A 110647-nucleotide genomic window follows, 5' to 3' on the forward strand; every position below is an offset into this window, starting at 1 on the left:
GTAAAGTTTTTAGAGGTTGGGGGAGTCGAAACAGTTAAAAAGTTTTCATCGAGAGTTTAAGACCAAAATGTTCAAGATGTGTGTTGATTGTAGATAAAAACAAGTCAAGTTTATTTGTGGGACCTGTAATCACTCTTCATACGTGCAGTCTCAGTGGGCTTGTCAACACCCGCATTATGAAAACGCACCATGAAAGATCACTCCTCTAAACTAAGAGCCTCACAGAGAACAAGAAAAACTCCCACATGGAGCTCAGAGGGGAAAAATACACAAAACCCCTGGGAGGAGCTGCTGCTGGGTGTCTCAGGGGTGAGTGAGGGAGCGAAGAATGTAGAGCTGACTGGTGGTGTCCAACACGGAGACATCCTCTCACACTCAAAGTTGGCACAGGTGCAGACAAACAGGTACAGGCAAACACCTAGCGAGGACAAGATGGATGACTGTATTACATTAGCGACGTGCTAAAGCTCAGTGGATGAGTCCTTGTCTGCTGAGTCTGGTCACTGTAGATGGGTGTTTTCACTTAAACCGACCTCATGACTCATGTACTCAAGTGTGAGCTCTCCCCCATGGGACACACACTCCACTTTTCCCTGCTTGATGTAGTGGTGCAACCAACCAACTTTTTCAGTTTAGATGTAATTACTGTGGTGAGTCAGACATGTAATGACAATTTCTTTTCATGAGAGGTAAAGACCCAGATTAAGGTACTTTTTATCCAGCTTAGCAGGATGAAGAACAAAGTCTGTGAATATTTATTCAGAACAAACCAGGGATTCATCACTTCCAGCAAAACCAAGCCTTCAAATAAACACTTTACTGTAATAGATACCGCTATATTATGTACCTCCACATCATCATTATCAGCCACATCATTAAAACCTCCTTCCTAATATTGTGTAGGCCTCCCTTGTGCTTTCTGGGGGTGTCCTGTAGTGTCTGGCAACAGAATGTTGTTAGTGGGGGGCCTTTGGGTCCTATGGGTTGAGGGGAGGGACCCCAGATACTTGATCAGTTTGGGATCCAGTGAATTTGGAGGCCAGGTCAACACCTTGTTCTGTTTTTCATGTTTTTTTAGTTGTTCCTAAACTGTTTTTGTGTGTATGTCTGTGTCAGACTGCATCCTGCTGGGGATGGCTGCTGCCATCAAGGAGTGTCATTGCGGTGAGATAGGTGCTACATGTCTAATTAACACCCACATGAATGCCAGGTGCAAAAGTTTCCCAGCAGAACATTGTATTGTCACAAGATGGTCAATGTTACTCACTTCTGCTGTCAGTGGTTTTAATGTTGTGGCTGATCAGTGTATATAATCTTTAAAATAATTTTTTTGTACTTCATAAGAGGAAACTATGACTCATCACAAATACTACTCCAGCCGCTCCCCATTTTTAAATTCTTTAATGAAGATAAGAGTTTCTGATAAACAACCTTTAGTAAAGGAATGCTTCAGGTAGAGAGACACAGCAACCTGACAATGTCGCAGGAAGTGCTTCACATGTTTTGCTCAGTTTTCTTTCTTTCACAGGTCAGCTTTTGTTATGCGTTACATTTCATTTATTATCTTAAGTACAACGCGCTATACTGTAATTAAACTGGTGTGCAGCAAGTATCAAATGGAACTTTGGAAAGCAATAATTGGATCTTTAGATCAAAGTCATAGAGCCGCTCCAAATAATGTGTGATTAAAGATTTATTGTCAAAGAAGACTCACAATTAACAGCTAGATTACTTTTGACAATAACACTCAAGTGCTCCATTCATTTTGTTCAGTTCACTCCTAAGGATGGTTCCTATTCAGTTTAGAAACAAAGAGAGTCAAGACCTAAGGAATAGAAGGCATTAAGTATGAAAGGAAGTCTGGTATTCTGTTTCTTCACTTAAGCAAGTTGCTATAACATCAAAATAAGCCACTATTTGTTTGACACATAGCAACTGGAGGATGACAGAGTGTGTGTCACCACTCATGCTTGAATCTCGTCTATTGTCTTCAGTTCTGGATGGTCCGGATTTTTGCACCTGAGTGCATCAGGCAAGTGCGGTATCTTCGCCACCCGTTTCATGGTGCAGTGGGAATGGGTGTCAACTGGCCTTCCCATGTGTTTCAAAACATGATCACGTCCTGTTTTAAAAGTTGGCACACAGTGTCATGTCATATCAAGGTGGCACATCAATGCTCCGTTGTTCTGTGTTTGAGCTCAAAGTGTGTCACTGCTGCTGGCAGCCGAAACTACCAACAACATGCAGCTGTCAGTTTCCTTGATAAAGGTTACATTTTAACTTTTTTCATTGTTTTATCTGCTATGCCCTAGATGGAACAGTAACTTTCAGAAATGGAAACAGGTCCACATCTTCTGCTTTGACCTTGAGTTTGGTGTTGTATTTGTGTACCTCGAAACTGTCTGTCCACACATGTTTCACTATGAAGCCTTAAAGTCGTCTAAATTTTAGAATTCAGAAGTAAAACTAATAATCTAATAAAATAACATTCCCATCAGCCTCAGCTGTACCATGTGATTTGTGCTAATTAGCAAGTAGTAGCAAGCTAACAGGCTAAACTAAACTGCCTTCAATAGAACCAGCTGAGCTTGTAATTAGGACTGCCTTCAAACGAGATCACGTTTATCGTATTGATGATAAATGCCCACACGACTGAACGACTTCAGATTTTTTAAAGTTGGCTAACATGTGGTGAAAGCTAGTACATAGCATAGACATAGACGCCTCATTGAGCGGGTTGGCCCGTTGTTGCGATACATCAACGTCGCCGCCATATTGGAGGAGGTAGCTCTGTCCCGCGAACTAATACGAGTCAATGGAGTGAACTTTATCAAGCGTCTTCTACAAAGTACTGTAAAAAGGCTTTTCTGCAAGATAATGGAATCTTGAACACGGGCTACTGTCAGCTGTAGCACACGTCAACAACCTAAACACCGTCAGCCTCACACTTCTAAAAAAACACGCTCTGGACCGATTTGGACCTTCCCTCCGCTAGCGTTAGCGGATGCCTTTTCAGATGAGTGTGTAATACAGTAGTACAATTGTTGTATTTCAGGACTGACTTACATATTCTGCATGTCACGGTAGTATTATGGGCTGCATCTTTAGTGAAGTATTTCCACACACTAGATGAACTGCTGCTAGTTTGCTGCAATGACTGACTGGACTCTTCAACTGTCTTCCAGGAGGCGTCCATGTTGTTGTTTCCACATGACTGGCGACTTGTCGACTTCCTGCTTAAAGCATCATGGCACAGCAGTAAAGTCGACTAGTCAGTACAGCCCCCTAATATGTATATCCCCCTCTTGTAGTATTCACAACTTCGAAGTTGGGAATTTTCTGTAAGCTGTGATATGTTTGCTAACTTTTTCAGAAATGGCGGAGTTGGACGTCAAGTTAACAAATCGTAATTTAGATGTGCAGAGCTCTCTTCATCACTTTATATAATAAATGTTGATATTCCCAGCAGCGTCATCATGATATTATCTTGTATTATGCCTTTGCAACTGTTAGCCTTGGTGGGTTCTAGACAATGATCACCAGTGACCACCAAACTTTAGGCTGTGTGTGCATGACTTTCCATGTCGTAACCACAAGCTTACGAGTTCGATTTGAAGGAAGCATATGAACCTGGGAAGTCATGTGCACAAGATTCTCAACCTTCTAGTTGTAGCATCAGCCTAAAATGGTGTCATGTTTAGTAGTAAACGTTCCCCGACGTGAATGGCGCCCTCTTGTAGTATACACAAGGTCAGCCATTTTCAGAAATGGCAGGAGTGGTAATTTAGTCATATAGAATTCCTTTATTATTTTATAAAATGCTTAAAGAAAGTGGTGATATGCCAAACAGCTTTATCGTTTCATCAGGCCTTTTTAATTTCGCTAGCCTTGTTAGCTTTACCAATAGTTGCTTGGTACCGGTGTTCTACTGACTTATGGCTGATGTTACCACTTGTGTGCCAAGTGTTTTGTGTACGCGACTTCCCATGTCTTAATCACAAACTCTTGAGTCCCGTCAATTCGTGAACTCAGATCTTACAGAATACTCACGTTTAGTGTAGATGTTATGACTACCACAAGAGGGCGCCGTTAATGTGGAGCCTTTTCATGCTAACATGTTGATGTTTGTATTTAGCTCATCGAAATACAGGACGCAAAACACAAAGACACCTCATAAAAAGCAATGTAATGTATTTGCTTTCCTGATTTTTTTTTTGATCTGGACTAATCTTTTTTTGCAGACTCTGTTTCTGGTGTTACAAACAGCAAACAACACTGTATCTGTGCAGTAAAAGCACAGGCAGCCCTATTGCACCACACTTTGAAAAAATTGGCACCGCCGCTAACCAGGACTGACCTCTGTAACCTCGTATATTCTTCTGCGGTTGTAATGAAGGGTTTGTCACTCTGATTGTTCTGTCAATAAGTTCCAAAGTTCTGTCTGTGACTTTTAGAGGTAACCCATATCCACCTTGGATGAGTAGTTAATAAGTTTTTACTCAGTCACTGCCCGACCAATGAACACAGTCTATTCAATCTATGGATTCTATTGCACAAGCAGCAGGGAGTGCAGAGTAACTGTGAATCACAGACAGTCCTTAGAGTCTCCTTTAAATGTGCCACACCTCTGCGCAGACATTATCACATCCTGCTCAACTATTCTGCCTACACTGTGCAATCATGTCCCAGTGAGCAACAGCTCTGACAAAGGTCCTGGACTGAATTTCCACTTTAAAATGTGCTGAGAGGTGGGATTATGGATTACGCCCATGTGTAATACCACGAGCTTTGTGTACACGTAACATGGTTTGACATGTCGGTGTGTCTGTTCCATAGGGGACCAGTGTTAAACAAAAGTTAAACATTCACCCTCACGTTGTACAATGAATTATGGGCTGTGCATTTAGACTCTCTCGTATCCCTTCATCCATGTAGCGCTATACACAAATTTATTGTTGACCTTGGCTTAATAGAATAATTAATAAAGATATATTCGAAGAGAGTTTGCTTTCCCATAGCCACACCCTTCTAGTAAAATACATTTCTAAGCTGCGCAGGTGAGAGTCACAGCTGAAGTGCACCATCTAGCGATATGCCAAAGTATCACTATAGAGACTGCTCCGCGTGTATCAAGCAAGCGTGTATCAACTCACAAGTGACTCATTAAGCCACACCCAAGGGAAAGTCATGAAGAGCTGCTGGTCTACTATCTATCAGATCAGTGAGTGACAACATGAAAAAGTACCATCTGTGTTATTGATGTAATAATGTTGTGTGAGGACATTTGAAACAAAAAGCAAGGTGAACATGATCCCTCTTCCTGTCCCTATGTCCCTGTAAATTAAAGAAAGACAGAACGTGTGTTGCCATTAAGTACATGTAGAGTATGTATGCACAGTGTAACTGGAATGCAGTGACTGCAAACAGCTGCAGAATGTGTTTTACATTAAAGTAAAGTGGGTGTGGAGAGTGGATGGAAGGTGGTAGGTCCATTCTTAGTCAGGATTGGTCCGAATTAAATCTTTCTTTCCCTCCCCTCTGAACACCAGAGGGCTGTTTCAACCACCGAATGGACCCTTTATGTACACTTTCTGAGACCAAATATCGGTTTACAATAGATTATGGGACAACATAACTTGAAGTTGTTAGTTTTGAGGAGGTAGTCCACTGTAGTCTCAGGTTTTCAGATTTATCGGCAGTTATTTTAAACAAGAATATGTCAGATTGTGAATGACACAAAGGTCTATCGTGAATAATGTCCACCACCCTCTACACGACACCATAGTCAGACAGAGAAGCTCGTTCAGTGACAGGCTGCTGTCTCTGTCTTGCTCCACAGTGTGGTTGAGGAGGTTGTTTGTCTGTCCAGCCATATGACTTTACAGCGCCTCCCTGTGAGGAAACAACTGAACTTTGGTCATTGCTGCCAATACTGTATATTTTTTTTTCACAGCATTACATATTCATATTATTATATAACTTTATATCTGTTTCTATGTGATGAAGCTACTGGACACAGAATTTCCCATGGTAAAAATAAAGTATCTATCCAATTGAATCATTTATATGTCACCAAATCACAGCATATGACACCTCTACTTTACTACTTCACATAGCCAAGACAACACCTTGAAATCTAATAGAAAGATAGAACGATTCCTCCTTAGCACCACTAGGTGACAGCAGGGGTGAAAAAACTCACTCGTGAAAGGTTAATCTCAACGGAAGTAGACTCAGGCTGGGCGGCTGCCTGCTTCGACAGGTAGGGATGACAGAGGATTGAAGAGAGGAAACGCAAATAAAACTACACACAATAGAAAGAGGCTGGGTTGGTGCGACTGCATGATCCGAAACATGCTGCTTCAGAGCCAAAGATACCTGCAGGGAGGAAAAAACACAAACTGGACACAACTACTTTATGCTTCAGATTGTTTAGCAAGTTTTATGATAAAACCCCTCAGAACCTGTTCCTACAGTATTAATTTGTTAGTTTGTATATCATATTATTGGTCTTGCTTGGAAAGTAACCTAGTACACTTAGAAATCAGTTAACATTCTTGTGTACTTGCATCTGCGAATAAACTGCTAATTGTATCCAGATGAAGCCATTGTTAATAATCTGGATGTGTGAATGAACAGATAAATTCTGTGGTCCATTTCCTTCCAGTTGAGTCTCTTATCTAAAGTCAAGACTTTTGTTTCCTTGTACACTTTTGCAAAGGTTATAAATGTTTTCATCTCAGTGTGTTTTAGGATCAGTTTTAAGATTTTTGTTTTTGCCAACAAATCACTGAACGAACTGGCCCAAGCATATCTCTCTTATTTCCTACAACCAGATGACTCCATATGTTCACTCAAGTCTGCGACCACTTGTGTCTGGTTTTGCCAAAAACAGTTGAAACTCAGATGAGATTGTGAGATTTTGCAGGTGCCCCGCCCAGATACTCTTTTTGTTTTTTAATTCTGTCTTAAAACTGTTTATTAGTTTGGTATTTAATTCAGCTTGAGAGCATGTTTTTATACACAGTGTTTTAAATTTGTATTTTTAATTACTTCCTGGTTCTTCCGTTTGTGTTGATTGTGTATACGATGATTATGCAACTGTGATTGTGCAGCGTTTTGGTCGACTTTTGTTGTTTTCAAATGTGCTTTATGACCGTATGTTTTTATCAAGGCATTGTGAAAGTGACACCACTTCAATCTTGAATCTTGACATTGACTTTATGGTTCAGAGCAAAAAGCAGGTTTTATCTGATACATTTCACCAGCACTGTGAGCCCAGCCCAGTTTTGTCTGCAGTTCAACACACCACTCACAGATGCTCTGCAGATGAAAAACATCGTTACATAAAAACTTACTCTGTTCAAGCAAGAGCAAATAAAGGTGTGTTACTACACCTCACATGCTTCTTACATCCATATACAGTACAAACATGCCTTCAGTGCTGTTGGCCATAAAGAGAGACCCTGTCGTAACATCTAAGGGTGTTGGTGTGGCATAGCAAAAGCAGGCAGAGCGACATTTTTAAGTTCTTAAGGAAACAATGATCTGGGGAAATGTTTAAAAGCATTAAGATAGGAACTGAGAAAGCTGTTTCGCAAGACCGCCATGCTATTAGGTTACCGCTTCGCTGCAGGGCACATGAGGCTTTGGTGGAAAGGAATCGCAAAATACGTTGGAGGACGAAATTAACAAATTTTACTAGCTGCATAGAAAGTTCTGTGGTAAAAATATAGTGCCTAGGTGTAAAGTGTTGTAAATGTAACGGCACATTTGTTGTGTGTGTGGTATATGGCTATTGAATACATCAAAGCAGGGAAACCACATGTGTATATAACAACATTAATCGCTTCCACTCAAATTAATAGAGTTAATGTGACCTGCCAGACACGTTCTCTGCCTGCTGTCAACCCTCAGTCTAAAATTGAGAATAATTAAAATACCTCAAACAGACAGCAGCCATCATAAATCATTTTGTCTGACATTCGAAAAAAAGTACATGTCTGGAGCCTCTAATATTATTTTCTCCACTGTACCATTGAAGAAACAGAACGACAGGCATTCTTCAGATGCATACCATCAGTCACCAGTGTTTTGGACCTCACCCTGCTTATCAGTGACTGGTGAAGGAAGAAGTTGTGAAATGATGACAGAGGAAAGTGGCCAGACATCCGAGCTATGTTGTTTAAGATATAATCGGAGGGTTTTAAACACCTAGGCTGTTTTATTATTAGCACACAGATGTTCTTCTTCTATCACGGGGAGTCAACGGGGATAATTATATGAAACCAGATGATACATCTTTTTATGTGTTTACGTCACAAGTTGGTAACAATCACACCTGTGTTTCACTGCAAAACATGTCTGGTTCAAGAAAAAACATATCACACTTATCCTGAAGGGAAATCTACAACCCTCTTAATAATTTTCAAAAAAATGGTATAATTGCACTGAATTGAATCAACCACAAGATATTAGGTTTATCAAGTAAAAACTGGATTGAAGCCTAAGATAAGAGGGCTTTTTTTAATTGTTCTCTGAAGAAATACATGGTGCTGCTGTAAAGCTGTGGACACAATCATTTATGTCAAATTTGTTTTTTTGCAGTGACTCCATCTGTGAGGTTGCAGCAGTTCTTTGAGCTAAATAGCTGGCTGAGCTAAACATCAGCAAGTTAATATGCACTCAGGGACAATGTCAACATGTGATGATGATTAACAGGTATAATGTTTACTTTGTTAACTATCTCAGTTCATCATGTTAGCTTGGTAACATTTGCTAATAAGCCATATAGCAGTGGCTGTTATGTGACTGGGCGTCATTGATTTTGTCAAACGTATTAGAAATTTTACTTTCTTTTGAGATTTCTGTTGTAATCTGGCTTTGTGTAGTTGCTCATAAATATATCACATAGTTATCATGACATAGTATGCATCTTAATTAGCACAATCATAACATATTACCTAGAAGCTTAAGTGAAAAATAACTTTAACTGTCCTGACCTAAACCTTTAGCCCCAACTTTCACGGAGGTGAAATTGTCACTAGTATGTGTCATTTCTGTCACTGCTATGAGCAGTTAGGCTGAATATTTTACAAAATAGTTGGACACAGAAGACGGTTTCCTCTATAGGAACATAAGATTTGAATATATACGTCTGTGTCCCTACACCTGCTCTCAAGCAACCAAACAAGAAGGGTGGGCCTTTCTTTGAGACACAATAAAATGTGGAATCACAGGTTCAACCTGAAATAAGGTAGATGAACCCCAACCCACTGGTCACCACACCCGCGGTGATGGAGAGATTGCATAGAGGAGTGGGTGGGTAATCTGTCAGTCACATTCTTCCCTTTCAACTAGCACTCCAAGCCGCTCCCACTTTGCTCCGAGTGGCAGCTATATAACCAAGGAGACCAAAGTGATGCTTTCAACTGCAGATCCACTCCAGTAAACCAACATGTCTTTCAGCTCCAGATCCTACACTTCAAAGACCATGAGCGTCTACGGTGGAGCCGGTGGTCGAGGCACCCGCATCTCCTCAACCCAGGGGTGCTATGTATCACCTCCTAGCGGCTTCAGCCTCTCTGATGGTCTCGACCTCCACGTTAGTGCCAACGAGAAGGCCACCATGCAGAACCTGAACGACCGTCTGGCCTCCTACCTGGAGAAGGTGCGCACCCTGGAAAAGGAGAACGACCGCCTGGACAAGCAGATCAGAGAGTGGTACGAGAGCAGAACCGTGATCGCCTACGACCACAGCAGCTACTTCGCCATCATTGAGGACCTGAAGGACAAGGTAAGAGGAAACATATGGTTTGGTTGATGTCACCCTCTTGTCATTCTTCTGAAGAAATTTTTATTGTGAGTGAGTGGGTGGAAGAAGTTATCTGTTGGTATGTACTGTGGTGGGACGACAGATTCTCATATGAGAAGTTAAGAGGCAGGCCTTGAGATTGTGTGGTTGTCATTTTCATAGCTGACATAGCAGATTCATTCCAAGCTAGAGCTAGACAGTTTCTACTTTTCTACCTCTTTCTTACACAAGCCGCATATCTACTTCTTCTCTTTATTTTCCTTTTCAAGAGTATAATGTTATTTATATGATTGTATTTGTAATATTTAAGTTTTCATATCTTATATGACCTTTATTTGTATGAAAAATCCTTCTGTGGTCCAGAACCAAGTCTTGGGCCTTTCTAAAGATATCTTTCAAAAGATTTAAAGTGTGTTTTTTGAAAGTCTCAAATAGTTTGAAACCTCTACATTTTTCTGATCTGATTTTTATTTTTTTTTATTTTCAGATTCGTATCGCCTCCAGAGTCAATGCCAAGCTAGTCCTGGATATTGACAATGCCAAACTGGCTGCCGATGATTTCAAAGTGAAGTGAGTGTACTCTATGTCCATCTGTGTCCTTGCCCCTCTCTTCCTGCCACATTGGTGACACTTCACATGTTTATCAAAGCATGAACTCGTTTCTAACTGACAAGTTCTGGTGCTAACGACCCACTGAAACCTCTGACCTGACCACCTGCCCTTCTGTGTGAAGGTATGAGAACGAGATGACCATGAGGATGGCTGTGGAGGCAGACATCGCTGGACTGAAGAGGGCATTGGATGACATCAACCTGGGCAGGATGGATCTGGAGAGTCAGTATGAGTCCCTGAAGGACGAGCTCCTCATGCTCAAGAGGAACCACGAGGAGGTGAGAGTGCAGAGATGAAGGAGAGCGAGTAGTGGTGCACCACTTTTAACCAGTTCAGTGTTTGCTGATAGCAGTTTTGCAAGACGACTTCTTGACATCTGTCAACATGGAACACATTCCTACAAACACGGCAACACCTTCACTGTGTGCACATAAGTATGCACCTACACTGATGATAAATTAAACAATGTTCAACCTCATCCATCTCATTTTCGCGGCAGCTGTAAGATAAATCTGTCACTATTTGTCTTCTATTGTGGCCTCAGCTAGTCAGGATCCCCACACATAACCTCTGGCTTACCCTGATAACACTGAGGAAATACTGTGCCGGCTTCATGTTAATCTCATTTTCCCAGTGCTGCTTTTCTTCTCTACACACACTTCCATGTATTCTTCTCTTCTTCCATTAGCTCATTGCTGCTGTTTGTCTAACACCCCCACCCGAGACTACACATAGATCAAAGAACCCCAAACATAAAATACACCATCTCAATTTTAATTCTTCGTGGCTCTGGTGGATTTAAATGTTGCCCTTTGACCTCTGCAGGAGATGGCTCTGCTGAGGAGTCAGATGGGCGGCCAGGTTAACGTGGCTGTGGATGCTTCACCTTCTACAGACCTGAACCAGGTCATGTCTGAGATCAGGGACCACTACGAGGGTGTGATCAGCAAGAACCGCAGGGAGCTCGAGTCGTGGTATCAGAACAAGGTGAGAGGCGAAGTCACAACTGTTGTCTATCAGGTGACTTTCAAAGGAGTTAACTGGATTAGTAACATATGTGATGTTGTGTTTGTGCCCAGATCACAGCAGTGGAGCAGGACGTGATCACGCACACAGAGCATTTGGTGTCTTTCCGCACAGAAATTAAAGAACTGAAGAGCACCCTCCAGAAGCTTCAGATTGAACTGCAGTCTCATTTGAGCATGGTATGAATGCTGGTCAATGCTACGCAACATTTAACATTGCTATAGATTGAATGCCGTTGGCTTAAAGTTAAAGGATTGATAATAATGTCACATATGTCCTTTACATATTAAGTTAAGCAGTGAGCTCAACTTAACATGAGCATTACACTGGGTTTTGTGTCAACCTTACAGTCACGGTAAAACTCAAGGAAGTAATGAGCAACATGTGGCAGCATGGAAAATGGTTAGGTTTTAGTGCACGTTTGAGAAAAAAGCTTCAAGATATGAATATTCTCACCTTTAATCTGTTTTTAGTTTTTATGCTAAGCTGACTGCCTTCTAGCTAAAGCTTTGTATTTAGCATATACATTTGAGCTCTAACTGTCTCATTCTAGGCAAGAACGCAAATGAAAGTATTATCTGTTTTCTAGTTATACACCCATGCCCACAAGTCTTTTTATTGATTTTTTTAATGCACACTGTTTTAACAGCATATACCTAACAACTTCTTTCTGTAATCCCAACAGAAAGCATCTCTGGAAGGAACCCTGGCAGAGACCCAGGCACGCTACGCCACACAGCTAGCAGGCCTCCAAAACATGGTTACAAGCCTGGAGACTCAGCTGTCCCAGATCTATGCCAACATCGCCCAGAACAAGCAGGAGTACGACATGCTGCTGGACCTCAAGACCCGACTGGAGCTGGAGATTGCAGAGTACAGGAGGCTGCTGGATGGGGAGGATGAAAGGTGAGACCTGGTCAAGGGAGACAAATTCTGAATAGACGCAAGTTAGAAAAGATGATTCGAAACTACTGAGATGTGACAAGATTAGAGACTAGACAGGAAAAATATATTTCATTGGGAACATTGGTCTAATGATTTGCTCTCTCCTTTTCCTTCTTTAACCAGCTCAAAACAAGGTAAGCAAGCACTTTTGCATACACGACATCCCTATTCTATCATCAGCCTAATGCCATAGTTTTAATTTGTTGTTGTTTATTTCCTTTTCCGCAGTGGTCACAAAGGTCATCACAGTGGTGCAGACAGTTGTGGATGGAAAGGTGGTTGAGAGCAGCAAGACTGTTGACGTGGACGTGGATCAGATCGAGTAAAAAATTTGGAGATTCTGTGAAAACTAATAAAGATCCTGCAGTTCAATCAAAGAGTATGCTGTTGTGTATATTTAGACGGTCCAGATTCTGCATCAGGAGAAACACACTGCATTCCTGTATGTATTCCTAAATTTGCGTGAAGTTCCATGTTGTGACAAATGGGTTTCCCATACAGATAATTTAGTCAACATTTAAGGCTTTTCTAGCTCATAGATCTTGTTTCATGGCACATTTACTGTGTTGCTCCTTTTTCAAACCATAATTTTGTAAATGAAAGATCTCCAAGCTAAACTTCCCGCTTCCCACATAGCATCATGTCACAGACAAAGACAAGGAGATGTTACAGCACCATAGTACAAGTATAGTGCGGTTGGTGCTTTGTTGCTTAGGATCATAAAGGATTAAGCAGCTAAAGACCCAAAGAATTTTTTCAAGAGATCTAACAAAGAAGAGGTCTACATGGATGAGATCGCCACAGAGCTAAAACAGTCCGTCCTGAAACCCTTAGGCTATGTATAAGGCTATTTTACCTGAGCAGAATATTTGCCTTTAAATGTTAGTTACACTTTCAACGCTGACAGAGAGTGGTACCAGAGACCGACGCCGCTCAACTGGTTCAAAGTTTCTCAACTCCAGTTCTATGAAATGTGTTGCAACAGACACAAAGCATGACTAAATCTACATTCATCTTAGACATGTTAGTACTAGGCAGCATACGTTGTGTCATACTCAGAAGCCTTTTGAAAATGGTTTTAATAACAGTTCCTGTCTGGTCTTTGCACAGGGCCTGGCAGGTTTAAACCAGTTATTTGTCTGCTTACAATAAATGCGGTTGCAGTCAGATGATGATATTAATTTGTTTCTTCCGGTTGTGCAGTCAGACATAATTACTGTGTAAGCTAAATTCACCTCTTCAGTGCCATTTGTCACAGGTCCTGCAACAAAAACATCCACTAAGAAAACATTTGCCCCACAGCATAAAGGCGACATCTATAAACTGTTGTCAAAGAAGGGCGCCGTTGGTGCCAATTTCTAAAAATACTGTACATACACACTCTGCCCCCTAGTGGTCATGCATAAGTTAATACAGCTTTAATCAGTGTAATGTGGGACTGGGACTTATCTCAGCGCTAGAATCTTGATGAATCTTGATGATTTTTTTCCCACAATGGTACTAGGAGAGGCTTCATTTAACAGCAGTAAATAAACAATAAACCTAAAAAACAACAACAAAAGAAAGATCTCCAGACTGAACTCATCAGCAATAAATGAAAGGATTAATGTGACTGACAGGCAACGCAGAACTAGCACTAGTTTTTTTAAAAATGTCTTTGGTATAAAAGTAATTCAGTGGTAGGTGTCTGTGCATAGTGAAGCAAAAATGTACTGACTCATTTGTCATACATAACTGCATGTGAAACACAGACTATAAAACTCATGTTGCAACATGAGTGTGACTCAGAAGTCCTTTCTAAAATTGTAATTTACTGGGGGAATGTATGTTGTCTGGCTGTTCTACTGTATGTTAAATGATATTTAGCCTCTGGAGCTCAAGTCTTGAGCTCATTGATATCACAGAGGAAATTGACGAGATAAGGGGGAACATTACTGTTTGTGCAGATTTTACCAAGAAGCTTGCCTCATGTTGAGCAATATTCACAGTTCCTCTAGCCTGTCTCTTCCAGCACATAAAGGAAAATAATGTACTTCAGCCAAAAACAACTATGACTAAGTCTGAAGAAGTTTCATGCCATGGCATGCCTGTCAAAACAATGATATCCCAGATATGAGAGATATCTTATCAGGACAAGTACTTTTGATTCATGAGAAAACACTGCAACTGAGCCTGTCACGGCATTATTTGGAACTTAGCAAATAGGACACAGTGGTAGTCAGCAAACTGAAAGCCTTTTATTATGTTCACATTTGTATTTGAAAGTAGTAGTAGTGTTTCAGATGTTGAGCTTGCGGCCTCAGGTGTTCGTGTTTGCTGCATGGGGCAGGTTATGAGGTGGTGGAAGTGGAGGACACCACCTTGCCGTCCTTCAGCTCCTCTGTGACCACAATCACCTTTTTAGTGGTGCTGGTGCTGGTGCTTGTTGAATAGGCGACACTATGGAGGTGAAACAAAGGACAGTGCTTGCATTAAAATAATTATGAGACTTCAATTAACAGAGATAGTTTATGATGAAACACTGTAATCGCTCTTTACAGGTAAGTTAAAGGCTCATATTTCTTCTTTTATTACCTGCCCTCTCCATCCAGCAGCTTCCTGTATTGTGCAATCTCCATCTCCAGTCGTGACTTGATGTCCAAGAGCATCTTGTATTCTTGACTCTGGCGTTCAGTGTCAGCACGCACCTGCATCAGCTGTTCCTCAATGCTTGATACCTGCATCTGGAGGCTTTGCAGCTTCATGGAATATCGGGACTCTGTTTCAGCCAAAGTGCCTTCCAGAGCTGCTTTCTGATGAGAGGAGGGACAGAGAATAGAAGGAATAAATAAATGTAATGTGGGATAGGTAAATTATGTAAAGCAGATTATAGCCAGATTCTCATCCTTTACCATGCTCAGTTGTGACTGTAACTCAATCTCCAGGCCTTGCAGTGTGCGACGGAGCTCTGAGATTTCTGTTTTGCTTGTTTGTAGAGTTTCTGTGTGGACTGCCACCTCCTTGTTGAGTGTTTCTGTCTGCAGTAGACATGGGAGAATGTCGGGGTCATGTGTCACTACAAACAACGTTCTGTGCAGACAAGGTTAAATTACTTAGACGATAAATAACACCATCAAGGTTTTTTTCAGTCTTACCTTGGTATCAAACCAGGATTGAAGTTCTTTCTGGTTCTTGACGGCCACAGCCTCATACTGCTCACGAATCTCGGCCATAATGCTGCTCAGGTCTACTTGCGGCTTTGCATCCACCTCAACGTTGATATTCCCACTCATTTGATTCCTCATGGCTGCCAATTCCTGTTGAATAAGAGTAATGTTGAGTAATTTTATTCTACATTCAGGGACGCTAACAATTGAAATGCAAGTTTGATCAAACGACAGTTAAGTGTCTGCTGCCCACCTCCTCATGGTTCCTCTTAAGGAATATGAGCTCCTCCTTGAGTCCTTCTATCTGCATCTCCAGGTCTGATCTGGCTAGTGTCAGCTGGTCCAGCAGTCTCTTTAGGTCTGCAATATCTGCCTCTACTGATGTACGCATACCAAACTCGCTATCGTACCTGTGAGGCAGAGAGTGTTCAGACATTGCATGTCAGTCTTGCTGCAGACACTTTGCTTAAGAGTAAATTCACACTTTGCCTTGTTCATCAAGTTTTAAACATCTGCCGTCTTTCACCATGACACTCACTTGGTTTTGAAATCATCTGCTGCCAGTTTTGCGTTCTCGTTTGCCAGTAAGATGCCTCCATTCACACGAATGGCGTCCTGAATCTATGAGATGAAGCAGTGGTTACAGTAACATAATAACAACAATTTTCTTTTTTGCAGACACACCGTAAAAAATAAAGCTTTGCACATTGAGTTAAGCAACTTTCAACTATATTTATCTGATTGTTGCATTGCATAATAAGTTACAATGTAAGACACTTATTCGGGACTAAGACGTCATGTGACATACCTTTCCCTGCAGGTCAGCAATGGTGGCCTCGAAAGCTGAGTAGTCACGGGCAGAAGGGGAGGCCTTAGTCTCCAAGAACTGCTTGATCTTGAGCTCCAGCTCAGCGTTGGCTGTCTCAAGACTGCGCACCTTCTCCAGGTAGGAGGCCAGACGGTCGTTCAGGTTCTGCATGGTGCTTTTTTCGTTGGCCCCAACATGGAGGTCCACGCAACCACCAGCACCGAAGCCTCCACCTGCACCTGCTCCCGAGCCGTAACCATAACCATAACCACCACCTGCACCTCCTCCAGCCCCGAAACCAGCAGTGGAAATGGAGATTCTTGAGCCACCTGCACCACCATGCACACTTGAAGCATATGACCTTTTTACCATGCTTCCACCCATGCCTCCACCCACACTTCCCATTCCAAAGGAACGGCCAGAATAGGCACTTGACATGCCGCCGGTTCTTGAGAAGCTGCTCATTGTTGAGACTGCTCGGAAGGTCTGCCTGCACTGGAGAGGAGATTGCTGTGAGAAGGAGGCTGCTGAGGCACACCCGTATGCTTCTGTCTCCTCTTTTTATCCTGCCTGATTCTGGTGCCGCTGGCGATGTGGGTGGAGGCCTGAAGGGAGGAGCATCACCTAAAACGGATGCTCAGCCCAACCCATCACAGACATCCTTTCTATTCATTTTGTGCAGCAGGAGAAAGTGGGAATAAAATGTATCTTACTCTGTAAGGTAATCTATTGAAGTCCTTCAAACCTTACAGCTACCTGCAAACCTCATAAAAATACAAGGGTTTCAATAATTCAGCATTTGTTCTCACGCTCCGTATTAATGTGCATAAAGACAAGGCATCCATGTGAACCTTTTTCTTTTGTTTTGATCAAATGTACTGTAAATTGTAAACCAGGCTCGCCCTTTACTGTGTGCCTCAAGCTACTTTGTTCAGTCAAATATGCGAGGTCAGGTGATGGGACTTCATTGAACTTGTGTTACAGTCAAAACAAAAAAAAATGTTTTGTTACCGTGGAAATGAGAGCTGTAAGCACAGTAAACTGATCAATATCAAGTTTACTTGGTTGTCAGTCAGGCACTTATTCCCACCCCCTCTGTCTTTTCCTCTGTCACCAACCTTTTCTTCATTGCGTTATCTTCCATCAAGAATCACCTTGTATGAACTAGGTCTTTTGTTGAGTCAGTATTATTTTGCAACCACCCTGCAGGGTTACCGGTTAGAGGCAGATTTTATGTGCACTCCTGATGTCAGAGTTGGCTTTTGTCAAGACTGGGCAAAGCACAGCAAGAAAGCTTACAATGTTCCAGCATCTTATTTAGTTTTCTTGGCATTGTTTTTTGGCATGTGCTTCATGCCCAAAGAAGAACAAGCGCTTGCCTGTTAACTTCTTTCCCGTTTGCCACTGTTTGTTTTAATGCCCCAGAGAATCTTGTCTCACATCTACCTTGTGGAAAGAAAGTTTTATTTCTATTTATTAAAAGCAGTGATTTGACTTTTCATATAGTTGTACATGTAAATCTGAATGCTGACACTTATAGCCGTTATACGTGTACCGTATTTGGGCATGTTGCTTGTGTTTACTAAAATCTAACAAAGAGTTCTTGTCACGTCTGACTAATTGCTTTCTACAGACTGTGCAAAACTTAGAGGAACACAAACCAGATGTTTCTTTTCACAGCTGCTTATCATTTTGAGGTTGCAAAGCCACCTCATGCCTCTGTCAAACAGCAGTAAATTATGTCCGTGATACTGATTACTTTTTAAAGTCTCTGTTATATATGAACATTTCACACTGATGCACCAACCCCTTACAGTATGTGTTGCATACAGTTCTGTACAGCCTAGTTGCACTTTACCTTCCAGCAAAACCAACTCTTCAAGTAAAAGTGTTTAAACAACACAGTGCAGTTAGTTTCAGTTAGTCAGTTAGTTTATGCAAATGTACCTGTATGGTAGTGGCCGAGTATTGTGAGTGAAAAGACTTCAGTGTGTTAAATGAATGCATATGAAAAAGGAATTACTAAACACGCTGTATAAATTGCTTAATACTATCAAAATACAAATGCAACTGTGGAAAATAAAAAGAAGTAATTTAATGGTGTAGGGTATTGACTGTTGTCAAAAAACTTGTAAAGCATAACTGAGCACTTTTTCCCCAGGTATCAGAGGTCCTTCAGATTTAAAAATACTTTACAAAGATGGAGAATATGACTTTTCTTTAAGGTTTATTTGCTTCCCTAGCCTCAGTGTGGTCAACTGGAGGAAGTGGACATACATCGTCCATTTTTTTTTTTTTTTACAGTCTATGCTATGAACATATATGTAAAGACCAGGCAGTAACAGTAGACACATGCTGTCAGTGCAGCAGAACAAAACCAGCTTTTCAAGAGAAGAACCTCAAACTAATTGTGAAGAATTATGATGGAAATGCTGTGGTTTGAGGTTGCCTCACTGCCTCAGTGCTGAGCAGCTTGCAGTCAATGATTCGACTATAAATCCTGCATCACACTGAGGAGAGTTTGAAGACAACTCTGACAATCTGTCAAAAAATTAACCAGAACCAGCGGGAAATGATCCTCAGCACAAGAGTAATTCAATGAAAAAAATGTCTCAAACAGAAGAAATGAATGGAATGAAGGGACCTGGTCAGAGCCGAAATTAAATCCCGTTGACATGTTTTGGGGAGAACAGATATGAAAATGCATGTATCTAAGCATACCATTCACTGGAGAGTGATCAAATGTGGGGAAGCTGATGACAGAGACTGCTAAATGGTGCAAATCCACCTTCTGAGGCCAAGGATATAGCTATTTATCCTCCTATTTTTCCACCTAAGAATTTTGCATTCATTAATTCAGTATGTGTGAGTTAGGGAGTGGAACATTTCTTTGTGGTGTCGTTCAACCTCTCTCAAGAGGTGTTCATGTTCCCTTGTCCAAAAATGTCAACAATTTCCTTGAGATGTACTTCTTGACATGCCTGTATGTGAATGCATGATAAACATCTTTAATTCATTTGAAAAAGCAGAAACAGAAAATATCACATTCAAGTCTCTTACCTGCGCCTTATAGTCCTACATTTGCTTTTTGAGACTTGGCACAGATTCTTGTTTTGGCAGTAACAATGTGCTCAGAGGTGAGCTGAGTGATTGGTGGTATGTGTCGGGAAAGAGCAAGGTGTGGCTTTTGTTCTCATGCGTGAAGGAACACAGGAATGAGCCTTGAAGGGTTTTATTTGAAACTCCTGTGAAGTGCTCCATTCACGGAAAGGAGTATTACATTTTGTAGAAGTTAAGGGAATAAATAAGATAACTAAACTTCATTGTAGACTTTAACTGATTGATGTCCCGTATCTAGGAGTGGGGTATTGGGCAATAAGTAAGTGATAAACTTTTGGTTCAGCTTGCCAAAAGCCATATCACTAAATCTTTTTGACAAGTTTACTGCATCACCGACCCACTTTTCATCTGAATGGGAATGACTTCCCAGAATGTGAAAGGCCTCATTCAAGTCTGAGTATGAAGGGCCTCACTGACACAAATAACTGCAGCTAGTGAGGAACACTAAAACAGTATGTTTGCAGTGTGACAGGATGAATAGCACAGAGTGCTTTTACCTGGGTGTGTATCTCAGGTATGAGCTGACAATAAAAAAAAATAAATCTTCTGTTGTGGGAGAGGAAGTGTGAGCCATGAAGATTCACTGCCAAATCAAGTGTTTCTCTTATGATGCTCTTGTGGCTTTGTATGAGTGTTTGTTCAAATTCAGGCCCAGACTGGTTTCTGCTGCGTCTTGGAATGCCCTACAGCCTTGCACTGAGAGGTCTGGAAATTTACAGCAGATATAAAAGCCAAGATAGAGTCCCTTTTTCTGCCATTACAGCTTCATTTTATTTAGATATTATAAATCTGCTTAACTGATCTAATTCAAGAGCCCATGTGCCATGTGTGAAACACTTAATTATTTTACACAGTGAATAATCGAGATGATTGCAGTCAGCTGAGGGAAAACTTCACATTTCCTCATGTGATGCAGACAGCCATGAGATAAAACAATGAAAATGTAACTTCAGAATTTTAAATGTGTTAAAGGAATGCACACGCAAAAGCAACGAAAGGAGACAGTCGACGTGATTCAACTCCATCCAAAGGAAGATGCCTTTGGTGACTCAAGAATAACCAGTGAATGTCACTGAATCACATCTTCACTTTTTAAATAGGAGAAAAGCAAATTCTTGTACAACATGCGTATATTCACTGAAGAAGCTTTTCCTTCCTGCACGTTTCTGCACACGTCACACCTAGTGTTACGCCATTTATCATTTAAAAAGGGCATCAGTGCTCCTTAATTTTACGGTCTCTGCAGATCATTGCTCATTGTTCTGTGAGTGAGTTAAACTCTTCTTGTTTCTAAATGTCTTCTGTGGAGCAGAAATCTGTTTCCACTTAAGCAAAGTGAGGTTATGCAACCCACTGAAGTCCAGCCAGGAGTCCACTTCGAGAGGGAAAGTCAAAGGTGACGCCTGGTGGTCAGAAGTTAAATGATATACTAAACTGTACAGAGTACTCAAAACTTATAATTGATTTTTCTACTCTGATGCAGTTTTTGGTAATACTTTCCAGAAACATGAACCTGTATTTGAAGCCTTTTAGAACTTGTTTAGAACTTTTTTCTTTCTTTTTTTTAACAACAAGGTCAGATTATATATGATTAACTTATGACACATCTCTGGCTTGGTTTTCTAGGTTTAATCATATGTTTGTACTTATCAGAAGCTCTCACCAAGTAAAGTACAGCAAAAGCATGCCTGAAAGCATACATAACAGACTAACACCTCATGTAAGAATTTACTGTAGGTAACAATACACAAAGGATGAATGACGAGTTTGTTTCCTGAGGTAGAAGGAATCAGTTTTGTAAAACCTAGCATATGTATTGTCAACACACTTCCTCCCTACATGTTTGAATTCAGGAGCTGTGCCGTAAGAACGATCACCCTTGAATCCAAGGTGCACGAATGCTTAAATGCTGTCCATTTTTGTGTTTGTTCTTCAAACCGCTGAAGTTGAGCTAGCCCTCGTGCTACCCTCTTGCATGATCTCTATCTGTCTGTCCATTTGCTAGGGGTCCCAGAGACCCCAAAGGTAACACGAGGGCTAGGAGAGAAAGCCAAAGGTGACACCTGGTGGTCATCGATTAAATTGCAGTCTAAATGATGTATTTAAAATGAATACTTCTTTTAATATACACCGATCACGGATAACATTATGACCACCTTCCTAAGATTGTGTATGTCTCCCTTGTGCCTCCCAAACTGTTCTGACATTCATAGAATGGACATGGGCCTTCTGAGGGTGTCTTTTTGGATGTCCTTCTATTGTTAGTGGAGGCCTTTGGGTCCTATGGGTTGAGGGGAGGGGCCCCTGAGGGTCATCCCACAGATACTTGATCATTTTGGGATCTAGTGAATTTGGAGGCGAGGTCAACACCTTGTGCTGTTTTTCGTGTTTTTTTGAGCTGTTCCTAAACCGTTTTTGTGTGTGCCTGTGGGTGCTACATGTCTAAGTAACATCCACATGAATGCCAGGTCCAAAAATTTCCCAGCAGAACATTGTATCGTCACAAGATGGTCAATGTTATTTACATTACAAAGTTGGCCCAAACCTGACTCCTGAACCCTCATCCAACATCAAACAGTTGGTTTTCTTTCCTGAGGGCAAATTATACAATTTTAAAAAGGCAAAGTATAGAGGTTTAAGCAAAGTGTGTTCTTCAAACCACGGAAGTTGAGCCAGGGGAGAAATCCAAAGGTGACACCTGGTGGTCATCGATTAAATTGCATTCCAAATTCTGTACTTTAAATCAATAGTTTTCTTAATATATCTTTCTTTCATTCATTCATCTTCCGTACCCGCTTATTCCTGTGAAGGGTCGCGGGGGTCTGCTGGAGCCTATCCCAGCTGTCATCGGGCGAGAGGCGTGGTACACCCTGGACAGGTCTCCAGTCTATCTCAGGGCTAACACAGAGAGACAGACAACCATTCACACTCACACGCACACCTATGGCCAAATTAGAATCACCAATAAACCTAACAAGCATGTCTTTGGATGGTGGGAGGAAGCCGGAGTACCTGGAGAGAACCCACGCAGACACAGGGAGAACATGCAAACTCCACACAGAGAGGCCCAGTCGGCCCATGGATTCGAACCCGGGACCTTCTCGCTGTGAGGTATCAGTGCTAACCACCTCTCCACTGTGCCGCCTCCTTAATATATCGTATTATATTATCTTATTATATCTTATTATATTATCTTATACCAGAAAGATACAGGAGATATTGCTTCAGTCTTGCATATGCATGCTCATGTTTTATCATTGTCTTTATGTGACCCTAAAAACAACTGACAGTGTATGAGGTATTATCTAATAACCATATCCAGGCCGTTGTTTGATCTAGTTTTTTAAACATGCCGTGACATAGATGACTGAGAACCTTCACATACTTATTTTAAATTTAGCGTTATGATTGAATTATTCAAAAGCACAGTCTGTGTTCATACCATCCACCTCTCAGAATTATGATTACGAATGTGCATCATCTTTATTTTCAGGCTTTTAATCATATTTTGTCAGAAGAAGCATCCACCAGGTAAATATCAGCACTCGCTGAAACATTACCCTACATTTCCAATCAAAAGATAACAATGAAAATGCCAAGGTACCTCCCTGAAGAAGCTGAGCTGCTTTTGCAAACTTAGTTACGGTTAAAACCTTAATTAAACCCACATGACAGAGATACACTGAACACCATTTATGCCAAAGATGTAAGTTCAGCAGCAGCGTTACTGAATGGTCTCCACTTGGGTGTCAACTGAGGAGGACACCACCTGTCCATCCACGACCTGCTGCACAATGGTCTTCACTCTCCTCTCGATGTGGGGTTTATGCTCTGCAGAGAGCAAAAATAATGCATCATGTGACGTTCATTGATATTGTTACAAGATGGGAAATGAGTTTTGGTGAGCGGTCCGGATTCTTACCTTCCACTTTTTGTTGCCCCTTATTGACGACCACGGCACTATGGAGGGAGCGACGAGTATTTAAATCAGTGTTAGCAACTGTGAAACAACTTCCACATACAGTATTAAAGGATCAAAATATTTCATGTCTCACGTATTCTGTCTCTGTTGGCACTGATCTCCCTCCAGCAGCCTCCTGTACTCGGCAATCTCCATCTCCAGCCTCATCTTGACGTCCAGCAGCTGCTTGTAACAGGCCTGCTGCTGTTCCATGGAGGCTTTCAGCTGCTGCATCTCTGACTCCAGGTTGCAGATGCACGCCTGGAGTTCGTTGAGCTGACAGCTGTATTGGTTGTTCACTTCTTTCAAGTTCTTCTGCAGGTACTGCATCTGTAGGACAGACAGGAAGGATGTTAGGAGAGTGATGAGAGGAAAGAATCACCTCGTCTGTGTCGTGATGAATTTGGATCATACAGATTTTTTCAAAAGGCCCACAGTTTTTCAAGTACATTTTTGAATATTTCTACCTCTGTGTTTAGGCTTTGACGAGTGATCTGCAAATTCTGGTAGGTCCTCTTCAGCTCTGCCACCTCAGTGGAATATGTCTTCACCTCTGTTTCACAAGTGACGATATTCTTCTGGAGGATTTCCACCTTTTGACAGGCACATACACATAATAAACAACTTTTGAATGATCTTCTGACTTCTTAACCAGTCTTTTTGAAATTGAAGATGCCTTACTTTAGACTGGAACCATTTCTCAAGGTCCTGCTTGTTCTTCTTCACCACAGTATCATACTGCTCCCTCACTTCCTCGAGGACCTTTTGCAGATCAACAGAGCAGGGGGTGTCCACCTCGACATTCACGGAACCATTGTCCTGCGACTTCAGCTGACATAGCTCCTGCAACATTCAAGGACTCGCTCAACATTTTGAGTGTTCATGACTGCTGCCGCCGACAGGTGGCGCCATTCGCACTTAAAGCAACAAATCACTGTTTCTCTGTGTTGCAAAAATAGAAGATGTTCTCACCTCCTTGTGGGTGGTCTTCATGCACGCCAGCTCTTCTTTCAGATTCTCTATCTGCATCTCCAGATCGCTGATGGTAAGAGTCAGGGTGTCCCGGACACCTCGGAGACGAAGCACATCAGCCTCCACCACCTTATGCAGGTGCAGCTCAAACTCATATCTGCAGAGGAAAGTCAGGTGTTAGACTTCATTAACATGCACTTGGAGTCACTTTCATTTCAGGCTATTATTAAAAGTGTGATGAAATACGATATTTAACAAATCTTTTTATAAATTTGTTATTCCAACTCAACAAAACTTTGTACAACTTTCTTCAGATTCATTCCAGGTACATCCTAATGATTGCATTGCAGGGTGTATATGGATTGCAGCACAAAGCGACACAGAGAGGTTAATTTGCAGTACTTTGTTTTAAAGTCTTCCGCTGCCAGTCGACTGTTGTCGATCTGCAAGATGAGGCTTTGATTCTCTGACCATTTCTTTGCAATCTAAAAGGGGGGAAAGAGAACACTGTCATTATTTAATTAATGTACAATCTATCTCTTTATATCTCTTAATTATTCATATTTTAGAACTCTGAACTCAGTATACAAAGCTGACTCAAGGGCAACTGGACTTGTTGGGTTTCTAAATATTTTTGAACCGGGCATCCCCACCCCCATTCACACATTGAGACCGAAGTCTTTGGTCATTAATAGTCAGTAGACCATCATTCATAGGAGAAAGGAGACAGGATCAATACAAACTCCTTCAATTACAGATGAGTATCTGTGAGGCGGGTACTATCAACAGACGTTCCTAATTGAAGCATAACTTCTCCATCGGCCTTTTAGAACTGAAGAAGCCGCTTCAAAGATAGTAAAACATCTTCGAGAACCCCAATAAGTCTGATTGCCGATTGTTTCAGCTTTGTCATTTGGATAAACCATTTCAGGACTTTCTCAGTTTTCTTTATGTAGATGTTGTCCACATTTTCTGTGTCAATAAGCTTCCACTTAAAGCCTCCAGGTGATGTTCACATGCCATTTAATCAATGCTCTATTTGTTCTTTCATTTATATTTGTTTGTTTTGTATGCAACTTGTTGATTAAAATATGCCCAGAACATTTAGCTGCACACGTAAAAAAAAAAAAATTAAATTAATTACTTAACATCATTGTCACTGCAGTGTTACAAGACAAACCGGGATGTTAAAACCCATTGCTATTCTTGTAAACTTTGCGTACGACCAAGGCATAGCCAATGTAAACTGAAGAATCATCGAAAAATAAATAATATTGAAGGTTTTTAATTCCAACTTGCTGTGTTATTCATTTGTAAACAGATGCCTGTAGTTAAGACATATTAGCAGGACAACATAATAGGACCAGAGCATCAAATCCCCTGTTGTCTCTCAAAAACTAAAAAAATGTGCAAAAAAATGTACCTTCTTTTAGGTTACCCATATGTTACTCTTCACTCGCCCACACCATACGCCACTGATGTTACTGATTTCCACATTTCATATGGTTACTCTTAATTTGGCACCTTCATTTGTTTTGAATTAAATGGCTGAATTTCAAATATGTCTTTTTAATTACCTACAGTAATCTGGTTCCACAGGTTTGTTTTGTTTTGTTTTGAACTGTGTAAGGTATTTCTGGGTTGACAGAAGCGTTAATGCTTGGCGATACACTGAATGATCATGGAAAAATCATGTTTACTTTGTCTGCTTTGACAATAAAACACTTTTAACCAACTCCCTGTGTTTCTTCTTCGTCAGTTCAACGCGTCATGATGTGAAATGTACCTGAGCTCGCAGGTCATCGATGGTGCAATAGTAGGCACTGTAGTCCTTGGTAGCGGTATTTTTCTGCTCGTTGTACTGCCTGATCTGCTGCTCCAGCTTCCTGTTGGCTTCCTCCAGAGAGCGCACCTGCACGCACAACCAGAGCACATCAGTTTGCGATACCTAAGCCACTTGAGCTTTATGTCAACGCTGGAAATACTGGATCAGAATAGCAAGTTATCGCTGTTAATTGTTACATATAAAAAATAGCCTTCATTCTTTTTCTTCCTATTAAAAGTCCAACAACTTGCATTATCTTTGTTGTTTGTTGTCAAAGGAAGAAAAGTTAAAGTCTTTTACTGGAGTAAATCTGTTAACAAAACACAAGCATTAAGTACCCGTGTGGCGGGATGGCCCCTATATAAAAATATCACTATTACTACAACAATTGAATCAGCGTATTTCTCACATTAATCAATCTTCATATAAACATCCATGTCTGCAAGTCAGACCCTTGCCTCATTATTTCAAATGTCAGTCAAGGACTTTTAAAATCTGAATCTTGTCAAATATAAAATAGACTAAGCACACCATTTCCTCCTCAAAAACAAGAACAACGCTACCGTGAATGTACTCCTGCAACTGTGCAGTGTCTAACTTTAAGTCCTCTACACCAAACCATTTACATGTGGAGAGGCTACTGGCCTCATGAGAGCAGATTAATCATCAGACATCAAGAGTGAATTGGACGAGTTTATATGGCAACGCTACATTAATGCAACAAGGTCACATATATTCATATCTGGTTCAGAATAACAGACTGAAGATATCTTATTATATATACTGCATGCTCTGGTTGGCCTGTGTCTTCTTCCAGGTGCAGAATCGAAGCTGCATGAGTGTGTGTGCACGCATCTAATGTGTGAATGTGTGGAGAGTTTCAGACTGTTTTTGTTTTAAGTATTTAATTATTACAACGGTATGAGAAGATGCAGGGTTGTGCAGTAGTGAAAGAAGTAGGGAGAGACAGTAAACGTGTGTTGAATATAAAATCCTGCAGAAGGTGATGTGATGACTTACTTTCTCCAGGTAGGTGGCCAGGCGGTCGTTGAGGTTCTGCATGGTCAACTTCTCGTCCCCGATCACCGCGGTGCCTCCGGACACGTTCATGGATGAGGAGGAGCAGGAGGAGTGGGCGATGCGGGTCCCGAAACCGCCCGCTCCGCCGTACATGCTGGGCACCCAGCCGGTGGAGACGCGTCCCCTCATCCTCCCGCTCATGCTGACGGCGCTGCTGCCCGAGAAGCTGCGGGCGGTGGACATGCCGCGGGCGGAGGAGGTGCTGCGGGAGCTGAAGCTGGTGCTCTGCTGGCTGGGAGATTGAGCCATGGTGACAGGATGATGTGCTGACCTGTGCGCGGTGAGCCGAGTGGTTCTGACTGAGACTAGCGGGTATTTATAGGGAAGAACTGGCCTGGTCCTCCAAACAAAAACGTGTGGCATGCAGATAATAGTTTTCTTAAATCATTAGGCGTGTACTGGAGCATTAGAGATGATCCGTGGAAGACAGGTGGAATATCCAGTTGAGCAAGACTGATGGAGTGATATCAGGACAGTTGTCTCTCACTTATTGTTTTACAAATGAGACTGTCAGGCTTAAGAGAAACTATTAAGTTTAACGAAAATACTCAAGAGTTTTGTTTCAAACCTTTTAATATTTTTATTTTTTTTGTGTGACATGTTGGTGCTGTAAAATTATTTTTTGAGGGAGACTTGGCCAAAAAAGTACCAAATTGTAACAAAACTACGAATCAAGCAAAGCAAAAGACATATAAAACAAGTGGGGAAAACTTCTTTAAGGAACACAAAAATGGCTCAGGAAGGACTTGAGGAACACAACAATGAGCTCATGGTGTTTATCTGGCCTCTAAAATCCACAACTCTCCATGGCGTAGGGCATGAACTAGAACACATAGGGGAAGAGATGGATGATATAAAAATCCAGTTTAGGAACAACAGTTGCAGTGATGTTATCTGTGTTGTCGTGTTTACATTATTTCCTGAACTGTTGCTTAACTGTTAAAGCCGACAGGTGCATTGCAGTATTGAGAGAGATTTGTGCTCACCTGGACCCAGTGAGTTTAACAGCAGTCGCTCTGACATTCTGACATTAATGTCTGTTTCCCCACAGTTTGCCCAGCTCTACTGTTGATATCTGATACCCTGCATCTGAACAACAACATCCTCAGAGACAAATTTGTTTCATGCCAACAATGTGTGGCTTTACAAAAAATGCATCTGCCTCCATCCTCATTGCCATGTCGTCAGTTGTCTGTTACCTCACACCTTGCAAGTATTAATTGTCACAAAGACAACCAGGAAAGGCACACCAGAAATGAGCGAGGTGTGTTTTTAACCACAGCAAACGGGTTCTTCTCTGGAATTGCTTTTGAAAAGGCGGGACATCTCCGTGGAACCGTGGGGGACAAAGGAGCCAAACGCTGCTGACATACCAGCTAATCTTAACGAACGTCGTGTTCTGTGAACTTCACTCTAGACTCCCACCCAAACACACTGTCACACCTTTTTTACCAGGCAAATGACACAGTCACACTAAATATTTCCAGAATTGGTTGACACACGAATCTAAAACTCTTCTGTGGTAGAAATATACCCAACAAGTAAAACTGGCAGAAGTACTCCAAAGTACTCCCATTTGCTCTACTTTGGTGATTTATGAACATGGTAAAAGAGAAACAAAGAACCAACACAAACACTGAGATTGAATGTCTGAGTTGTGTGCTTTCTTGATAGTTGACTCTCAGTTGCTACCATAGACTGTGTAAATATGGACAACGTGTCCCCACTTCCATGCATCGGCCAAACTGACAGTATTTTCCTGGGAATAGGGCAGCACCATCTTGCAACTTTGGAGCCAGAGTCTGCGCAGTATGGTTCGACAGTGGAGCCACACGCAGCCGTGATGTTGATCACCCAACAACACTTTCGCCAGACTCACTCGAGTTTTCGTTTAATTAAAAAGACGGCCTGAAACGCTTTTGTAACAAGATCAAGAAATGGACTCGCACACCTAAGGAGAGCTGAAAGGATAAAGAAGTGCAGAAGCCGCAGGGAAAAAACAAGGGCAAGCTTCTTCCGGGACCCCTTCAGATACTCCCGCAGCCTCCTGGAGGACAAGAAGTCTGGGGACTTACAGACAACAGAGCAGGAGCTGGAACACCACATCAAAGAGCGACTGAGCAACAACTGGAAAGCAACACCCCTTGGATGACCAGTCCACGTAGCCCGCCCACCTGAGCCCTCCGACACAACTCCACCAAAGTGGGCAGAAGTCAGGCAGGTCATAAAACATGCAAGAGCAGCATCAGCACCCGGACCACACAGAGTGCCCTACAAGGTGTTCAAGGTCGCAAGTTCGACCAGTCCCTCCTGCTAGGGAAATTCAAGGTCTGGTGTTACCAGTTTTCATTATACCAACGCCTTCTGTGGCCTCTGAAACTGTGACATCACCTGGGCAACCATCCTGAAACTGGAGACAACAGTCAACAGCTTCATCCGGAAATGGCTTCCTTGATGCTTCTCCACTTCAGCATTCTTTGGGAGAAACACCTTACAGCTTCCAATGCAGTCAATCAGCTTAGGGTGCAAAAAGGAGCTGAGAAACTCACCGGCCCCGGCTATCCGAACTGCCAAACCCCAGGTTCAAACAGGACGCAAGTGGAACACAACTCAAGTAGTAGGCCAGGCCATAGACCGACTAAAACATCAGGAAGTCATTGGTTTCACGCAACAGGGCAGAGCTGGCCTGATGGGAAGCAGCGCCAAAGAGATGGTCCAAAGCTGAAGATCTCTGAAGTTGCCAGGATGGAAGAGGAAAGCTACAAGATCACAACTGTGAGCCAGTACCAGCAAGGCCGAAGGACCACTTGGGAGGCCGTGGGCAATAGGACCATCACTTGGGCTGACATGTGGAGGACACCCAGGCAAGACTGAGTTTCTGGATCAGGGCCACCTACAACCTACTCCCTTGCCCCTGGAACCTCACCATCTGGTACGGCTCAGAGGAACTCTGCCAGATCTGCAACACCTCCAGTCCAACCCTGAAGCATATCCTCTCTGGCTGCAAGTCGGCATTGGAGGCACAAGGGAGACCTACACAATATCAGGAAGACGGTCATAATGTTAGGCCTTATCGGTGTATACATCAACCCTTCCCATTTTCTTTTCTTTAGTAAAGTTTAAAAAAATATATTGCTTTTTCTGTTTTCATTTTAAATTTCGATCGTTATAGTCACTTTTCTGTGTGTGAGAAAACAAACAAAGAGCATCTGTTGCAGCTTTACTGATAAAATGGGTGTGTAACGTACGTATGACCCTTGGTAACAATCTGTCTACCGTGTGTGGCATCTGATGCACTTGTCGCATTTTCACTGATGGGTGTGTGTCGCATCGGTCTGGAGACAGAGTGCAAATCTTGAATGTCGAGACGTGTGATTATCTTTTCAACGCGGCATTAATAGATAAAACAACCAAGGTCGCAAAGTTCAGGTGTAACCCTTGAATAACCTGTAGGACCGTGTTTCATGGATTAATTTGCTGCTCAGATTAGCTCATTAATTCTGTGATCAAATCCAGAGGTATTGTCTGCATGCATGTACACTCTTTGCTCTCCATTGTGTTGCTGTCACTTCTATTTATTGCATAAATAAAAGCTCACAGCAGACACATAATTCACGGCCTGGTAGAAAATGTTTAAAGGCGGCTCTGGCTGGCATGCAAACCTCACACATTGTCACGGGAAACTGGAAACGTTTGAAACAAATCCATACGGTATGTAAACACGGCTAATGTTTTCTAAGCTGTGGTGTGTTTTCACTAAAAGGGTAGCGTGCACGTCATCTGGACAGTGCAGGATATAATGAAGGTGATAATCATTCATCATCTTGAGCACAAATAAGCTTTGTCGTTGCCTAGCGCTATTGTCTAAAAAGAACAAATAAAAACCTGAACTTAATGAGAATGGTTGCTACAAATGTCACATGGGAATTTTTGTGGAAGCCGTCTGATGATTTTAAAACGCCTGATGTTTCATCGTTCCAAGCCAGGTGTTCCTGGAAAGTGGTTGCATGCTAACCCCAGATCCTTAGTATTGGTTAAAACAGGCTCTAAAGAGGTATTGAATTTCTAATGTAAACGCATTGAGTTGTTTTATAGTTATTGCAGTGCAAAAAAAGGCCTTTCCAGCGCAATGATGGGCTTCTACATGTCAAGGTGCATCGTTTCCTTTACGCACATCCTTCCAGTGTATCCGCCTTTCAATCGATCAAATGTCCTTTGGTGAACACTGTTATCAGGCTTTGATTTTCAGCCATATTGCCTTCACAAAACCTGTAGTATATAAGAGAGGACCTGTTCAGAATCACCACCAGGTTGACACCAGAGGCATCACTCTTCTTAGACTTACACGTCTCATCCTATCGTTGCAGGTGTAGTAACTTCAACTTTGAATATTTAAGTGACTTGATGTGTGATTTTAACACAAATTGTTTGTCGTTCTTGTTCACAGACATGAAAGCTGTTGCAGTATTTGCACTGTTGGTTGCACTGTTGGTATCTGGTGTGATCTCCTCCCCCGAGTCCCCTGCAGCTGTGGAGGCGAAAGAGACAAATGTCCTGAGGCAGCTCCTAGCTAAGAGGGAGACAGAGAGACACTCGGCCGGCAGACAGAAGCCAGCGCCTCACACTGCACGGGTGGAGAGACGGGCGCACCTATCAGAGGACGAACGGGAGATTATGACTAAACAGATAATGCAAGCAATTTCAGGTATGCTGCGGGTGTTTTTCAGATGTGGTGTTGTTGTTTTTGTTTTTATCAGTTACATAAATGGGTGGAAATAGTTTACGAAATTTACAGGAGTGTGTACTGAAGCCTTGTGTGTGGTTCATGTAGGAATGGTTTGTTCACAGAGGTGATGAACTCCGAGTGCATGTCAGATCGGGACTACCAGGGCTGGGTGGACTTCGGACGCAGGGACGCAGAATGATGCACAAGAAAAACAACAACGGCAGAGCAGCTTGAGAGCTCGCACTTCCTGCTTTTTTGTTCAGATTTTGTAGAAGTTTTACTTCCCATGCAACTTCATAAATTAAATATTTTGCAGAATTATCACCAAAGTCTCGATTGATTGATTTCAGAGGATTGAGAGAAACCCAAATATGTACTGAATGTATAGTTTTATTCACAATTCATACAGAGACATACATACACATACAGCAGTGATGCTAACAGACTACAGCAAACAGTAGGGCAGAGAACGGCGGTTTGGTTGATTTAAGGTTTGAACATAAATTATTTAACATGATTTCTTCCCTTTTAAATTCACAGTATCCTATGCCTATTTTGCTACAGTTGATTGTACGGAGATGTGCCGTTTTAATATTTATTAAATAAGTATTCACTGAGAAATCACCTTGAATGCCCAGCATGATTTTTGATCTAATTTAAATCCTGAAATTCCTGAATGTGGTGTGAAACACAGCAGATTTGTACAAGCACAGTTGTTTAGTACATATAGTGCTTCAAAATTCAGTGTCTTGATTTTGGTTTTTGTGAGGTTTGGCTTAGAATAAAGTCCACAGCACTTTAAACAGCTCAGAGGTGAGACTGCAAGTGTTACATGAGAGTGGGTGATGAACAGCAGACAGGTAAAAGATCATTTATATTATTCAGTCATCATCTGGCCCAGTTGGTGCCTGATGTCTTCGCAGTGCTTCTTGATCAAATGAAACATCTTATGTACAACATGCTTTTCTCAATGCAGCAGCGTAGAAGCAGCAGGACCGGAGTGTGTTTTAGTGCATTTGAATGATCTTCAGTGTGACAGCATTGGTGTGGTCTGTGGTTTCAACAAACAGTAATATACTGCATGTAATCCTTTTCTAATGTTCCTAAAGTACAATGTTAATATGAACACATACCTGGTGTTTCACTTTGGAAACTTAACAAAAAGACATGATTTTAAAAGCAGTGATGGGGAAAACTGTAAAATCCACAAAACACATATATAAAAAGTCATTTTTTTTCTTCATGATGTTTCTTTTTTGTGTAAAACAAAGAAAAGGTATGAAAACCGACTGATGATCAGGTAGGTGTCCTGAGATGAAAATGTCTCACACAGAAACAAGTATTTACTCTTCATAGAAAAGAATACGCTACCAACAACTAAAGGTCTGGCTCTAGCACGTTCTGTGGCTTTCAAGACACGGGTGCAGTGGCGGGCCATGAACTGCACAGTGGGAATCACATGGCATAATGAAAAGTCACTATGGTGAATGAGAGAGCGGTGAACGCGTCACACTTTGGGATGTTCCGATGCTTCTCTCGCTTTGCCGCTGCGGCCCATCATCCCCAAGGCTGCCACTCTGTGCAACCCGAGACTCTGAAGCTTCTCCACCAAGTTCAAGCTAAAAGCGGTTTGTCTTTCCTGTCTGTCCGAGGACGAATCTCCGCCTTTGTTTTTTATTGTGGAACATGCAGTTTTTGTACTGTGGCCGTAGTGCAGGTTGTGGTGGGGATCGGAAGAGGCTGAGATGCCGCGCTCTTGCAGCAGCTGAAGGAGTCCCAGTGATGAAGAGGGTACATTTGTGGTGGTGGTTTGTCCTCCCCAGCCACAGTGGTGCTGGTGGGAAGGAGACGAAGTGCTCATGTGCTCACAGTTCCGACAAGGTGGCAGGCCGAAAGAGTGAAGGCTGAAAACAACAAGACATAAAGCCATTAAAATAAACCAAAATAATACACCTGAAATACACCAGTTTTCGCATGCAGATATACATTCAGACAAACAACTGAAAAATATTTGGTTAGTTCAGTGTGGCGTCACTATAATATGGATAAACATGATGTTAGTGTGCTGATGAACAGGAGCTGGTGCTGATGAAAGCCTAAAAAGGGCAAGAGACATAAAACCAAGAATGTGAAAGCAAACGCAGGAGCTCAAGCATGAAGTAAAGCGTTAGTAGGAGATGAAGTGCTATATAAGAGAGGCACAGTACACGGCACATTAAAGGTGCAGTAGGCAACTTTTATAAAACTAACTTTCTGTCATATTTTCTGAAACTGACCCTATGTTCAAGTATAATTGCATGAAGCAGGTCATTTAAAAAAAAAATCGGCTCCTCTGGCCCCTCCTAGAGCCTGTAGCGCGATTTGCAAGACATCCACCGCTCCACATCCAGATGCACCAATCACATCCAGGGGTGTATCTAACAGAGTGTCAATCACTGCTCATGGACACGCATTTCATAGCGCCCTCCCCTCCCCTCCCTCCACCACCTCGCACCACTTGGCCGCGGGCGTGTAGAAGGAGCCGGGACGTAATCCTCGTCTGAGGCCTGTGCCTCAGCTTCACTCTCAAACGTCTAACCACATCAACAGGTAGCGGTCATATATCTACCACATAGCAAATTGATAAGTCTAAACTGTGGAATAAAACGCCACAATGAATGCTTCTAACTGTTATTGATAGCAAACATCACCGATGTAGGCTACTTTCAGAAACATCCTAACCTTGGTTTTGTCCTAAAGTTGACTATTGCTAAATATTTTGACCTAAAATTATTTAGCAATAACGAAGGGTATTATAAAAACTATTTTGTTGTTGTTACGTCGGTGTGTTCCATGCTAGTTTGTTTACTCGCTCTCTCTCGGTTCTCTGCTCGTGCACAGTATTCCAGGGCCAATATGCACGCGCTCTATCGTGCACAGCGCTCCCTTGTGGGGGGAGGGGCTTGGGAGACCTTTTTGGGCTTTAGCGGAAAGTGGGGAGGGACTGAGAAGTTGTCGATGTTCAAATTTTTTGGCTAAGTCCTGGATCTTCGCAATCCTGCCTACTGCACCTTTAAAGGGGGATAAATTAAAGGATCATCTTATCTTATCTTATTCTTAATACCTCCGAACAGAATATCAACAAGTAACAAATGCTTTATAACAATATAATGTAGTTGTACAAATCATTTACCAGTTTATTAATGTCATTAAGTTTTGTTTATACAGGAGCCTTGAATCCTGGATGTCCACAGTTTTTAACATTAAAGGAGCAATATGTCACTTTTTTGTTTTGTTTTCTTATTTTGTGTTATTTTTATGCCTTGACAGTTGCTGGAGGGGAGAGAGAAGAGTTAATAGTGTGAGAGAGTGGTGGGAATGACAAGCAGCACAGGGCACAGGCTGAAATCAAGCTAGCACCTGTTAAGTGAAGACTACAGCCTCAGTTGATTAGGCCACACCATTTATATAATTTTCAAACTAAAATCATGAGTAAAGTGCGAAGAAATCTTCAACATTATGTGAAAGACATCTCTGTATTGTTTCTACTGAAGTTAGCTCATCTCATCTGGTAATACCATCCTCTACCTCAGGAGGTGATGGAGAGTCACTGTAGCAAACAGTCTGACCATTCAGAATGGATCTTTAGTCACGCTATTGACAACACAAACTAAACTGACAAATACTCTGAAAACCACAGCATGTTGCTATGGTCATGCCAACCGAGCTAAGCAAGCCGTAACATAAACTACAGGCTGACGCCACTTGTCAAACTGAAATGACAGCAGTTTTATCTTGATCGGCTCCTACGTCTGAGGCTCTGCATTTCCTTGTTTTTTATTAGGACACCACACCCACAACATTCTGCTAAAATGCCACCCGCTTCTGTTGATATTTGGACTAAATTTCTGAATCTTAATCTTACAAACTCCCCTTTTTTAATAAACACTTTGCATACAACTACATAGTACTTCTATAAACCACTCCATTAAATAATTTATTCATCTAATTTTAACACTTAAATAATATATATTACAAAAATACTGTCTTATAGAAAAGCTGAGGAATAAAGCATTCCTAACGTGTTAACAAGAATATTATTAATGATAAACAAACATGGTACTGTGCCTCTGTCGTTAATCATTTTTAAAAAAAAAAAACTATTAATCATTCCAGGTGCAGCTACGACACTGCGCTCTTACTTTGCCCCGAAGGCTCCTCCTAGAGTTGGAGAAAGAGCCTCGACAAGCGTTTTCTGCCACTGAGGGAGTAAAGAGCAGAAGTTAAGAGAGAAGAAGTTAAAAGAGCAGCGGGTTTGGATGAGTAGATGATATCTTGTTTAATGAAAGTGCACTGCAAATGAAGTTTCAGGTTAATCGACGCCTTCTAAAAAATTCTAAAAAGTTCATCACATTATAACAAATCCAACAATATTATCCAAGATAGAAATTCACTTTGTCAGGGCTGTGAAAAACAAAGACCACACCACTTAGTCAATAGAAAAAAAAAAAAGCTAAAGGGCATCTTTACAGTCAGTGAATGCTTACCTAGCAGAGAAGGAGGGGATGAGGGTGGAGGGTTGGAGGGCTTGGCAGGTGGTAATGGTATGTATGGGAGAGGTCTGAGGGAGGTTGGGACCCGATGGGGAGACTGTGAGGTCATGGAGGGAGAAACGACTATTAAGCTACACATGAAGGAAAACACACACATCTAGTATATCCAAAGCTGAAAAAAGGGCAACTTGTCAAGTTTTCTTGAAGATCTTTCCTCATCATCCTATGGCTTCTACAGTTCTAAATGAACTGTGGAGCATGTAGGTTTTTATAAGGATCATCTGTGGGTGGTAACCACCTGAAACTCACATACTTACAAGTATCTGGTTGTTCCAGATACTTTTCATGTGAGTTTCAGTTTTGTTTTTTATATATACCACGACCTGGATGACTGAAAACCTTCACAGACACACATCTAGTTAAGCACTAAAGGATAATAATAGATAATAATTAAGAAAAATGGCATGGTCATCTTGAATAATGATGAATATTTACACTAGCAAACATTGAATTTGATGAAGGGAACAGAAATGACAAAAAAGTATAACTGTATACACAGTGTGTTAATATGTGTCCTACCCATGCCATGAGCTCCAGACAGCTGTGACAGGTCCAATTCATCCTCCTCCAGGTCGTTCAGGCTGTAGACGTGCTGTATGTCCACCTCAAGCTCCCTGAAGTCTTTAGTCAAGACCCCTGGCCGTGGATGTAGGATGCCTCCCAGATTCGGTTTGGCCAGCTGCTGCCACTGGTGCAGAGTCACTGATCCTGATGGTGAAGTATGTGGTAATGGAGAGACATGTTCTTAGTGGATTGAAATTATAAGAGTTTATTAAACCAGTGTAAAGCCGGTCAATACAAAGCCTAATGAGGCCTAGAAGTACTGAGAAGCAGTTTATGTCTTGTTTTGGATTCTTATGCTGCAACAGGACTGTACAAAAGATGGAATAGATTCAAAGACATTAATAACACTGTATAAAGCTGTAGGTTTTACCTTCCAGGGGTTTGACAATTTGCAGACGGTCAGGCAGATATGACCTGGATCCTCCTGAGCTACAGGAGTGCCGTGAGCTACCGTTGGAGTAGTTGGTGCCTGTCGATGCTGCTGGGCTGGAGTCTAGGCTGTAGTTTGGTGTCAGGAAGCCGCTGGAGCCCTCTCCTTCCTCAGAGTTTCCTGTCAAGGCACGGAGTTTCCGTTCACGCTCCACATCAAAGAAAGGTCGCTCAGAGGAGTGGTTCTGCTGGCGGGCTGAGAGGTTGCGCAAGGCTGCTTCAAGGTCCTGGCCTCCCGGTGTGCCTGGCTGACCCAGACGTTTTGGCCCACTGACACTACAAGGAGAAAAATTTAAGTCAACTTTCTGCCATGCTGCACTCAAAGAAATGTGACATCTTTCTCTTGGTATAATAGTGCAAGCTCACCCATTGTCTTCCTTTTGAGTGTGACTGGAGCCAGGCTTTTCCTCCATGGTAAGGCTGGCATTATCAGAGCCATAGTAGCTGGTTCTGGGGGTGCTGGTACTACTGGAATGTGCAGACGCAGGACTGGAGCCTGGCAGCCCCGGTGAGTGGCACCGAGACCGCAGCCTCCCAGGCTTGTTCGCTACCTTCACTGTCTCAAACACACGCCACTGGTGGTTCCTGCCACGGGAAACAGAGCGCCCATGAATTACACAATAAGACCATAATACAAGCAGCAGTATATTATTTTATGGTGGTAGTAACAGATCATTGTTGTCAGAGGTGCATTGTCATGTCATTTCAGTTTGGTGGATAATAAACTGAAAGGCCATGATGGTTTAACTGTAACCAGCATTAGTTTGTTCATTAGCTAGAGTTCACAGGACTCCATCCAGTCAATATCAAAATGTTTGCTGATAAGTTAAGAAATTAGATAATGTTTTGTGGAGCTGCCTTTAGACGTGCACTTCATGACAAAACAAAGCCACCTTGTTACCTATCACAAAAACACATCTAAGATAAGACTTCACGGATGTGAGTGGTGTTTGACCAGGTGTGATTAGCAATTGCCTGGCAACATAAAAAAACACCCTCAAAACTGTTATCAGTATATGGAAATATGTCACAGTGCAACATACAAACCCCAAACTGATTTATTTTTATTTTTTAAAATAATGTTTTTTGTCCAGGTAGGATCCAGTGTATTGAGAAAAAACTTGAAAAAACTTACAACAACTTGTGAAAAACACTAACTTGTGGCTTAAGAATAGAGTACATCTCTTAACTATCACTACTTTGCACCACTCTAAAACTTATAAAAGTATCAGCTGACCCACACATGTTCTTTGCTGTGTCATTCCACTTTGTTTTATTTTCTCAAAGTAAATTGGCTTGGATTAATGTTTGTCAACCGGTCAAATAGTCAACCCCTGCATTAAAAGATTTGCGGTCAAACTCCTTTGTAGACATGCACGTGTTGTGTAATGAAGGCCAAGTTGCCTTTACATAACTATTAAAATAAAATACGCACAAGAGGACTGTATCTTAGCTTCAAGCCTCATAAAAGTGAGGATTGGAGCCATCAGGGCATTTATGAGCTTAAGACATTTAGTTAATGTCCTGATACTGAGTATGTTTACTCCAGTCACGTTGGTTTGTTGAACTCTAAACTTTATGTATCTGTAGAACTTTGAGACCTTCACATAAACTATCCAGTTATAAAGTTGTGATATTTACAGGCTATAGGCTTACTTGTACTCTGAGGGAGCTGGGGTGTCCAAGCCTTTGCGGAAGGTGCCTTCTATCTCTGCTGCCAGAGAGTCCATGGGGAGGACGGAGGCCAGTGCAGTGTACCGCTGCACCGTGCTGTTGGGCAGGCTCTTGTTTCTCAGATTTTTAATGTCCTCTCTGGCCTCGTGGAGCATGTCCTCACACTGCGAGTATTTGTCCTGCAGGTCCTTGAGCTGCACAGTGGGAGACAAATCAGTCAAAATGACAAACTAAAACAGGTGGTCAATAAATTAAGCCGAGATATCTTCCTGCACGTCTACAGAAGGACACAGTGAAGGATACTATGAAGTTCATTAAGCTGAAACTAAACTTTACTGTTGAAGCACAGTGAGTGTATACAGTAAGTGTCTTGCCTCTGATTTAAGTTTTAGCTGGCTCTCACGGGAGGAACTCAGGTGCTGATTCAGGTCCTCGTTCTCATGGGAGAGCTAGAGAGATGAAGAGGGACTCAAATGAGTTTTAAGCCGAGTATTTAATGCCAGATATATCAGAACTCATGTGTAAGAGTGAATCCCTCACCCCTTTGCATCGGGCCTGCAGGTCGACAATCTGAGCGAGCAGTGAGCTGATCTCTTCCTGCTGCCGAAGAGTGTCCTCCACCTTCCGCGCTAGCTCCTCTGACAGCTCGACCACGTGCTTATTGGCAGATGCTGAAACACACAATTCCCATAAATGCAACTATTCTTGAGTTACAATTACACTATTATTTATTGAGATAAGACTGTGTAACTTACAGAGTTCTTCCACACACACCATCATCAGCTCCTGTTCTTGCTCTTCGTAGTTAGTCGTCTCAGTTGACAGCTCGTTGGCCTGCAGAAACAACGCAGCTGTCAATAATTTGCATTGTGCAGGGAATGAAAACTTGCATCCTCTATTGTCTACAAGCAAAAACATAAAGATAAATAATGATCAAGTCTTTTTTAATGTTATTTCATACAAGATGATATCAGCAATCTAAAAGCTGAGGGTTTTCTGGAAAACATGAAAACGGCGTCATGTGTAAGTGTTGACTCCAGCTGTGAACACACACTAATACTGCATCTGATCTTAATGGGATAATTTATGTCAGTGTGGCAACTGTTTACCTCTAATCTCAGTTTGCGGTTCTCATCTTCTAAAGCCTTCAGTTTCTGCTGCAGGAAGTCGTGGTGGATAAAGTTGCTGAGGGAACTGCAAGATTCATTCCTTTTCATCCTACACAAGGAAAAAAATGTGTCAGCATAAAATAAGTCCCCATTTTCTACGTCAGGAAAAAGCATCTTTGGGAAATACCTTAAAATACACAGGACAAGACACAATGAATCATGAACACTAAACAAAACAAAACAAAAGAAATGAGCTGTTTGTGTTCTGTTTGATTGTAAAAAATGTTTTATTGTGAAACTGTCAGAGTAAAGTCTTAATTGACTCAAATGAAAGCGAGAATGACCTATTAGTACCGCTGCTCCACTCCTTCAGCATGAACAAACAACCTGGTTATTTTAAAACTGGGCACCACCCTTACAAAGGATTTTGTGGTAAAAGATAATTAAAAGACTAACAGACAGTAATAATAATTATCTGCTGCTAGGGAGGTGTTCACAGCACACTGAAAGGATCAGCAGAGAGTTTCTGACGCATGTTTACTTACAAACAAGCTCTGAGCAACAGTATAAAGCAAAATCCTTCTTAGTGGACAATTAGAATCTTAAACACTAAGTGGTCTGTGGTTTATCACTAAACTACAGCAAGAAGAAGACTTTTAAAGTTTTTGTGATAGCATTTGTGAAACAAATGACCTAAAAGACCTGAGTCTTAGAAAAAATAAATGTTCTCACTGAGTTTTGAAAAAATAAATAAGGCGTATTCTGTTCAAGTGTGGAAACTGTATAAAGTATTTTATTGTACAGCAACTCTTAACGACTTTCAAAATATCAATATAAACTAATCCCCTTTTTGTGTGTGTGTGTGTACTCACGATGAATTTGACTGAGCGTTCTCCAGCTCCTCAGTGCCCGCATAGAACTGGAGGAGGTCGTCTCGCATCGAGAGTTCATGGCGAAGTTGTGCAATCTAGAAAGTAAATCAAGAGCTCAGTAGACTGCAACATGATACACATCAGGTATTTCAGTCTTACTCCAGAGCCGTGCATCATAGAGTTTATTTTTACCTCCTCCTTTGCGATTTCAAGCTGTTCATCCAGCATTTCATTGCGTGCTGTTAGTTCTTGGTTTTGCTTCAGGAGGGACTGACCAATCCGCGCTGCTAACTCCAGGTCCCGCTCTTTCTGCAAAGTCAAAAATAAATAGATATTTTTAGAGATGGTTTTACATTGAAATTGAAATTGAAGTTGAAATTTCAGATATTTTAATTTTGTCCTTTGGCAGCACTAATAAGGAATACACAGGAATCTCAGGTGTGTTTTCGTTAACCATCTGAAAATTAGCCTATTGTCTCTGACCGAAAGAGAACTGCTTCACAACAGATCCTACCTCACTGACTGTGTTCACTCTGTGTGGTATTTTGTGTCTGAAAGTCTCCAAAGACAACCACATTTGAATTTTGTAAATGCAATTTATTTTCATATCGTCCTCAAACATTTAATTTACTTTCGGCTGATTGCAACAAGGGAAACAAGAGTGCTGAAAACACAAACAGCTAGGGTCAGTGAGGCAGATAAATCCTCGTTAATCCCATTCATCTGCTCTGAGTCTCTCTCTTACCTCCTCCAGCAGGTGGGTGACTGCCTTAATGTCATGATACGTCTTGGTGACCTGGCCCACTCTGTCTGAGCACAGCACTGAAAGAGACAGGGAGAGATTTCATGAATGAAAGAAAAGACAAAGCAGAGAACAGTTGACAGACAAAAGACACTGCAGCAGCCTAACAACTTGCACGATGTCTCTTTTCCTTTTCATTTTCAAGATTCTCATTTTGGGTCACATTTTTGAATATTCTGGTCTGACAGAAAATTATTATGGATTACATGTTGTTTTCATTAGTCACAGATTACATAATCATGCAAAGAAGTTAAGCAAGAGAGGCTTCAATCTTCCTTGTCACACAATTATTTAACATCAGCCAGTAACAACACACCCACAAAACAGTATTGTTTTCCTTAATTTTCAGAGCTACACCCCCCAGCATCTCCATGTGGTCAGCCAGATACAGATCCTCTTAGCTTGATCCTTTCAAGCCCAGATAAGACACCAATAAAGACCTCGTTCCCCTGCATACCAATATAGCTCAACGGGAGAGACTGCCAGAGCTAAGCTCACAATGTGTTCACAGCAGCAGGACATGTTGGAAGGGATAACAGCGGCTGGCTACTGGCCTGAAACTTTGTTTACATACTGGACAATGGCTTGTTTATGTGCGTGTTAAAGTCAATGAGACTGAAGAGGCATAGAAGATTAATTAGTCATTTACTCAGAAGAGTTCAGACAGATTTATCATTGACGTGAACAGGATTTTTAATTAAAGCAATTTATGTTCTCAACATTATTTTTACTTTGTTAATTACCTTAATTTCATACGTCCGACAAGGACAGACATCGTAAACATATAGACTACTTACAGTACCTCAGTGCATCAGTGACGCAATCTTACCTCAATTGAAAGCTTAGCTGGACTAAAGAGATGGGAAGTTGCCACATAGTAAAGTAATTAGATTGGGGTCTGTGAATTTGGCCTGGAAACACAATGATTGGATAGCTGTATCAGTATCTAATCATCCTAATGGAAAGAACACAGCCTTGGGCTTAACTGTAAAGTATACTGAATACTGGCCACGAATTGTAGAAGATATATCAAGCCTATAGTGGAGTTGCTTTCCTGTTATTGTAGATGGAGGGCCAAGTAGATTAAAGACAAATACAGTAACAAAAATGTTTCAGAAGTGACAGAGAAATCATCAATTAATGTAGCACATGTGAAATATAATCCACATCAAAAAAATGTTTCAAAGTCACAGAGCTGACAAATGTTGTTGGGAACACTCAATTTAATTGTAATACTCTTCTCGACTGCATATCAGGTCAGCTGTCAGGAGCTCAAGATTCTCTCAAGGACACTGCAGAAGGACAAATGCACTTGAACAGTCTTAAATACGAGGACAAATTTAGCACTGACTGCCAAGTTTTTCTCTTAAAAGCCAGGCAGGGAAAATTGTCTGAGTGAATTCCAATAGGAAAGTGCAATATGTTTGATGTGTGAACATAAGTGTCAAAAAACATGAAAAACTCAATGACAACTCAAATAAATAAATCAAAATGTAGATGAAAATGATGAGTTACGTTTGAAAGCTCAACAGCTAAACGGACCTGGAGGTCAGTGATGGAGTTCAATCTAAAATCACTTTTTTCATTGCACTACTAAAACCTAATATAAATGCATAACATAGCTAGTGTAAACATGTCAATTTATGATAACAAGAACTTGCTGCTTATTATTATTGATTAAATTACTTGGTGTAAACCAGTGATCCTAATAAACACTGACCTGGACCCTAAATAATATAATGACAATCATTTACAAGTTCTGTAATTTTCAAATCACATCCTTTAAATTAACAAAGGCTAATCAGATAATAGTTGAGGTTCATCAAATCCCATTGTTCTTAAAGTGGATTGCATGGATTTGCTAAGAGCAAAAACAAAAAACAAGATCCAGTAGATCTGATTATGTTGCTATAATTGTTAGGCAATTGATCACTATGTTTCTTGGAAGTAAACAGCTTCTTTTAACTTAAAGCAATGTATCCCTCAGCAAGCAGGAAGACTGTACACTCATCCAAGTCTCACCAGATCAAACACCTGAAGTATTTCCTCTTGACCTGACTGGGTTAGACTTAGCACAGAGAGGATCAACGACAGAGGTTCTGCTATGCCAACTAGAGGTTTTAGGGTCTGGGTTGCGCTAAATCCACACAGGTACTATGAACTGCTAGCCTAATACTGTTGCTATGGATAAACCTTTGCTGACTACTTATGACGTCTGTTATGTTGTGCGGCTCCGGCAGGCATGGATGAGCTCCGAGAATAAGACTGACCTCATATTGATCTCTATTGTTCTGAAGGTGCACACTTAACAAGATCAACAGGAGCTAAAATTTGTCTCACAAAGCTTCCTAGTGTAAATCTATCCAATAATTATTTTAATGCAGATAAAGCATGTCATCAACTCAACAGATTTTACTATGGCAACAGCAACATGTCACTATAAATAAATATGTGGACTTCCCATCTTAAAATCCCACATTGTAAGAGAGCCACACAAAACTAAGGGCCCAGAGTGACCTGTTTTTTTTCTGGAGGGGTGCCCATGTTGCAGTATTCTCAGGTACCAGCCGCGTGCCAGTTTAGTCAAACAATGCCACATACAAACGAAAGGAGACACCCTGCTCACATTAATACAGAAATGTAGCCCGAGTACCTTTATAATCTACACACATTCATTTAAAAAGTACTGTGACAAGAGTAGATTGTGCTAATACAAACTGTTCCAGAGAATAAGCCAAGAAATACCCTCACATTATCTTTTATAAACATACTATATTTAGTAAATATCCATTTAAATGCACCTATAGTGTAACATTACTCAAGGAATTTTAAAAGAAGATGCCCAAGGACAACTGACATTGCTGGACTGGAAATAGGGCAGGAAGGAAATTTATGGACTGGCAGTTTTTGCTCCACCACCATTATCGCTTACTGCTTATCTGCAGGACGTGTCATTTTAACACATTTATTAAACTATTTTTTTTCTAGATTTTATTGGTAATTTTTTTAAAGCATGAATACTTGTGCCATTTGCAGGATTAAATTACAATGTAATAATCCTGCTTTGTCCGCCGTGAAATAAAAAAGGAGTACAGAGAGAGAAAACACAAATTCAAAATGCTACCATAACATTTGCTTACATGCACACAGGGTTTGGTTGTGTTGCTGCAGTGCATGTGGTGACACACAAACAGACACACATACAGGCTCAGTGACCTTCACCAAACTAAGATGAAATATTTAAGCCGCATATATTTAGAAACTTCACAAGTCTTCAAATGTTACAAGAAACAGCATATTACATCTGATGTTAGTCTTGCAATGCATGGTGCACCTTCAATGACATTACTGCACCCTGCAGAATTTGCAGTGCACTATTAAGTATTAAAGCACTTAGGTAATAAGGACGTTGACAATTAAATGAACCCCAGAGCACACAAGACAGAAATATGTCGCTTGCAGGGCAGATTAAACACAATAACCATGATCTTTTGTACTTCTTGCTATACTTCTACATTTTCTATGCTTGACTCTGTAGACTGATCAGCCTCTTCTGCATGCCACCTGCATTTCATATTCCCAGGCACATTGCATACTTGTCATTCATCTCACCTTGTGTCACTTCCCTGCAAAGTTGGTCGTTATTGTTATTATTATTGCTGTTGAGACATTTCTTCTCCACTTCCACTATTTCATCCACAAAGCTGGAAGTGCTCTTCTCTTCGTCGTCCTCTTCAGATGCGGAGGAGCTCCATACCTCCATGGTGCCTGAGGAAAAACTGCCTTCCATTCCTGCGTCCACGGGATAAATCCTTCCTATTCTAATTCTACTGTGTGTCAGCTGTGGTGTGAAACACCAGCTGTTCCCCTGGCATGATTCAGCTGGCTTGTGTCTGGGGGAAAACAGTATCTTCTAGTCTACTTGAGTAGGCGTGTACACCTGTGTTTGTGTGTGCAAGAGAATCCGAGCTGCTTGGTGTTAATATATAATCCCTCAGACTGTAAGGGCCATCTGTCGTCATGCCTGCCTCCGTTCACCTGGCCACGTTGGACTACTGGGTAAGAAAATAGGGGAAGAAAAGGAGGAGGGCTAGAGGAGGAAACTAAATCTGAACAGTGAGCCATAAAAGCTGATCACACTGACCTTGTCTAAATCACTGAAAAAGGAGTAGATGTGGATATAATTGAAGAAATGATTTAGGGTGGGAAAACTGATGCAGATTAAAGAGATGCTGCACAATGCCCACCCACCCCTCTGAATTGAGGGAGATGGTAGGTTCCGCCCATGTCAATGGCTGCGCTTTGCTCAACACATACGTAATACCAGGCAGAGAGAGGGCTCTGCGTAATACTGGTGCAGACAGAGCCACACCCACTGGGGTCTGATGGAAGCAATAGTCTGTGTACAAATACAAAGACCAAGTCTAGTCAGTACATGAACAAATTTAGCAATAACAACTGCTTTATTGGCAGCAGTCTCAAAGCATTTTTGTTATAAAAATGAAGGCTGTTTTCTGTAAACATAGTAAGAGAATATTCAACTTTTCTAGATTATTAGGGCACCATGAAGTTTGTCTTGTTTTGTGTTGTTCTCAATCCAAAAAAGACACAATCAGGATGAATGGATTGTTCAAAGAAGTGCTAAGATCTACAGTCATTCTACACTCTGTTATCATATTCACTGCCCAGTCTGTCCATCCTTGCCATCTCTGACAGATAAGACTCTTGTAATCAAATATTAACCTCCTCATTCATTTTTCACCCACAAACTGACTCTTTGCAGGACAAATGCTGCACGCAAGAGAGAGCAAAGACACAACTCGACGTGCACGCTCTCCTGTTTCTTGTCTTTGGAAACATTTGTTCGTCCTTACAGAATAAAATCTTAGAAAACATATTGATAATATGCAGATTCTCCAGAAGACCATCCAATCACATCATCATCACAACAAACACTAATTGCAGGCTATAAGGAAGCAATGTTTGGAGGACTTTGGCAACAGGAGCAAACAAAGACGTGACATGTGCTTCGTCCTCAGGTACTACTAACAAAATCAAAGGTGGAGTCTAGGGTTTTATGTTTGACATCCTTTAGAAAACATACTATGTATCAAAAGACAAACACTGACGGTTGTTAAAAGAGTTTGCTTTTCAAATTAAACACTGATTAGGGTCACTCGATTACAAAATATGGGACAATTCCATAGAGTTGGGGTAACACCTTGATTAAATCAGCTCAACATACAGAAGTAACTGAATGTGAGCTTCTAATATGTTTACTAAGCACGGTTTCACTGCAAACTGAGAGCTGATATCACTGATATGGGGGCACCTTGAAGGTCATTTTCTATTCTGTTTTGGTTCAGCGTGTCTACAGAAATGGAGCTCAGAACAGCAATCATGCAGTACTAATATTTCTGATCTAATAGGAAACCAATCATTATTAATTATAGATGACATTGAACTGAATGCTGCAAATCCTTGCAGCACCAAAGGAGTGAGCTTGCAATGCATGCATGAGCTGATTTATAGACTCCTATGTGCAAATTTGTTGAGGATAGTTTTTGATCACCGAAGTTATTTGGGAGACTTCAACACCACTAGCATATGACTCATTCCAAGTGGTCATTTAATCTATTGTTAATATATAGATAGATTATTTTATGTTCTTTTCAGTGACCACTTTGATTATTGGTGGGCTAATGATTTCACACAGTAATGATATGTAATATGCAACAATTGCACTATAACACTAATAATTATTTCCATGAAATCTCAAACATAGAAAGGACAGGTATTTCAATAATAATAATAAAACACTTGCATGAAATGAAACAGCAGAAGCAGTGCGCTACAGTGACATACACTAATTAACAACACCATATGTCACCTTCCAAATAGAGTCAAACCCCTTAGCAGGGCACTGCATGGCACAATCTGCATGACTCAAGTTAGTCTGTCCTGTACCTGATAGCAACATGTGGCTTGGCAGCAGCTTGATACAGCCCATTTAGCTTTTTGAGGGCACAGCCATGCAAGGTAATGAATCCCTACAGCTACAAAAGATAAAGGGTAAAAGATAACTTGGAATTTCCTGATTTTTTCTAAAGTAGGTTACACTGTAATATTTGATAAACATTCATAGGAGCCATAATTGTTTTCTTATTTCTCAATGTTGCAAAGCAGGCACTCAAAACTTTATAAATGACAGTTCAGTCCAAGATGAATGGAAAATTCTACATTCTGGGATGTTACAAACAAACATTTATGCTACGAAGCATTCAAAACCACAAAGCTGTTCCTTAACCATGTGCAAACTTCTCTACAAGGTGAGTTATTTACACTTTTGGCTTTTTATAAACACACTGCCTTCTGCTGTAACTACAAAAACACACATTGTAACTAAATGTGTATATTAAATAGCTGACAACTATAACAACAGAGCAGAGTCTCTCAGACTCACTCAACACTATTTTATATCTGACAGCAGACCAAAGTGTTCTAGGACAATAAGAAAAGACAATGAAAATGATAATTATGAGTTGTTAAAGTTTAGATGTATGCAACCTCTCAGGACCCTACATGTCTAGACAACCTATGAATGTGATTATAAACTCTTTCTGTGCTGCTACAGCAACTGACATGCCAACTTTGTCATCATGATGTCAGAGTGGTCACCACCGGGATATTCTGTGTACAGAGCTCAGTGGAAAACGCTTAGGAAGCCAAGGGACGGGAGGTTAATCGGCTTGGTGACATTTGACATCTGTGACTCACAAGCATGGCACTTAACCAAGAGGAGTGTGGGGAAGAGAGGGAAGATTAGGCACCACCATACAAGCTAGTACACCCAGAGAAAATTACATTTTCATTTCTATTGAAATATTGCCTCAAAGCAAGAAGGTTTTGGGTTTGAAATTACTGATGGACTGTGTGGGATTTACTTGTTCTGCTTGTGCCTGCGTGGGTTTTCTGAAGTGACTTCCTGTTCTAGGGCAAAGACTGTATAGAGATTCTAAGTTTGCTGCCTCAGTCACAGTCAAATCCTCACAAACTTCAGCAAACATTTCTTTGGCAAAATAAAAAAACAAACAACAAAAACACATCTAAGAAACATTTTTTTAAAAGAGCAACCATTTAAAGAAGTAGTTCAAAACTTTGGTGACTTTTTAGAGGTCTGGATGGGTTTTTCCCTTTGGACAAAGCCAGACTACTACTTCCCCGACAACAAGTTTGTGATTGGCACAGATTGTACTTTTTGTTCTTATCCAACGTGTTAGGTCATCTCAGCCATGATTTCGAATCCACCGGCCGACTGGGGCTTTCTGTGTGGAGTTTGCATGTTCTCCCTGTGTCTGCGTGGGTTCTCTCCGGTACTCCGGCTTCCTCCCACCATCCAAATGACATGCTCATTAGGTTAATAGGTGATTTTGGCCATATGTGTGAATGAGTGTGAATGGTCATTTGTCTCTCTGTGTTAGCTCTGCAATAGACTAGCGACCTGTCCAGGGTGAACCCTGCCTCTCGCCCAGTGATGGCCGGGGTAGGCTCCAGCACCACCGCAATCCCTCCAGAGGACAAGAAGTTACAGAAGATGAATGCATGAATCTCAGCCATGACACTGTCCATTTAAAAGCATGACTGATGGCAGTTGAGTATTGTCATAGTCATGTAAGTTTCAGGTGAGCACCACCCACTTATGGTACCAACTAAAATCTAAACTCTCCACCAGCCATTTACAACTAAACTAGACACTGAGATGAGTGGTAAGATGTCTCCAAGGAAACCTAACAAATCCAGTTGCTTTAGTTCTATATTATCCAAAGGAAAGCACTGTAAATAACAATGTATGGGTTTGTAGGGTTTTTAGTAGACATCAAAGAAAGATGGTGAGGTTTTTGATTCAAGTCATTTTGAAAGAGTCTTTATTCATAAAAGTCATATTGTTAGTAAAACATATCTTGACTGACGATACTGTAATGTCACTAATAACTAATCAGAAGCCCACTATTTGAGTTGTTCTGCAGTTATTTAAGAACTGCGACAGTGATTATTGATTTTGTCTTTATAACATTTACCAGAGGAGCTTCATCTCTATAAAGCCTTAAATGAAAGAAGTAAAAAACTGGTAAGGGCCATTGTGAGTAAGGTTTCACTTAGCTCAGTAGTTAAGAATATAAACTTGTTTTATATGTAGATAGTTTTTGAATCAACACTAAATGCACTAAACGTAGCAGGGGTACTTTCGCCTAATATTAGTCTGTTATTCTATTTTACACAAGTGGAGATCAAAAATAAAGAGATGAACAGTGGGTAAAGACAAAGTGTTTACAGCAGACACTTGGGAGACTGTTACCTAACTTTGATTACAGCCGCTTTGTATTGTGCAGGAGGAATGTATGAAGATAAAAATGAGGGTGTGCCTTCTTTCATCAATTTCTCAGGTAACAATAAAAAGTGACACATTAACCTTTAACAAACTCTACGTGTTGAAAAGGAAAGGCTAAAAGTAAACACAAGGACAGGTATTAATGTTGGGACACCCCGTATATGGTAAAACTTCCTTCACTGTGAAGAAACATTGCTTGTATAGTTACACTCGACAGATTTTACTGATAAATATGACGACAGGGAGTTGCAGTCAAATATTTTGATAAAGTTGTTTTTATATGCTAAGCCGTTTCAGAATGTGGAGTCAAGTAAGAGGGCAACAAAAGAAACTCTAATACAACATGTGAGTCACCCAATCCTAAAATATTTCTCAGTAAAATTTCAAAGGGTCTTTTTGTCTTAATTTAAATAAATCAAATGGTAACTCCATCACAACATGCAAGAATGTTTCCAAAAGAGTTGGGACAGTCTGTTAAATCTAAATAAAGACACAGTGCAATGTTTTGCAAATCATTTACACTCTGTAATTAAGTGAAAATAGTAAAGCAGAACAGATCCAACGTCTATATAGGAGATGAGGTACTCGAATTGGTATCACAATTCGAGTACCTCGGAGTCATACTGGACTCTAATCTGACTTTTAAAAAAACATATTAAAAAGTGGTCAACACTATAAATTCAACCTGCACCATTTTAAACAAATCAGGCCCTTTATCTCACCTGATGCTGCCAAGTCATAACTCCATTATATGATTCTGTCTCACATTGAGTAGTGTTTTACAACCTGGTCATTTGCTGGCACAACTATACTAAAACCCATAGAACAACTGTATAAAAAAGCCATCAAGGTGTGTGCCAAAATATTCATTTCACCATTGTGGCATTTTAGAGAAGTACCATTTATTGAGCTTTGAAATTTTTTTAACTTTACAACAAGCTTGTTTTGTGTATAAATCCCTTCATGGTCTGGCAACCCCGCCCCTGGAGGAATTTATTAGACGAACTGACAATACTCTCAGTACCAGATCAGCCTCCAGAGGGGACTGTAAGGTGCAGTTCAGACGAACTACCACAGGTCAAAACACCACAGGTCTGTCAAAGGTTGTCTGAGTTGGAATTTGTCATTCACTGCTTTTAAAAAACTGTTCAAAACATGGTTAAAGACAAATCAAACCTGTGAACAAGTCTGATCAGCACTTTTATACTCTAAAGAAGTAGCCCACTTTTAAGCAGGCTTTTATTTATTGTACTAAATGTTATTTGTTGCTTTTATACAGTGTTGTATATGCTGCTATGTCTGTATGTTTATGTTATGTCTGAGGACTACGGATGGAAATTAGCTTGCAGCTGAATACGGCATATAACGTCACGTATTTGTACCAAGTGTTCATTAATTTGCACTGTCCTCACCAAATAAATAATTTAAAAAATAAAATAAAAAATAAATATGAAAAACATGACCTTTGTGTTGCATCACCTGTTCTTTTAACTGATGAGAGTTTGGAAGTCAAAATGTTTGCATTCCCTGTAGAATATGGTATGGCATTGTTTTATTGAAATAAGAAAGGCCTCCTTTAAAAAAGACTTGAAGCAGACTGGATCTGCCTTAATGTTGCCTTCACAGATGTCCAAGTCACCTATGCCATATGCACTATGCATTTCATGACAGGTGCTGGTTTTTGATGCTGATAAGCCATATGGGTCCTCTCATCTTTAACCGTGAAAATTTCAAATTTGTGTTCAGCTATACTTCATGTAAAACAGTAAAACATAAAACAGTACTCACAGAAATATTTGAGCGTCTCTTCAATCTGCTCACGTGTGAGTCCCAACACGACTGTTGGTGGCAGCAGAGGGGTGTGCAGCCAGTCGTCATTGTCGTATCCAAACACACTGTCAGCTCGAAGAGTGTAGTTGGGCTGACCTTCTGACAGGAGGCTCACTATCTCCAGCTCTGGCAGGTCTGCACAAAGGTCTGAGTGTGGGGAAAGTGTAGAGTTTGTTTGTGAGAAAAAGAAAAATAAGGAGAAAGAAAGCAGCATTTAAACAACCACAACTAGACTGGCATGTCTCCTATGACAAAGACACACTGCCCTCTGCTGTTAAAAGTATGAACCTACAATATTCTTCTTCTCAACAAATATGCCAACTGATTAAGATCCATGAAAAAAAGACAACTAACCTGTTAGAGTGGACACATCATGGTAAGACCGTGGTCCCAGGTCGCTGAGGTTCCCTGGAGAAGCAAATTGAAGAGGCTGGGGGTCCACATCCAGGGACCCCGGCGCCTCCCCCTGCCCCTCATCGAGGGAGAAGGATGACTGGGAGTCCAGATGGGTCTGTGGGGGCCAGGAGGGAGGAGAAAGAGATCCTCGAGGAGAAGGAAGGGGAGGGTCAGCAGGATGGGACAGCTTGACTTGGGTGGGAGGGTTCAGGGTGAAGACAAACTCAGAGCTGGGTGTCCCGCTGTGAGACTGAGGCCACCTGGTGGCTCAAGGAGAAAACACAGGTATCCAGGGCATCAACTCTGATGGGTACTGAAGGTAATGGCTAAAGAGATAAACAGGAGAGGAGAAAAGAAAAGAGAGAAACATTCAAATATGTAGGACTGTCTCTGATGTAATACCAAACTATTTTCTGAATGTTGTATTGTTTTTATACTAGAACATGCCTAGATGGCAATATGGTATACGAATATCTAATATAAACTGACACATATTTGGCCAACATTTACTCATTAGAAATGCAATAACAGCTTTTTGTTTTTTAACCATGAGAAACTTGATAGATCCACAATTGTTTTCACTATTAACAAAGCAGGGTCTGGCCTCCGCCCTGTGTTTTAGGGGTCACAGAGATCAAGTTACCTCGGCCTGAAGCTCCACATAGATCAGGTTCATCAATGTAACATCACACTCCTATAAACACACAGTGCAGCAGGAGCTGGTGCACACCGCACCATTATATAAAGAAGCTTCAAATACATCTGCAAAATGTGAACATAACACACTATACAATAAGTGCTATTTATGTCACATTATACCATATATGTATGCTCCATAACATACATATATGTAGAGGAAAAATTTAGGACATGGATTTCACAATCTTCGTTTTTTTATATATAAAATTTTTCTGGATTTGTTTTCAAAGGTAACAGAAGGTTAAATAAAGATTTAATAAACTTTAGTATCATGTTTTTAGACTACACAGGAAAACATAGATGTGGCACTAAATGGCAATAGACTGCAACCATAAATATATAATGACGTGCATATGCATCAATTATTTAAGCCAAAATATAGACAGGCATAATTATGACAAAGACTGGCAAGTTTAGGCCAGACTTTCAACAAAAAAGCATGTCTTCCCTCTTTGCACCGTTTTAAAAGATCTTAATATTAGGAGCTGTGTCAGAACCAGTGTTGGGCACGTTACTTTAAAAAAGTAATTATTTATAGTTATTAGTTACTTCTCCCAAAAAGTAACTGAGTTAGTAACTGAATTACTCCACTATAAAAGTAACTAATTACCAGGGAAAGTAACTATTGCATTACTTTTTTAAAAAAATATATTTTTAAATACGTCTAAGAATTAGATTTTTTTCTGAGCGTAATGTACACTTCACATGTACGTTCTTGCCTTTTACTAGCCTGACGAGCCAGACCCACATTAAATGTAGGGTCTGGGCACTCTCCATAGACAGGGCTCAACCGGAGGGGAAGGATAAACGGTTGTCTTTCAAACTCCCTCTCCACGCAATAGGATAGCGCTACAACTAATCAGAGCAACGAAGAAGGTGACGTAGTCAGAGCGACGGAAAAGAGAGTTCCTTTCTCCGAGAAAAGCTTAACTTCAAGTCTTTCAGAGTGGCGGCCAAAGCCGATTCGAAAGAAAGTTGTTCGCTAGCAGCAGCCATCGCTCTGGTAGTTCTGGCAGGATGGGGAATTCACGCGTAATTCACGGAACTTATGGTCGCAGGTCAGTCGTCATCATGTTAAGCCCGCCCACCGACTCGTGATTGGCCCGGTCCATTTTGGATTTTTCGACATCTCAAGTCAACGGAGAGTAACTAGACTGCCCCTGGAATCAAATGTAATTTGCTGCCGCTAGGGGCGCGTCTAGATTCTAGGCTAGCCTTTTACCTCAATGAGGTTAAAGTAGTGCCTATACTTCCACCTGGCAACTTTACCTCTGAATGCTCCGAACTCTCCATTGCTGCAGACTGTCTGTGATCGCTTGTGTGATACTGCTATGCGCGCGTTTGTGTGTAAACAACACCCGCCCAACTGAACACTGCCCTGCCGCTGACTGACTTACCATGAAAACTTACCCTACTTTAGCCAATCATCATCACTTATGCGGCTACCCCCTCCCCAGAGGGATAAAAAAACACCTTCGTAGCTCTTGTGGCTGGCTGACGGCGCAACGTAACGCATCACATTTCAGTGTCGGTAACAGTAACGGCGTTGTAACGGAGAAAATAGTAATTAATTAGATTACTCGTTACTGAAAAAAATAACGCCGTTAGTAACGCCATTATTCCCATCACTGGTCAGAACCCGTATTTTCAGATCATTTCTCACTCTCTCTGCTGAAGCCCATGGTTGAGCTTTTGCTGGCTGATGCATGCGCTTCTGCACATAGATTACAAACCAATATGTTTTTTCTTCAGACGTAATGAAAATATTCCAACACAGTTCCGACAGCAGTGCATGTAGCTGCATTGTCTGTTAAATGAACATATTTCTTATTAATTGGAGCCGCATAAAGTCTCCATGTTTTAACCAGGCTGGTAAAACTAACAAAGGGACACTTGATACCTCTGCCCAGTTATTGCAGTCAATAAAACATGGCAGCCAGGAGGCTTCAGCCGTTTAAAGCAACAGCTAACAGTCTATCATGGCAAGAACACACACTGGACACTACAGCTGTGTACACATCCGCTATTGAATGCAACTACCTGATTACACATGAATTAACCCCCAGTACCAGAGGCCCTAAGAGTATCACTGTCACCACCCCCAGCAGAGGACCTTTCTCCTTGTTGATTTCCTCTCCCCTGCTCCCCACTGCACAGGCTACCCAATCAGCTGAGTGTTTTGGTTTGTGGCCAACCCAACATCAATCCTCTCTCTCTCTCAGAGATGTCGGCCATACTCGCAGACCTCAGCTTTTATATTCACCCCCTCCAGACAAACCGTTTCTAGCAATAAATCCATGTGTGACGTGTGGTGAGATTACTGGTTCTCACTTACACTTACGCATAATGGATTAACACTCACCTAATGTAGAGACTGTGAGTGTGAAATATCTTAATTTCTTATGCACACAAAATAAAAGCTCTGCATTCCCGAAGCAACAACGCAGTCTTGTCTGAGCTTTTGAACACAGTGTCAGTTCCAATTAAGCAGTTACTGAAACACACCATTGGTCGTTTGACCATGCAGCCAAGCGAGACCCTGTCAGCCACTTAGAGGTGACACCAGAGGACATGGTTATTAGCCATATGCCCCCTTCTTTTATTCCTGATTTTTTTTTTTCTAGGCAGGATGCCAAAGGGAGAAAAAAACTCCAGTAAGCTGAGTAATCAGCAAGGACATCATTCAAAGAGAACATAATGAAGCTGGAGAGAAGATTACCTCAAACGCAGCCACAGAAAACAGACTTAAAATGCCTTCGGGGATTTTTGAGTGTGTGCACCCATAACCATGTTTGGTAAAACATTTAATCACATGCACTATAATAAGAAAGGCTGTTTGTGTTTCATGATACTGGCTTCAAGTAATGTGACGTCTGAACTGAAACAGTGTAGCAGACAGTCCTTCCTTTGACCTTGGAGCCTGGACTGCAGCTGAGCTGAACTCAACAGAGGTAAAGGGTAAAGCTGTACACGGGTGCTCTGTGCAAACAATGCCCTTCCAGGAGGGTGTGTACGTGAGCCGAGTCACACAGGACGCAGCTCAGAGATACAGCCAGGAGGGGGGAGGGACAGAGGACGCCTGCACTCAACAAATTCAAGAAGGGGTGCATTTGAGACACGGAGACTTAGACGGGAGGGTAGAAGAGGAGCCGACTGTCAACACTTTCTATTCACCCTGTCATCAGCAGATTTAATAAACCACACTTTGAACACTAAAAGCCTTTTTATTGATGTCTTCTGTAGGTTTACTACAACTCTGAACTGAAATCTGCAACTTTTAGCAGTTCACTGTTGCACCCATGTCTAAATTATCAACTGTGATTAGGAGACCACAGCAGTGTCCTTAATCTCTCTTCTTAAAGTTATCAAATAGCATAATTTAAGACTTCTTCTCATACTTTGTGAGTTGTAGGTTTCACCTAAAGGCTATTACTATGATTGACATAATCAAGACCCTTCCAACAAACGTGAGAAGAATTCTGTAAAACCACAGTAAACATGCACCCGACAGTATATTGCCTTTCCGTGTTTATGAAAACTTAACTGACATTTCCCTCCACAAAGATATAATTGAAATAGCCACCACTCACAAATGTTGACACCTGCACCAAGACATTATTAGTAAAAAAGTCAGATTCCCTAGTATTTTAAACTCGACAACCACAAAGCGCTATTTTGTATATCTTCTTCAACATAACCAAGACTGCCATTTTATTTCAAATTCCTCATATGAATTACTGTTGAAAATTAAAAGGAACTGTTGTTTTTGCTAATCCAATTGTGTTAATAAAACTATGAGAGACATTCTGAGTTGAAACCACACTCTCATAGGTATCTAAAATGTGACCAGAGACAACAGCTACTCTGTGTTTTGTTCATAAAAGGTCACAAGCCAAACAAGCTGTGTCCCTGTTTTAATATTTAACAAGGCAACATACAATCTGTCAAAACATTTTAGATATCAGATATTTGGATTCTTATTCATCACACATTATTACCAGGCATTAACCTGATTAGTCCCAAATTTATTCTGCAGCCTGACAACAACTCTAATAAACAACCAGAGTAAAACAACAACAACAAAACGTTTTTTCCCCCACAGCATCCTGATTTCATTGTAAAAGCCTAAATCCATGAGACTTGTGGCCTGAAGGCTCTCCAGGTCTCATTTTGTTGCCTGTACATGGCAATTATTGAATTAAACTATTTACTTTTGTTATGAGTCTGATGTCCGGTCATCACTTTATGTCAAGTCTTAAAAGCTGTTTGCTTGTGTACACCACTGGTGCTTAAAGGCAAACGTTGATATGATTTAATTTCCTCTGTTTACTGCACTTAAGTAAAGAGATTGTTCTAATTTAAATAAAGGTGGTTAAAATAAAAAAAAAATAAAAAATACTGTTCTCACTCAAACTATAGAGCAGAGAAGCAAGACAAGTAGTTTCTTGCTTACATAACTTACATGGCCATGTCATTAATTAACATAGTGAACAGAAAGTGAGTGTAAATAAACTCATTAACCTCAGCATGTAGCACACTTCACTCTGCAGGCTTCAAGCACACTAGAGAAGAACGCACATATGGTCAGACCATTGCAGGCAATTAATGACAAAGTGTCACTACAGGGCTATGAGGCTTTGAGATATTCTGCTGTAAAGGTGATTTCTTAAAACCTGAGATCTGTGTGATATTACAAAGTTAGCATAACAGAAAAGAAAAAAGCTCCAACTCTTTGACTACTGTATGTCCTGACATCACCTACCTGTTAAAAAGATCTAAACGTCAGACCCAACATTAGAAATTTATCAGCTAAAAAGATAAGATGACCCAATGAGTCTACAGTACGTTACAGTACAGAGATAGGTGGACGTGCATGAGTTCACGATTTAACACACCATTAAGTCCGCACACAATTCACAATACCTGCAACCTGCCTACGAACACACAGACATCACAAGACATTTATGGCCCAATCAAGGTGCAATATGATGTTTGACAAGAAATACAAGTGTATCCGTGTCGCAGTAAACTGCAATATTCTGTTTCTCAGAATATTCTGTTATCATATTGTGACACACACATTAACTGAAAATTGCCGTTACTCTATTTCAAACCAAACAAAGATTTTATGCTAGCCTGCCAACTTTAGAAGTTTATGAATTACGGAAACACGGAAACACGTCCCACCAAATAACAGTAATAACTGCGCATATTCCTAAAAGCCACACGGAAACAGACTTGTAATACTATGAATAACACTACCATAGCACTGAATCAGGAAAATAGTATGGCTAAATATCACCAACCCATACTTCCTTCACCAAGTTCCCATAAAAGGGCACATTAGTCATTTTGTGATATCAGCCATAAAGGACCAGTGTCCTTTATAAAGATAAAACTTGAAAACCTGGACAGGACAGTGGGTCACAGCAGCTGCGTCATCCTGACGAGGAACAACTTCCTACAAGACAGATGTTGTAAAATGATATCTACACTGATATCTGCTACGCAATTAATACCATCTTTATTTTAAAATACCAAGCACATATCAGCTCAACGTAAACACGAAGCCTGATCATGACAAAAGACAAGTTATGATGCAAGACACAAAACAAATATGGAGGTTGGCCACATTAAAGAGAGCGGGAAGGGTTTGGGAAATGGACTGATACCAATCAAACGCCTTAGATAAAAAACCTAGAGAACAGGAGGAAAGAGCAGGACTGCAACTAATCATCATTTTTAGATAATAATTGAATCTGTTAATGTTTTTAAATGAATAAGTTAGTGCCTAGGATCACATGCTCATCATGGTAAACAGTTAAACTGCTAGCCAGTGGTAGAAACAGAAATAACATGAGAAAAAGAGGAACAGAGGACCACGAGTGAGCAAGAATGTCACCCTGACAACTGGGAAAGCTAAATCTGGACAGCAACTCCACGTGAAAAGAAAGTGGTCACAAAAGCCTAAATACTAATCATTCACTCTCTAATGTTCACTCAACATGCGGTCCTTTAAATCTGTTCCAGGAGCTATAAGGGACACTTTTAAAACATCAGGCCCCTATTCCAATTTAATCCATTTACAGATTTTTGAAATTTGGACAGGAAAAAAAAGTGGTCAGGCTCAAAGTTAAAGAGCAGGCTGCAACAGTGTCAGCATGCCGAGTTGCTGACTGTGACTTTAAATCAAGAAATGCAGATCAAAAGACAAGGCTGAAATAATTAATTTAGACTGTATATTTTCATCGGTACAGTCCAAAGTCTTAAGTCAGAAAAGCAGGGTTGAGGTTTTCAAAGGAGCCGTTATGTTGTAGACCTTTTAATTACATTTTGTTATCTTTAATTATCATTTTCAGTTCCCTAATCAAAGTTTCATAACGGTCATAATATGACCTCAGGTTCCAGGAGTGTTTTCCTTTAGAAGACACAGCCCATAGTTTATGTGTAGCCACACATCGGAAGAAAAACCTCTGAATGAGTAACTGAGAGCCAAACCAAAGTGCACACTACATTAACTTTGCTGAGCTGTATTGCATTTGTTGCGTTACAGGTGACAGTATATCACCAAGTGTCTCTGAATGCTACACACAGAAACCAATATGTCTGTGAAGGTTTGGATATATTTCTCATATTTAAACGTCTAACACTGAGGATGAACGCTGTTTTAAGATATAATCGTCATAGCCGACTGACTTAATGCTAAGCTATAAACGACTGAACGTAAGACAACTCACCGAAATAAAAAAAAAAAGTCACACCTAACTCAAAATGAAACTGCCTTGGGTCATCTAATCATCAGGGTTGGCTCCAAAGTACAAAGAGAAAAGCCTGAAGCAAAATTTATGTATGACAATGACTGACAATACACAGATAAAATACTCAACCCACGTAAATAGCATATGGCAGTTAATAACTTTCCTTTTCTTGTGCATGACATAGCACAACTTGACAGACATGACATCCTTTCATTTAGTTCAGACACGAGTCAGGAAAACAATAAGCTTCTGTGCTGGATTAGGACTAATAAACAGAGACTGAATGCTAAAATGCTAATGACACTAGACAGGCTCATGAGTCAAGTACTGGTGATAGACCTGTGAAACAAACTTACAGTGCTGTTGTAGTAGTTCTCCTTTAATTCGACGTGTTGCATAGAATAGCTCCTTCAGTGTATCCCCATCAAATTAAACATCAAATGAAATGCTCTCCGCTGCTAGTGCTGCTTTACCGGCCGGCTTCTGTCCTGTCCTGAGTGTGTCCTGTCAGAAAGAGAGAGAGCAACGGTGAGGGAGGGTGGAGCTGGATCTGAAGGGGCAGTGAGACGGAGGAGGAGCAGGGACGGCGGAGAAAAGCCGTGCAGGCTCTACAGACAGCAGTGACTTAAACAAAGAACAAAACTGAAATCTGAGAGTCAGCATTAGTTCAGGTTGATTGTGAGTCCAGGACTTCCCTCTTCCTCATGTACACAGTGATTTGCATCCCCAACAGATCCAGGCTCTGATCTCGACTGTATTGTCTGGATCTTTACTCCTGTAGTTCAGCCGTTATCAAAGCAGCGCCGCCAGGACTGTTTCCCAGCACCGCTGGTCACTGATTTACAGACAGTAATCAGTGATTAATTACTTGCATCCAAAAACAGACTCATGCTACTTTACAAACAAATCAATCTCATCATTGCCTTATCCTCTATATGTGTGTTTCCTTGTATACTTTGTTCTTATAAATTTATTTTCCAAGGTTGGTTGGGGGAGACTTATTTTGTTCCTGTGTTTTGGCCACATCCTACAAGGATAATAAAAACAAAGATTTAAAAAAGAAAAAACAAGACAACAGCACAGTAACTAGCTTAACATGCTACTCACTGAGGCCACTGTTTGTCAAATCAGGCTTAACGTAATACTGGGAACAAAACCACAGTGTACTAGTTGAGACAAAGCAAACAAGAAAACAGGAAACGACAGAAGGAAAAACACTCCAAAACACCTGAAAAGGGTCTGAATACATTTTAAAACAATATTAATGTCGTCAATCTGCAGATGAATTCTGTATGTTATTTGAATTGCCAAGCTAATGGAAAGCCTACGAGGAATCACGCAATCAGGAAGTTAAAATAAAAAACAACAACACCTAAACAAAATCTTAGTTCCAACACCACTGCTAGCAGCGGATGTCAACAACTCCAAAAGCCATAAAGCACTGAACAGCAATTGCATTCCTCCCAGGTCCATCACTTATGGGGGTCCCCTGGAAACATTTATATTGTGGTTTGCATTTCTTTCAGCACATTTCTGTATTTGCCAGTGTTGTGTATATTTAAGTTCATGTTTTCCCCATATACGTGAACATTTGTGTGACAGTTACAGATATTAACCTAAAGAGAAGTTACAGAGTAATCATGTGCTTCTGTCTTCATTTACTGTACAATACCTAGATCTCGTGTTTGGGTTAACAATATTTTCCATTCTACCTCTACTAAAGCCAGGACTTTACATCTCAATTGACAATGTTAATACACAATGAATTAAGTGAGCTTTACACACAAAGGTGATATTCATGTCAGTTTGTGTGCACGTGTGCGTGTGTGTGTAAGTGTACAGTAAAATCCCAGTAGCAGTAAAGAAGATACCACAAACAGAGAAAGAGGGACTTCTAAATACTGAACTCACATTTACTTTGACAGCTAAATTATTCCCTCTTTTTCTTTTGCAAAATTAAGTAACACAGACTAGAACTGAAATAACATTAATATCATAACAAGGTGTGTCATTTTACCATTGCCTTCTCTCTTTGCTTCCTTCATTATTACGAGCAACACAATTAGCTAGCCAGATTATAACTAGCTAGCTGCAGATAAACCTAAAAACAAACTTAAAAAAGAAAAGAAAAGAACAGAAAAACTGCTTCTTTTACATTTAATTAAACAGTGTCCGAATTTCTGTCCCAGGTTGGGATGTTAGTTAGTTTAGCCGATGATAACAACAACATCAACACCTCCAACCACGGAGGACTGAATCCCACCCTCCTGAGGCGGTATGGAAATTTCCCCTCACCGAGTTTGGACAGTAAAGAAACAAGAGCTAAGAGACAGGTCTACGACACGAGTATCTATGAAATGTCAAAAGCAGGTAAAAAAAGATGTGGAAGACAAGGTAAACTTACATGTTTATTTCGTTCGCGTCTGCTCAAGGTCGGCGCCGAAGTTTCCCCTCGGCAAACTGAAAGCTCAGCTGTCACAGCGGCTGGTCTGCTCAGAATATCATTTGGTCATCTTGAAAGCGAAGCATCATGGGACATGTAGTGTTCAAACGAAATGCGCTTTTTTCCTGTCACACAGCAGCAGACAAATCTGTACAAGTTGAATTATGTGTGATTATGTTGTTTTTAGAAAAGAATAAACCTGATTCACTGGCTAATATTATACTCAGTTATAAATAGTCCTGCACTAAATCTAATCTTCTTGAAAGGTATGGCATTCAGCATTAGTTTTAAATAACAGAGAGAGCTTTAGATTCAACTGTGTTTTCTCTTTAGAGGCTGTGGTTTTGTAGTTCTATTCAACTGAATGTTGTACCGACATGTTCCTATATTTTGACAACCCCATCAGTGGGATAGGCCAGTGGTTTTCAAAGTGGAGGCCGCGGCCCCCTGGGGGTCCGCCAGGGGGCGCTCGGGGGGCCTCAGACAATCGGAAGGAAGATAAGAAAAAAAATTAGAAAAGTGAAAAAATATAATTATAATAATTTATTTTTAACCATTATTATAAAATATAATCTAATTATTTTATTAATCATTATTATAAAATATAATCTAATTAATTTATTAATTATTATTATAAAATATAATCTAATGATTTTTAAATCATTATCATAAAACATAATTATTAATAATATATCATATCGAAATGTTATTTGCCATGCTCATCTTTCTGATTCCCTGCCAGTCAAAACATCGTTCGTGACCTCATAATCCGTGTAGACCTGGCGGTTTGCACCATTTATCAAGCTGCTTTGCTCCTCAAGCTAGCATGTAGCTAGCACAAAATGGACAGGTTTTTGACAAGAAAGAGGCCGAAGGAACAGACGAATAGCCCTGTCGTGGAGGACACTGCTGCAAAAAAAGCATTCAACTCCTGGCCAACTAAAATCAGAAAATATGAGGCAGCACTTATGCTAAACAAATGTAATAGTTATTGAATAGTGAATAAAAGTAAGAAAAAACATTATAAAAGATGACGTTTTGTAGCATTGTCTGTAGGTTTGCAAAGGGGGTCCCTGGCCAGAAGCTAATGCTGTTTGGGGGGCCTTGGCATGGAACAGTTTGGGAACCCCTGGGATAGGCTAAGTAACAGAAGCACTTTGGTGTTTAATTCAACACAGTTTAACACCAGTTTACCTAATGTTTTGTCAAGTGAGTGTATATTTTTTTATTTATTTTTTTGCCTGAGTATTTTGTTCTTGCTTGACTGTCAAAGCACTTTGTAAACACTGTTTTTAAAGGTGCTATATAAATAAAGGTATTATCATTATTATTATTATTATTATATATCCTATATAAGATGCTTTGTAGAAAGACTTGGTCCCACACAAAGTATGTCTAGCCAGAGAATTCACTTCACACCCTGTGGATATTTTTGGTCTCACTGATCAAGCTTGCACAGAGTGTGTGACAGGTGATAAACTTCCAGCTTAAATTAGCTAAAGATAAGAAGCAGGTGTTTATGCAGAGCAGTAGATGTACGTAAATACCTCTGCATATAAACAAATAATCAAAAACATCCCTCTCCCTTCCACTGGCAACGACAATCCTCTACAAATGTTACAGCTATCTGATGTGCAGTTAAAGAACATCTGTCATAGAGGTTAATTTTAGCAACCTCTCTTATTTTATCTGGATCCTCCCGAACTAGAAAGGACTCCCACATGTGACTGGAGCAAATGCTGATCTATTTTAACCCTGAGGGCCAACCAGTGGATCTGACCGCAGAGCAGATGCTGGAGGCCGTTCAGAGTGTCAACTGATTGTGTGAGTCTCTGTCTACCTCTAGTGGTAAAGCACTGGTAGAACAGAAAGAATTTAGCCAACGTGGTCATGCAGCCCATGCAGTGCTGATATCTTGACAAATTTAAAAATTGATTTGTTATCCTTTATGTAGCAAATACAACTGCTGGACTGAATTCCCAGCAAGAGCTCACAAAACAATGCTCCAAAATAACCAATTTATTTTGATTTTAAGTGGGGATTGTATTGCCAGCTCAGCTTTCAGTGCCATAAATACATTTCCATGACAAGGAAGCAAACACAATAAGACCATGTCATGTGGTTAAAAGTAGTGGGAAAAGTGAGTGAGTGGCCTTTGACAGGAGACAATTTTGCTTATGATCTGTCAAATGTCATATCTAAACAGGCAAGCTCAGCTTCATTGCACATTATGTGACTAAATGTGGCAAATTAAAAACAAGACTTTTGTTCATTTTTTTCTTGCCTTATCTTTATTCTTCTCATGTGCTGACAACACTAAAACAGGTTTTCATACTCAAAGCACACTCTCTCCCCAGGTGGTTAGCTGCAACTCCACTGTCCATTGTTCCAAAAACATTCCTGAGTGGACAGCCAGCGCTACAGTATATGTGTGTCTTCCATTTGTTACTGATGATTAATAATTTACCACCGTCTCCATTGAAGCAGTGAGCTAGTGGTCTGCCCCAGGCCACTTCCTCTCCCAAGGACAATGGGGCCATTTCCTGCGGGGTGCAAAGCCGAGTCCACCAGAGAGACTAAGTGAAACAGGCAAGTATTGTAAAGCAGAGACATCATATCACTGTGTCCTGGCCTTGGAATGAAAGACAGGCTCGGCTGTGCATCGAGATTGATGGTCTGTTCACTGGGAGGTCGCAGGGCGAGACCGGAGCAAAGAAACCCAGACAACTTTTTGAACCCTGTCTATTTGGAAATATGTCTGCCAACACGTAATTTATTATTTATCTATGATATAATCACATAACAATATCAACACACAAGCTCAAGAGTAAGGCTGTATGAGCCTTTTAAATGCTTCCAAAGAAACTTTTATGAACAACATAGACTTCAAAAGCTAAATCTTGGACCAAAAAAAGAGGTGTTTTGGCGGCGTCAGCTTGAGCTCTAGTCCCACATGAATCCCACTCTTTTAATTCCTGGCTAATTTTCAAAATAAAGAGCCTGTTGTGTTGAAAACAATGGTGCCATTCACGTCACTGTGGCCCCTGTGTCCACTATCCAGGGATATCTGAGAAAGCAAAGTCAAAAGAACACAAGAAAAAGTCACTTTACTTTTCCAGAAAAATGTAGATTCATACGGTCAGGTCTGGCAATATGAAAGCACCGTTCCATTCAGTGAACAGTCTAATCATCAAGCCCCTCAAGCAACACATGAAAACCCAAGAGTGTCAATTGGGCCTGAGGCTATTTTTAAAGAGAGGGTTGTCAGTCCACACATTCAGTGTGACAAATATAATGGCCCGTGTAACCAGCAGTGGTCCAGCACGCCTTGTCCTCTCCTCTGCCTCTTTCATTCTCTGAGACACAGATGATGACTGCCACAGTGGTCACCTCCGAGAGACCCGTGATGATACAGCCTGCGGCAAGACATGGAGTACAGCCTGACCTATGTGAGTCTGTCAGAGAAGCAGCTAGAGGAGCTTCACTTTCATTATATTGCAATATTTTTAACAAGATTCAGTCAAGTTTCTGTCCATCTTTTTGTAGAGTTTGTAGAATGGAGGACTGCTATTGTTCCAGTCTAGTGTTAGTTTCAATTCAGTCTCTGTCTTTCAATTCAGTCTCTGTCTTTCTTACACACCGATCAGTGTCTGATCCTGTCCTGTGGTGTCTGGTAACACAGTGTTGTTAGTGGGAGCCTTTGGGTCCTATGGGTTGAGGGGAGGAGCCTCTGTGGATCCTCCCACAGATACTTGATCAGTTTGGGATCTAGTGAATTTGGAGGCCAGGTCAACACCTTGTGCTGTTCTTCGTGTTTTTTTAGTTGTTCCTAAACTGTTTGTGTGTGTGTGTGTGTGTGTGTGTGTGTGTGTGTGTGTGTGTGTGTGTGTGTGTGTGTGTCAGCCTGCATCCTGCTGGGGATGGCTGCTGCCATCAAGGAGTGTCATTGCTATGGGGTGGGGGTGCTGGTCTGGTCTGGGTGGGTGCTACATGTCCACACCAGGTCCAAAAGTTTCCCAGCAGAACATTGTATTCTTATAAGACGATCAACTTTATTGACTTCTCCTGTCAGTGGTTTTAATGTTGTGGCAGATAGTTGTAGAGCTGTGTATTGAAGCAGAATCTTGAGTTCCCAGTTACTGGTGGGGAATTTCGTTTTTTATTTGGCACATCTGTGGGTGGTGCCCACTTTAAACTCATATGACTAAGGTGAGCTCCAACCAGATTGGAGGACCTGTAATCACCTGTAATTGGAGGAATTAGTTTTGATCCTGGTTTATTACCCCAGTGAATGATACTTTTACTACTCATTAACGGTGTTTTGTTAATGGTTTTTGTTAATGGGAAAAAGTCAGGAGGATTATCGATAAACCCCATAACTCAGCGTGCTTCAAGCCCAGTAACGTACTGAGGCAGACACTTCACCACGATAGTCAAAACACCCAGCCAAAAGCAGAGCAGTGTAGTTCACACAGTTCAGTACAGCGAGGAATGTACTCACTTGTTCGCTGTAGAAACCAAACAACCACTTCACAAATACATAGCTCAACACAGGAGAACCAGTTCTTCAGGTCAGGACTGAGCAGACCACAGTACACCTGAAGGACAAGAGACTATTTTGAGGACAACAATGTCTGCATTTTAGCCAGAGCAGACAGATTGTTTGAGAGAAGAATAAAGGAAAACATCTGTGTAAGACTGAAAAACTCCTCTCTGAACATCCTAAACTTCACACCAGTTATTCAGGAATGAAGGAGCCACCTGTATACAAAGAATTCATAAAGACACTACTATTTGGCTGGAATAATGACAGTCTACCCTGCACAGACAAAACAGACAGAAACTTGACTGAATAACGTTAAAAATGATTACAGTATAATCAAAGTGAAGCTCCTCTAGTGGTCCGTCTGACTGTATCAGATAGGTCAGGCTTTACTCCATGTGTATGTAAATACGTACCTATTTAGCTTACACACATTTACACATAACACCTAACATGTTTTGTGCAGTCCTAGCCACATCACCTGTACACCCATCACCCACACCATTAAAACCACCTGCCCAATACTGTTTAGTTCTCCCTTTTGCCTCCCACAAAGTTTGGGTGCATTGGGCAACACGGGCCTTCTGAGGGTGTCCTATCGTGTCTGGCACCAGAACGCGAAGTCTTTGGGACCTGTGAGTTGAGGGGAGGACCCTCTGTGGATCGGGCTTGTTCCAGGGCATCCAGAGATACTGATCAGTTTGGGGAGTTTGGAAGCTCCCCACACCCCAAGTCAACAGCTCAGACTATTTTACATATTTTCTGAGTTGTTCCTAAGCGCGTGGAAGGACGCATTGTTCTGCTGGGGATGGCTGCTGTTAGGGAGTGTCGTTGCTATGGGGTGGGGGTGTCTGGTCAGCAACAATGTTTAGGTGGGTGGTATGTGTCTAAATAACATCTACGTGAATACCACAACCAGATAACCCAGCAGAACATTGCATTGCAAGATTATTAATGGTGTTCCCTTCGCCTGTCGTTGGTTTTAATGTTGTGGCTGATCTGCCCCTTCTTGTTCCTTTTTTTTTTTTTTTTTTTTTTTAAACCTTTTCTTCCTGAATAAACCTATTCAACTATTCTAGAACACGGAGAGCAACGTGAAACTGGAGTCAGATTCCTTGTATGTACGTGCAAGCTGATCCTGATTCTCAGATGTGTCTGCAGTAACTTTAATACATGAGTAATTGTTTTATCTTAAGCTTTATAGTAGTTATCTGACTCCAGTTTACATGTGACTATACACTGGAGCGTTTTAGGTTTTGTACTTTATTTGTCACACAAAACAAATATTCTCAATGGGTCAAATAGTTCTTTTCAAAATGTACTGATATGGTTTTTCACCAGACAAATTATTAAAAGGTATTAAACAAATAAACAAGTAATCCTATAATAGTTGGAGCTTAGTGACTTTGCTGACTTGTGATGAACACGAGACAACGCCTCAACGTGATGATCATTTCACAGGATGAACACTGATTTAAGGATTCAAAGCCTTTTTCTTATATATATAAAAGCCTCACTGAGTCAAACACTCATGACACAGCGCACACGAAACTGATCATATCTGTTTATCGTGAACTTGCGTGAGTGTGCCCCTTTCTGTCTTCCCGTTCGCAGTGACTCATACTTGGCCGTCTGGTTTCTGTTGTAATCAAGGTGTGGTCGGACGTCATGCAGGTGCAGGGAATGGACGCGAGCGCGAGGCGTCGTTGTAGTCTCTGTGAAAAGAGAAGCCAACCGAATGCACTTTACACCTGTTGTCACCTGTGATTATCTGCTGCGAAACACTCTTTTTATTCTCACATCCACAGCCAGTTTTCACTGTTGCAGGAACGATTAAGGAACTCTGCATCATCCTGCTGCGCATCTCTCCTGAATACAGTTCAAACACAACGCTCCACTATAACAAACGCTGCCAGCTCCTCTCCCAGTGTGCGGAGCTGTGCAGGCAGGGTGGGGTCGGGCCGAGGAAGGCGGAGTCTGGGCTGAGGTGACGCTCCTTTTACTGGGCTTTTTCTTTTTTTGTTGTCCAGAGGACTGTCGGCCAGCAGCAGCAGCGGTGGAGAGAAGTAAGGAGAAAGAGTGTTCCGCACCGAAGAGGGGAAAAAAACACTGCTCTGGAATAATCCTCAAAGGCTTCGTGTGTTTTCAAAGGTAGGATTCACCGAATTTACAGTTTTTGTTGGTTTTTTTTTTTTTACCAGCTCTTAAACTGCTCTTTGTGTTTTTGTCACTTACGGTTATGTTTCTTCTTCTTCTTCTTCTTGCGCACTTAAAACGCGATTTCTCACAGAAGGCGTTTACGCAGGAAATGTTTGCTGGTTTGGCCCATCTTTTTCTTATTCCAGTGCTAGTTCAGCCTTTGTATCGGGAATTCATTTCCGCATGCCTCAAACTGGCTCCTGCTGCTGTTGTGGAGTTCAGAGCGAGCTGCAGCCTCCAAAAGTTTGATGTCTTTTTATGTTAACAGACGGGGTTTTTTTTGTCTTTTTTTTTTGTCTTTTTAACAGTCCAAAGTGCCAGAGAGCTATTTTGGCAGGCTCATGGCTACATGTAGCCCCAGTATCGATCATAAAGCTGGACGTCACTTGTCAATAGGGGCCCCACAGTGTCATTGCTGGAGTTCCAAGTTTAGTCTATTGCATCTGATTGTGTCCCAGTACGAGACAGACAAAGAAACAAGGAAAGAAAGAAAGAAAGAAAGAAGGTTTTACAATATCAGAATGATGCAAGTCACACATAAAATTTTATGGACACCATAACATGCTGGCAATAAAACAACAACGAATTTACTATCCTCTACTAACTTACAATCAACTAGAAAACCATTCAGCAGTTATTTTACCAGTAATTTTATTCTTTAAGTTGAGCTACAGTGGTGCTTTTTTTATTCTCAGTGATCATATTTTGAATATCTTTGCATTTTCAACACATCGCCCGCCTTTAGAAACCATATTCGCAGTTGTCTGGCTTCTTATAGATCAATGAACTCAAGTTTGGACATTTGAGGTCAAACAACAGGAAAATAGAATGAGCTAAGCTATGAGAGCATGGGGGGGGCTAACGTCATGTACTTTTGTAATTTATGACAGTGAGGAGCTGGTGTGTTACTACAGCTTCCACCCACACACACACACTCATCTCTCCAGGTGTTGCCTAATTCTTCCATGAAGTCATTATCTTTGCAGATGCTCCACTCTTCACGATCCTCCTCGGTGAACGCAGGGACACACAACATCTTTCATTTGATTTTATGGGTAATTTCACTCCAGTTGAAATTACTTTCATTTGGTTATTTTGTTATTGGATTAAGTCGCCAGAGTCTATTTGAGACACATTTAGACGTTGAAACGAACCTAATCACCTATTGTTTTGGTGTCTGACTTATTAGCAACCATCACAAAGCACCAAAAAACGGCGCCAAATGTCCGGCTTGTTTCCAGAGCAGTGTGTCCAGCTGAGGTTGTTGAATGTGTGTCAGGTTGAATAGGACACGGTGCCAATACTCTGTGCCAGCCTGGCCTCACTGAGCTTTGCTCAGTGTCATCAAGTGGTGCAGCGGCAGACAGCAGCATGGTTGGAAAGCTGCTCCCGTCTGCCCTCAGGGAAGAGGGTGGACGGATGGTGGGGCGGCAATGGGGGTGACTTACAGTAGATTTTGTAGCTACAGCTGTGGTGGCACGGTGATAATCCCCCCCCTGCTTAATTCCCTGATACTGTCCTACATTAACAGAGCAAGAGGCCATGAGATCCTTCGGGTTATAAATAGGTCTACACTTTTCAAAGGAGATTACTGCATGGCATACATCCTAACCTTAATTTATTTATTTTTTTGCGGATTCGCTGTCTTACACCGTCTTTGTCTGCGTCCAGTGGTGCCTGACTGAGTACTTTCAAGGGGCTCAGTTACAGCCATTCGGCATGCACGTTAAGTGACCTGCTCTGTGTTTGCATGTTGCCCTGCCTTTGTGTTTTACTGTTCCCATGGAGAAAGGGACGCAGAGAGATAAAGTTTCCCGTCAGCGACGATAGAGGTTGAAGCAAAAGTGAAGTCATATGACGGCATTGAAATCTCCATGGGGTTCACGTCCAAAGGTTTAGGAGGAAATCTTCATCAGACAATGCTGTTCTCAAACACAAAGCGGGTTTATTCAAACTTGCAGGCTCCAGACACGCAGTGCTCTTTTCATTACTGTTAATGTTATATCTAACAAGCAAGAAACCAAAGTTAATTTGCTTTTATAAGGGATGATTTAATTTTAACCCATAAAAGTAAACCAATCAAGGGGGGGCGGGGGAGGCGATTTCAAAAGTCAAAACATTTAAATTTTCCTTATTTAGGATAAGTACCCTAACAAGAGCAGCAGCAATGATGAAAAAATGAAAAAATTCTTTGTCTGTCACAGACAAAACACGAGATCACAATCTTCTGCCAGAGTGCAGTGATATAATGCTGAGCAAGTGAAGCTGGCATCGCCCAGCTCAACCCTGAAGTTAATTATTTACCTTCAGCAGTTCTCATGGCTCGATGTAGCAAGAGCAAGAAAAAATGTCCCTCACTTTAAATGTCACAGGCCTAATGGCTGCTGCTGCTTCTTCCCATCACTTTCACTTTAAAACCAACACGAAAGTCTGCCAGGTTGGTCATCTCAAGCCAGCTCTTATCAAAGCTGTCCAAAACACCCACACATCAGTCTGACAGCAAGCTGGAAATAGCTGAATCCTACTGTTTTCTTCATGAATACATTACCATTGATAATTTTTTCATTACTGTCAAGGAGGGAGTGAACTAGATTCCAGCACTGACTCAAAAGACAAAGTTTTCACAGTCGGATGATTTGGCTGGGTTCTGCTTCTCAGTGCAGCGACTCTGATGACTCCTGCGGTGTCTGTTTTTCTTCGCCTCCTCCCTGTCCCTTAATTACACTTCTATGAGAGATTGAAGTGAGGGCAGCGAGGGTGTGGTAGAAACCAAAATCGAATCAACAGGGACGCTTGACTCGTTAGATATGCAACGTCCCACAAGGAAGTTAGTTTTGCATATGTTGAGATCTAGAGTCTCGTGCTTTGCTTGCTTTTTTTTTGTTCCCTGCCTTTGAAAGATTTTATGCTCTCATGGGTTGTGAAAGTTGTACAAGCCTGTGCATAATTTACAAAACACTGGATAAACTGAAAAAAACAACAACTGATGGGAGTTTTAGAAAATAAAGGCTGTTATTCTTTTTTTAGTTTTTTCTTTGTTCTTTGTAAGTTGACTTTTTGGCGGATTTGGTCCGTATGTGAAACAAATGATGTGCTGTTGTCGGAATAATTCACTCAGTTTCTAATACTGCAAACTTTTATATATTTAGATTTTCTTTTAACTAACTTAAAACGAACAAACCTTGAACCTGAACTTGCTTCAGGGTCCCTGCTCTCTCCAGCACCCCTCCGCTCTTGCTCCCTCGTGCCTCTAATCTCCCTGAAAAATTAATCATCTGTCACATCGCCTCAGCGCTCTGGCGTACACTGATGCGTAGCGGTGGCAGTTCAAGACTCCCTGTCAGGCCTTTAAATGGGGCTTTGGATGCGGCGTTGGCCACCGAACTTGGCCCGTGAACACACAGAGCCATCTTGATGTGCTTCAGCCTTTTTTTGGTGGCATTCAGTGGGGACACTTGAGAGAGGTTTCCTTTTCACTGGGACAGCAGTCAATGGGACAATGCTGCTATTTTCCTCTCTACCCCAAAGTAACACAGACGCCCTCTGTGCTATCAGAGACTTAGTTCATCCTTTTCCTTCCTACCAGCGACCAAACAACATGGAGGGGGGCGTATCCTTCCTCCTGCAGGTCCAAAGGCAAAATCAGTGCCCTTTAACTTCAACCAAACCTTGAGTAACTGTTCATGTAAAATGCAATATATCCATTAGACTTCCATATTTTTATTTTGTTTTGTTTTTCTAATATAAAGGACGATCGTTGGATATGCTATACTTCTGCTCCTCCCACCATATCTGATTTGAACCGTCTAGTGAACTTTGTTTCTTTTATTTCAAATGAGCATTTATTACTGCTCAGGGTACGCCCCTTTTTACTCATTCCACTCTCCTTTATCAGTTTTCTGTAATCTGATTCTTGTCTGCACTTGGGCACCTCCCCCAAGACTGCTCACATTTCCTTTGATTCACGGTGCGATCCCACAGGGAGCAAACAACAACAACAACTATACAGCAGTTTCTTTTTTTTTTTTTTTTTACAGCCACTGCATCCATCGGCCTAATTTGACTCATTAAAGTAGCTGCACTGAGTCAACTGACAAATCAAGGGACCATTAGCCATTCTGCTTCTTATTTTATTCATTGGCAGCGGTTGACTGTGTTGTTGGCAATGTTTCCAGATCAGGCGAGGAGGAGCAGCAGTCTGCGCTCTATCTGCCACATTTAGACAAATTCAGCTTGTGTGTTGCGCAAGTGCGCACCAGTATCGTCTGTGGGCTCTTGGTGTGGTGACGTTGCAGTGGTCTGGATTTTATCAACTGCCTGTTACATTCAGATGACACATGCTCTTTCTCCAACAGTTTGGGCCTTTACAAAATTTCATGAGCTGAATGCATGACATGACGTGACTGGTTGTGCACTATGACTTTGCATCTACGGTAATAGAAAATGCAGCTTCTCCTTATGTGCTTCCCCTCTCTGACCAGACAGCCCAGCAGTGTTGGTGAGTCAGATAATGTTGACCACCACTTCCTGTCACCCACCACAATAAATCCATTAGCTGTGCACCACTTCACATCCTCTCTTATTGATTCATAGCAAACAGCCATCCAGTTGGCCCCTGCTGCTGCCATTACAGTGCCATAACAGCCATTGTTGTACATGTAGGGGATGAGAGGCATGTGGGCTGGGGGGCCAGGAGGGTTAGTGGATATGTTAAGCTGTATCCTACTGGGACATGAGAGCCCCAAGTCTGTGGAGAAAGGATACAGAGAGCACAATGTCAGCTTCCGTCTGGAGACTCAGCTGGCCGGTCCAGCCATTTAGTCTGTCAGGAGGATTGGGCCTCGCGAGTGCAGGGTGTGTGTTAAGGTCATCAGGGAAACACTTCATAGTAAGAGGAGTGTGGGTTGCATGTCAAGGGACATATATGTGTCAGGGCGTGGGTGGGTGAAGGGGGGTGGCCTATATGTCAAATAGTTTATCTGTCCAGATGGTGGAAGAAGCTTTACAGATGTGCGCTAACGTAATCTTCTTTATTTGCTTGTCAGCCTAAACATAACATTAGCAAGCCTGTTAGAAACCACATACACACCAGGCGAGGCTATTTCTGCAACAAAGCCTCAAAACCAAGAAAATGTTCATTTAACATAAAAAATAAATATGAAGTCGCTCTGAGTTTAGATTATCTGAGCGTAGCTTACAAAAAAGCAGCTTGTATTTACAGGGTGTTATTTGCAGAACTTGTTGTTGTTCCCTGTTTTTAACATCGGTTTAACACTAATCAAACGATCAAAAGTTTCAGAGGTGCAGGTTGGGGATATTCCTTTTATCTTGAGCCTCCATGCTAAACAAAAAGGCCACAGAAACAGAGTAGTATCTCATCTAGACCTCGGCAAGAAAACAAACAAGCAAGCGTTCTTCCCGAAATGTTAAAAATATTCCTTTAAACATTACTCTAATTGTGCCAGCTTAATGTGCAAAAGTCTACCAGAAAAATACCAAAGACATGTTGTTTAGACCCCTGCCTGCCAAACGGGATTGCGGCTAAATAACAAATCACTGCAAGCTCTGTAAAGTGTGTTAGGAGCCACTTGAATAAGACTGGAACATGACCAGGGTTCATCTCCAGCCCCCCTGGGCCTCTTCCCTGACCTGATTCAGTCCTGCTGTGACACAAAGGAGAGCTTAGGCCAGCAAAGTCAAAAATCTGGTCTGCTGGAATGTCTTTTTTTTTTTTTTTTTCTCATCACTGCACTTAGTTTTTTAACTTTTTAATTACTGGGAGGAAGCAGAGGAGGGTAAAACGTAAGCTCCCCTCCAGCCATTAGGTGTATTCGTCCTCACCCACTCATGCAACAACACCGCCACACCCTTTTTGAGAGCCTGTCACTGCTGTGGAGACACTCCCTGTCTGACATGCCTGTGGGGGGGGTGGGGGGGACTGACAGGACAGTGAATGTGTTCTCAATATGTTACTCATTATTTGTCATAATAGCCGTGTCCTCACAGTAACTGCTGCTGAGTCACATAGACGTTAAGAGGAGAATAGTGTAAATGTACAAATCATGTACTTTTTTCGGCTCATGATTTACGCTTAGACATACTGTAGGACAGATTGAATATGTAGTGTCAGTGCGGAATGTCACGCCAGTGTTTCAGTATCCATCTCTGCTTTTCTGTTTCAACTTGCTCGCTGGCAGCTTTCACTGATACGCATTCCTGGCTTTACTGTGCAGGTTTTTTTTTTTTTTTTTTTTTTTTTCTCCTCCCTGAAGTCTTTCACAAAGGCGGTTGCTTAACAAGATAGTGGGAGGTGACGGGTGTGAAATGCGTGTTATTCCGAAGTATGGCTTCCATGTTACTGTGAGTCTGTGTGGGCGGAGGACTGGTAACGATGATGATGGCGCAAGGTCCAGTGAGAGTGAAAAGATGCATCACTCATTAACTGGAAGGGAGCAAAGTCTGATCAGAAGTACACGGTTCAACCAAGAGCCGTATCTTGGCACTGGACAGTGTGGGAGGGAACTGTAGATAAGCTTTGTACTCATCATAATATACAAAACAAGGTTTCTTTAGTCAAATTGTTTGCTCAGCTTTGGCTTTTAGTCTCCTTTATATTATTTTAAATACAAACTGTTGAATGGTTTTCTTTTCTTTTGGGCCACTGTCCTGACTTTGTGGAAGTCGTTCAGAAAAAGTAAAAAAGAGAAAGCCCCTGAGAGAAGCGCACTTCTCAACAAACAAGTGCTCGAAGCTTCAGACATCAGATGGGTCAGCAGATAAAGCCCCCACAGTACGGTGCCTGAGCAGACTTTCAGCTATCTAGGCAATAGGCGGGGCGTGTCACAGCATTGCAACAGTTGGCTGAACCCGCTGCCTCGCCCAGGAAAAACAAAGACTACACAAACACTGTCCCTGATTTACAGACAACGTGAAAGTTCTGCGCCAACAAAAAGTCACATGTCCTTGATTTTTATATCAGCGGCGACTCTGCGTTTTAGCAATGGATGAATAGAATGGTATTGTTTCTCGTAGAAAGCAGAGCCAGATTCAGTTTGTCAATTTGTTCATTGCGACATACAGTATATGACATATTATTTTGTGGTCTCTTACCATTTTGACAGACAAACCCTCATGCTCGTATTTATAAAAGTGGCCACACCTTTTAGTTAGAAAGGTGGGAATGCGCACTCTCTTTGCATGCATAGTTGACTGTGGTCTGATGAGTCAGTGCTTTATCTGTAAGGTGGCATGTAGCTGCGAGCTCAGACAGTCATATGGGGCCTGGTCCCGCTGGATCTCATGCCAGATGCACTACTGCTGAAACTCACCGAGCCGATGTTTCCCGTGAAATTGAAAAGGGGACATGTCAAAAGAAGATCAAAGTTTTGTAAATAAAATGAATGTAGAGAATTGGGATCTTGACAAATGACACAGAGAGAAAACGGAGGACAGATAAATTAACTTTCACTGTACATATTTTGTTGGTGTCAGATTCATATATTTTCGAATAGAAACCCCTCATAGGGGCTACAGTAAAGCGCACACACACACACACACTGTGCTATGTTTGTAGGAGAAAACCTGGGCTGAGGGACTGAAACACATATTTCAGAGGGAAAGAAAAATGAGGCTTTGTTTCTTTTACTTGTACACTGTGTACAGCCCCATTGTCAGTCAGAGAGACAAAGCAATTCATGTTTGTACAAATTCTAACATTATATCTAGTGATCAGTTTCGATTACAGCACTCACCACATTGTTAAGTTGTTTGCTCCATAAAGATGAATGAAAGCACAGGTGAAGCTTAAAGGACTTTCAGCCGTAACTTGTTTTATGACTTCTAGTGAAGAAAGAAGATAGTTAATTATTACGCTGCAAGCAACAACCAGATGTCACAGAAAAGAACCTCAATGATGGAGATGTTTATTTCCCTTCCTGTTTGAACCGTTTATTTCTAGGCCTTGCCGTGTGTACAGACCCCTCCTCATCCATCATGCCTCCACTGCAGCGCCTGCAAAACATGTACACACACGCAATCTACCCCAGCAATGTGCTGTGGGACAGTCAGACGTCTGACAACACTTGCAAGCAGCACAGTGAATGCATTGTACTGTCGGTCATATGTTGCATGCAGCGGCGTGCAGCTGTTAAATGCAGATTTTTATGTGAAGAATTTCAGCAGTGGAAGACCTGCAGGCTGCAGAAAAGGGAAGATAGAAAATAGCTCTGCGTCTTCTGACTTTCAGGGTTTACTTTGAATCTGTCAGGTCTCTTTAAAGCACTGTTTGTTCCTTCTCTCTGTACACAACGGAGACCTTAACAGAACAATTAATAAATGCTAGAAGAGGATTGATTTAATCTTTTGCATAATATTTCAAAAAGTCTGAGATTCACATGAACAAATGTTTTGACTTTTTGAATTTCCAAGTAAATGTGGTGAGGTAAATTATTTTTGTTAGGGAACAATGATGTAGAAGGCGTGGAACAAACATGCACCAGCAAGTAGTAAATAGCAGGCGGTTACGCAATCTCGAGCACTGTTGGAAAGAGTCTGAACAACCAGCAGTTGTGTTGTTTAATTTGCCTCTTAGGCTTACTAGAGTACGTTTATTATTTTAAAAGACAATGGTCAAGTAGGAGTTGTCTTAAAGATTTGGACTTGTATGTGTGTGTGGGTGACGAGAAGTGTGCTCACTGTCTTCTGTACACACTCACACCCTTTCTCATACACTGGAAATGAAACCTGACGAGCAGGTTCCTGAATGCCATACGTCAGCAGCAGGCTACTCCCACTGCTGCATGGGCAGAGGCCGGAGGTGAAAGGTCACTCAGACTGCTTCGAATTTCTGACTTACAGCTGTCTCTCGACTCACTTCGCTTTCCCTCCCACGTGAGCAGCTTCTGCTCCTCTGTGTTGTCATTATCAGGGCAGGTCCATCCTGTGAGCTGTCACTCCCCAGCAGTTTATAAAAGCAAAAAAACTGTATCACAGTCATGTATAAGTGAGCGGAGACTCTGAAGGGAATATGTAGCGATTTAAGGAAGAAATGTTGGAAATTCTGACTTTGGCTTTCCCTGTGTGTTTTAGGTTTCCATCATTGTTGCTTTGATAACGACGAACCACGATGGCAATGCAAAGTAAGTCTTTCAGTTTATATTTCTGATTATTGTTATGCATTTTAAGTGTTTTCGTACCATAGTGAATTTAACTTTTATTGTGTTATTTTGTACTTTGGGCTATATCATAGCATGGTTTTCAAAGACCAATTACCTTGCCTACTTCCATCTATTGTTTTAATGCATTTCCATTGAAGCCGCTTCCCTGTAACAAATGATAGCTAAAGGTTGCTTCTGTAAAAAGGTTCCTTTATTTACTATAGAAATAAAACTCTCATTTCAAGGGGGAAGAATCTATTATTATTATTATTACTACTTGTGGAAGTTCAATAAAGTTTCAGTTTAATAACCCTCTGAATCTCCTCATTTTCAATGTTTATTAAATCTGTTGCTTTAAATTGCTTCTTTAACACATCTGATATCCCCTGTTCCTCTGTCTGTGGCAGTGGGTGAGGTTGAAGGCTCTGTGAAGGTGGCAGAGTGGCAGCAGACCATGTATGGCTTAGATTCAGGCATCCAGTCTGGAGCCACCACAGTCAGAGATGACGACGGCGAGTACACCACCAAGCACTACACCATGACCACCACCATGACATCAGAGCCCGGTAAGACAAAGCAAGGTTCAAGCAGGTTAATATGCTAAAACACTGCTGTAATTACATGTAGGCTGTGATATCATTGCCTCTTGTCTCGATAGACTTGGATTCCCAGTACACAATGACCAGAGCCCAGCGGGTGCGGGCTGCAATGTTCCCAGAGACCATGGAGGGAGGCACCACCATTCTGTCCACTCAGACCGACCCGTCCCAGATGACTAACGTCCAGCGGCTGGCTGAGCCATCTCAGATGCTCAAGGCGGCCATCATCCATCTGATCAATTACCAGGACGATGCCGAGCTGGCCTCACGCGCCGTGCCGGAGCTCACCAAACTGCTCAATGATGAAGACCAGGTGATGAACACAAAGATGTGCCCATGAACATAAACATCAGACATCTGTATGGAATTTAGTTGAAATTTGCCTTTAACTGGATACATCTTTCGGAAAGTAGTCAGACGACTGTAGACTGACAGAAAAACAAAGAAATAGTAAATACATTCAGTCTCTTATTTGCTGACAATTGGATAAATACTAAAATTCTGTCTATAGAGATTATTTAAAGTAGACACTGTGAAAATTTCACGGTAGGGAAAGGTGGAGGTCCTTGTTTTGTGCATACTAGTTCATTATTATGGCTTATTGAGACTCAAAATGGAACAGAGACATCTTACACCTGTGCTAAATGTGGAGGTAGCTCCAGGAGCTGGTTAGCTTAGCTTATCTTAGCAGACAAACATGACTTTGTCCCTACATGGGAAAATCTGCCCACCAACCTGTCAGAATTTCACTTATTAACACATTATTTGTTTAATAAATACAAAAACTTAAGCATAAAACAATGTGTGGTTGTACAGGTTGTTAATGCGCAGGACTCCACTCCAGTTGTGTGCTAAGCTAAGCTAACCACAGCTAGTAGTAGCTTCAGACACACCAAATTCACTAGAGCACCATATTTTCTTCTTTTAACAACAAAGCAAACAAGCAACACATTTGTAGAAAATGTGGAACTATTTAGTAAATCAGAATTCATAACGCATTAATAGTTTAAGTCCTTAAGCTTCTTCCTTGTATTTGTTTCATGTCTTTAATATCTGGTTAGCCAAAATTTAATTTAATTTGGAGCTATCACCAAGAACTAAGACTGTTTAAGTTCAAATTCATTTTTATCTGCAGCCCTACATTTATATTTGGCTCCATAATCATAATTCTTTCTTTGTCTCTCATCATCAGGTGGTGGTCAGCAAGGCGGCACAGATCGTCAACCAGCTCACCCGCAAGGAGGCATCGCGGCGTGCGCTGATGCAATCCCCTCAGATGGTGGCAGCGGTGGTGCGGGCCATGCAGAACACCAGCGACATGGAGACGGCAAGGGCCACGGCCAGCATCCTCCACAACCTCTCCCACCAGAGAGAGGGCCTGCTCTCCATCTTCAAGTCTGGAGGAATCCCCGCTCTAGTCCGAATGCTCAGGTACTTCTGGGCGACAGATCGTGAATTACTTCATTTATCACAGTTTGATCCTTTTCTTAGTCGTTTGTAAAGTCATAAAAAGTTTCCTTTCTATTGTAGTATACATATGACGGAGCATATCTACAGTAAAACACCTTAATTGTTTGAGAAAAACGATTCCAGATTGCGTTTAACCTTTGCTGAGGCATGCCAAATACAGACAGTCAGATTGTTCTGATGTTTAATGGAGAAAGCTACCAGTGTCAGCCTCGAAAGACAACACTGTAAATCAGCCAAAGACTTCCTTATTGTTACTCCTACCATTAGTTTAGTCCAGTCACGTTCTTAGGAGTGTGATGACTCGTAGTCTGGGTAATGAGGCAGAGCATAATGATTTAGAAATTTAAGAGTGAACACACCCAGTCATGGAACTTCCCTGTAAATAATAGACCTGTCATTATTTTGTGATGCCCTCTAAGCACACGTGTTTCTCTTCCTCAGCTCCCCCATGGAGTCTGTGCTCTTCTATGCCATCACCACGCTCCACAACCTGCTGCTGCACCAGGAGGGAGCTAAGATGGCTGTGCGCCTGGCTGACGGCCTGCAGAGGATGGTTCCCCTGCTGAAAAAGAGCAACCCCAAGTTCCTGGCCATCACCACAGACTGCCTGCAGCTGCTGTCCTACGGCAACCAGGAGAGCAAGGTGTGTGTGTGTGTGACTGACGGTTACATGTCGTTCTAGCACATTTAATAATATGGTTGGTACACCTCACAGCAGCCAAGTATTGTAATGTGATGCCAAGTATTGTAATGTGAAGCTGTTGAAGTTGTTCAGCATGTGCGTGCATGTTTGTTTTGTTTTGGGTGTGGCATGTGAACCGAGTCGTTCAGGTGCTTGCAAAGCGAGGGTTTGGGTGTGGTTATGTGTTGAGAATAGTCACATGTAAGATGGTTAATAGAGGGTCATGTGCCTGGACAGGTTGGGGCTTTGTTAGAGTTGCGCATTTTAAAATAAAAGGATTTTTTTTCCCACAAATGGAGCCCGAATATTAAGAAGTGAATCTGCATTTTACGTAGCAACATACTCACACATTCTCTGTGTTTAACAGCTGATCATTCTTGCCAACGGGGGTCCTGAGGGTCTGGTTCACATCATGAGAAACTACAGCTACGAGAAGCTGCTGTGGACCACAAGCCGCGTGCTCAAAGTCCTCTCTGTGTGTCCCAGCAACAAACCCGCCATTGTAGAGGCTGGTATGTGATATGCTTTCCTTGTGAGCGCGCACCTGTGTGTACATGGTAGTCATACAGGTGTGTCAGCTTTTTGTTACCTGAATTGTGGTTCCTTGACAGCACAATTTATGAGATGCTGCTGAGAGCTGAGTGATTAGACTTCTCTGTTTGCTGCAGGTGGGATGCAGGCTCTGGGTCAACACCTCACAGGGTCCAGCCAGCGCCTGATGCAGAACTGCCTGTGGACTCTCAGGAACCTGTCTGATGCTGCCACTAAGCAGGTTTGTGTCTTAGATTTATTTTCCTTTTCTTCCTCTTTTTGTACATCATGTTTGTTACCATAATTCTACACATGGAAAACTCATGTGAAACTGATCTTATATTCCAGGAGGGTATGGACAGTCTGCTGCAGGTTCTGGTGGGCCTTCTCAGTTCAGATGACCTCAGCATGCTCACTTGTGCCACCGGCATCCTGTCTAACCTCACATGCAACAACGCTCACAATAAATCTCTGGTCACCCAAAGTAATGGTGTTGAGGCACTGATCCACGCCATATTGCGTGCTGGCGAGAAAGAGGATGTGACCGAACCGGCTGTTTGCGCTCTGCGCCACCTGACTTCACGCCACCAGCAGGCTGAGATGGCCCAGAATGCAGTGAGGAAACACTATGGCATCCCTGCCATAGTCAAGCTGCTCAACCAACCCTACTACTGGCCCGTCATCAAGGTAGAGTCTAGTTAATGGAAGTGTGTTATCTCAACAAAATGTGGTTGTTTAAGAAAGATGGTGGAAAAGGGTCCTAGATCCTAGAACACAAAAGAAGGAAGATCCTGAAAAGTAAGTGGTTTGAAGGATTAAAACAGTAAAACGAACAGAAAAAGACTGGGGATAGATGGACAGAGAATACGACAGGTAGGGCAGGGGGCCAGAGTTTCAATCAGCCTGAAAGAGCATGATATGCCCATAACAGCCGGAACAGTATGTTTTACAAGAACAGCTTTTAGGGAAATAAACAGACAAAAGGTTGTTTTTTTTTTTCACAGATGTTGTTTTTCTTGCTGGCTAAATTAAGAAAATTGTATCGTGATTGTATCTTTGCTCTTTTTCCTGCCTGAAGGCTGTGGTTGGCCTGATCCGTAACCTGGCCCTGTGCCCAGAGAACCAGGCCCCTCTGAGGGACGCAGGAGCGATACCCCGTCTGAACAACCTGCTGATCAAAGCCTACCAGGACGCCCAGAAACACGGCTCATCCAACCAGCAGACATACCAGGCAAGCGATGCACTAGTGTCAAATGACATTTATCAAGGAAACTGGTAGTTTTTCTGTAGATTAACATATACCGCTTTTATGTTGTTCCCAGGATGGAGTGAGGATGGAGGAGATTGTGGAGGGCTGCACAGGCGCTCTGCACATCCTGGCTAGAGATCCTGTCAACAGAACAGACATCGCCAACCTACAGACCATTCCTCTTCTTGTCCAGGTAAAAACTCAATCCATCACATTTCCCTGCATTCATAATCAAATGTATTTATATTCATTTCAATTTTTTAATCATTCCATTCCTATCTTTTGCAGCTGCTCTACTCTCCAGTGGACAATGTGAAGCGTGTGGCAGCAGGCGCCCTGTGTGAGCTGGCTCTGGACAAACCCTCAGCTGAAGCCATCGACGCCGAGGGAGCATCGGCTCCACTGATGGAGCTGCTGCACTCCAACAACGAGGGCATTGGTAGGACACCCAGATAATGCAGTGTGATAAGCTTACCGTAATGTAGCATTTAGTCATAGGTGGGATGCAACAAAGTCAATTTACTCAAGTGCTGTACTTACTGTAAGTGCAGCTTCCAGATACTTGCACTGAACATGACTGTGTCTTTTTTCTGAGACGGTATACTTTTTATATTGAAACGTACCGATAGTGGGATCATAAAATAGGGTGTAGTGTCTAACTTTTACAGATATTTAATCAGTATATTAAATTACCTATTTATCTTCCCCTAATTTAGCTTGATGATTTACAGTTAGTATTTTTCTAAATAAAGAGAACCACTTTTATTACTTTTTTTAATTACTTTATCTTCCAAGATTTAGATTATAGATTTTCAGTAGGCAACGTCTTTACAGGATATGAAGCTAACACCTAGCCTGACATAGCTAAGACAGTTGCGTTTTGTGGGTGTGTGCGTTTCAACTGAAAAAGAGAGGAAAAAATACCTCTGCACACAGCTGAATAGTTCTACCCATTATGTTGTATGCAAATTAAACTCAACTTGCATTTCTACGTCACTGCTATTCTCAAACACTTCATAAAGCCTATCTGATCTTTTCTAAGACTTAATTACTTCCAAACAGAGCGGCTCCGGGCCGACTTTCCACAACAAAAACATTGTGGGTGGGAGAAGCTGGCGTCCATGCTAGCAGATTACTACCTTAATTCAATTTAACAATTGAACAAACATTACGTGACATCTTATTATGTGAGCTTTCGAGGTGCTTTCTTATCTTTTTTTAGTCAGACTAGCTTTCCGAGTCATTATGTTAAGCTAAGCTAGCCAGCTGTTAACTCTAGTTTCATTTTTAGTTTAGAAATGAGAGTGGTCCCTGTCTTATCTAACTTACATTTTTAGCTACTGTTAGCTTAAATACGTTCATGCACAAAACAGCCCAAATGTGTCTCAAAGAGCTGTCATTTAGGCCACTTTATTGAGTTATCTATCAATGGGTACATCATAAGAAACTGTTCCACATAGGAGAACTAAAATACCATCAAACAACCTGGCAGACAGAGGAGCACAGCTTTTGTGGATGAGAGGAAATTCAACTGCATGGTGTAGAAAATTAGATCATCACTGCACAGTAAATCAAAGAAGGGTTATCGGTGCACATGTTTTTTTTTGTCAGCAGTCAAGAGAAGACTTAATGACCAGAACCTCAGAGGATTCATCACAGGATCCCCTTGTAAACCTTAAAAACAGAAAGGCCCGGCCTGCAAGTCTATGTAAACCTACTCAAATTAATGTATCATCCACTAGTTTATTGAGTCTAAATTACAAAATTGTCTATATCTATGGTCTGGTCTCTATGTCATCCCAAATATTATGCTTTTAAAGTTTATATTTAATTACTTTTTTGATTGTTAAGATGTAACACACCTAAACTGTGACATTATTATAGCTTTTGCAATTTTTATTTTTTTTTATTTATTTTTTTTGCACCGCTGAATGTTTGCTGGTTCTTTCTCCTTCAGCTACTTACGCTGCAGCTGTGCTCTTCCGCATCTCTGAGGATAAGAACTCAGACTACAAGAAGCGAGTCTCTGTGGAGCTCACACACTCTCTGTTCAAACACGACCCTGCTGCCTGGGAGATGGTGAGTGTATGTGTGCGTGTGTGAATGTGTGTGTGTGTGTGTGAATGTGTGTGTGTGTGTGTGGCGCCCTCTGCTGCCAGAACAACTGAACATCTAATTTTATTATAAAGTCACTTCAACTCTTTTGGTTTCATATCAAACAAATCCCAGAACTTTAGTTTCATTCTGTGACGCTAAAAAAAATTCTGCTATTTTATTATATGAATGTATTGAACACTCAAAGAGGGTATTAAGAGGGTATTAATAAGCTCTTTATGTTACAAGTGTAAGGTTTTTTGACCCTTGACCTCTTGTGACCTTCCTGCAGGCCCACAACACTATGCAAATGGAGGGAGCCTATGCAGATGGTGAGTAACGATGGCAGAAATGTGCACATGCAGCACATTCCTCAGTGGGTCACTCCACCAAGCGCTGTACTGAGTTGGCAGGTTGCCTCCCTGCAGCCACACTTACCATAAACTTTAATTAACAAAACTAACACATAGTACCTATTGTTAACACATATTGCAAAGCAGCTTAGAGGTCCAGTAGTATTTCTTGCTTTTGTGTCTCTATCAATTAATCACAAAATCTTCCATTATTACTTGGTGGACTTTGGTTTTTCTCTATCAAAAGTCACATTATACAAACAAGATCCAAATGCATGTATTGAAAAAAATATGCTTTTCTGTTTGATTTGATTTGATTTGATAATTTTCTTAGAGTTTTCCCCTCCATCAGTGTCCTTCTTGGTGTCTCTTTGTCTCTGTTTGCATCTTTCTTTTAACTTCCACTCTTTCCCCTACTTGACATTTTTTCCTTTTATGGTCTTGATATTCTCCTACCATGGGGCAGAGAGGCTCTAGTGGGTCAAAGGTTCAGCTGCTCTTCTCTCTATCATCACAGTGTTGCTAAACGTATGGAATAAATGTGGTTTTTCGCCAGCTTTTTCTGCGTGCACTGTGTGTTGCCACAGTGGTGACCAAAGCAGTAAAAAGTGACAATTCATCTGTTGATCCGGTGTGTAGCTAATGACAAAACTAATTTTTTGATTACTAATGTAATCTCTTGCAGAGCTAGATGGCTACGGACAATATGCAGCTGACATGCCACTAGAGCCGATGGAAATGATGCATGAAGAGTACCCCCCCAGCATGGGCTACGACAGACAGTTCAATGAGCAATATTAAAGGTCAGCACTCGATAGTGTTGTGTCAACCAGTCGTGACGCGTTGGATAGCTTTTTAAATGATGTATTGTTTGGTGAGAGTTTAACACATGAAAAACTCAGTCCATCTGCTCCATCAGCACTGTGAGGGAAATATCTCAATATTTCCTAATATATGAAGTAGCTTTTTTTTTTATCGAGACATAGGCTCTCAACTCAATTGAGGCAAAGACAGGGGACCAAAACTTAAGATCCATAAATAATAACATATCAAACTAATTCTTTGTATTGGCATACTAAAGTGGTTGGTAGGACAAATAATATTAAAATGTAAAAAATAAATAATTAAAAATGGTTTGAATTGGTACCAGCATTGTCTGTTACAATAAAGATTTATTTTTTATTTATTCACAGCAACATTCACATAGATGAGAAAATGTATAAGATAAATTTTGTGTACAAATGATTTAATTTTTATTTTATTTTATTCATTCAGCATGTTTATGTTTTTTATGTTTTTTCTTCCGATCATCCCAGAGGAGAAAAAAGAAGTGGAGGCAGAGTAGCTGAAGTTGGATGCGATGATGGGACAAAGAAGACGAGAACATGGTCATCAGCAGAGATTATTCCCTCTGCTCTTCGCCTGATGTAATATATGCAATTATCTCAGAGTACGGGACTCCTAATCTTAACAGGGCTTTGTTTTATAGCATAATTTTGCTGATTATAATTCTGACAGTGACTATGCTTGTAGGTTCTGTTAGAGAATCTTTTACGAGTGTGTGCATGTGAGTATGTGTGTTAATGCTTTCGGGTGGGTGTTCTATGCCAAAGAGATTTTATTTTGTGATGATAATCGTGTAGCCTCCTTTTTTTTTTTTTTTTTTTTTTTTTTAAAGAAAAAGAAACAAAAAAAAAGAGAATAATAGTTGAAAACACTGCCACAGGTGGCTCAATGTGCACAGTGCACCTACTCACCGCTCCGCTTAACGCCTTTGTAGCAGACACTACTGTCTTTGCTGTAGTTTTGACTTTATATACTGTCAGCTTTCTCCCACTGTGACCCAGAAGTCAGTGAAGGTAACACTTCAGCCTTGTGGCACTAATTCAGTAAGAGGGACAGGTGGAGGTCTTTGAGAGGGCAGTGTAGGGCCGCTCCCCACTCGGAATGTAATCAGCTGATTACAGGAGGTGTGGATGATCAAGACAGAGGTTTGTTTGTTTGTTTTTATGACTTGTTTCTCATCTTTTATAAGTTATTAACTGGGAAAAGTAAACTGTCATTACCATTACATTACCAATACTAACAGAGATGTCTTTGATATTCTTTTAGAATATTGTGTCTGTAGTAAGAAAACAGCAAGGGTGAAGCCAATTAGTTTGATTTCATTAGTCTAATTTCATAAGTCAACACATGAGATAATAGTCTGGGATGGCCCTACAGCTGGAGCAAACTACTGACAGGGAAATTTGTCTTTCTACTTAATAAGAGTTTTTACTGAAATTTTGTTTAATAAAAATAAAGGATATATTAAACGTGTTTTGGTGTTCTTGTTTACTGCATTAAAGGTCAGAAATGTTCCCCCTCTTATACTGCACATCCATCATAGCGACACCGGAAGCTGTTGTTACACAACATCTGTCCCATATCCCTAGATAGACGCCAAGCAAAACTGCTCATATCTAAACATTTTCTTTGCTCAGAATCTTCACCGAACAAGGCTTTTAAACAGAACAATGGCAGCATGCTCGCCTTCAGTGGACCAGATCATTAAAATGGGTACATTTAAAACAACACTCTTGCAAAATTATAAAATGACTATATAATACATTCAGTTTTAGGGCTCTGAAATTGCTTACTGTATTCACATATGACTATACTAAAAAAGGAGTTACATACAGAGTTGTGTAATTGGATCCTGCGAAGAAAAAAAGGCAAACGTACATGTGTAAAGTTGAGAGCACTCACAGCTGGAAGACAAAACCATCTGGATGTAATGATTATGACTGAATAAAGGTTAAACCTTGCAGCGGCTATCAGAGCGGCTTTGGAATCAAATGGAAATGTAATTTAAACCACAGAAGAAAATGTGTTCTTGATTATTTTCATCCAAATCATGTATTTCTTGAGATGTACACGTGACACGTGCTATGTTATTTCTGTCTCCTTCAGATTACGTGGAATCTCTTTGGAAACTCGTCTTTTATGCTCTCCCTCTATTGTCCTGGTGGACAATAATAAGAGTCCTGGTGGACAATAGAGGGAGAGACAATAATGTTGTTGCTGTTGTGTAGTTCACCGTTTCTCTTTTCTGCTTGGGCTGAACTTTGTTTAGTTGAGCAACATCCACGTAGTTGATATTTTCAACTTGCGCAATGACAAGGAGTGTCTACCGGCTGACTCGTTGATTCACTGTGACTCAATGCAGACCATCATAGCTCTCTAAAGTCAGGAGCTAATTTACAGTGCGTCAGCCTGAAAATGTTGCTGCATGCACTTTCTTGATAAATGTGCTGGATTTTATTCTCAAGTTCTACCTAATTGTGAGCATCAGTGTTTATGATATGCTGTTTATTGATGGCTGCAGATGTTTTGAAGTGCTCCTTGGGTCTTAGTACTGAAGGAGTTACTGTATACATAATGAATGTAACATAATTAAACTCAGTCTCACATTCAGGGAAGACTGACAGAATGGGAACAATAAAGAAGTAAACAATTTTCCCCCTCTCAATTTGGATTCAACAGTTGACATTTTATAGACGTTTTATATCAAAAAAAAAAAAAAAAGACTGAGCTCTCACTCAAGCCTTGCATAACAGACCCTGTTCAGGCCTGGTATTATTAAAATACACCCTGAGTGATCTGATCACAAGTGGCCAGCTTTAAGTACAGGTGTGAACTGTTAGGGACCAAACAGTGAGGCAACATGGACACAAGAATTTAATGGAAGAGGGATTTTTATAAAAAAAAAGCAAACTTAACAAGAGCCAATAAAAGAGATGAACAAAATGTAACTATATCCAAATTTACCCCAACAAAATGAGGCACAAACTGATCAAACACAACAATACACAAGGAGACCTATATACTGGTTCATCAAACTAAAAGAAACAACAACCAAATGTATACTAAACCCAGCTACACCCCAAGCATTTTTGCTCCTCACTCCCTTTGCTCACCGGAAAGGACACCACAACTCAAAGACAAAGAAATAAAGAAATGATAATGTTAATGTGTGTAGCGTCATATGTCAAATAAAATCCTAAATTAAATAACACTGTGTACTCTTAAATAACTTGCAGTTGACAGCGAATGACACTGATTTTAATATGAGATTTTACCTGGACACACCCAAGATGCACTGAGGAGGCATTTGACATCAGATCACTCAGACCACCTCTGGACGTAGTCTGGGCTGCTTCTGACCACATTCCTGGTAGTGTGAACACAGACTGCACCGCGGCCACATTGAAAGACCACCTACTCAACTGACATCCTCAGTGTAAGTAGAGTTTTGCCTCATTCATTCATCTTCTTCATCTTCTGTAGCCGCTTGGTGAGAGGCGGGGTACACCCTGGACAGGTCGTCAGTCTATCGCCAGGCCTCAGTCATTCAGAAAACCATTATTTGCAATGATCACCAGAAAAGACAAAAGCACCTTGAGGTATGTTCATTAGCAGGTCTTTTCATATATTTTCTCTTAACCTAATAAAATAATAAATAATTAATTAATGTGAAAGTTTAAAAAGTTAACATCTGACCTTTGTGCAGGTCAATAACTAACATCAGGGCAGAGGTAAATAAACTAATAACCTGACAAGCTTGCCCAAAACTGTGATTGGATCTCAAGTGGTGGCTTGAGACACATGCAGAGACACATTTTAATGACAGGACCACATGTTCATAAAGTTGGCCAGTTATGATAGGATGACTCAGGATGAGATGGAGAGGAGATCTTGAGGCTCGCAGCCTCTTGATGCTCTCCTTTATCTGACTGAAGTAATCCACAACCTCACATCATATTTCAGATGATCAGTAATGAAATTACTGGGTTCTGCTCGAGGTTTCTTCCTGTTAAAAGGGAGTTTTTCCTTGCCACCGTTGCCTTCAGGCTTGCTCTGGGGTTTCAGGCCGGGTTTTTGTAAAGCGTCTTGAGACGATTTGTATTGTTATTGACGCTATATAAATAAAATTGAATTGAATTGAATTGAATTGAAATAATTGAATACATGTGCATAGCCGTTTTATTCAGTTTTCTCATCACCACTGTGACTATGTCCACATATAAACACTTTAATTCAACATTTCTGAGTGACCAGTCAAAACAGATACACCATGCAGACACAGTATACACCATGTATAGTAATAAATGTGAGAGGCGAGCTCAGTGAGGACAGAGAAGAACTGATGACATGTTACTTTAAGATTATTGCTTCGAACATAGACCTGTCCCTCATTATAGGTTAAAGTGTGAGTAAAGAAAGTGCTTGATACTGTACAACGTTTATCTCATTTGTTCCAGGTGACTGTACATTCAGTCTCTCTGTCTCACTTTAGTATATAAAACACCCAAACTTACCTTTTAACACATTCATTTCTACACGCTATTTAAAAATTCAGTTTCACATTTTGCAGACTTCGTTTGCTCTGCTCATTCTCTCCACTAACAGAATTTTAGAGGGGGTGTTTTGGTACTGTACATATCATCAGGTCTTTTTTTCACCTTTCAGTGCTGAGTTCAGGCCCAGAAACACCACCCAGTCTGGCTCTGAGCTGTGTTACTGCAGTAGAGCTCTGGCAGGCTGGAAATCTCTCTTCCATGTGCGTGTGTGTCTATGAATGTCTAGATCACATTGTCAAACAACTGCATGGACTGCATGATATTCTCATCCTGGATGAAGGAAAAAAGGGAAACATTTTAAGTTTTGCAATCGCTGTGAATGTTCTGGAGCTGCAGTGTAGTTGAGAGCTGAGATAAGTTCAAGTTACCTTTTGGCACATCTCTAGGAACTCCTCAATGGTGACCACTCCATCATTGTTCTTGTCCATTTTCTGGAAAAATCCAACATATGAGATAAGTTTTCTTGTAAATTAAGAAATTTATGTTGGCATTCGGTTTTCTTACTCTTGTGAAATGTTTAGGCTTAACAAATGTGTTTTCCTTTTATTAAAGACATTTGCAAAGTGCAAGCTGCATTGGTGAAATTAATGTTTTTGGGTTGATATTTGGATGTAATTGATAATAACTAGGCCATAGTGGAAACAACCCAGCTCTTACAGTAGGAGCATTTATAGCCTCGCAATGCACGTGTCTTATTGCACCAGAAGATTAGTGTTCTGCTCACAAACTTATTGCTCAATAGTGCCTCTAGTGGATAAAAACACTATTATGTCTCTTTAAGTATCCCAGACATCAGTCCTGCCTGCTTTAGAAAAGTGTCTGACTTCAGTTTGTCTATGCAAGATCCATCTTCTGCTTATTGTGCACACATGCACAAACAGATACATGCATGCAAGTCTTCCCAATAGTGTCACACAACTCAATCACTCCACAGAGATGGCAGTACCATCCAAATACCAAGAGTTTCAGCTCAGCAACATGTCAACAAAGGCACAGAAGCAAGGAGGCCTGAAATTGTCATAATCAAAATTAAATAAATGAATATGTCATCAAATACACCAAAAATAAAATTTAAGAAATGATATTAAAACTGAAGTGGTCTCCTGACAGTGGGTAGCCATTTCTGTTGTTATCTTGGTTCGGATGCTGAACTCGAAGTCATGACACACTTATAGATAACAAAATGTTGAAAAAAACACAGAAATTAAAAAGTTTGAGGAAATGAACAAAGAATGAAAACAAGGGGAAATAAGTCAAAAATAAATCCACTGATAAATACAGTACTTAATGATACAAAAATAAATAATGAATAAACAGTGGAATTATTACAAAGTAAATAAATAACTGAGGCAAATTCCCATAATATTCTGTTTACCTTCTTCTGCAGGGAATAGAGGGAGCTGTTCCTTACAGCTCTACGTGCTCATCTCATTTGCTTTCCCACACTGTTATAATCACTGCTTTCTCAATACCAACATCACTCTTGCGCAATGACCTATTTGCCTGGCTTCTCTGAGCCAATCAATCCCTGTCCTCATACTTGAAATTTACTGTAAATCCCCATCTCCACTTCCTCCTGGTTGTCCCAGGAGTCTCATCCAAGGTCTCCATCAACCACTTCCTAACAGCGTCTAGCGTCTAGCTACGTGATACCATCGCTCTTCCAGTTTAACTGCTAAAAAGCGCTTCATTCTCACACGTCATCGATGACTGTCCATCCTGCTCTTGATGCCTCTTTATTCAAATGAATTAATTCGTGCCTATGTTTATTTGTACTATTTTTGACAGTAGTGGTCCCCCATACAGAAGAAGAAAATTGTAAACTAGTAAACGCTTGATGTTAATATAACTTTGTTCTTCGTGTTTAAATAAGAACACTACATGAAACCCAGTGAAGCTTCACATTATGTCAAACTGATATTAAAGGCCTCGGGTTAGTAGCTTTGAGGAGATAGTGTGTTAAAACACAGTTTAAAGGTAGTGCATGTTTTAAAATGGACTGAATTTTAACTGAAACAGTACAACTGGAGGCTTGTTATCCATGGTTGTCCATTATTTGACAGTGTTTGATCTCCAGCTCCATTTTGAACCTCCCCTGGCTTTGATAGGTTCATTAATGCCTTGTATGGCAAGGTAGAAAAACATCAATTTTTTAACAGCGACTCCAATCAATTTCTTGACTCAGTTGTTGGAGATGTGAGGTTTACCTGGAAGAAGCTGTCGACGTGCTCCTTTGCAGCGCTATCCTTCATGCAGGGGTAGGTATATCTCCCCATCATGTCATAGATAGAGTGCATTATATCTGTCATCTCCTGGACAAAAAGAAAGAAGGAAAAAAAAATCAAGAGCTGTCAACACAACACAAAACAGCGCACCGTGGGAGTGAGCGGCTCACATACCTCTCTGGTGATGCAGCCGTCTTTGTTGAGATCATACATATTAAAGGCCCAGTTGAGTTTATCAGTGATGGAGCCTCTCAAGATGATTGACAGACTTGTGACAAAGTCCTGCAGCAGGAAGAAAAAAAAGGAGGTGTGTTGAGGCGTGTGATATACACACTGAGTCATAAACGAAGAACATTCAGTATTTGCTTTACTGGTACGCAGTAACGGTCAAAATGTGGGACACACTTCCTCAGTCAATGTTAAATTATTTTCCACATTGTAGATTTATTCTGAAGACATCAAAACTACAAGGGAACACATGTAGTAAACAAATAAATGTTAAACAAACTAGAATATGTTTTATATTTTAGCCAACTTCTGCTTCTGCTTTGGTGACAGCATTTAACACTCATGGCAGTTTCTCACGATCAAAAATCATGTTTTCTCATGATGTCTCCATAGCTTTGATGTCTGAATGAGAAGCTATCCCAACTTATGACTGGTATGCAGCATACATAATGTTTTAGTATTGTTCCTCTTTTCAAAGCCGTCACAAGCTAACAGAGTGAAGTCATTTATGCAAAAAGATTTAGTTCTGAAGTCTGAAGACATTTGCAGCAACTGTACAATACAGGAGAAGACAATAAGAGCAGCTGAGAGGATGAAGATGGAAATGGGATGCATGTTTGTCGGACAGCAGTGAGTTAAAAGAAAATGTGTGCGTATCCACCTCAAAGCTGACCGACCCGTTGTTATGGGTGTCAAAGGCTTCAAACAGGAAATGTGCGTACATGCTTGAATCTGGAACAAAGAGAAGACAAACCAACAAACTAAATCTTATGATCATATGATTATTGCCCAAACTGATGAGAGTATTCGAGATATTAGACACGCAGTCACAGGACTTGACACAGCCAATGCTTGTCACATTTCGTAAACCTCTGAAAATGTTCGTAATAAATTCATGCTACACAAAGATTAGATTACAAATAACTGCTTTTGTCAACACATGACTCCAGATTTAAAGAAAACTGTGTGAAACGCAAAGTTCCTAGTGAATTTAAATTCTTGCTGGATATACAATACACATGTACGCACAACATTTGGCTCTTACATTTGTACCTGGAAATGTGCATGTGCTGCTTCACTGTCACAAATCTTTTCTACAAACTAACACACCTGAGTTTGAAATTTAGACTTTGAAAGTCTACATATCTTTTCTCAAGTTAGAAATCCTACTGGGTGTTTATTTAAAACACCCCCACAGACTTTTATCCCAAGCTAAAGCTTCTCTAATGCGGATAAGGCTCTTTAATATGTTTGGAAAAATACCAGAAAAGCATTTGGCAGAGATGAAGCTGAATTACAAGAAGAAGGGAAGTTAGTGTGACGTGACAGTGACTGACCTCCCTGAGGGAAGAACTGGGAGTAGATGCTTTTAAACGTTTCCTCATTCACCAAGCCGCTCGGACACTCCTGCAGACATCGGGGAAAAAAATGCACATTCTTATACATGCCTACGCAAAAGCACTGGCATCAATAATCAGGGTACTGAGGAATGTTTCACTGACGTTTTTGAATCCCCGGTAGAGAACTTGCAGCTCTTTCTTGCTGAAGTTTGTCTGCTGCACAAGACGGTCGAGGCCCTCCGGTCTGCAGCACACTGTGGCCAGCTCAGCTTCATCAGTTATACTTCCTGCGTAGAGGAATGGAGGGAGAAGGGGAAGTGTTACTACCTGAGACACACCTGAGTATCCTTGCAGTGCTGTGTCCTTAAAGGGGGAAAAAATGTGTTTAATTTTGTCAGTTACATATTAAATTCATATCTGAGTGTCCTGACACTTGCTTTGATTGATTGAAGGGCTGGAGCCAGAGCGACAGCAGGGCAACAGTTTGAGGAAGCGCTGCTTTATGGTCTTCTTATTGGCCCTGGATGGAGGATTGCCTGGAAACAACCAATCAGAGCAGAGATTAGAGGCGGATGAAGAAATGGTTAAAACATTGGCCAAACTGGAACTCAAGTACTTGGAATCGCTTGTTCAAGCAACTTGGCGCAAGTTGGGCATGTGAGGTCTGAGCTCTGAGATCCAGTACAGCAATCAAGTACAGAGGAGTGTGGCCTGTTTGATGTTGTTTAGAAATAATGCTTCTTTAAATGGTTCATTTAACCAGAAAGTCTCTTGAAATATATCCCAGAAAGACAATGAATAGCGAAGAACTTCAAGAATACTCAAACAAGTCTATTAACCTTCGTTTCAGTTTACCTTTAGATGTACCATGACCTGGGTAACTGAGAATCCTCACAAATGTACTTACTAAACATCATCTCTAACCGACGCTGCCCTGTTTTCTCTGTCTCATGCTGAATGTGTGAGGATTGATTCTAACTCCCCTGAGGGGATCTGAGATCAGTCTTCAATCATCTAAACCAGGGGTGTCAAACTCATTTTATTTCAGGAGGCTACATGCAGCACAGTTTGATCCCAGGCGTGCCAGGCTGCTAACATGACAGCAAAATAACCTACAAATAACAACAAATGTTTCCTTTTGTTTTAGTTCAAAGAAGTACAAGTACATTATGATAATGTTTGAAATGTATGAAAAGAGAAATAAGTGTAATTTCTGCGCATTGCTGTCATCTGTTCTGGGATTCAGTGTTGTGTTATGTCCTCAACTCTTAGTGGACACATTAGGGAAAGGTGCCAGTTTTATTGAAAAATTGCAGTCAATGTCTGACTATGTAATTGTAGCACTTCGAGGGGCCAGATTGGACCCTCTGCCGGATTGTACGCTTGACACCCCTGATCTAAACGATGCCTCTGATGTGTGCCTTCAAAGAGGAGCTTTGAGCTTCTCTTAAGTGTTTTCTTCACTCTCGTCTGTGAGGTTGAGCTCCGACACTCTGCCTTTTTCTGTAGTCCTTCCTCACTTCAATCACCCATAGAGTCATTTTCTGATAACTTACTGTGAATCAGTCAGTATTCCTGACCTGACAGGTCTGCATCTCCATCAGTCTGATGACTGAACTAAAAAGACATGCCATCCTCCTGTCCTCTTCCAGCAGTAACAGCAGAGAGGAGACACACCTGCTAGGCTAAACCTCCTCTTACTCTTTTCCTTTATCTGTGAAGCTTCTCCAACTCATCAGGTCTAAAGCTCGATTGCTTTCAGGCTGTGTAGACATCTTGTTTCAAAGTCTCTTTTATCCAAACTTTATATTGATCACAAACAGCGTCAAGAACAAACAGACTGCAGATGGGAGGTGCTGAATGAAAGAAGTGGTTCTGACATTTATATCTAACACAGATTCCTCTCTCTGCTTCTCTATGATTTTTTTTCTCACAATCCGTTTGTGTCGCAATAATTCCTTCAAATTCTCAACTTCAACTTTTCTCTCATCAGCTCTTTTGTCAGATTTATTTGCATCTTTCCTCGTTGCCACACACTCAAGAATACAGCCATAAAAATAAGTTAAACAGTCCACAACAGCTCCTCCCGATAAGCATGCCTCTTCATAATTTTATCATATTTTACTCATTCTTGTTCTAAACGAGATGAATGTCAGAGCCTCTCTTTCCTGCCATCAGAGGGCAGTATTAGACTTGGCTGTAAAAGGCCGTAAATACAGAGAGACAGCCGGGCAGCAACAAACAGCATTGCATGAGACTCAAACAGAAACCTGTTGGGTGTTTTACATGTAGAACTGCTGACGTTTTAATCCACAAAGACGCCTAGCTGTAATACAAATAATCAGTCAGATGTTTTAATGATGGGCGGAGAATATAGAAAGGATTAAGCTCAAAAACAGTCACTGTCATGAGAAACCTGCACTAAAATGACAGAGGTGGAAGAGGTGAGACAAAGTTGATGATCTCATGAACATATAAGAATAGAAGCATTCAAAACTATTTGTTTAGAAGCTAAACTGCAAATATAATGAGGCGCAGATTGTTGTAATGCACACAACGGCAGTGGCAAAACGATAAAATGATTGCTCCAGAGCACATGAGCAACGATTAGACAAAAAAAAAAAACTGTCGCATGTTTACAGGAGCAAATTGTTAGAACAATCCAGTTATTCTTCTTCCCTCACTCCTGTGTTATACTTAACATCCCATCAGTCTTTATTTATTGATCATAGTTTACGCCGCAGTAAATCAAACAGTATATGGCTCCCACGGTGGCAGTTACCCTTCCGTGAACTTATCAGGAGCATCGGTGGCAGTGGATGCCGAGGATATATCAATCAATTGGATGCTGCAGCTGTGTGACCATGGAAAAACAAACAGAGCTTCATATGATCCCACACAGGCGCAGGCGACACAAAGGCACCTCAGCTCTGTGGCGCAGGAGACCGAAACTACCAAAATGAATCAAACCAAAGAACACAGAAATCCTTCCTTAAACTGCTTGTGTGAGTTATTAAAAAAGCCGGGCGATGTGACAGTGTTTTGTTAAGTATAATACACCTGTTTAGTGTCTTATAGTAAATAAATGAGCACATTATATCTGCAGGATGCCAGAGTAGTTGATGAACAACACTTACTTACTCAACAGTTATTACAGCTGATTATGTACCCTCTCTCAGTCCTACAGACCCTCTGGGTGACTTTGATCGCGTGAATCAATTTGAAGAAGTGCAGCCCTCTGAGGAAGATCAATACCCTCTACGCTGTCTTTATTAACACGTTTAAAATGTCTTTTATGCACTGCTGCAAGTGACTCAAGCTGAAAGAGGGAGAAACAAGGGAGAAGTTTCAGAGGACGAAGATTGCAGAGGAGCCCAGAGCAGATTTCTGCTGTGATCGCTGGGCTTTTGATGAGCTGGAGTGAGAAAACAAATTTCTGTCCACAAGAAAACAAGTTTCTGTTTGATTGAAAATGTTGACTTCGGAAATCAGTTTAATCATGTAGGCTTCAAAAGAGGCAGCTGCTTCTCTCTATGTCATGCAAAAATATATATATATTTTTTATTCTTGTTTTTCTTGGATAGTGAGTTCATTAGTTTATCTTATTTGTGCGCTTCTTTTCCTCAAAAAGTCACAAATCCAAAGAGGAAATTCAGCCGTCAGTGTTCTCTGAAATAAAAGACAAAACCCTCCTCCTAAATGTCAATTTTCCTTCCTGACTCTGAGCTAAAACAAATCAGGGAATAAATAAGAAGAAAACTTCCTATAGGTGCAACTATAGTGCAATGTAAGGAATTACTGTAAAAAAAAAAAGCATCTAAACTGGAAACTTAAAGCCAAGCATCCTTCTTGGCTCTATGGTTGGATTTTGTGTTTACTTCAGGAGGTCACATCAGTTTAAAGAGGCAGCTCTAAATGAACTAATGTTGCCGGGGCAACAGCCTCTGCGCTTATAGTAATCCCTAAGAAAGACATGATTCAGATTATAAGTCTATCTCATTAAAAAAAAATAAAAAAAAAACAAAAAACATGGACGTATTCTCGGAAACATATTAAAATTTACACACTCTCCCTCTGCTGCTGACACCACGACCTTCACCAGTGATTATTACAAGGGTTTAAAGCTCATGTATCCTCACACGCAGATGGACGTCACCTCAACACGATCTCAATCGTTACACAACACTCTCCATCAGTGCACACTACAGCCACCAACTCTGATATTTATATATGCATCCCGTAGTATCAAGTGCTCTTGTTTGTGTCATGTTCATATGCTGCTGCATGTGTGTTTTATCCAAGATGTAAGTCATCTGCTTCCTTCTGCTCCTCCCTTCTACTCTGCCCCATCTGCCTCTTCTGTTTGTGTCTTTCTACCCGGCCGGTCCCGAGCAAATGAGTACCCCCATGTGGGCTGGTTTCTACTCAAGGTTTCTTCCTGTTAAAAGGGAGTTTCTGCTACATATTGTAATGTAACAGTCCTGCACTAAATCCTCCTTGTTCTAATGGTCAGTTGATATTGAAACAGCGTCAGAAAGGTGGTAATTCAACTGGATGATCATTCTGGAGGATGTACTTAGTGGTGCTGTTTAACTGGATTGAATTAATTCAAAGTGTTTCTGTTATTTAGCCTAGAACACTGACTCTCTCTGTTATTTTGGATTAACGCTGAATACCATGACCTTCATGAACCTGAGATTAAGTGCTGGACTGATATATTACAATGCATTTGTTTTCACTACTGTACATAATGAACTAGCAAGAATCTTTCTATCAAAAATTCACAAATCCACAGTGAAAATAGAGGCATGTATGTTATCATTTCGTTGCACGTTCTTCATAAATGAAATGAAATAGAAATTTATGAATGTCACGCAAACACACACACACACAAATAAAAGCAGTCTAGTAATATTCTGAAAGTGAATCTACAACGTGTACAGGGTGAGGCTACGCTAGGGTTAGTCTGGAAATTCCGAGTGAACCCGTAGTCAACGCTGAATCTTTAATTATGAGCAAAATAGAGACTGACAGCAGGAGATGTGCCTGTGTGCACCTTTAAATCCATTTCATGAAACAGAATGTAGTCATCTTTAGCGACGCTGGTTTCTTTTTTCTTTTGTTCTGCGCTAAACCACATGGTTGCCGGTGGAGCTATCCCCTGGAAAACAATAAAAAGCATCTTTCCATGACATCCTGGTCGCTGCAGTCAGTCTGTCAACATGTCAACTGTCCTGCAGAAAGTGTTGACTTAACAAAAATCCTGTGTATCTATAATGCATGCACACAGACGTAAACAACATGAGGTCCCTGGCAGATGTTCAGCAGAGCAGCTGGACTTAGAGATAATTTCGCATTCAGTCTGAATGATTGTTTTTTAAATATAGCAGATAAATCTTTTAAATACACTTTAATAGATGTTTCCATAAGCCGTGTGTGTTGGCTCCTTCACAGTCACCTGTACCAGAAACAATAGACTTGAACAATAGAGGCTGTGCTTCGCACGGTCTGTTTGTGTCTCCTGAACGCCCCCTGAAGCCTCCGTGTCCATACACCTGTTCACTGTTTGGTTAACCTGCCGCTGAGTGGATATCACTCTGGTGTATTGTGGCAGCCTTTAAATAAGCCATATCCCAGCCATCCCTTCACCTTCCTATAGAAATATCATGGGAAAAAACTGTGCTGACTGTGTGTAACATTAAACAGGTTATTTTTACACATTTATGGAGCTATTTATGGAGGAGGAAACTATTTTGGGAAGTTGTCAAAGGAACGACAGAACAGTATCGAGAGACGTGTCTGATCTCTAAAGAGGATTGTGTTTGCAAGCACTCGTGAAGAAATAAAAAGGAGAGGAGCCTCACTGATCTAATTAGGCTACAAACACACACACACACACTGACAGGCACAATTTAAGGTGACAGCTTTTCCTGACTGTTTCTGTTCTGCTCTGTTTTCTCCCCACTGGGTCATTTAAATGCCTCAGCTGCTCTGGAGGATTACAAGATGCAGATAAGATGTCAGAAATGAAAATAAAATAGTGACTCAAAAGCAGAACCCACAAATGTTTGTGTGTTTCGTGACTTTTTCTTTAAATAATTAACCGTAATTGATTCTGTTGCTCAGACAATTAATGAATGATCCATAAAGGTCCTGCTAAAGTTACAGCTATTTGATTATAGAGTAACACTAGTGGCATTCTTATGGTCAGTCAGTCAGTTGTGTACCCAACATTGACTCCTTTACAGTCATGATACTTTTGCATCCACTACACAGTTTATTCATACTGTGTCGAGGCAGTGCCATTCAGAGAAACATTCAAATTGTCGACAAACATTACCACTTTTTTCGTTCAGTTTCCAGCTTAGGAGCAGTCCAGACACGATTACGCAAGCATTTTATGTCGTTCACATTAAATCAGCCAAAATTATATAAAGTAAAAGCGTCTCTAAGAAGCGTGTATTAAATCCAATATCTCATCAGTGAGGTCAAACTTTATCCGTGCTGTCAGCCAACGCGCACTTGTGACCCGAGATTTAAACCAGCCAGCAAACACAAAGTACACCAAGAGATTTTAAAAACGATATGATGGAGAGGAATTAAGAAAAAAACTTACCTGTGAGCGGGTCGTAAGATCTGTCCAGCTCTCTGGAGTCTGACAAACTCTGATCCTGACTCCTGGATTTCATGTTTTATTTCCTCTCCTCGGTTCTTTACCAGAGCGCCGCGGGTTAGCCTGAACCTACAGGATCTGTGCGTGCAGTTCATCTACGACTTCTGCGCCCTGATTCCTGTTTGCATGTCACTTTAGTGCACGCGTCGGTCTGTGTGAGCTCCGGACAGATGAACGGCGAGGGTGGGAAAAGTCCGCGCAAAGCTCGCCCCTCTGCGCCCCTGCCCGGGCTCCTGCTTCCTAAGGTTTACTGTCCTGGTTGAAGGGGTCTACCTGACATCTGGAGCACACGCATCTATCTGAGCCGAGAGAGGACCAGAGGGAGGGAGAGACGCTCAAACCGCAACAGCTGAGATGAGTGGTGAAGCAGGAGAGGGAGTGCTGCTCACAGAGGGATGGAGGAGTGTACAGCTGCTGATCTATGCCTCATCAACGCATGGTCTTACTTTGGCTCAGGACTTGAGCAGCTCTGCAAGGAGGAAGTAATACCTGCGGATCAATAACCTGTCAGCATCTTGTCCTTGAGCTGGTTGAGTTAATGGATGACTCACTCATATTTCACAAGCACCAAGGTCGTGGTTATGAAAAAAAAAAAAAAAAAGAAAGAAAGAAAAATTTGAATATTTGATCCTGAACGCCTAAGCTTGATGGAGCTCTTCCTGGTTTATGAGATAAACCTTAAGATATCAGCAGATTTGTTTCCCACCAGAAAATTCATCTTTAACTGTGTGAGCCTCTGTGTAACACCATCAAGGTTGAAAGGTTTAGTGGTGTAATTAAGTAGGCTACATTCCAGAAACCCTGGACCAATTTCATATTTTTAAATTTTTCACCTTTTTTTGTGATCAGTGTCATATTGTTTTAGAAAGACATAAACGTTGCAGGCTGTTACGGTCTAACAGCACTACGTTGATGCTTTCAAATAAAGGCTGGTCATCACTAAGCTGATATTACTGAAGCTCTTACTGTCAGGACGTCACATCTGCCTCACAGACTCAACATCTGGAGGTCATTTCTCTGGTGTTTCAGTATATTGAAGGGGCTGAAAACACAGTAAAACCTGTAGCGCATGAAACCATTTTCTTAGACGGTATTGTTCCACAAACTACAGGTGTCGCTGGTATTTTGACCATGCTGTATTTCTTTCCCTCCTCTAAGCACCTTAGAGCTATAGTGAAGTAGGTGTTGGGTAAGTTGTGCTAGAAACGCCACTCTTTTTTCAGTGTGTAACTGCCTTTCTTTCATGTATTCAAGATTTAATTTGCAAAAGAAAAATTCCTTAAAGGGGAACTACCGTTTTTTACAACCTGGACCTTATTTCTGGCATAAAATACGGTCGTTCACTCACCCATATAACTTTTGTGTCATTTGTAGTCAGTCGGGAGATAATTAGATCTGCGTATATCCATATAGTGGGAGTGACTGGGGCACCGAAACGCAGCCTCTAAATAACCCATTATCTGCCGTGAAACTCGTTCATTTCACCAATATTTTGTTATGATACGCTAGTGCTATTCCCCGTTGAGTCCTGAGTTAGCTGTTATGTCTTCTGACCTGGATGATGTCATCTCTGAGCACTGCGGGCACCCGCAAAAGTGACACAAAAGTTATTTGGGTGAGTAAACAATCGTATTTCATGCCAGAAATAAGGTCCAGGTTGTAAAAAACAGTAGTTCCCCTTTAAGTAGAAACACCTTGCTTTTTCATAAAGTTTTGGTATAATCAAAGTGATCCATCCGTTACAGTGAACCATTTTGCAGATATTTCCCCAGGCTTTTGGTTTTATAATCTGGTTTTCTTTCAGTATCAACAAATACTTAACTCCTGACTATATCAACCTGGTATATTAGTTGTATTCTCAATAAAGCCATTAAAAAAGAAACTGCAAATTATTCAACTTGAGGCAAATCCATAAACCAGGGAATTTGTAAAACATTTAAATTGGGTTGCTGTTTGTAAATTTGCAGTGTCCTGTTCTCTCATCTCGCCTGAGATTTATTTATACTTTACTAGAAAATGTGTAAAAGAAATGATTTCAGCAGCTGATAAACCTGGTAAAAGCATTCGATACGTTGATGGATCACTCCAGAATGTCACTGTGACACCTGCGCCGGTCCTCAAAGAAAAGTCAGCACTTTGTAGACGGTGATGTTGTTCTTTTAACGGATAGTCGAGTTTTGACCACTATGAATTTATTTCTCTCCTCCATGCACCTTGGCAGGAGACGTTGCACCAGAGACTCCACTTCTACATGTTTTAGAGTTTCTTTTTCTTTTTTTCTGAGATTTAAATGTACAATGATCACGCAGGGCTGGGCTTAAACCCAGAAGAGTGATGCAGACTCTTGTTCAAACGTTTTCTAAATTTAAGCTCATCTCAAGTGAAGTCTCGAGAGACATTCAGCAGGACGCCATGTGTTTAAAACTTAATTTATGCAAGAAATGTGTTTTAATAAAACAAACAAACAAACAAAAACTAAAGAACTAACTTGCTCTTTCATAAAGTTTTGGGATCATCCAAGTGATTCACTCTTCAGCTGTCAACAAAGGAAAGACCTGACGCTGACATCTGTGGTGCATCAGCCAGCAGTTCACTCATAAGGTCACATGCAGAGTTTGGCTTTAAACCAGAGAGAGAGAGTAATGCTGTTTAAATATTTTCTAACTTTAAGCTCAGCTCATTAAAAGTGACATAAGGACATTTTGTTCAGACATGACAAAGCATTTCTCCTGCTGTTTCAAGACTTTCCATGAGTAGTTGGATGACTTTGGCATGCAAAATGTCCCTTAATCCCAGTTCAGAACCCACATTTGAGCTCGGTTGGTTCTAAGCTCTTTTAAAGAATAAATTATTATTATAGAAATGCACCGAATCTAAATGCAAACTCGACAGTGAACATTTTTATTTTCTCCTTGCATTTCTATTTTTTGTTTCTCTCACGTAGACAGACGTAACCGGTGCAACTCCTTTCTCCTAGAAAAGCCAAAATAATGCTTGTTGGGGATAAACAGTGTCTTTAAAGACAGGCAGACGAGTGAGGGATTATCATGCCCCCTGTCAGAAGACTGATGGTGAGGAGAGAAGAGAGAATAAAGAAAAATGCAAGTCAGAGGAGTACACAGAAAGAGCCCGGTGAAGTCAAAAATATATATCAAACGGGGAGAGGGATGCATCCGAAGAGGAGGCTGGAGCAAATTTGTAACAGAGAAGGAGGAAAAAAAATAGAAACAGAAACAGAAGAAGACAGAGGGAACAGAGTGAAGAGGTATTTGAATACATTATGTGCCGTGGGACGGTTAAATCTTGCAGTATTGATGGTGTTTATCTCCCACAGGGGTTTAGAGAGAAGTTTCGCACCACTGCAAGCTGGAAAGTGGAGCCGACAGATAACCAATAATGAGCTCTGACTGATGCCTGAAGTAGTGCAAGGTGCGAAGATGCAGGCGACAAGGAACAAACACAAGGACAGGTGAGCTGGCACAGGCCGAGCTAAGTTAATATTCAGTAAAAGACAGAAAAAAAAAAAGTGGTGCCACTTGTCCTCAGGTGGTGTTTCCGCTTATCTTAACAAGGAGGAGGTTGATTTTGTGTTTTCATGTTTCATGCAGATACAAGGCGATAAAGAAATTAAGGAGTGAAAGAAGGAGGGGTGAGGGGGACGTTGAGCCCAGACAAAGTAGGCAATCTCCCCTCAAATGAATATTTGATGAGAAGGCTGATATGCTTAAATGACACGTTATAAATACACTGCAGCGTTAATGGGTTGTCACAGTAAAACGGCCCGGCTCTGTCCGGGAGTCTAAGAGAGTCACCAGTGAAAACGCACCTTAACACACACGACTCAGGTTATACCAGGGAGTTTATATGCCGCCCACATGTACAACACTGTTAAAAATGAATTAAAGGATTTGAAATACACTCACAAACAATCACAAACACACAGTGAAGGATAATTCCCAGTACAGAAGCACACTGTTGCCTCTAGAACAGGATCTTTGCGCTAATATGATGTCTTCATGTCCATTAGAGGATTATTAGTGTGATTGTCTCTAGTACTTTATAAAGTATAAGACAGTTATAGAGGAACACAACAGGTGAAAAGAGTGAGGCGGTTGGCATTAATGCCACGGTCCAAAAAACGAGCTGGAACAAAAGGCAGCTTTGAGTTTTCTATATCATCTAGTGTCTTCTTCAGTTCTAAATGACTGATGGGGAGTTTAGGTTTTTATTAGGAACATTTGTGGGTGCACACGCCTCAAATTCACATGACTAGGGTCTGCTGACAGCAGGCTACTCACCTTTAATTGGGAGGAAGTTGTTAGATTAACCTGGATTGTGTTTTGCTCTACACAATCAGTGGTTCTCTAACAGCCCATAGAATAGAGAATAGAGAATAGAGGTAAAACTCTTTGGTTACAGATGTGAACACAGTGTTTAAGTAGCTGATAAGTCATATGATTTGCAGCATTCATGAAACATTTACTTTCCCTCCACCACTAAACGTGCAGTTCAACCAACCTGCATGTACCAACATATACACAGGGCGCCTGCACTGACAGTGGTCTGGACCCTTTGCAAATCACTACATATTTCAGAGTAAAAAGCTGCACGGGCAACTTACCAACTCAACAAATCAGGCCCTGAAGCACAATATTCATTGCGTGTCAGCTGGTCGGCATCAGACTGGTTGTTCTACAGGGGCCCGCGGTTAAAATGCGCACAGTGTATGCAGCTAAATGAATTTGTGACTAGGAAATATAAACACAAAGAGGTAGCTGATAGCAACCAGCCATGATGTAATGTAGGGATTTAAGGGTTTAATTTGACAAGAGCCAAATTGTGATGGCTAGACAACTGGGTCAGAGCGTCTCCAAAACTACAGCTCATCCTGGTTTGCAGTGGTCGGTACCTATATATGAAAAGGAAGGAAAAAGTGATGAACTGGAGGCAAGGTGATGATGCACGTGGGGAATGAAGGCTGACCCGTGTGATCCAGTCCAACAGACAAGCTACTGTAGCACGATTTGCTGGAAACGTTAATGCAGGTTCTGATCGAAAGGTGTCAGAACACACGATGCATCACAATACGTTTTGTATGGGGTTGTGTCCACGCTGTATTTCTAACATCCCTTTCCTCCAATTCCCTCAGTGGCATTTACATCAAGTTTATTTTTTTCCCGTTCATCAGTTTCCTCTTTCTGAGCTCTGCATATATTTCTTTCTCCCTCTGAGGGATCCAGTTGCAAACAAGACTTAGCTGTGGTTGTCATAATGTTAGGGGTAAATGGTGGAACAGTAAAACCAGAAGAATAGAGCAGGATAGCTTCCATGACCAGAGTATTATCAGATCATGGTGGTGGACAAACTAGTGTTCCCAAATAAATGTTACTTAAATAAGATGCATAGACATTTAGAGTCGTCAACATAATCTTTGTAACTTTGGTTTTGTTAATCGCTTCATGAAGGGAGTTATTTTTGCGGATGTTCTATTGCTACGTTATAAGATTTCCATATAGGTTTCCATATATTTAAAGATGCACGAATAAGCATTTTATATTAACAATAGATAAACAACACCCTGATGAATCAATCACAACTCATTTCCTCTCAGGTCTACAAAGTAGTTTAGCTCCTTTGAGCACTTTGTTTTGGTTTTAACATTATTTTTAGTTTGGCGTTGCGTCTAGGCATCTGTTCTCCACAGAAACACTGCGTGCCCCCCACCAAACAGAAGACAGTTAATTACTAAATGGTGGACTTGGTTGTGAGTGGGACCAAGCTGTGACTTTGTGTGATTAACTGGAGCTTAGTGCGGTCACCTTCTGCAAGTGTCTGACCCAAACACACTCCGTCAGAGTCTAAATATCTTGAATTCTCGCTGAACAGGTTACAACTGTCGTTTCATACGTGCTTGACAGGGAACATCAAGTAAAGAAATGATCCGAGACAAAAACATTTCTTATCAAAGACCATATTCATCAAGCGAAAAGGCATCTTTCACCTCTGCAGTGCGTGGGTATAAGGAATCACGTCTCGCACCGAGCCCTCATGCATCAGGCTCGGACGGCGGCGTCAGCAGAGGACAGCGCGTGGGTGTGTGGGTGTGCGTGTCGGTTGAGCTGAGGACGAAGTTTTCTGAAAGCCGATAAGAGTAGGAAACCAATCTTTATTTAAAAAAGGAAACATAAATATACCTACAAGAGTTGGACATGAAAGAAAGAAGAATACATACCTGGAAAAATTGCATAATTCAGATCTGTTAACATGTTCTGAGCAAGAAAACGACGAGTTCAAAACATCAGAGAATAACTTTTTTTCACTAAGCCGTTCTCCTATGTCCTATGTCTGACACACCAGCAATGATGACATTTACTACGCATAATACTCAACCACTGAACAGTTGTCCTTCTAAACTAACAGCTCACTTCAACACATTCAGATTACCGTGTTAGGATAATGAAGAAATTACTTGTGCAATGTACAGTAGTGACTGCTGGTATGGGCTCTGGTTAAATCAAGTTTTTAATCACTTCAAAGCATCAATTACTCAAATGTTCTACTCCTTAGCAAACATTAAAATGCAAAATACTTGTAATTGGTTGCAAACATGGAGAGAATCAATTCAACATTCGCAGAGAAAGAGTTGCTCTAAGTCAGAGGACTCAAAAAGGCTCAGCGTCACCATTATTAGGAAGGACATACTCAAAGCTGAAATAATTACTAGAGAGATAAATCATGTACTGCGATTAGTTGGCCCCAAGGAGACTGAAATACTTAAAACGTTCATGTGTAACTTAACAGTCCAGCCAATACTGCTGATTGCTGACCGGTGCCATACGGGCCCTTCCTGTAATTACCACGCACACCAACGACCACAAAAAGATGAACAGTCTGTGTCAGTCTTTCCTTAAGGTGCATCCAGCCTGTCAGCGCGCCCCTCTCCGTTGTTTCCATCATTCAGTTCACAGGAGGCAGAGGAAGAGGATTCAAGACGATTTATGGAAATCGGTGGAGGACTGGTTCCTGTTTGGTGTCGGTGTAGTATGTGTGCATGTCCGTCCGCAGTGGGGGTGAAGGCTGGGGGTTTGAGTGTCTCTCAGGAGATGGTGGAGAACTCTTTGAGCAGGATGTCCTGGCTCAGCGTGTTCAGACAGACATTCTTCCTCACATTCAGGCTGATAGAGCGAACCTGGAGACACACAGACGTATTACTCGGCTGTAGTCAGAGAGGCTGAGATTTAATCCTGCGCATTCACTACACCCATGCCACCTCCTCTCTGCTTGATCATTTGATGAACACATCTTAAATACATTAATTTGCGTGAAATACAATACCACAATGCAATGTTTCCATTCATTAACAAATTAAATTATAGAATATGAGTAGGCTGTAATTCCTTCATTAAAAACCGTAGCAGCAGGTGGTTAATTAAGCGTTGTGATCATGTTGATGTATTTAAAGCTGCCACGAGGACTTAAGTTACATATTTTCTCTATAATGATCTGTGTCTTTATTTAACTTTATTACCAGAGATTTTTCTTTCACTGCTGCATACTGGTGAGATTATGGTTTATATATTGATGCATCCAGGGTTTGAGTTTTAATCTGAGTTTTGCGTGCGTCTCTAAAATACCTCAGAGTGGACATTAATAAATAAATAATGACATAATGCAATTGTTTTTTTATGTGTGAGAGAGATTCAACAGCCCATTATGTCCTAGATTTTCTATCATTTCTCCATGTCTAGATGTACACACAACACCACGCTGTTTAGTAAACACTGGTCAGTTAGAGACAGCAGCTGTTTGCACAATATTCTACTGTTGTGGTGTTTATTTGCATACCGCAACTGAGTTAAATGTAGGAAAGCGTTTTAATACCAGGCGTGAACACAGCTATTATTTCAAGCTGGACACTTGTGATCTGATCATTACGGCTGCATGTTAATATCAGGTCTGAACGGGGATTTGAGAGTCACACAGTAGACCAGACCAGTCTCTTACCAGCTCCTTGAAGAAAGCAGCCTCTTTGGGCTGCTCTGAGTATCTCTCAAACTGGTCCAGACCGTCCTGCAGTTTGAGGGTCAGGGTGTCATAGTTGGACCGTACCACTTCCAACACCTAGAAGGGTGAAAGATAAGGAAAAATTAAAGTTAAATTGAAGCTACACGGATCAGGCATAACATTATGACCACCATCCTAATATTGTGTAGGTCTCCCTTGTTCCTCCAAAACAGTTGTGACTCATCAGAGAATGGACATGGGCCTTCTGAGGGTGTCCTGTGGTGTCTGGAAACAGAATGTTGATAGTGGGGGGCCTTTGGGTCCTATGGGTTGAGGGGAGGGGCCTCTGTGGATCATCCCACAGATACTTGATCAGTTTGAGATCTAGTGAATTTGGAGGCCAGGTCAACACCTTGTGTTGTTCTTCATGAGTTGTTCCTAAACCGTTTGTGTCTGTGTCAGGCTGCATCCTGCTGGGGATGGCTGCTGCCATCAAGGAGTGTCATTGCTATGGAGTGGGGGTGCCTGGTCTGGTCTGGTCTAGGTGGGTGGTACATGTCTAAGTAACATCCACATGATGCCAGGTCCACAAGTTTCCAGCAGAACATTGAACTGTCTCAAGATGGTCAATGTTATTTACTTCTCCTGTCAGTGGTTTTAATGTTGTGGCTGATCGGTGTATAATACAAACTGTTTCTTGGAGTAAAATCTTGAAAAGCCAAAAAACAGTGAACTATTCATTATTTTATTATGTTTATTCTGTTATTATGTTTTAAGTATTCATTCATTGTTTAAAAGCTTAGTGGAACATTTGTATTTTTGGAAGGATCTTGTGGAGGATATCCATACAGAAACCTAACAATCTGAATTAGTGACACTCTACACGTAGCTTGATAGATTCATTCATTCATTCATCTTCTGTAACCACTTGTTCCTGTGAAGGGTCGTGGGGGTCTGCTGGAGCTATCCCAGCTGTCATAGGGCGAGAGGCAGGGTACACCCTGGACAGGTCGCCAGTCTGTCACAGGGGTAACACAGAGAGACAGACAACCATTCACGCTCACATGCACACCTACGGCCAATTTAGAATCACCAGTTAACCTAACTAGCATGTCACAGGGAGAACATGCAAACTCCACACAGAAAGGCCCAGTCGGCCGTTGCTTGATAGATGTCTCTCCATTTTATTTGGCTCATTTGTTTTGTTGTGTCCCATTTCTTCACAACAAGTGAAGAGCAAAGTGGTCTTGAAATGACTACCACTGAGACTTAAAGGACTTTTCTAGTCACTTTATAAAAACAGCATCC

The 110647-nt window shown here is 41.1% G+C and overlaps 7 protein-coding genes across 7 annotated transcripts in view; 3 read left to right on the forward strand and 4 right to left on the reverse strand.

The window, feature by feature from the left end:
- Positions 1-9399: 9399 nt before the first annotated feature.
- krt98 (keratin 98) lies at positions 9400-12794 on the forward strand. Its single transcript, XM_084566430.1, has 8 exons — positions 9400-9796; positions 10302-10384; positions 10548-10704; positions 11252-11413; positions 11506-11631; positions 12138-12358; positions 12521-12531; positions 12626-12794. The coding sequence occupies exons 1-8, from the start codon at positions 9458-9460 to the stop codon at positions 12721-12723; spliced, it is 1197 nt and encodes a 398-aa protein (XP_084422556.1). The 5' UTR covers positions 9400-9457; the 3' UTR covers positions 12724-12794.
- A 1818-nt stretch (positions 12795-14612) lies between these two features.
- LOC311494710 (uncharacterized protein) lies at positions 14613-27573 on the reverse strand. The gene is made up of 16 exons (XM_084553899.1): positions 27250-27573; positions 26191-26316; positions 24807-24889; positions 24405-24561; positions 24114-24275; positions 23900-24025; positions 23527-23762; positions 23394-23431; positions 23199-23302; positions 16352-16912; positions 16082-16164; positions 15797-15953; positions 15532-15693; positions 15289-15414; positions 14972-15189; positions 14613-14836 (listed from the first exon to the last, which is right to left on the reverse strand). The coding sequence occupies exons 1-16, from the start codon at positions 27556-27558 to the stop codon at positions 14728-14730; spliced, it is 2757 nt and encodes a 918-aa protein (XP_084410025.1). The 5' UTR covers positions 27559-27573; the 3' UTR covers positions 14613-14727.
- A 3519-nt stretch (positions 27574-31092) lies between these two features.
- LOC311504404 (gastrin/cholecystokinin-like peptide) lies at positions 31093-32240 on the forward strand. Its single transcript, XM_084567450.1, has 2 exons — positions 31093-32014; positions 32158-32240. Exons 1-2 carry the CDS (start codon positions 31714-31716, stop codon positions 32232-32234), a joined length of 378 nt encoding a protein of 125 aa, XP_084423576.1. The 5' UTR covers positions 31093-31713; the 3' UTR covers positions 32235-32240.
- Positions 32241-33531: 1291 nt separating this feature from the next.
- On the reverse strand, positions 33532-53368 carry hap1 (huntingtin associated protein 1; the record flags this gene model as incomplete). The annotated part of the gene is made up of 16 exons (XM_084553910.1): positions 33532-33939; positions 36562-36664; positions 37147-37335; positions 37562-37896; positions 37987-38205; positions 39277-39488; positions 39669-39743; positions 39835-39965; positions 40050-40128; positions 40404-40512; positions 41276-41370; positions 41468-41584; positions 42021-42097; positions 52255-52443; positions 52651-52807; positions 53336-53368. The coding sequence occupies 16 exons, from the start codon at positions 53366-53368 to the stop codon at positions 33543-33545; spliced, it is 2517 nt and encodes an 838-aa protein (XP_084410036.1). The 3' UTR covers positions 33532-33542.
- Positions 53369-68984: 15616 nt separating this feature from the next.
- jupa (junction plakoglobin a) lies at positions 68985-87786 on the forward strand. The gene is made up of 16 exons (XM_084557029.1): positions 68985-69286; positions 78422-78471; positions 78897-79055; positions 79148-79401; positions 80281-80519; positions 81000-81201; positions 81608-81752; positions 81909-82012; positions 82120-82458; positions 82850-83002; positions 83094-83213; positions 83309-83459; positions 84978-85099; positions 85407-85446; positions 86153-86270; positions 86784-87786. The coding sequence occupies exons 2-15, from the start codon at positions 78459-78461 to the stop codon at positions 86266-86268; spliced, it is 2157 nt and encodes a 718-aa protein (XP_084413155.1). The 5' UTR covers positions 68985-69286; positions 78422-78458; the 3' UTR covers positions 86269-86270; positions 86784-87786.
- Positions 87787-90514: 2728 nt separating this feature from the next.
- On the reverse strand, positions 90515-101408 carry LOC311502341 (A-type potassium channel modulatory protein KCNIP2-like). The gene is made up of 9 exons (XM_084564526.1): positions 101279-101408; positions 95096-95198; positions 94825-94945; positions 94660-94729; positions 93984-94054; positions 93269-93376; positions 93077-93181; positions 91238-91300; positions 90515-91139 (listed from the first exon to the last, which is right to left on the reverse strand). Exons 1-9 carry the CDS (start codon positions 101349-101351, stop codon positions 91092-91094), a joined length of 762 nt encoding a protein of 253 aa, XP_084420652.1. The 5' UTR covers positions 101352-101408; the 3' UTR covers positions 90515-91091.
- Positions 101409-107481: 6073 nt separating this feature from the next.
- The window catches only part of armh3 (armadillo like helical domain containing 3), a 26108-nt gene continuing 22942 nt past the window's right edge, over positions 107482-110647 (reverse strand). The window contains exons 25-26 of the mRNA XM_084566625.1: positions 109340-109456; positions 107482-108524 (exon numbers count right to left, since the gene is read on the reverse strand). Coding sequence (XP_084422751.1) covers positions 108432-108524; positions 109340-109456 — 210 coding nt within the window. The 3' untranslated portion in view covers positions 107482-108431. The remainder of the gene's footprint in view (positions 108525-109339; positions 109457-110647) is intronic.

Source organism: Chelon labrosus, assembly GCF_963514085.1.
Source record: "Chelon labrosus genome assembly, chromosome: 2".
Classification (NCBI taxonomy): domain Eukaryota; kingdom Metazoa; phylum Chordata; class Actinopteri; order Mugiliformes; family Mugilidae; genus Chelon; species Chelon labrosus.

Excerpts from the sequence above, each read along its gene's own strand:
- krt98 (XM_084566430.1), top strand. The coding sequence starts at position 9,458 with ATGTCTTTCAGCTCCAGATCCTACACTTCAAAGACCATGAGCGTCTAC. Across the intron at positions 10,385-10,547 it reads GCCGATGATTTCAAAGTGAA|GTATGAGAACGAGATGACCA; the intron begins GTGAGTGTACTC and ends TTCTGTGTGAAG. Across the intron at positions 10,705-11,251 it reads TCAAGAGGAACCACGAGGAG|GAGATGGCTCTGCTGAGGAG; the intron begins GTGAGAGTGCAG and ends TGACCTCTGCAG.
- LOC311494710 (XM_084553899.1), bottom strand. The coding sequence starts at position 27,558 with ATGGCTCAATCTCCCAGCCAGCAGAGCACCAGCTTCAGCTCCCGCAGC. Across the intron at positions 23,763-23,899 it reads GTCAAAGCCTAAACACAGAG|ATGCAGTACCTGCAGAAGAA; the intron begins GTAGAAATATTC and ends TCTGTCCTACAG. Across the intron at positions 14,837-14,971 it reads CTGCTGGATGGAGAGGGCAG|TGTCGCCTATTCAACAAGCA; the intron begins GTAATAAAAGAA and ends TCACCTCCATAG.
- LOC311504404 (XM_084567450.1), top strand. The coding sequence starts at position 31,714 with ATGTGTGATTTTAACACAAATTGTTTGTCGTTCTTGTTCACAGACATG. Across the intron at positions 32,015-32,157 it reads GATAATGCAAGCAATTTCAG|AGGTGATGAACTCCGAGTGC; the intron begins GTATGCTGCGGG and ends GTTTGTTCACAG.
- jupa (XM_084557029.1), top strand. Across the intron at positions 79,402-80,280 it reads TGCTCAATGATGAAGACCAG|GTGGTGGTCAGCAAGGCGGC; the intron begins GTGATGAACACA and ends TCTCATCATCAG. Across the intron at positions 82,459-82,849 it reads ACTACTGGCCCGTCATCAAG|GCTGTGGTTGGCCTGATCCG; the intron begins GTAGAGTCTAGT and ends TCCTGCCTGAAG.
- LOC311502341 (XM_084564526.1), bottom strand. The coding sequence starts at position 101,351 with ATGAAATCCAGGAGTCAGGATCAGAGTTTGTCAGACTCCAGAGAGCTG. Across the intron at positions 94,055-94,659 it reads CCAGTTCTTCCCTCAGGGAG|ATTCAAGCATGTACGCACAT; the intron begins GTCAGTCACTGT and ends TCTTTGTTCCAG. Across the intron at positions 91,140-91,237 it reads TCCTAGAGATGTGCCAAAAG|GATGAGAATATCATGCAGTC; the intron begins GTAACTTGAACT and ends TCCTTCATCCAG.